This window comes from Mixophyes fleayi, chromosome 1 (genome assembly GCF_038048845.1).
Source record: "Mixophyes fleayi isolate aMixFle1 chromosome 1, aMixFle1.hap1, whole genome shotgun sequence".
Taxonomy (NCBI): Eukaryota; Metazoa; Chordata; class Amphibia; order Anura; family Limnodynastidae; genus Mixophyes; species Mixophyes fleayi.
Window position 1 is genome coordinate 410796705 of NC_134402.1, and position 144179 is coordinate 410940883.

Here is a 144179-nt window from a genome sequence, read left to right on the forward strand (position 1 = left end):
CACTATTTCCGCAGCGCTCTACAGAGAACTCCCATCAGTCCCTGCCCCATTTGAGCGTACAGTCTAAATTCCCTAACACAGACTAGGGTCAATTTGATAGCAGCCAATTAACCTACCAGTATGTTTTCGGAGTGTGGGAGGAAACCGGAGCACCCGGAGTAAACCCACGCAAACACGGGGAGAACATACAAACTCCACACAGATAAGGGCCATGGTCGGGAATCGAACTCATGACCCTAGTGCTGTGAGGCAGAAGTGCTAACCACTAAGCCACCGTGCTGCCCGCTAGGTACATTTATTTACTAGTTAGTATTGCAGCTTTAAGTATTAGAGTAGTGCCAGGGTTATGAGTTATGCCTGTGAGATTATATCAAGTTACTAGTTCTACAGACAATCCGAGCACATATACAGACAATGGGCCATACACTTGGGTCACAAAGTAATGGAGGGGTTTGTCTACTACTTCCAAGATGGCAGATAATGTCCAACACGCCGAGATGGAGGTACTTGGCTGACCTGATTTTAGATCTTGTTAGATAGTTCTGAACAATAGTTTTGAGGTAAAATGTTCTAAAACTACCAAACTGACCAACAAGACATTGTGTCCGAGTTGGCTCGACAATCAAGCAATCGTGTGCAAAATACAAAACACTCAACAGCAAATGTTACTTTCAAAACAAAACTTTATTAAGTATACAATGTTTAAAAAGGCTATAAAAAGACTTTTATAAAGAAAAACATTGTTGTCTAACAGGTTTCACAGAAATGATAACTGATCTTATAGATGATACTTTACAATCCAATATCACTTTCTACGTTTTGGTGAGAACAAAGAACATTGTTAGGATAAAAACAAATATTTATATATCCCTTTAATATATCTCTATTTATACTGACCCCCAAATACAGATTCTGTCAGCATCACTTTTCTTCAGAGATTTACAATTTCCTGAGATACTTTACTTAATTGTGGAAAGGAGCCTATACCCCACAAGGGTCTAAGAACTGTCCGAAAAATCCCATAAATGTATGGTCAACTTGTTACTTTACAATTACTATTATTTTTTTAGGTAAATAATAAATTATAGGAATTCAATAACAATGATCCAGAATATTTCTACAAAAATCAATATGTAAAAATGATTTATCGATCTCTGTAACTTTGGAAAAGCACTAAACTGAAAGTGCAAACTGACTTTATATAAAAAGGATCTTAGAACGCTGAGGTCGTGTAGACATGGGCTTGTCTGCTGCTGTAAGGTTCAGCTGTGAAATTGGGTTTAATGGTCTCTACTGGGGATGAAGTGCACCCAGAATATAGGAATGGATCTTAACAGGAAGAAATTACTTCAGACTCATTCCTTAGGGATAATATCCAATCCTACATTCTGTATGAACCTCCCTGTAGAGATTAACCAATCAAATTTCATATAATATCTGAAATAAATTCAGAAAGTTACTGAACGCAGCTCATCCTTACCGCTGCAGATACTGCAGCAGTGCCTCAAGATGGCAATATATACACATTGATTCTTCAAACCAATTAGGTAACTTAAGATCTATTTAGTGGCATATCACAATATTGATGGGAGCTAAGTGATCGCCAGCCCCAATCAACATCTGACCACGTGTGATGTCGTTATCCAACCACATTATTTGTATCCAACAGGATCCGGCCATTCAGTGCATACCTGTGGCCCTGTCAGACATGGTTGTGGGTGCTCAAACAAGCGTCCAGATCTTCTCATGTATGGGAGCTATTAGTGTTATACCTATAATACCCGGCCATAAAACAATTTTTTTATCTCATTAGTAAATGGAATGCAAGGCTCTATTTTTACAGCACACCACAAAAGGCTCCAAATGATTCCCGTAACCCTCTAAAATCAATGTTTTCTTCATAGGTGATTGGCCCAATGTGGTACACAATGCTGATATTTTCTCTAACATCATCAATGAGAAGGTAGTAAACATTTTAGTTGCAAGATGCACTGTTTACTAATATAGGCAACCTATCGGCACTCCAGCAACCTATCGGCACTCCAGCAACCTAAGCATTATGGCCAAGTTCAGAAAACAGTCTTATTACACATCTTTTTTTCTTGTAAATAATAACAATCCCAGAATATAGACATATGTACGCTGGATACAGTGTATAAAGCAACACTTGTTTTGAGACTCCAGTATACAGATAATCAATGATCATGCAACATCATTCTGATCAACAGAGAATGATGAAACTTTTGTAAAGAGAAGCGGAAAATAAAGTGCACCAACTCCTAGGATACAGCCAAATAATATCAGCTGTTGTATTAGAATTAATGTTTAACTAAACAATTAGGAATCATCCTGATTTTCCTGATGATTTTTCCAGTTTAGGGAGCTAATTGTACTGATTTTCAGTCTCCTCCTGTATAATCTTATTATGCAACTTAGGGTTCGGATTCACTACGACAGTCAAAAGAACCTTTGGTAAAAAAGAATTATGTATTTTGAAATGTGAATTTGGCGCATCTTTTGTAAATAGGACTAGAGATTACTAATATATTTAGATTTCCCTTGTACGCTTCACATTTTACATGTGTGTACAATTTATAGTAACTAGTGCCAAATATACATTTTCCTGTTTATTCGAGAAATAAACCACTGATTAGTTTGTGTAACAGAAAACAGATGGCATAAAACCCTACAACACAATAACGAATAAACAACACTGACAAATTAAATTATATACATGGAGCCAAGTCTAAAAGAATATGGCACAATATATTTGACAGCTGGTGATTCCATTTTATGCCTATCCGGTAGACTACCCCTCATAAAGAATATTACACGAGGCACTATAAAGTGCTAGCAAAAATGGGGTTTGATTTTAAAGGGAAGGTAAACTCTAGGTTTTGTTACCACTTCAGTTTTCTAAAGATGTTCTGTCCTACGGGCGCAAATCATAACTTTTATTCTGTATATTTGTTGGCGGGCCATGTGACTTGATTGGTGCCGAAATTTCAGCCAAAGACTTCCCATAGATGAGAAATTAAGGAAAGCTTTTTGTTCCGTACATTAACTTTGGGCTGTACGCACAAAGGGTTTAATTTTGTATTTCAATTTCTACACTTTTTCCCCATCCAATTCAAATTACAAAAACTCCTCTGCATATGTTTTGCACTTTCATAAATGAGTTTAATGACAGATTAAATTGTCAAATTCACAGAATCCTTACCTATTAAATCAGGTAATGAATTAAAACATTTTAAGAATACGTAAGCAAAGCTACAGTTCAAATTACTTTGGTGAATTCACAGTTTAAACACAAAAACATTTATGTATATAGTTTTTGGTGACGTTTTTATATATGTGCATATGCTTAGCCTTTATATAGTTTATATTACTTTATAATATACTATATAATATTAGAATTTTTATAAAGTTGTTTTCCTCTGAATAAACTATTTGCATGATAGAAATACAGCAAATAAAAAAATACATACAATAAAGAACATTTTACATAGAGAATGTTTGTTACCAAGGTTTGCAAAAAGCACACAGTGAATTACACCTCAGTTGATTAGTGCAGTTGTTTTGTTTTTGTTCTAAATAAGCTACGGTGCTGCCAGATGTCTCTAAAAGGAATTTAATGAGGGTTATTAATTAACATAACTTAAAATTAAAAATATGCACTAGCAAACAGTAAGACCTTTGCACCATCTATATTGCACTATATAACAACTGCTGATGGGCTGCAAATTACACTCGTTTTAGTGCTATATTGCACCTTTCAGCAAAGTTAGTAAATAATTTTGAATTAAATTTGTAGCAAATAATGTTTACTCTGGGTATTTGCACTATAAATGCGGTCCCTGCTGCTGCTTTCTTCCCAGAATAAGAAATTTATCATACATCAGGATATTTCTAGATTAACTGGTCTGTCATTTTATTGTATTTGCATAATCATGTTTAGATCAGTGGTCGAAGTGGAAATGCGGGAGTAGTGGTGTGGAAATTGGTAGTTTTACAATGAAGGCAGTAGGAGAAGTGGCGGTATGGCATACCACCGTCTACCAGCCCATTTCCACCACTGGATAAGACTATATCTATAATTCACAATAACAGTATACGCAGAATACAGCTATACTGTACATAAATCCTAAACTGTATGCAGACAAATGTCTAGAATATATATTTTTCTCCTGTTGTCATAAAACACCATTTTTGGCTGTAGAAATTAGTGAATTGGTTAACACTTGAATTGGGAATCAATCTGTATTAAATTCACCACTGGTATGACCTTATAAGGTGAGTTAGGTTAAATCTATCCATAATCAACAAGTGTGCAGTGTGTCTGCAATATTGGGAAAATACTTGGTACCTGACAGTACATTGCCCTAATATAGATGATTAAAGTGCATTGTGAAAATATGTATAATGTAATTAATTGTAAGCTTATTAGCAGGAATGAAGAAATGGGTTTCTCGTGTTTGCCTGAACAGTAAAAAAAAAAAAAAAAAATACTAACTCAATTTCCTAGATTTATCAGAGAATACTAATACCATGCTTAAGAAAATTCCATCCAGAGCAGTAATGTAAAATGATATAGGCTATATACAGTGTCAAATGATAAATTAGCAAAGCGGTAAGCTGTCTATACTAACCCTATCTCATTGTTATTATTTACTCCACACATCTCATTAAAACTCCTTCTACATTGTCATTAACGACACCTACTAAGCCCCACCCACTCGGGGCAGATATGCCTCGTTAGACAGGGGTGCCTATTGACTAAATCTAGCCTTATTCCATAATAAAATCACACTTAGTTAAAAAAACAAAAAAAAAAACAAAAAAAAAAAACTACAGCATCAAATGTACGACGACACGCTGGAATATTGTTTTGTAATAATAATAGAAAATAAATAAAAAAATAAAAAAAAAGTACAAAAAAAAACTGTGTTTCAGGTAACAAAAACTACTATGGCTTGACACTTTTTCCTACACGTAACATGCTAACAGAACACTGGTCTAAAAAACTATTTATTGGTAACTTGACAATTTTGTGTCCTGCACAATGCGGCTTAACACGGAATTAAAAAGAAAGTAGACGTTTCCATGTCCCGTTAAGGACATGTAAGAAATGATGTAACAGAAAATAAAACTCATTATTACACACAGTATATATCTATACTACATATCCCCCACTAGAGCAGAATATGGGGGCCAGTAACGTCCAGAGGTAGAGAGCGACGCATATCCAGCAGGAGGCCATCTTAATCCAGAACGGGGACCAGCTGCCAGTGAACAACTTTTCTATATCAGCGTGATTGTAACTGTTGAGACAGAAGAGAATAAATCTACGTTGTCAGCAATCCATTGTTAATCCATTGTTAAAGAAGCAGCAAACATAAAAAAAAAAATTAAAAAAAAAATTAAGACTTCTTTGCATGCTGAAAAATATTAGTTGTTGTACTGCTGTAAAATAATAAATCCCCAATTAGTCTGGTAAAAAAAAATGTATACAAAACCAGCAAGAAAGGAAGAACAATGAGCTGCGCAGATGGTATCGTATATGACAAAACTTCAATACTCCAAAACCAGAAATACTAATAAAATATATAACATTTATTAAACCATAAGAAACAGCATTGCCTAAATTTGGATATACAGAGGTAAACCTACATACATAGAATTCCCCTAATTTTCAATAACAATGTAAAAACAGCAATAATATCATACATTTCTAAAATTTAAAATCACAATCCGTCCACTGTGAATATAAGGACTAAAAGCCCAAATATATCTCATATATAAAACAATTATTGCTTATTCCATAAATATCTAAACTCCTATAAATTCAAATTATGTTGCTCAGTAATATTCTAAGATTCCTCCTTGTGCTGCAATCAATCAGGGTGCTGATGTAAGTCATCCAAACATGAAGCTGTATATATGTATGTATGTAGGAATGAGTTTTATATATAAATCAATGAACTCCGTCTGAACTCATATTGCCTATGGATAATGTTCGTCAGATGCTTGGTACTGAGACTCACCCAAAACGATGCAAGCGGGACTGTGTAGAGGAGTATTTATGAGCTTGTAATCTTCATACTTCACCGATGATCTACCTTTGAAGAGAGTAGCTGTGGAGCGCATACATATACCGATTCTGTAAGGACAATATTCATGGGTGTCCACCACAGCTACACTCTTTGAAGGTAGATTATCGCTGAAGTATGAACATTACAAGCTCATAAGCTGAAATGGGAACATTAGTTTAAACAGCATAAAAAGTGATACAAGGTATGTTTTGGTTTTTTTTTTATACAAGGTATGTGTGCCTAGCTCTTGAACAATTTGCCAGGAAAACATTGTCACTAGTCATTGAATGGGTGAAGAGAGTAGATTATCTGAGATTTCACATAATAAAAATAACTTAACAACCGAGATGAAGAAAACGGATCTCCTGCTACTCACTGGAACCAGTTGGTGATGGTCATCATCATGTAGAACGTTCCGAGGAAGAAGATGATATGGAAATTGGGGTAACTATAAACGGTCTTCATGTCCTCATCATAGGCCACTCTTTGCCCTCCCCGTGCTTCTACTCGTTCTCCTCGGTCAACTAGGTACAGATGGAAATACATATATTCAACCTCATTTTGGTTATTTCAACCGGATTATGTTGAAATTAAACAAAGCCAACATAACAAACATAATATATAATGAAAGGACTACAGGAAAACAGAAATATAAATCATATTTCAACATAACCTCGGGTCTGACAGGCGGCCTAACCCTAGGTGTAAAGAAAAAGAAAAAAAAATAAAAAAAGAGAGAGAGAGAAGAAAAATCAATTAATGTCCTATGAAGATACTAAAGTATTGGACTCGGAATATAATGAAATACCGGAAAACTAAAGGAAATCCTGAAATATATGTTAGATAATTTGAATTGAGGCAGGTAAAGAAGATCCAAAAGTCAGTCAGGGCTCCCAAATTTTATTGCATCTCCTTTATCCCGTAGGATGCTAAATATTTTTTCATTATACAGGAAATTTTGATTTGGTCAGAACCTATGTAGACAATGCAGGATGGCCGAGATAGGGAAATTACTAACTTTTAAACAAAGACAAAACCCCCCAACATATATACTATTGTGCTGCGTTATATATTGCGACTTATTCCTTCCTGTAAATGGATCAGCCTGGAATATATTGGTCGGTGGCCATCACACTTACACACTTATGAATTTAAGTTAAAATTCTTACCAACTCCACTGTTACCGAAGCAAAAGCAGCAACGCGCCACCTGTAAAGAAACAGAAGAACTTCTAGTTGTCCGCTGTAGACACTGATTTAGGATATCCGGTCACTGCCACAGTGGGTTATGTGCTGACTGACTGTCCTGTCACTGCCACAGTGGGTTATGTGCTGACTGACTGTCCTGTCACTGCCACAGTGGGTTATGTGCTGACTGACTGTCCTGTCACTGTCACAGTGGGTTATGTGCTGACTGACTGTCCTTCTGTCACTGCCATAGTGGGTTATGTGCTGACTGACTGTCCTGTCACTGCCACGGTGGGTTATGTGCTGACTGACTGTCCTTCTGTCACTGCCACAGTGGGTTATGTGCTGACTGACTGTCCTTCTGTCACTGCCACAGTGGGTTATGTGCTGACTGACTGACTGTCCTTCCAGCCACTGTCTTCTCTGCATAGAGCAAACATTCTAAGCAAACAGACCCTCTGAAGATTTACAATATAAAGCTTTTCATATCGATATTACATTAACCTTATGAGAAAGATTTTGTTGAGTTTGTGGCCGTGTACTCAGAATTCAGAGCATGTTTAATTAGTGGTTTCAAAAGTGGTTTCCTTATTGATATAAGAATGAAATGAAACATGGAGGGCATAACAGCTGTCAGTAATTGAATCATAAAACACAGAACTGAAATCAATGAAGAAATTGGTAAGTAAGGGACTCTCGGTTAAGTGATCCTCATATTTTGGCTATAAACTCTCATAGCAATATATGTGCCCAGAGAGTATTGTGTCCAGAGACCAGAGCCTAACTCTGTTCCTGACTCCCAGTGTCCTTTTGCTTATTTCCAACAAACATTTACCTTACCCTTCATACCATTGGCTTCCAGTATCACCCAACTAAATCTACCTCTCCTCCTCTGATCTCTCCCCTCCCCCTTCTCTCTTCTATCTCCACATCGATGTCCCAACCTTACTTAAAGCTCAGCATGTACAAAACAGAGCTGATCTTACCTCCTCCAGAGTCATCACCTGCCCTCCAATCTCCCTCACAGTCAACACAACAACAATTTTCCCAGTCTAAACCCACAGCCTAAATGTCCTTTAATTCACCCTCAGCTTTATTCCTTAAATCCCGTCTCTCCCTCTGCCTTGCACATATATGCCCCTTTTCTTACCCAAGATGCAACAAAAACTCTTCTACAATCTTTCATCATCTCCCATCTGGACTACTGCACACTCTTCTATCTGGCATTCCCCTCACCCATCGGTCCCCGTCTCTTGTAGCGCCACATCCACACATCACTCTGGAAATCACTGGCTCCCCATATCTGCCACAAACCAAATCAATTTACTCATCCTCCCTTACAGGTTAAATCAACTTAATTTTAATCACGATTTAAACTGTGATTTAAATCACATGATTTTTTTTTTTTTGATTTTTTTTTTTAAATAATCATTGATTTAAATCACCATTAAAAAATTCCAGGGTTTTAACAAGCTTTTTATGGTAACTGGCATACTGTACAATATGTACCATAGTCCTTTGACCTTTCATTAGCTGCTCTACTAATAAAAGGTCTGTATCTATGGCTATTGCTTGCTAACCTCATTTAATTATGATTTATGTGATACAAAGAGGTACAGGCAACAGACAAGTCCAGACAAGAAACCGATAACTACAGAATCCAGAGACAACGACCAACATCACAACACACCAGTGTTTTCAAGTTCACAGAGAAAGGACAGTTGAAGGAAGTAACTTATCACTGTAAAAACAACCCTGTTTCATGACCTCTTGTTTGAACACGATGTTGTGTCAACAGTGGCACCGATAGACTGGTGGAAAACGCACATTGGTTCAGAAACTGTAGCTGGTAATAATAATATGATGGTAGCAGTAGAGCAATTGCTAACAGCTGCAGCATCATCAGCTTCAGTAGAAAGAATGTTTTCCACAACTAAGAAACCGCTTGTGTACTGATAAAGCTGCAAAACTTGTGATTCTTTTTAAGGCGTTCAATAAACCTAATGTGTAGCTCATTCAGATTTACAAATCAGGCAATTGCCAACTTTCAACATCATTGCTGTTCTTTCCTTTTGTAGTCTGTGTTGTTGTATGTAGTTTGCTGTGCCAGCCATAATTGGTAACACTGTCAAATCATTTAAATGTAATATATTAAAGATACATTATTTTAAAAAAACTTTGTATTATTGTTTTTACTTGGTTTATTTGTTTACTTGATAATTTAAAAAAAAAAAAATCTCATTTAAATAAAAAAAAAAATCTAAATTGTCTGCTTATAAATTGACCCTAGTCTGTGTGTCTGTCTGTCTGCCTCTGTCTATGTGTGTGTGTATATTAGGGAATTTAGACTGTAAGCCCCAATGGGGCAGGGACTGATGTGAGCGAGTTCTCTGTACAGCGCTGCGGAATTAGTGGCGCTATATAAATAAATAGTAATAATAATAAAAATAAATTAAATCAAAATAAATTAAAATGTTTCACACTCTGCTCCCTTATTAAGACTTCTCCCGTGCTGCTATCTACCTATGGAATTTCCTCCAACGGTCTTGAAATCTGTAAATGCTCTATGAATATGCTCTATTACTACACTGCTCACACTGGCTCACCCTTGCTGCTGGCCCAATCTCCAGTCCGAGTTACATTCACTTGTCTCATCTCTGCCCATTTCCCACTAGATTGAAAGGTCTCATAAGCAGGGTCCCCCCTACCCTTTGTTATATGATGTTATTTGCTGCGTTCCGAAAACATACTTGTTATGCATTTTTAATATAAGACACAGTGTTGGATAAAGACAGACCTGGCATGAAATGGGCAGTTACCGTTTAAGAAACAAATGGTCTTTATCAATGCAAGGATAGGATGAACTTAAATATTACCCCCAGTCACCATGCAGAGGTATCAAGTTTTTATCGTCTACCATGATTTTGGGTCCTGAACACAGTCTAGGAGGTCTATTTATCAGAGAGAAAAGCATTAAATCTGATAAAACTGCCCGTATTTACCAAGCCTCAAAGCTGGCAATAGCTACTGCCGGCAGCATCCTGCCATAGGAAGGATCGCAGCGGTACCTGTACCGCCTCAATCCACTGATTGCGGCAGCAACAGAGGAAAAAATGATTTAATTAAATTAAGCATTTTTCTCAATTTAAAATTATCAATTTTTTGTAAAAAAAATATTTTAAAATAGAAGAAAAGAGTTTAGTCCCTGCTGACCGCCGTTAGCCAGTGGTGCGTTGGAGCCGAGGATCGCTTGACTGCCCCAGAGACCGTTTAATGATAAATAACGGTGATAGAAGATTTTCTGTCATTGAGAGATGCGGTGATAGAAAATATCTTTTTGTTACATAGACCCTTGTTGTCAATGCACTAAACCGCTCCAAAATGCTGCACCCCCACAAGACTTTATTGCAGATATACTGGTCATTGGAAAAAGTTGGCAAAAGATAAATATAAACCTTGTTCCCATTTGTAAAGGAGCATAGTGTAGTGATTTACAATAGGGGCTGGATATACTCTTACAGCCAAACAAACAGCGCTTCATGAATTATCCAACATTTTGTTAGAAATCACTGCTGTAAGCGTAAATAGAAAACGCTACACAGGAAACAATGTGTCTGTACATTTGGCAGGAGCCCAGAACACAGAGGGACGTGGGATGAAATGTATTCTAGCCTTGAGATTCTGCCCGTGACCTCTGCATCCAATGCAGAAGTCTCAGCTTATTACAAAGAAACAGACTACGAACGGCAATGAACAAACAACCTTTTTGCATATAAATTCTTGGTAAAAATAAAATGTGCAGGAAATTTTATCTTTTAACAAACTATAGTTTTGTGATGAATACTTTAAAACAGCAATACCATCTTTTTTTTATTCTTTAATTAACAAGTTACTTTTTATTTATTTAGTTTTAAAATACTTTACTTTGAGAGGAAACAAGAGAAACTGGTACAGTAAACAATAACACATGAATATCTAAGACGTTTCCTCAAAATGATGTTATGTCATAGTAGGAGGGACAGGTGAGGGAGGTGAAAGGCAAGGGAGGGGAGAGAAAGAGGGGCGAGAGGAGAGGAAAAGGGGGCAAGAGGAGGAAGAGGGGGGGGGGTGAGGTTCGCAGAACAGGCACTAAAATCCAAGAAGCTCAAACAGTAAACACAAATAAACAAAGAGCCCACCAATTTGGTGGCGCTTACTCTTGGTTTGTAGCACCCAGCCTGGGGGATTCGGAGGCGGCTCAGAACCTAATCAGCGTGGGAGGCTGCCGCACCAAGAACGTGGCTTGGAGCTGGGGGTTAAGCATGCATCTGACAGTCATTTTTCTTGGCTGTCCTCCTACAAATCATTATCTCCTTTTCAAAATCTCTCTGGAGGGCAGACAAGTATGGCTACTAGTTAAACAGACACAGGCTCACAGCTCTCATCATGTTATGTGATGGCAGAGGGATGAGAAGGAGGGGGTGAGCGTTTATAGTGCAGACAGAGCTCGGAAGGGCATTACAAAAACTCTCTACTAACTACATCATGTACCATGTGACTATGGAAGTCATAGGACACTGAAGAATTAGAAATCAGTAATAGCAATCTGAAGAAAAAAACAAGTTCAATGGTAATTACCGAGCCGCTACTTAAAGCCTATGACAGCGATTTATAATGAAAACAGACCTAATTTGTCATGGGATTGCTGCTTTAAGCAAAGGATGGCAACATCACTGCTCCATCGATTTCAGAAAGGGCAAGTCAATACACATCATACAGATCCAAATGTGCACAAATTTTAAAGGTGGTAGGAGGTCTAAAATGTATACTGTAGATAGGTAAATAGAATACAAGTAATCAGCCTGTAGTGTAGATAATAGATCTGAACAGTCCTTAACAAAATGTCAGTCACCTCACCAGTAACCAAGAGAAGCCACAACACCAGCACACACAGCTGGTTATGCCAGATTTCTAATTCTGGTATTAAAGAAATGTAGCAGACAGGCTTCAAATGCACCGTTCTGGGTAAACTGCTATTCTGTTGATGCTAGTCACCTAGAATACACATACATTTTACCAGTTGATAGACATCATAGTTCAGGCAATGACAGTTTAATGAACGCACAGATGACGGAGGCTGAAGGGACTGAGGCTAGGTACACTACAGGTTCAGCCCGATATCGCATGCATGTGTACGCTTCAATGATGAACGATTATCGTTGAAAAGCACATCGTATCATTTGATTTGATTTTATAAACGGACTATAAATGACGTTGAACAATGGCGTTCCAATCCTGCAGTGTGTATGCACTCACGACCAGATCTCCATAGAGTTTACAGAGTCACAATCTTTTCAGCCAATGGTTATGACAGATGAAGAGCACAGAGCTGAAGGTAAATCTTATAAAACCTGTACAGTGTGTACACAGGAATCGGCATGCTGATCAGTCGTTGGTAAAATCATTAATGATATTGCATTGGGAAAAATTTTCGGTAGTGTGTACCCAGGGTTACAGTTAAGTAACAGCTGTACAAGCAGAAGAAAAAAGCATTTTCTGTGTTTTCCATTACTGTATGTACTCTTTGTAGTGCCGGCTTCGCAGGATCACACAGAAAAAAACAGGAGTTATTTCTCTCCAAGGACAAAATCTATCTGACCTCTCACTCCTACTTCTCAAAGCTTCTCCAAGGCTGGTACATATCAAACAGTTCCAGGCTGTAACGGTCTATGTATAATAATCAGACAGCCACATTCTCAGTATTGTTGGAGTGTTCCGCTCATTAAGTGCCGAGAAGATAACAAGACATTAACGATGGCTTTGCTTTTTTAAGAAAACATATCTGTGCCCACCTTACAAACCAGATGTCTGGGGTGACTTGGTATCTGATTGCTGCTGGTTGCCCTGATTGTATCCTTAGCATCAATCTCTCTTGATTAGACTTTAATGGTGATTAAACTATTTTATAAGTTGCTTCCGGCAGTGAACTTTACAGAGTAAAACCTCTGCCAGATGCAAACCGTTTCTTTGTAAGAGACAAAACTGCTGTTTGATGCAAAGGTGAAGGAAGGTAGTGTGCTAATAACCAATCACATATAGCCCAGGCTTGTACACCCACACAAGCTGGCAACACTTCAAAGAGTCAGATGGGGAAATAGATATTTAACTTAGAAATCATGTAAAAACGTTGGACCACAGATGTTTAAGTTACTTGAGTCAGTACATTCATTTTTACGGTATGCTGGCTTACAGGAGTTGTTCAGTTTTGGACAACTTGTATAATTTTACCCCAACATAGCAAATAAGGGGAAGTCTTTCCCCCTGAGACTGTCAACAACACGGAGGGCTCCCGACTACGTGGGAAGTGAACTGCAACCCCCTACACCTGGAGGAGGATGAAGGTATCCCCCCCCTCTTGCCACATGGGGGAGCAGGCATACATGAGAGGGACTAACCTATAAGGACGCCACTAAGCTTTAGCTAAAGGCAATGTAGAGTAAACAATAAATGGACTCATAAGTCAATTAAAAGGTAGATATATTTACTTTAACTAAAACATAAAGCTTAGAATTATTTTTTGATGGATAACACTCAAATAACCAGAAAATGTCGTATTACAATCAAAGTACAAAGTAAATTAGGTTTGGTGCAGAACAGGACTGCAATATTCTACAATAAGCAAAAGAAGACACCAATGTGATACAAAATTGTTTCATTAAAAAACACCACCCTCTTGCAATTGTAGTATCATATCAACAGAAATCTATTCCCATTAATCTGGGTAACTAGGCACATCAAGGATCTGAATTCAAGTAAAATAAGCTTTAAGTTAAAGTGGGTGCCGACTTTTGAACAAATGCTCCTTAAGCAAACATGCCCCCAATATATAGCATATTGAGCCCCACATTCCGTTACTGAAACTAGGAACCAACTAGCGCTGAATCAAAGTAAATTTCTTCTGCAGCGCCTCTGCAGGAAGACCAGTGTATTACACTCCACCAACAGAGCTCTCAGCTAGAGCTTTCATAGGGCTCTGCTGTAGAGGTAGTGGTCCTCCAGCACCCGTCAAGTCAAAAGCCAGTTCTCATCTTCAAGTAACCGAGGGATCCCAAAGTGAACCCGACACCAGTCTTTACGATATGCTATCCAGTGGTGTTATAGTTGATTAAGGGATTGACAAACTGGGCAGAGATGTTAAAGATTTCCAATCTCAAAGACAAAGACTGGAATTGTTGTAGGAAAACAGGGAGACATGAGGATATTTTCAATATATACTAATACTTAACATTAAGTTGTGCAACCAAGAAAGTAAGGGATTTGGGTTGACAATGTTGCAGCTTTAGGCCACAATGGCCCTGATCTGCTACACACATTTTGGCCTAAAACAACCAGCGAACTCAATCACCAAATGCGGTCAGCTGGCGGTATGTGCAGACATTGGCTGATGCCCCCACTGGGCCATGTGTGGTCCATTCACTCAGCCTGAGCAAGGGCGAAGGGATCAATCCAAAGTGGTAACTCGCGTGGGTAGTCTGATTAGACACACGATCAGCTGCTCAATGCTCAGGCATTTGATTGGATCAATTTGGTCCGTGTGCAGCTAAACAAATCTGGATATTTAATTCTTCGCAGGAATGACTAGAATTCTTCAGAAACAGAGACGCCTCAATTCCAAAATGAATACATAGTACGGTAGATTACAATAATGACAAAGGCAACAGATACCAATAGAATGAACATTATAATGTAAAAGTAGTAACTTTGGTCTGTTTGATGGACACATTTACAAGAAGATCAGTAGGTGGAATAACCTGGAAGCAGATTCAACCAATTCCTTTGATTGCATCATTGTAGAAGAAATGTTTAACTTGCAGCAACTTACACATTTCTGCAAAAATAATTTACAAACTATTATAGGACCATCTCTGCAGATCAGCAGAGGACTGGCCGGCTCCAACTAAGCATTCCTAGATAGATATTAATATCTTTTATTTAGAACATCTCTAACACCAGGCTGAGTCTGCAACTCTAAAAATGAAATCGCAAAAAGTACCAGGTCATTGGCTGGTGGTTTTATTAACTTGTATGATAGTGACGGATGGTGACACAGATCCCAGTGACAGCCACACTGATTCTTCTGTCAGTCACACAGAGAGGCCCTTGGCAACGCCACTGTGTTCCTAGAGAACATATGGCAGGCCCACTGGGCACACATAAACCCCATGGCATCTTCAATGGCCAAATTGAATCCCCTGGTAGCCACAATGTGCACTCAAAACCCCTTGGCAACCATACTGGGCATAACGGGACCCTCTTAGCAACCCCAAAAGGTTGGTGTCCACACAAGGACGCTTGGCAGCTCACACAACCCATCAGCAGCCCCACAGGCTGCCACTTACCAGCCCCTCGGGGCATATAGAGACACAGTATCTACTCCATACTGGGCACAAAGAGATCCCCATTACAGCGCCACAGGAACCGGGCAGGGAAACACTGCTGTGCTGATAACTGTGTACTGTGTGTGCTAGGATACGGAGCTAGTACGCTTGAAATAAAGAGACTTTAAAAGCCACAGTACAGAATGACTCATTGAGAAACTTAAGGCGAAAGGTTAGTGGGGTTGACTAATTACATTGGAAGACAAACCCTCTAAGCTTTGATCCCATAGTATAAGACTCAGAAATATGAACATTGGATATAGAGTTGTTCAGGTAATCTATAAATCAATGACCGGAAAGTCACAGCTAAATAAAAACTCCACCCAAATATATAGTATTGGGCGAAGTTCACAAATATATGATAAAATATATATTGAAACTAAACCAAGCCAGTACAGGACAAATAGGATGTCTGCAGGAGAATGATGCAGGTGTCAGAGACCTCACCAGTTAGGGAGAATGGCCAACCCCAGCTAAGCGGAACACTGCCTTCTAATCTAACATAGTGAACGACCGACCAACAGTATTATTATTATTATTAATTTTTATTTATAGGGCGCCACTAGGTGTCCGTAGTGCCGTACAGGGACAAACGAGATTACAATACAAGGTGAGACAGCACAGTACAGTAAACAATAATCACAGTAACTCAGTGAGCTCAAGGCACCGCTAGAGGGGCGGAGGAGGGGAGAGGGGAAGGTCCGCCAACGACGGAGTCCAAGAGGGAAGGCACGGATGACAGGGAGACCCCTAGAGGGGAGAGGAGGGAGCGAGAGGGGACGCGGGAAAGAGGGTCCTCAAGGAGGAGGGCTAAGTAGCTGGAGAGCAGAGTTAACAGTGGTGAAGACAGAAGGAGAGAATACCCTGCTCAAAGGAGCGTACAATCTAAGGGGTGGGGTACAGACAGACAGAGAGACACGGGGGAGAGATGGAGGAACGGAGGATAAGGATAAGGGGGGTGGAAGAGGCAGAAGAAAAGGTAGGAAGTTAAGTGGGAGACTGGAAGGCTTTAAGAAAAAGGTGGGTTTTTAAAGCCCGTTTGAAACTGGACAGATTAGGGGAAGTTCTGATGGAGGGAGGGAGCTTGTTCCAGTGGAGGGGGGCAGCACGGGCGAAGTCTTGGATACGCGCGTGGGAGGAGGTGATCAGGGGGGAAGAGAGGCGACGGTCATTGGCAGAACGGAGAGGGCGGGATGGAGCATGAATAGAGAGGAGGGTGGAGATGTAGGGTGCAGTGGAGTTGGCGAGGGCCTTGTATGTAAGAGTGAGGAGCTTGAACAGAATTCTGTAGGGGAAGGGGAGCCAGTGAAGGGATTGGTATAGGGGGAGACAGAAGAGGAGCGGCGAGAAAGAAAGATGAGCCTAGCGGCTGCGTTAAGTACAGATCGAATGGGAGCGAGATGAGAGTGGGGGAGGCCAGTAAGGAGGAGGTTGCAGTAGTCCAAGCGGGAGATGATCAGAGAGTGAATAAGACATTTGGTGGCATCTTGGGAGAGGAAGGGCCGGATGCGTGCGATGTTGCGCAGCTGGAAGCGGCAGGATTTAGCAAGAGAGAGAATGTGGGGGCCAAAGGAGAGAGAGAGAGTACAGTATACCGTAAGTAGCCAGTGGAGTTATTCAGCAAAGGATGTGAACACCATTGTGGACATTCATAAAAGTAAAATATTTAAAGTGTAAAAGGACCCATATGACTTTTTATTAAAATTAAAGTATCTATGTTAATAAATATTCTAGATATTAGCAAAATTACTTACTTCATCTTCATATGGGGCATATCTTCCCCTTAGGGCATCACAACTTGAACGTGTGGTTGAGGTGAGACTGCAGGGGGAAAAAAAACCAACATTTGACATAGTAATGTTTAAAAAAAAAAAAAAGAAAGATTGACAGTAAAAATACAAACACTCTACACTTTTATATTGCCAAGTGGCTTCAACCAGACTAAAGGCCTGTGTATCTGCATCTGACAATAGAGTGTTTTCTCCACTAGTGATACATTCAGGTACGAATGTTTGTTGCCCTCAAGAAAGATGATGTCATGTCATCACCATAGCCTTGTAAGTAATTAGTTTCATTATTAAATACAAACAATATGTTTTATCTGCATGTTTGTTCTCTAAAACACACACATAGCACTGAGTGAACATTGCACCATAGCAATATATCCAAATGATGCTAGATTTCTGAAGTCTCGCACATGCTCAGTAGTGAGAGCTTGGAGGGACTCTATGTCTAGGTATGGAAGGTGCAAAATATATAGTACGAGACCTAATCTTGGTCAGCTCAAAGGTGGAGCAAAAAAAGTCAAGGAACACCCCGAAAAATGCACCCTCTATAGCCTTAATCCTACTCAATGGTTCCACAAACCAAACTCTTATTTTGGCACTTATCGTCCGCCAGTGTAAACTTCTGCTCCAGCCACTAACCCTGCCATCATACTCTGTAAACCAATGCACCATGGTAAAAATTCAGGTGCACCAGAGCAAACTGGGAGAGGAAAAAAGAAAGAAAAGTATATTTTGGGCTACTCCTCAGCTACTTTGTTCTATGTAAATGACAGGAGGTAGCGAGCATATTACAGATAGGTCAGCCTATCTGACTTTCCAATTCATCTAACACGGTTTTGTTTTTACACCTGGAAATCTGTATATCTCTCGTATTACGATCCCTACTGAATCCGGTACTTATCATACGGCCGGCACTAGATGTTTACACAGCACTGATTTCTTTGTTTGGACCGTGTCCCCCACATGCAAAACAAGCCAGTTTACAATTGCAAATTTGGTGGATGACACTAGATTAAGTGTCTAACAGCCCGTTGTAAATTAAGAGGGAACTAGCCTTTTTATTGCTCATTATAAAACATAAAAATAACACAAACACTGATTCATTAAGGAAAGTTAAGCAAAAAATTGAGTAACTTTTTTTTACTCAAGGTTTCTGGACCAAACCATGTACAATGCAAGGGGTGCATATTAGTTTATAATTTTTCACATAAGTTAAATACTGGTTGTTTTTTCATGTAGCACACAAATACTTGATAGCTTTATTTGTACACTAAAAATTTAAAAGTTGATCTAGGAACATGTCGTACCCCAAATATAAATCTGTCATCATGTTTTAAATTTACCTCCCCCTCCAATGCAACATGGTTTTGTCTTACTTACTTATTTTTGCTTAACTTTTTAACTTAATGAATCAGGCGCATTATGTGCAATGTATAAATGTGACATTAGTCCATTAGACTGCTGTGAAGAGAAACCATATGAAAATGTAAAAACATAGGCCCACTAAATTCATAAAATGCTCTGCTCCAAATGGAATGTTCACGAAGACGTAGCACTGAGAACGCGCTGTCTCTTTGAAGAAACGTCTGTCTCAGCAGCAGTGAAAAGAGCATTGCTGAAGTCTAACACACATTGGGTAAACAGCTGGGCTGGGAATAATGTAAGGGCATTGAACTGTATGTTCTGCACATTGCTAACACTCACCAAGAATACAGTATGCAGCCAAGTAAAATGATAGCGCCCAGCACAGAGACCAGCCGTTCATCCTGGTTTATACCGTTCCCGAAGTTGGGTACACAGATTGTGATGTTTTTTCCACTCTCATCCAAAACTTCAAAGCAAGAAAAAAGTAGACAAAATAGAATTTCTATAGTTACCAGTTATGCACAAGTGGAAAAATAAAAATACTAATAGCTTATATTGCCGACAAAAAAACAATAATCACCAGTGAAAGGGGGGTTTGTAGATTTTTAGTTTTATACAGAAACAACTGTATTTTACATTCCTATTTCCTACAAGCTTGTGTAAACGAAATTATGATCTTTTTAATTAAGCAATATAGCTTGCATAAGAAATAATCAATGTAGCTGCCGATTAGCTAGAATGATTAACATACAGACCCGCATAGCTAAAGGAATTCTTTTAATTAACAAGCTCTTTTTCCAATGCTGAGAGGTTTTACTTCGAAACTTAGAAATAAGTCATTTTCAGGAAAGATAAGCGAGAGAGCAGGACAGACAGCTTTGAGCAGAAACTTTGCAGATGTCTTTGTAAAATGTAAAGTAAAGGAATGTACTAATTAGTACATTAATATGCAACCACAGTAGAAACCAAGTAGGTACTGTTATCCGATTGATCTTTATTTCTATCGGGACCCTGTAGTGTCTAAGCTTCAATAAAGCAAAACCGATTTATCAGACAACTGTGTATTTGTTTCTGATCATCTCTCTGGTGCTGTGTACTTATATGTACAACTTGTACTACCTGAATCAGAAGGAGTTTTATAGGTGGCATAAGGTCTATAGCCTTTAACACTTGAGATATACATAGACAGAAAATGAAATCTCCCAGCTAAGACATCATTTGCAACAGTCAATAGGTGCACATTACAGTCTCTGCAAATTCTTATTAGCGACTGAAACTAAGTTTCCTGTACCATAACACAACCTAATTACTTTGTAGAGTTCTAATAATTTTATGCCAGTATTTAGTGGTTTGGAGTTTTATAAACGGATAAAATAATGTTCATTAAAAAAAAATAATATCAGTCAGTAAGAATTTTAACAGACCTATTTTCTTCAAAATATATTAATAAAAACACAAAGTAGAGCGTACACTTTAATGATTTTTTTTTTTTGCAGTGCTACTTGGCTCTTATTAAATGTCTGGATCCAACATTTGGGAAGGGGTCTCAAACAGCCAAAGCTTTTAAAATCAGTATGGTCCATTTAAGTCACTCATACCAGGTTATATCAGCTGCCAAATAGTTCTGGAGCTTCTTGTAGTTATGCCAGAATAGAGAAACAGTGATTCTGATAATGTAAAAATCAGCTGTTCCTCACTGTGTTACATTGCAGAAATTTCAGAGTAAAAAATCTCCCTTATTTAAAGAAAAAAAAGAAATTTCAAAGATTTTGAGGAAACGGAAACTCTCAAAAAGTAACTGTGGATAGGCAAAAGGATATAACTGTACCTTATGGATAAATATCGCCTGCCACTGACCTCTGTCATAGTATTGTTCTAGAACAAGTATTATAAAAGGCAACTAAACTTGGTCGCATGCAGAATAAGGCAGCAGGCCAAGAACATATGGATGGCCAATGATTGCAGGTGTACATGGTCATCTGTTATTCTCAATACATGAGCACTGTAAGACCTGTACAATCTCCCCATCTATTGCTGGATAAATGTGTTCCCTGACACGACCAAGTGACCTAAACACAGTGGTCAACTTAACTTCACATAAGGTATTATAGTAGTTATAGCAGATAATACAATTTAGAGCTCACTAGAATATAGATAGAAAAGGACAAAGCTGTATGTCCTTTTGGATTCCTCCACCTCATATTTAATATAATGTTATACAGATCTGTAAGATGTACACTTATCTGGTGGTAGTTTCACTCTCCATGAGAATGATGAGTATATGGTGTACTGTTACACCAGTATGAAGGTGGTTCTCAAATGAAGATCATTATTACTTTCAACTATATGTTATTCCTTTAGATGAAGCCTGTCCAACCTGCGGCCCTCCAGGTGTTGTGAAACTACAAGCCCCAGCATGCTTTGCCAGTAGACAACCTGTTGGTAGCTGGAAGGGCATGCTGGAATTTGTAGTTTCACATCATCTGGAGGGCCGCAGGTTGGACAGGCCTGCTTTAGATAATGAGATTTTATTCTTCAGTTAAATCCTTTTCTCTGGATCCATGGGGGACACTGGACCATTGAGTCTTGATTAGTAAATAACTAATTTCCCTGCAGGATGGGGAAAAGTATAAGAGGGAGGAGCATTTAGTTGTTAGAATTATTTAAAGTGCCCACGTCCTGAAGGAGGCTTTATACCCCACGGTCCAGTGTCCTCCAGTGGATGATCGAGAAAATTACATTTTATTGACTGTCATAATAAAAATAGGGTGAGAACAAGGTAGCGGAGCAAAAGTATAATTGTTATAAATGCTGAAGACAACATTAATTTGTACTGATTTGATTCTAATCAAATGTCATATTTAAGAAACAATGATCATAAAAACATACTGGTCTCTGGTGGCTTGTTCGACAAGGAAGAGAAAGTCAGATACATCACATAGCAGCTGATAACTCCAGACTGCAGCAAACCAGTCTGCGTGTTGCCTTAAAAACAAACACAACATACATAAACATACAAATCACTACTATATACCAGAGCCTATACGCCATACCCGCTGCACTATTCAAACCTGTTGACATAGGGATGCTGTGATTGCAAACATGAGGTTACACATTTCTGTATTGAAGACCAACCCTTGAACAGAGAAGGCTCTTCATTTCTATCAGAATCAGGTATTTGTTAGATACGTTCAACTAGTGAGTGTATCTAGCCAACAGTTTAAGCTAGTTAGGCAGTTCTATTTGCATAATAAACTCTATGGTCTATTGCATTAAACTATAAAGAAACATAGGTCCACAAAAGAGGATTAGTTTAATAATAATGCAGTCAAAACTGGTACTCTAATTAAACTCACTGTGATTTAGAGGCTAAAGACATGCTGAAGTAAATTACCCACTGTTCTCCTGAACATCTACTATTGCATGGTCCAAACATAAAAAATACTTTGTAAATGTCTAACGTACTTCATGAACACTTACTTTTTAGTACAGATAGTAACATGGAGGCCAAGGTTAAAAAGAGGCAGAGGCCACCATTGACGCCCAGCAAGATTTTGTTGAGTTTACAATGTTCCCACTCTGTGTACAGCCAAAATAGTAGTATGAGGGCCCCAACAGCTATGGTGTACAGTAACAGATAGGCAAACGCCAAGGCTCCATACCAGAGTTTATTATTTTCTTTTCCAGCATTCCTGTAAAAGAATATACAACACAGTGGATGGTTAAAGGAACATTCTACTAGGAGAAGGAAAAAATATATTTAACAAATATTGTGAGATTACTGCATTGGTTAGTAATTCAAATCAGTCTACCATTTCTCATGGTAATTAGGCCTGGAAGCTGTATTCCATGTGAGCATATAGTTGACAAAACATTTACAAGTCAATGATTTTAAAGGTTGCCATTCTGTACAGTAACAATGCATACTTCCCAACATTCAAACATGTGATATTGGGACCACGCCTCCCATTTTAGCATAAGGAGGCCCACAATTTGGGATTGTCACGCCAAAATCGGGACAGTTGGTCTTCGCCCTGTAGGCATCTCTGCATACATTTTTATATTTGGAATTTTATATTTAGGTGCAGTTTGTAAATATTAAAAAAAAATTATACGGGGACTTTTTTTGATGAGAAATTCTTAAACCTGACACTGTCCCTGGGTATTAGGGACAACTGGTAGCGATGCATATAAAATAGGCTGGCAGGAGAAGCTACACTCTATGATAGTAATCATTATTTTTGGAATTTATATGGTTTCTATCCTAGAAATAAAAAAAATAAAAAAAAACAATGATCCACTAATTCATTTCAACCAACTTTAAATTGTTATACAAACAGTATTATAGATATACATTGCAAAAATAGATCCATATAAGAAAAATGAATCTTTAAAATAGACACATACCAATTTTTATTCCACTTGTGAGTAAATTCTACCAACAGCATGAGTTGGATGAGCAGGAAGAAAAAGCCGAACAAGGCGCCGATACAGCGCCACACTGCAAGACAGAAATGGTAAGTTGTCTTCATGTAGCACAGAGACTGTACTGTATATTAATTATCAGAGATTTCTAAACAAAGGGGTTCATTTACTGTACCAACCCCAATACATATACACAGCTGCATGCACCTAATTAGCATTCTGATGTGCAGATTCTGTGTCTGCGCAGGTTTGGACTTTTGGCACAAATTAAAAGTCCAAAATGCAAAAAGTACACAAGTCATCCAGTTGAATGTAATGATCGATGTGCTGTACAAGCCATGTGACAGCATCCAGCACTCTGATTGGTGGATAGCTCCAGCCATCCACCAATCAGTGTGCTACTGCATATGACACTGCATGGCAGCTTCTATAGGCCGAGAAGCAGGCAGAGGGTGGTGCCCAGCCACTCCGATTGTGAACCAGCAAAGCCACCAGCCAGTCTCTGCTGTGGATGTGGTGGGTGGATGGTCACCCCGATCAACCCCCTATGAATGTGCCCCTGCTTGTAATGCTGGACAGCATTTTTTTTTCTAAATTGCCTATATGCATCTAATACACAAGTGATGTTTATAATATATGTATGAACTACTTAAAATAATACCTGCACAATTTGTGAGTTCTTATGTTGCTCATGTCATCACTTATTATGTTATTAAATATTCCCCTCCCCCATCTAACTTTTTATGATACAAGATATCACCTCGGAATTTCATCTCATTATAAATACCTCTATGGAGTGCGACAAAAATCTGAGCGGAGATTTCTGCCATAACACCCACACGCTGTGTCCCCGCAGACGTTCCGGTGACACCTCCCACGGAACTGAATCTCCCCCTATATATTTGTGATCATGATACTTTTGCAACCTGCCCATAGTCAAGGAGAAGTGGTACAGAGTCTGGGTAACATTTGTTTTCTATTAGTCCCTGTAATGTTTGTTTCCTCTAACAAAATAAATTGTTTTCCATTACATTTGTCTAGTTATGATCATAATAATTCACTAAAATATTATGTGCTTGGCGGGGCTGTTTGTGATACACCCTGATTATGTCAGGCAGCTTCTTGCTCAATGCCATTGTTCCACTGATTTATTTTCCTCTGTGATCCATTCAGACCACCTAACTAAAAATAAAAAAACTTAATAAATGCAGACAGAATGAAAAGTATATATCCCCCCTGCAGTTTTCCTTATTTTCTGCACCCACCAAAAAAAATAAAAAAAAATACATAGTATTTAAAGGTGACTTCCACTTTCCAAAAACGGTGATAAGACTGAATTTCCTGCCTCCTTATCTGAAAGGTGGGAGTTCCCATTTCCCTCCATCGGGGGACCCTGATGAAATTGGCCATCCACAAAAGGAGGACCTGATTTGCAGAGCAGCCTGTAAATTTGTGTGTATTCAACGCAATGAAATTTCAAACTTTCAATGTTCACCATTACCGCGGTGGGACATTCTAGATGTAATCGTTTTGGTGGGCTACACCCGCTGAATTTCACGTGGGAAGCAAGCTCAAAATCTACTAGATCCACGTCCTGTTTTGTGTAGGCGTGATTTCATGGTGGTTTAGAATTAGGTTTAACATGCATTGACACGTGTGCACAAATAAATAATATACCTTTTTGACATTAGTGGTCTTAAACAAAAATAATAAACATGTATGCAACTAATGTTATATGAGGGTAAATCTTATATTTTTGTAGTTTGTAACACTTGTAAATAGTATGTTATTCCAGGGCGTACAAACAGATATATCAGTGCCAATTACAAACCCAGGAGAATGCTTATTATAAAGAAATCAGAGCATTTCTACTAATGGGCTGCTTGATATATTGCAACACTATAAAGTACGATGTATTCATAATCATCATCATCACTGGAAATGTTTATGTTTAAACATCTGTCATGGAATAACATTTTCTAAGAAAGTCAGCTCAATAGTTTCTACCAGTGTACAAGGGGCCAATGCTCAATTTCCGAAGCATAATGGCGCCATATATAATACTTAGTTATTATCATACTTGCCAACTTTCTAAAGTTGGCTTCTGGGAGCCTGCCGGGGGAGGTGGGCGTGATGGGGGGCGGGGCCAAACTCCGCGATTCCCGGTGAATTGCTGCGTTTTGGACCTAATTCTGCCCACTTCCTAGTGAAGTGGGCAGAATTGCGGGAGATTGCCACACTCTCCCGGGAGTCTGCGAGACTCACGTGAAATGCGGGAGCCTCCCGGACATTCCGTGAGAGTTGGCAAGTATGGTTATTATATACAACGCAGCTTTATTCAACAACAGGGCAGAGGTGACCGAGGATTCCGGCAAATAAAGTAGAGTGGAGTACGCGCCCCGCGGCAAGGATTAATCTCATTACCATGCATACACACCCTAGCACCGCCCACGCACTCCCGTGGCACAAAGCAAATATGGAGAACTGAGTGGAAATGTGTTTCTCCTCCTTCCATATTTGTCTTCATTCATAGATCCATTTATTTGCAACTATAATGGGCAGAATGTTCACAACACTAGCAATTCCGACATCACATACTAGAGTTCCCCACATTCTACACCTACATATGTAAGATGCATGCAACTACTCATCCGTTAGGGACCAAAATAACTTTTCAGTAGCAATATGTAAACAATCCAATATGTCACACTTTGTGCTACAGCTGTGCACCAACACAACACGGTCAGTAAGTTATCAGCCAAACAGGAAGCATCTGCCGACAGAATCAAAATCATTCTTCTCTTACAAAATTTTAACCCCTTCGGCCACACATGAGATTTCAATAGTGGTGTCCTCATGATACATTCTAGATGCCACGGTCAGAAGCAGACAACGGAGAGGGCTGGTTATGAGGCACACAAAATAAAATGTACTTTTTCCTGTATTTTTCTCTGTAAATTTGAACCTTGCAGCACTGGTGCTGTAAATGGGATGTTGACCCTGGGCGTCATCTGCGTGGAGTTTGTATGCTCTACCTGTGTTTGTATGGCTGTCTTTCAGGTGCTGTGTTTCCCTTTCCCATGGTCCAAAGACATACTGATGGTTATTGTCACTCAGATACTTGTCTAACGTCATAACCCAGAGAATGAGGAGAAAAAAAACAAAGAGAGTTACCGAAGAGGAAGGTATCTTGGTCAGGAATGAAGAATGCTCCAGAGCACATCGCTACCAGGGCCACAAACTTGATAAACCAAAAACTGCAAAAATAAACATATATATGAGATGGTTACTGAAATCTAGTAAGTACGTCCTGTTGGTGAATTCATTGTAAATACAGTCCGTTAAAACAAGCTTTGTTCAATCCATTTAAATTCAATTGAGCATTGGCAGAAACTATGGCAGGTGTCTGGGAAGGAGGATTTGAAGAAATAGTGAAAAGTGTAACGTAAAGGAAGGCGACTCCCATAGTGCGGCTCCTGTACACAGCTGCAATAACGGGGCACTTCTCTGAGGTCGTGGAGTGTTGTCCTAAACATTCAATGCCTTATGCACCTACCAGGTGCACGAAGAGGGAAGTAACCATGATTGTATGTGATACAAAGAAGGCGTCCTGTACCTAGTAAACCTAGAATAGTGATCCTTAGTCGCTCATCGCCGTGGAGTAACATGTCCTGGAATAGAAGTCCCCACACAGCTGTAAACCACCGATACAGTGTTATCTATTTTACTGTATTTTCCCTATTTATAAGAAATTCTATTTCACTTCTACCTGCATTACCTTTTGACCTAATCCTCCTCACCCAATCCTCCCTAGCACTCCGTGCCATCTTCACCCATGCTGTCATTTATCTTTTGACACTAGTTATGCCCTTTGTACTATAATCCTCTGTCCTGTCAATATCACTCCCTCTTCCAAATCTTATTATCACTATCTATATTTATAATACTATTAGAGAAGCAATTTGGATAGCAAACAAATCTACTTGCACCTGTATCCATCCCATCCTACCAGTGCCCGTCTCTTACCCTCCCTTCTATCACATATCCATGTACGTATTACTTTCCTACTCTCTGTTCAGCTCCCACAACACTTCCATTCCCATCCCTCTCACCGTCCTCCATCCCTTTCTCTTTGCCTCCCTTTTCTTTTTGCTATCCCTCTTTTATAAATTACATTAGACATCCTTCTTCCACACCTCCCTTCATACATTTTCCCGTGCTTCCCGACAGCCAAGTATCCACACTCTCCAGAGACTTGTGCACTCTCTTACCAACCACCCTACAGAGCGCTGGTTCCTGTGCCACCCATCAAGTTACTCCAACACAGCACCCAACGGTGACAAACAGCTAAGCAGAGTTTCCATACGCCCAATTCCCAATGACATACAAATGTTAAAAAGGACAAATATGCCACATGAAATAAAGACAGTCCCAAGATCCACTTCTCATTACCTATTTAAGATATAACTGAGAATCAATGATCAATAATTTAGGAGAAAAAGTTGGTTTAAAACTACTAGTAGGCAGCGCTCTAAAGTGATGAGATTTTATTTTTTTTTTATTACTTTTTTTGGCCCCACAGAGTTCTGCATGAGGGCAAGCTACTGACCAGGAAGTCAGCATGCACCTTGCTATGAGCGAGAAAATATAGATGCATTTGCAGAACACTGAATGCATTGGACCTCATTTACGAAGCACACTGGAAATGGGTTTTGCACTGGAGGGCCTAGATGTCCTTTCCATTGCATGTCAAGGGGAAGACCTATTCTCTGTTCTAGGGAGATGCCTCTGCTAACTAGTGCACCTAGGTTTGTGGAGAGAAGAAAACCTGTAGAGGAGCACTGTGCAAATACAGATGCTCAGAAATTTCAAATAAAGATGTAGGACACCCATGTGACAATTTTAGGTCCTAAATGAGGTAAAACACTTACAGGAACCTATTCACATGTATCTTGTTAATGTACTTTGAATTATGGGGAAATGGGGATAGGAGCAGTGTGAGTTAAAAGGATTCGGGTAAAAATATATATATATATTTTTTGTTCTGATTTGATAAAGAGCATTGACCTGGCAAAATGGGGACACAAGGGAGTCCTAAGCTAAATCCTGATGTCGTCCACTTACCCATTGTGGATTTTGGCTCGACAGCTTTTGCTGTTTTTAATGTTTATGGTTAAGATGAAAAGTATGAAGAAAAAGCAGGCCATCCCGAAGCAGACTCTATACACCGCCGAGTACCCAACCAGCCGCTCGCAGTTGTCTCCGGCCTGCAGATGTTGGCAGATGTCTTCATAGAAAGGAATCTAGCACAGAGGAGAACAGAAAACATGTGTCAGCGACATTGTAAACAGACTACATTAATGTAGTTACCACAGGAATGGGTTTACTCGTTTGTTATATTACGTAATGTAGGTCACACTGTTAATCCTACAACAAACCTCTTCCTTGAATCTCCCCCAGCAAACATTAGGCGCAATGTACAAAGGAAAACCATAAATATACCACTAGTTTTTGAGAGTGTCATGCTATCTATTCTGTCATTAGTTCAGTGTAACAGAGTGACTTGTTATCGATTGTTCTTGGTTACCACAGAAAGAATGATATGGAACCTGGAACAGAACATCGCCAGTCAACTAGCTGGGAACAAGGGGCTGATTGTAAACATATTACAATAAGTAGACTTTTTTAAGCCAATTACTCTACCCTGCCATGTTTACCCCACAGACATGAACAGATTCTGAAACAAACAGGTCTTCACAAAACATAGAGACACAATTCTGTAGGAATTACATTCTCCAATAAAAGATTTAGACATATTTGAATTCCACATAATTGTGAACATAGATGAAATAATAATAATAAAGGCAGTTTCAACGAAAGCAGTTGTTGGGTTTATCTGAGGATAATGAAACTCTATTCACGTCCAAACCACTTCTGCTCATTGTATCTACATCAGTTTTTCCATCTGCTGCTGTGAGAGGAGCGGCTGAAACAAGTGGGCAGATTATTAAATCAATACAGGACTTGGAGATACTGGTGTGAGAGACAGACAGCTCCAGGATGAAGGAAAAAACAGGTTCTCTTAAATCTTGTCTTATTCATTTAAACAATAATTAAATATATACAAACATTTACAGACAGTTTTTATCAAAATATGGATACAATATAGCAAATAAAATCCATATGAGAACAACCTGAGGAAAAGACGTAAACAAGGTTTAATTTCTACAGAGATCTTCTCTTGACAAGAGAGATGTACACAGAAGAAAAGGAAAGAAATAGAGGGAGCACAGATCTGCTGTCAGGTAATGTCAGAACCATAAAAGTCAGAACGTGACATATGCAACTGGTAATAATCACAAGTGGATGCCGTTTAACTACACAAGATGTGTTATCTGTACATTACTGTGGGTCTTAAGCTGGGTACACACTACAGAAATTTCCACCAACTATGCCGAGCGATTTTACATGCGATCGATGTTCCGATCGCTCGGTCCATGGACTGCATACACACTAGTCTTGTTTAGAACGATAAAGGGAAGAGCAGACGTCCCTTTAGCGACTTTTTACAGCCATTTTGTCATGAGCAATGACTGTAATTTCGTACTCACTGTTGTGGATCGGTCAGAAATTTATACACACTACACAGCGGAAACGAGATTGGAACGAAAATATTAAACGGTACGACCAACCAAATGAGGCGACAATCGTCCATTTGGGCAGACTTTCGACCATCGTGTCACTACACACACTGACCCGACTTTTGAACGAGAGGTCGTATATCGGCTGATTTAGCCAATTATTGGATGAAAACTGTGTATAGTGTATACCCAGCTTTACTGACCTCTAATTCATGTGTCTTCCCTTTTTTTTTTATCAGACCATTGCACAGCAATTAGCAGTTATCTGTTGCTACCATCTTGCCCTGAGTTTAAGTCAGATCTTAGGCCACTCAAACCTCATGCTTTTCCATTGAAGTGTATAAAAGTACAGCAGTCTCCTATAGAGGGCTAACTGCTTTATAGTTCTCACTTGGCAGCTAATGTCCGAGAGACCAAGCTTGTCCCAGTGGTGAGGAAGATTTTCTCTTGCTTGCCCTGTGCAGGATTTGATCAAAATATGAACTAACACCTCATGTTTTCATTTTGCTAGATACAGACAGATATGGAGTGTTACGGATAAGCGCTGACAACGTCTTTTTGTTTTGTATACATATATTGGCATTTATATTGGCATGCAGCTGGTACCATATACAATATGGGATATACCAAGCACTGGCTTGTTTTTTTGTGGGTTTTTTTTTCCCCCTCTGTGCACCAAATAGCCAAATCCCATTTAATTTTGCAACCTACATTTGCGCCAAAATTGGACAATGGATCCAGTCACTCAGAAATCGGGCTAATTGGCCGGCATAACCAGAGGAGGAGGAAGGGGTTGAAGAATGGGAGGTAGTTTTGCATAGATCCTAGGAAATAGTCCCGTCATCTAATCAAACAAATAAGGAAGTACTATAATAATGACATTCAGGGAAGTTGTGCAGCAAGAATACTATATGGACTGGTCAATCAATCGATATATAGAATACAATGATCTAACACTGGCCAATGACAGAAGAGTGCCCAACTTGGTCAGTCAAGATCCGTTATGATCGCTGGTCACCCACAATATCTGTACAATCTGATTGAAAACAATCATACTCAAAGATCAAACCATCATGTGTGTGTGGTTACCAGAGGGTGAGCCTCACTAGTCTGCTGCCAGAGACTGCAACTGCCCTCTGATACCTGACACAGACTAGTATAAGAATAGTACACATGTGAGTGGCACGGTTCACAAAGGCACGCCGCCTCTATGCATCTCCGCTTATATTTTCCTCACACCCCATAGAGGTGCGTCGAAAATACGTGGAGATTCCTTACCGTAATAAGTGGTATCGTGCACCACTGGGCATTGCGGTGATGTCCAGCAGCACATGGCAGAGAACTGAATTCCCCCATGCTATACACTATAAAATGCACATGTCATCATTGTATTGTTTATTGTATGATAGAAACACTTCTTCACAGCAAGAAAGTGAGCATTTTATGCATTAAACCCAACATTTTGCTGCCTGTTTCTCAAGCCAACTGCCCCGTTTGCCTCCTCATAGGCACACAGCTGTGGTACCATGGGTATAACTTGCTGCTAGAAATAGTTTACAATGTATTACCTAATACTACTAACCCTGGCATTGAATGGTTAGAGTATAACTTCTGTAACATATGTGCTATAATATGACTGGTCCTAGCCCAATGCATGACTCTACCAATCCACAGAATGCATTTCTGCAGAGAAAGTCTACAAGCTTGTCAGTCATTCTACGCTCTACACATGATCTGTTCACGTGCCTTTCAAAGTTAAAGTTACATTGTGCACAACACATTTTCATGGTACCAAAAAAAAAAAAAAAAAAGGGAAAAAAATGTTTTGGAACTCACATGGTCTTTCATTAATGTAGCCACGGTGGTGGACATCATAACCAGGCAGACAACGGTGACCAGGAAGAAGAAGAAAGCGTACATAATGCGGGTGCTTGTCGACTGCTTGATCTTAGGGCAACATGTACAGCACAGCGCACAGGGTGCAACCCCACAGCAACAGGCCACCTGGAAGGAAACATTAATATTAGCAGAGATCATGTAGTATAACATTGTCAAACTACTTTGATTTAAAATTCAATTTAATAACTACACACAAGATCATTAATAAGCTAGACGATAAGTTGTTTAATGTTGCATTTATAGCCGATTGCTATTTGCTGGGGATGTTTTCCTCTCCTTTGTTTATTTTGGGCCTCCCTGCCCTTTCTGAAGCCCAACATGAAGTGTCAGGGCAAACAAGGGGAGGGGTGCAAACAATACAATTATTATTTAAAATTAATAAAAAAATATATAAAATATTAAATAAAACATATTCCACCAGTGGTGAAAGTGGGGGGTATACATTGATATGCCATACCACCACATCACTTGTAAATTGCTGTGTGTGTGTGTGTGTGTGTGTGTGTGTGTGTGTGAATATATTAATTAGATAGATAGACAGACTCACATATATAGCTAGAATCTGATTATCTATATAGCAGCCAACATCTCCACTTTTTCACTCTTCAGAATTGTTTTCATACCCCCTAAGACTTCTCTCGTGCTGCTGCTTCTTATGGAACTCCCTACCTCGTCCAACCAGACTCTTCCCCAACCTGTTGTGTTTCAAAGTATGGTTTGTTTGTTATACTCAGTATCCAGCACTGCAGAGTTCTGTGCCACCTTATATGCAAAATAAATAATAATAATAATAATAATAATAAATCAAAGATAATAGTTTTAAGGTTCAATCACAGGAAGAGGATATTCCTGTTTTCTGTAACCAGAAGAAGGACAAGCAGAGCACATGTGTGTAAATTGGCTTATAATATCTTGCAGTGATTATATAAAATGTCACAAACTGTATAGCAAATGTCCACTTAACTATTTTCTCAGTAATAATCTGTTAGTTGTCTGCACGCTCTCCACTCTCCAATATTACAGACACATATCCTATACATATAATCATGGAGATAAAGCACCACTCTTCTCAGAGTCCAGATTTCCCCTTTCCTACAGCATGCATGGCTCAGTTTAGAGGTAGTATAATACGTGATGATCCTATAAGCACTGGAGCGCTGCCTATACGGACAATGGCAAGAAACTGGGAGCATCCGGTAGAGTCAAGGAATTAAACCAAGAAGGATAGTAGGATAGTAGATAGTAGAATAGTAATAGGGGTTACAGTGTATCATTTTGAGGGTACAATAGGTTTTTGGACCTGAGAAGACACCACTGGGAACTTTTACATACATATTTTTTACTCGACTTGTAGGTTAAATTTCATGAGCATTTAATTACTGTAGCTTTTCACTGCTTAAGTGAGCAGAGTGTAGGACCATGTTATACAATAAAAAAAAGGATGTGTTTTGTGTGGTTCTCAAAGAACAATGATAAACATTTATTTTACTTTAATGTTTAACTTTTAAAAAATCTTGGTAATAAAAATTAATTTCACTTTTCAAAGGGGGGATGGGTCTTAATCACAGGCTGATTCCCAAGCCCCAGAGTTTACGGTATAAACAGTCTTGTCAAACTCCATTCCATAGAGTACAGAAGAGCACGGCTGGGCAAACAACGTAGCTAGGGAACTCCGGGGAGCTTCTATGAAAAGATCCAGACAATACCAGTAACAGGATATCTGTGTACAGAACACCCTACCCATATTAGGAACAAACCCTGCACTTAAAAAGCTATTTACAGACCGCAGATCTCACCTACAGAGAGACAAACATACATTAAGGTTTATTTATGGGTATGGTTTTGCCAGACGATATATATTTAGATATGTGGTATATTATTTTAGGATCTATGAAATAATATTTTTGTTACAATGTTTCTTTAAGAGCTTCTAGTCTGCACAGAGTGCTCTTACCCAGTTGTCATACAAGTGATACATGAACACCGCGTCCTTTACGTTTCATGGGACACCTTTAAAGAATTAGCCATCAATCATCATTATATTTATGAGTCCTAATTCTTTACATACATTATTTTATTTGATGCGGTATATTATGTCCTCAGGGCTTTCACGGTTGTATACAACGGTCATCACGTCCTCATAATAACTCAACACCATATACGCGGCCAGCTGGGCCTCACATGGAGAGCCAGATTGTAGAGATCTGTTAGTTTGGCAACTGGGCTAACAATCATAAAGAATGGAGCCGATGCACTGCGGTTTGCTAATGACCATATACACAAACCGTTGCATTCCAGACAGTACAGGGTCATTGTCTGAGCAGATTATCCTGCAGTCCTGTGATCAGATTCTGATTGAGTAGAACAATTGTTTTGGGTCAAAACCTGTTGGGTCAATTTGAAGAAAAGCAGCCAAACTTTGGATCTAAACGCTGCTGTCCAATCAGTCCTCTGAACAGAAGGTGTTGGAAAAAGTTAGGAATCTTATGAATGGAATGTGTTCCAGACACTAAGCCCCCACCATTCTGCTAGTTAAAGGGGATGGTGGCCTAACAATATCATTTCATTTAAGGCTTAGCAAAACCAATCTAGGTTTTTGCTATTTGTGAAAAATAATTTGCCACTGGCACCGCCTGAAGTCTATGGAGGCTCATATTTGGGCACAGGTCTATGCCAACAATAAACCAGAGAAGTAGTAAGACGCTACATGAATAGAGAGGATCACAGAGTCTGTGTTTATCTGCAGCAAACATTCTATGTCTCCTTACAGATAAATAACCAGGGAATGTAATTCAGGGCTTTTCATAAAGCTGCATGTGAGGAGTCCGACATACTGAGAGAGCAAACATCTGAGAAAACCAAAATTAAAGACTTCTAGAAGACCACAGAAAGCTTTACTTGTGAAACAAATGTGTATTAAAACAATTTCCTTTGGGATTATAACATCCTATATACCACAAGTATACCCTTCCTTTCTTGGCATAGCCCAAGGCTGTTTCTCCAGCAGATGCTTCCCGTGTTGTATATGATAACTAGTGACTATTAGACCTGCGCAAGGATCCCATGTGTAATATTGCTCCGTTTTCCCCTCATCTTAGTGGGTCTGATGTCACAGAGCTTGTGTAGGGCGTTCATACAATACATGAAGCAAGTTAGTTTGTGTTTGAATGAGGAGGTCTTCTCGACAGCTTGACTGGTCAGATATTATTTAAACACCTGTTTGGGCTGTGTGAACACTTCATGCACGGTGGCTTAGTGATTAGCACTTCTGCCTCACAGCACTGGGGTCATGGGTTCAATTCCCGACCATGGCCTTATCTGTGTGGAGTTTGTATGTTCTCCCCATGTTTGCGTGGGTTTCTTCCGGGTGCTCCGGTTTATTCCCACACTCCAAAAACATACTAGTAGGTTAATTGGCTGCCATCAATCTGACCCGAATCTCTCTGTCTCTGTCTTTGTGTGTGTGTTAGGAAATTTAGACTATAAGCCCCAATGGGGCAGGGACTGATGTGAATGAGTTCTCTGTACAGCGCTGCGGAATTAGTGCCACAATATAAATGAATGGTGATGATGATCTCATAATGCTTCTCTACAAGGTGCGGCACATTTGTCATATCATTGACCACATAGCGGCATATTCAGTTAGGTCCAGAGATCGCAGTTATGCTCTGGAATGGCAAAGGAAAATAACGTATTAACATCTGTAATGCGCAGCGGGCATGGAACCGCGGTCTTCGGAGCTCATTGAATATGCCCCATACTGTCCACCATTTATCTATACCAATATAGCAAAGATTGGCTAGAAGTATTTTTGCTGTGCTCAGCATAAATAAGAAAGAAAGGAAGGTAATTTACAGACTGAGATTTTCTTCCTGTCTTGGCATCCAAAAAAAGAACCTAGCTTATAAAAAAATAAAACAAAGCAAAAAAAAAAAAAAAAAAAGGGTACTCTTAACTCTAGATAAGAAACCTACAGTGATTGGCATTTGCCAACAACGAGAGATAGGATTGCACTGAAATGTCTGTATGTATAGGTCAAAACAGTTAGTATAGAAAACAAAAATATTGACTGTATATTAAAACATAAATATATCTGTTGATGTAGAAGCTGATAAGATAACAAATATCCATGGATGGTAAATTACATCTGTATTTTCCAACCGATAAGATTAACAGAAAACATTTTACTTATATTTCATGGTTGAAAAACAATATTTAAGACATAGCAGCCATGTATATGCCTAAGGGTTAATATTTTCCAGAGTCCAAAATGTTAACCCTTAGGCATGTGAAAATGAAAAAAAATGCTTGCCAAAAACTCCCTTTTGGAACTCGTTTACACATCAGCTTTTTTTGTTTTGCACATTTAACAAGGTAATAAATGCCTGGAAAGTGGAATGTAGGACAAATAAGAGCCATTAGTGCTATTCTCACCACAGCCTTCCAAAATGTTAATTCAAAAACTATTTTAAGAGCACATCCCAATATACTTCACATGCACGCTATCAGTACAATACACTGCAAAAGTGAAATGCATTTAAAAAAAATGCATGGAAAATGCATGACTAAAATACATTAGTTTTGATGTCTTTTTAGCAACTGCTTTGCATTTATGTTCTTCTAATTCTAGTAGATGCAGCATCCAGACTGAAAACATTTTTTTTTTACATTTGAAAACTTTGCTTCCCGATACTATCAAAATTCCCTTATGGGTCTGTAGCAACAAGAAAACGTGTATTACATCACCAATAACCAATTCTCACTTTATCCAATTCTCACTTGCATAAAATGAAATCCCATAACTTGGTAAGCTGCAGGTGTCCAAGATTTTGCAGGTCTTACTCTTAACTTTTACATGGTAACACATTTAGAAGCTTAATCCTGAGAAGTAACGGTACTTCGTATCACTTTATAAAATCAGGGACAGTTTATGACATTATACCTCAGCAAACAGGTTGTATTAACTGTTATGAAAATACAAATATAGAAGGAACTTTTACAAGTTCAAGAAATATAATCCATGATTTTTGCACTGCTGTATGTGCGCAAATCAAAATGTTTGTTCAAGCCCCTGGGAATTCATTTTACAACTAGTGATCAGTATTTTGTGCGTTATATAAAAAGCAGAAGGACACGAGACCAAATATTATAACCCTATGGGGGGGGGGGGGATTCAATTGCCCACCGTTGTGCCTGTCTGGAATCAGTAAGGAATCTCAGCTCATTTTTCCCCTCACAGCTCTATGGGGTGCTAGGAAAAATAAGCAGAGATTCCATCCTCAACATTGGCACAATGTGTCTCCATGGACTGTCCCAGAGACACTTTACGCTGAATCGAATCACACCCCTATAAATCTATGAGGGTAAATAAATATGAAAATGTAAGTTTCTTATTCTGTAAAATACTTTAAAATTGCCATTATTGTTCTATATTTACCATTACCCCTATACCACCCTCTAAAATTTAAACTTAAGTTGAGTCTCTAATTATTAAATTAAATCTGGCTTGGTTTATTTAAACTTTTCCATCTAACTGTATTTCAACCAACTAGCAATGGTTAAAAAAAAAAAAAAGACTGAACAACTAAGGAATCTCTATTAGTCCATAAAATAATTGTTATAGTGTATATTTATGAAAATAGCCATTATGAGGGGGATAATGAAAAACAGATTTTCAGTAAATTTCAGAAATGTTTTGCTGCTTGACAAAGTTCAACAGTTTGTAGTGTACATTAGAAACTCATGTTGGTGAATGACTAATTTCCATTTGCCATTAGCGGAGAAGTCTTGATCTCTCAGATATCACAACAAACATCAAACCACAGACAAAGCTGAAAGGCCTGTGTTATTCTGAGTATCTGCAGGGGCATGGGAGGAAATCACAGATATGTCAGTTATTACCGCAAGCTACAGAAAGCCTGTTCTCAAACACCATATTACAATACAAACCTAGTATATACTGTTTATTATAGATGCAGATGAATTGTCCGATCTGGTGACTATTAAGTTCATTAATGGATTATTCTCAAGACAGATGAATCCTTCTTTATCCCAAGCACAATCATATAAATGTACTGCAGTATTTTTTCAGCCACATCTGCTTCAATTATCTAATCCCTCTTACAGAAAAACAATAACATTTATAAAATCACTCCTGAGCTCTCACCAGTCTATGAGGGACCACTTGCTGTGGAACCAAGTCTGTCTCTCTCTCTGTCTGTGTTTGGGAATTTAGATTGTAAGCTCCAATGGGACAGGGACTGATGCTAGTTCTCTGTACAGCGCTGCGGAATTAGTAGCGCTACATAAATAGACGATGAACCAACTTAATCAAGAAAATAGCCCTAAACCTTGTTAAGACCCTTAATGTATTTAATTATTTCAGACAAGTGATCCAATTATCTTCTCTACAGTATGATGTAATGCTATATACATTTTGGTCTTTGGATCGAACTGTTTTGGTAGCCCCTCATTGGATGTAAATCAAATCTATCAATATCCTTCTGAACTTAAAGGTCTCTAGTAACAAGACACAATAATACTCAATATGGTTTGGGCAGGAGGCATAATCAAATAATTTGATTTGCGTACATTCAGTAGTGCAAAAATCATGGATTATAGTCCTTGAATTTATAATCCATGATTATAAAGATCTATTCACCCAGCTATGACGAGATCAGAAACGGAGCTTTGATCCCTACTGTGAATGCAGAGCCCATACACACGGACTGCTCAGAAGAGTGCAGAACAGACTCATGCACTTCAACCCCACCAGTGCTCAGTTCTGCACTCTCAGCCGTCCATGTGTATGGACATCATTCCATACAGGGATCAATGCATTAGCGTGCACTTTAGAGTTTGCACCCCGGGAAATCTAGAGAGGGATAGTCCGTGCCTCGCAGACAGAGGGCGTATCTAGTACCGCCAAGGGGGGAGTGTCTAGCGCCACACTGGGGCATGTTTAGCCCGATTTCATGTCATTAATCCCCCCATTATTATGTTCCCCAACCTCATATACCCTATCAACCCCCCCAGCCCCCACTCCATCACCTAACATATCTATGACCTGGCCAGTCAGCTCCAGATCTCTTCTCTTGCTGCACACGCCCTGGGGGTCGGAGAGGACATCACAGCCCCTCTGAACAGATTGGAATTTTCTACATTTTCCAGTTCATATTATGCCCTCAGTGCATATTATGAAAAGAGGTAGTGCCCCCAGTTCATATTATGCCCTCAGTTCATATTATGATAAGCGGTAGTGCCCCCAGTTCATATTATGACAAATATATCAATGATGTCCATTTCAAATTCAATGTTTGCTATGTTATAAGCTGTTTGAACAGTATGGAAGTCAGGTTCCCATATGTTTTGTAGAACTTTAATAAGTGGACAAAAGGTGGTAATCAATAATTTCTGTACACTACAATCAGTCGCACAGTGATTAATACGCAACATAATTATTGTAGCAACATTTAAGTATGTTTAAAGTATTTTCTATCTTTTAATATAAAATATAATGTGGTAAAAAGGCTAATTAATGAGTTTAGTATTATGCTCGAAATTGCATGAGAACATTTCTTGCAAACACTAGTTATAAATAATATCACTTTTCATACATCAAATAGTAAGTCCAGAGATGTCAGAACTGGTTTATACAGGTCTAGAGACGGGAGCATGAGGAAGGACACCTGGCCACTTCAAGGAACAATGACTAGAAGAATCAACCAATGCCACGTCAAAATCTTGGGAGATTGGGCCAGATAAACACGGTATCTTCATAATGCTACCCAATTCACGCTGGCAGGCCACCCACGGGTGCCTTACTATGCCAGGGAAGTCTACCCAGTATCTTCTAGGGTTCTCAGTAACTCAGACAAATGAAGTTAGAAAGTATAACAATACATTTATTGTAACAAAAACAATCACTAGATTATGATATACACGCAGCAAATACATGCCAGGCAGGTTTATCACTTAACACCAACTGCTTAAGCTAGTGGGATATCTGGCTGCCCAGACTTTACATTCTGTGGATCTGCCAATATATTTCATTGGTAGAGAACGGAAACTCTAAAACCAGCTACCCTGCAGATTCCAGTCACAGAATGAATATCCCCTCCCCCCGTGGAGTGGCTCCTTATATCTAGACTCTAATTTCCACAGTGTGTTCCCCTCCCTGGGCAAACCTCTGGGTCTATCCTATTTAACCATTGGTGAGTGCTGCACTAGGGGGTGGAAGGTGGAGTGGAGATGAGCTGTACTTCCGCAGAAGGTCCCCTGCTGGGCTCTAGACAAAACTAATCTGAACTAGTCATGTTGAGAACAATGGATACTAATTGGCCTCCTACCTCACCTGTATCCTGCAATCTGATCCTTACCCATAACCAACTTGGCTTCACTTTAAGGACAATGACTAACAATTTCCATGCAATATCAACAAGATACAATAAACAATATACATATTTACAATGAGCTACAATGTCCCCTTATCCACATGTAATTAGACACTGTAGTGGTATTCTGTTGAGCTGGGGAACAAAAACAAGGGCTATAAAAAGTACATGCTATAATCCACATTTTGTGAGAAACGAGGGACAGGCTGGTTATCAAACGCGATTCGTCACAGAGATCATGAGTCAACCTATGAATGTGGACCTTAATACTGTAAACTATGTAACTTTGTGATGTCACTGTTTTTACAACTGTACATTGTATAAATTGTTCACCTCTGGCTTTGGAAACCAGAGTGTTCTGATAGAAGCTTGTTGTTGTTGCCAAACAAGCAGGTGTATGCATGCCAAACTTTGCCTTGTAATATTTTGCGAATAAAACCTATGTGCTTTGGAACCACAGTGATTGCATCAGTGAATCTTTATTGCAAATGTACATGCGGACACAACAGTTTCCAGAAAGCTACACTCCCTGACCTAATTCATCTTTAATAACCTTTCCGTAGACTCATCACTTTTGGGTAAATGCCTGTGATGTCACTCACTTGAGTGTTTAATCTGCCTCTGATTGAGCAACAGGCTCGGTGCCATAGTGGTTTGTGCTCCTTGTTTACATATTCTGATTCTCTGTGTACTGGCCCAGCTTCCTTTGACTATGTTTAGCTGCCAGTGACCCTGACCTCAGTTTTTTAAGAGCTCTCTGTAGGCTTCATAATGCATTTACATGCAGTAAACACCAAAAAAATGGAAGCGGTATTTCAAAACTTGTACTACAATACAAGTGAAAATGCCTATGGGCATGGTAATACTAGAAAAAATGGTTTTTGGTGTCAGACTTGTTTATGTTAATTAAAAACCATGTGCAATGCATTACAAAATGCCAGAGGGTAAAAACTTAGGGGTATATTTACTAAACTGCGGGTTTGAAATAGTGGAGATGTTGCATAAATATATATATATATATATATATATATATAACCAATCAGATTCTAGTTATCATTTATTTAGTGCATTCTACAAAATGACAGGTAGAATCTGATTGGTTGCTATAGGCAACATTTCCACTTTTTCAATCCCGCAGTTTAGTAAATATACCCCTTAGGGACTGATTTATTAATGAAAGTAAGGCAAAAAAAAGAGTAAATATTCTTCTGGACAAACCGTGTTACAATGCAAGGGGTACAAATGAGTTCATTATTTTGCATATAAGTTAAATATTGTCTGTTGTTTCATGTAGCACACAAATACTTGATAGCTTTATTTGTACACTGAAATAAAAAGTTGATCTACCTCCCCCTCCAATGCAACATGGTTTTGTCAAGGTGCAAAGTTACTCCTTTTTTGGCTTTCCTTTCCTTAATGAATCAGGCCCTTAGAGTTTACTTATGTAAAACTGAATTTGGCATGTCGTATGCATGGAAAAAATTACCTATTATTTTCATAATAAATCGTATCTCTTCACATGGGTATGGGCTCCCGGGATTTTTCATGATAGACATAGATGGCCCCCAAATATCCCTGACCACTTAACCCTTGCATAAGTTTTAGTAAAATGGTGGCTGCTCCATCCCCTATTCTTGGAATATGTTTTTGTTTGAACACATACAGCCACAAACTTGTCTTGCCCGCCCCCCATATTCACACTTTTTCAAGATAGATGTATTGCTTAGCATTTTGGCTTTATTGGTGTTAATTGCAATATATAATATAAATATATATATATATATATATATATATATATATATATATATATATATATATATATATATATATAGAGAGAGAGAGAGAGAGAGAGAGAGAGAGAGAGAGAGAGAGAGAGAGAGAAAGAGAGAGAGAGAGAGAGAAACAGGGATACCCTGCACTCTTCAAACACATAATTAATGCTGTACTAAATACTGTTCTATAATAAAAACAGGGAATGTTAGTTCCACATATTGCAATATATGTTAAGCTGACCAACTCACGCCAAAGTCTTCCCAATCTGGTCAGTCCTAACATGATCAAATGCTATGCTATTTTATCTGGGCTTAAGGCTTACCTGCACACAGCTTTTAAAGGCAAGTCTTTCCCTAGCACTAGCAGCCATGGGAGACCTGGGACTCACCTGACACAAGTTGGTCAGCTTAACATATATTGCAGTATGTGGAACTAACATTCCCTGTTTTTATTATAGAACAGTATTAAGTACAGCATTAATTATGTGTTTGGAGAGTGCAGAGTATCCCTGTTTTTCTGTCTATACAATGTGGGCAACCCCCTCTTGCACCCCAGTCTGTACATGGCGAGTGCAGAGGATCTATGTCTGTTTTTGTTATATATATATATATATATATATATATTATTTTTTTTATTACATACACACAGACACATATATACACACACATCGGGACTGTTATTCAATTGTTATGTTATAGTTGTCTGTTTAAAATAAAAAGTTCAATTTGTATAACTATAAATACATTAGTTATCTGTACATGCCTACACAATCTGAACACCCCATAGAGTAGCAAGGAAAAACGAGCGAAGATTTCTACCGTAACTGCCGACAATGTGCGCAACGCGATGTCTGCGCACCACATAGCTGGCAACTGAATTCTCCCCAACGAGTTTTTCCAAACAGGTAATAAAAGAAAAAAACAGGTTAAAAAGAACAGGCGAAAGTTCTGTCAAAGCAAATATAGGGGTCTATTTATTATGGGGTGGCGGTAACCGTCATTATATACCGTTGAAAATTGCAGCAATACCTAATGAAGTACTGCCCCAATTTACCATGCGGGGGCTGCTCTGGGAGTCCTGGCAAAGACCCCCAGAGAGGTGTAGAGGATTCAGCTGGATCCCACTGTAAACGGCAAGCAACACCATCCTGGGATGACCCCATAGATTTCTTTGGGGACAGCAGTAAGGGCTGGTAACCCTGGCGTGCTAAATGACAAGAAGCGGTGACATCTGAGTTGTTGGCATTTTGGCTCTTCACTGCTTGCTAAATAGACCCCATCATTTTCTTGTTCTGCTGCCAGCGCAGCACATGGCACTGATGCCCATGTGGACCACACACAAGGTACGGTAAAGAGATCCAGCGGTTGAGTGGTTTACGCTTACGTTCCATTTGGAATGTAGTAAGAGAAACCTTTTTTTCTGGACAAACCCTTTCTGTGTTTGTACAGAGGTTGTACAGTCTTTCAGAAGTAACCAGTTCTTAACATCCTGCAGAACAAATGATGAAACTAAGAGAATTTTTTTTTTGCCAGGAATAACATTGTATCATAGGACACCCTGATGAGTCACAGGAGACTCCAATAGGACTTCCCCATTTTCAAGCACAGGACCCTTGTGATTAGATTGCTCAGCTCTACAAATAGGCAGCATAAGTGTAAGCTATTGTCCAGTGGTGTAACTAAAGGCCCCTGTGCCCTGGTGAAATATATGAGCCACAACCTCTCACAGCATTAATAACACCCACTACAAAGGTTTCACCTGCGCTACGTAGCTTTTTGACTAGTTTCCCCTTGTCTCTTTATGCCGCTTGGAATTAGCAAATGATACAGGGGACCAATGCTGGTATTGCTGATATTTCCAAGGCTAAATCCACTTTTATGCTTTTTATTGTTTTCATTAGTGAATAAATGTTCAAGTTTATAAATGTGTAAACTTTAGGGTCTATTTTGCAAATAAAACCCATATTCCTATCTGTAAGCTATATACACTTTATAGTAGTGTATATAGAACTTCCCTATTCTGCAGCTCCCACCATTATTGGAGGGAAGGACAAAGTATGCCCTCTGTCTACGGCTGGCTCTATCTATCACGTTATCTTGCTGACATCATTGGATTCAAATAGAGAGTAGCAAAAACAATTTGCCCTACTCCGTTCAGGACCAATTTGGGTTTGTAACATACTGGAGGAGGTTGGCTGCAGACAAAAGTCAGACTATGGCTTGGAGAGCCAAGGTTTAGGGAGCACCTAAAACACTAAACGGGCGAAGTGATGTCACTCAGAGTGTTTTTATATTACTGCGGCGCCCGCACACTGAAAATCACCTGTGAAGCTGCCAGCGGCTGCTCCCCTATGTCACGGATATACTGAGCGTGACACATTGGGCTATGATGTCACAGCCTAGCAACGCATTCCTGATATATCAGGAGTAAAAGATGCCATCCCACCCACTATGCACAAAGTATGGGGGGATAGCCTTGAATACCTTAAAAGTATGTCAGTTTCCCCCTCAGAAAAGTATGTGACACATCTCACGTTCTATGTAGCTGAATGCCGACTACTGATTTCTTTTAGAAGCCATATTTCCGAGAGAGGGGTTTAAAAGAGGCTGGAAGTGGGAATACTACAGGAAATAACTACAACACATTGCATTTTCTTCTCCAGCTAAACTACATATTTGCTCTAAAGTTTCATCCTTCCGTCTGTAACCGGCCTCTTTTTTCTGTGACAAATACCACAAATTCAAGGTCGCATCCCAGCTACAATGGAGATAAGAGGCTGCTTGCAGCTGTGGATTAGCAGCATAATAGGTTCTTCATGAGAGACACAAGATTCTCAATAATCAATGAGCTGAAATCTTGTCTCATGTACAAACATGAGAAATACTAAGAACGTACAGACGTCTCCCTGTTCAGTTACATGGAAGTCATTACAAATATTTAACCTGTATTTATAAAGCACTAGTTTATCAATTCACATTTACGCAACCAAAGCAGTAAATTACAAGTATATGGAGTCCTGTTGTTACACTTGCTTATCTCACGCTCAGTGGCAGGGCTATATCTAGGCTGGGGCAGCAGGGTGAGGGCCCCAAGGCCCCAGTCAAAATGGGCCCCCACCTGACAGCACTTCAAACTCCCGAGGCATTGTTGATGCAAGCAGGCGAAATTGGACTACATTGGTTATTTATGTTTAAAAGCAATTGATTATCATAATTTAAGAATCTAGCAACTGCTACCATGTCAGGGTTTACATACTCCTGGTTTCATGGGTTTAGACAAATATGCTCAGTGGGTGTGGATATTATCAACTAATATTTTGTTGTGTTAATGTATTAAAAGTATCCACTTATCATCGCTACACCGTCCGGAAAATACACTAACATTATAAAAACTGTATGCGCCTTTCCCATTGTGGATATCTATGTAAGTGTGCACTAAAAATCGCTTTTTGGCCGATAGTGATAATAGTCTTGCAGGTCATGCACAACTTATATCTTATGCAGTAGTTTCAGTACAGAATATTAAAGGGACAGAAGGCGGTTAAATAATTTGCATTTATTGCATTTTAAAAACGAAAATAAAGTATATTTGCACCTGAACAAACCATGCAAGAGGTGCAAATGGATTAATTTGTTTTGCATGCAGGAAAAAAACTGGCTACTTTTGCATGTATACACACGTCAGCTTTATTTTCACACTGCATTTATTGTATACATAGTGCATTCGTTTTCAGGCGTTTTACCCATTTTCCTAATTTGTGGTCAGGTCTCCATTAGCCCCTTCCTTTAGTTAATATTTATTAGGTTGCAAGGCTGTAATGCTGTCTACAAGATGTATAGGACATAATAGTTTATTTGTAAGCTGTGGGATCACCTGGTCCTTCTTTCTCACCTCCAACAAGTGACTTGACAACACAATGATCCCTTTAGGGCAGACTTTTGTGTGTGAACAATTCCGATGATACTGAAGCTTACACAAAATAAAGTCAACCACCTTAAATGGCGTAACATGCAATGCACATGACCATACTTTGATAAAACACAGATTTAGCATACACAAAAAAATCAGCTTATTTATAAAACAAAAGAATCATTTTCTTCAACACAAGACTACAATAGATATTTCACAGGGTTTGCGACCACAAATTACTTCCTGACAAAACACGTGACGGAATGTATACACGATACACTTGACCATTCGCTTACATAAAGTGCCACAAACCCTCTGCAGCACATTTAGTATAACAAGTCATACATAACAGTACATACAAGATGATGAAGTAGGTGCAGAAAGTAGACAGAGGGTAGAGCTAGGTGACTGTATGGTAAATAAACAGGATGGAATGGAACCGCAAATTTAATTTCCTTTTATACACTCTTCCAGGCTTAATATCAGAGACTCAGAGATATCAGAGATCTTTCTTTACACACGTTCATCTCTGCCACACATAAACATACTAGAAGAATGCAGGAAATGTATATAAAACACACAGACACACACTTGTTTTTATTACATGGTGAGGACCCATGTCTGGAACATGGCACATAGGACACCCCTATCCTAATGCCCTGTGAACAGGACAATCATATGGGTATGTGTAGGAGCTGTTTGTCACCACAGTTACCACTTCAGATTTTCAGTTTGACTTTGATCAAAGTACAGACACAGACTGCATGGTGGGGACAGTTTCATGAAGGGGACAGTTTCATGGGGGGGAGGGGGGTTTACACTTTCGTCTATCTGAGGACATCCATACACCTGCACCTAGCTATGCAGGTTACATTCATGGTCAACCACTAAATATCGTTTCAACTAATTTTTATTTCTCTTTACAGCTGTTATATAGTCTTTATGTAGAATTTTACAGCTAACCAGTTTCGATCTTTCAGTGCTGTCGAAGTCGTATAATTGGATGAACGAAAGTATATTGGTTAATATTGTTTTGCCGTGCGATTGCGATCCGTACGCCACATAACACAGATCCGTCCGCCACGTAACATGTGGCATGGTGCGATCGCACGGTAAAATACGCACGCACACACTCGCATTACAACATTTAGTTATCTATAATTCATATTGGTTCCGTTACACTGTAATTTATGAGCAGATAGTATTTGGTTTATTATTAGTTTATATAATATGATTATATGTACATTTTAGTGTTATTAAAGGTTTAGGTTATAGGAAAGGTGTCATGCCTGATATCATATTGATCCCCTATTCATCAGCAGCTGTCCGGTGCAGTCGGCGAAGAGATCGCACATTGCATACTTTAGTTATTGATATTAGGGAATAAACCTTTGTATGATGCTGGCTATGAAAGGAGCAGACCCCCTGGAGAGACGACCCCCACCTTTGGATTCCTTAGATTGAATCAGCCTATGACCTGTTTACCTTTGTCTGGACCTATAGAAGCAAGCTACGTCATCTCTATTGTTCACTGTGTAACACTGTACTGTATATAATCATAGCTGCTCCCCCACGGTCTGCAGTCAACTCTGACACAGTATTCTAAGCAGATATACTGTCCATTGGGTCCCGTGGATGCGCAGCGAATATATGCAATAAGAGCGCGGTATGTATGTATCTTTTGGTATTGGTTGTGCTGTACTGTACTGTTCTTTATATCATGACAATGTATTGAATTGTTGACTATTTACATCTGCTAAAATAAATCACCTTGTGCGTTAGAAACACAATACCATCGCCTAAGCAATGCTTATTTGAAAACGATAGAATTACTTTAATAGTGCAGATGGTTCAGCCATGACACATGCAACGCAATCATACTTTCCAGGCACCTGGTATATATGAATAAGTGTAGTCATGTGCTCCACAGCTTGGATCTCATCTCTGTCACAGGTTTTATTCTGCACTTCTTTAGAGAAAGGTCAGACAGTCATTAAGAATTTGCTGATCTTGGTAAGTTGGAGGGTACCTTCTGGGAGGAGGTAATACTGCCGGTGCCCCCTGATGTTGTGCCCAAGGAAGGCTGCCAATTGATGCAAGTCTGTGTTGTTTAGGTTAAAGACCTTTGAAAGAGAGGTAACATGCTTTCAAAGCTTCGTGGAACAGTAATTGGGGATTTTTAGCTCCACACTCTCGGGCAAAGAGACTATGCAATAGGAGCCTCTGAAATGTGACAATGCAGGTAGTCTGGCAAACATATAGACGTTCTTCATACTTCTCTGCAAGTAGTTCCATTGCACTTTGCTTTGCTGGTATCAGCATGGTTGGAACTTTTCTCCCTCGTATGAAATGCCGGAAAAACTTCTTCTCAAGCTCGGAAAGTGATAGGGCAACATCTTCATGGAGATCCAAAGTATCTCTTGAAAAGATGGTGGTCAGCAGCATCTTGGAAACTTCCACTTTCCTTCTTCGATTGAACAAGACCACCTGTGCCAGGGTAACCTTTGCAAGCAGTGCCCAGTTGTTAACTGAATGCTCAATGGATAAATTTCTCTGGTACGCTTGCTGTATCTCGATGAGAAACAAGTGGATCTTTTACACATCTTCAGTGTGTGAACCACTCTCCTCTGAAGTGTCAGGGGCATACACGCATCTCGACTGCCCCCCAGTTTATAGTCAGAGCCCCCACTTTCAGCAGGAGAAGGAAGTGACTGTCTTATCACCATTATGCGCAAGTTGGCAGGAAAGCTGCAATCTCCTTCGCTTCCGGCACGTAGTTGAACATACCGTATTTGCCGGCGTATAAGACGACTTTTTTTACCTGAAAAACATGCCTCCAAGTGGGGGGGTCGTCTTATACGCCGGGTGCCAAACTCAGGGGTCTCAGGGGTGCCGCGGGACAGCAGGACAGCCATAAAAAAAAAAAACAGAAACACTTACCAATCCGCGCGGCACCGGGACCCAGCATCCTCCTCTCTAACGCAGCCTGTCATATCAGTGACAGCTGCTGCGTGAGAGAGGAGGATGCTGGGTCCCGGCGCCGCGCGGATTGGTAAGTGTTTCTGTTATTTTTTTATATGGCTGGGGCGCGGCAGAGGGGGCAAAGTGAGAGAGGGACAGATGAGAGTGACAGGAGGGGGACAGAGGAGAGTGACAGCAGAAGAAGGCAAGTGTTATTAGTATGTGTTATGTTATGTTTGTTTTATGTTATGTCATGTCAATGCAGAGTGTGTGATCAGCATATATGAGTGTGTGTGTGTGTGTGGGGGGGGGCCAGTGACTTAATGCAGTGTGTGTGGGGGCCAGTGACTTCATGCAGTGTGTGTGGGGGCCAGTGATTTAATACAGCGTGTGTGGGGGCCAGTGATTTAATGCAGTGTGTGTGGGGGCCAGTGATTTAATACAGCGTGTGTGGGGGCCAGTGATTTAATACAGTGTGTGTGGGGGCCAGTGATTTAATACAGTGTGTGTGTGGAAGGTGTGCGGAAGAGGGGGTAGTCTTATACGGCGAGTATATAACAAACTGTATAATTTTGAGTGGAAATGTTGGGGGTCGTCTTATACGCCCAGTCGTCTTATACGCTGGCAAATACGGTACATATGTTGCACTGACCTCTAGTGGTGGCGTTCTCACACTTTCCCCTCAACATCAGACAGATACGCACACTTTTGGTCTAACAAAAATGATTCGCGGGGACATGTCAGATTTTGATACCGAGTATAATAGCAAGGTCCCCTGCACGGACTAGCTTTGGTAAATTGTGTGGGGGCCTCGTGTTTTGTCCCAACTATGACCAAGGTCCCCACAGTGTTGGTGTGTAAACAGGTCAATGTCCCCAAAAGTTTATGAATACAGACACACACACACACACACACACACACACATTACAATTCAAGCATTTCTATAGCAAAAACAAATCATGGGGCACTTTTTTTTTTCTAAAACTCATACTAAACGTATTTATTGCCAGATGACCATTCTATGTTAGAAGCTTGAAGCTATGAGAATCTACCTCGCTGTAGATATACAGGCGTCAATTATTTAAACTTATTTATGCAAAATAACTGCACAATTATTATCATAATTAGCTCTTAGTGTGTATACAAATTAAGGAAGTAGTGGTTTTTATTTCTGACAACCTGCCAAGGCGTAGATGTGACCTGTATACAACCTCTTGCACCATACATGCTTATAACGTATTAGGAGTTACACATACCAAACACTTGCACCCACATGCGCTTGGAGAGCAGGGTCAGGGCTGTTCAAGTGTAAGTATAGTAAAGTAGGAACGTAGAGATGCAAGTCTTGGAGATGCACCAATTTTTGACTTACGTATATTTAAGATACACATTTTAGATCAAGTTTCTGAGTCGATGATAACAACAGCAACATTTTATGCGCTGCACGCAACGATACACTAGAATTAAAGATACACGCAAATCACAATACAGCAGCATGAAAGTGAGTATACTTATACCTTCTTGTATCTACTCAGGATAACAAATCATTTAGGGGTATTGAAGACACAAAATATAACAACTTAGCAAGTTTTTAGGCATCCATTTAGAGAATCATTGTTTATTAAGACACATCCTTCCCTTACAGGAATAAAGGTAATTTATTCCAGTTCAAACCACTCCGACCAAGCCAGATTGATAGGTTAAAGAAAATGATGTAATGATGCACATCACAGTACAACAAAAGATTATTGTACAAAGGGGACCATTACTGAGAAAGTAGGTGCTTTAAACAACTATTAAAGTGGGAAAAAATGCACAGCAGTAACGTGGATTATCAGGAATTTCCTGCTATTTTAAGTTATATCATATGATGTTGTTTTTAATCACGTGTTAAACATTTTGCTAATGATCTTTGTTGCTTCTCCTTGATGCCAGAGCCCGGCGCTTGGTGTGGGAGCGGCACAGGGTATTAACAATACTGGTTGAGTGACATTATTTGCCAGTTATGTCTCTGGCTACTTCTGCCATCATAGTATAAATCATGTATAGGCTGTAAAGTTGCTTGTAATTTAAAAATGCAATATATATGATTTGATTTTGTACCAAGCTGGTGCAACTGCCTTGAGGTCAGCAGGTGGGGTAGGGTCCCACGTCCCACCTCCCACCCCCATCAAAGCCTTTTGTGAATGGATGGTTTTCATCCCTTGGGTGGTACATGGTGGACGATAAGAATATGAAAGAAATTTCTACAGTAGATTGAATTTAACTTGCCAACCACACATCGCACAGAGGTCGTCTGTTGCAGCATGCAGAAAATGCCAACCTATTTCCCTGCAGCAATGTTAGATGAATGAGGAAGGAAACTATCAAAGTGTTGGTGGGTAATGCTTACCCACCAACTGCAAAATCAAAGGCTGCCTACACAGCCCGCAGGAATCACATTAAAAAAAAAAGACTCACTTTATTCTACCAGCGGATTGATAAAGAGCAAAGGAGTTGGCTTACTAGTTATTTAATGCAACATTTTAAGCAAATCATCACGGGGTATAACATCATAGGATATTAGCTAACGTTCTAATAGAAGACAAATAACTGGACTCATTTATAAAATGCAGCGTGCTTGTACGTTACTATCACAGTGTAAATGGAGATTAATTTATAGCAACCAATCAGCAATTCTCTTTGACTGATATAGCAAAAATATTTCAGATTGATTACTTTGAGTTACTGTATATTTAAACTCTTACATTGTTAGTAAATAGTATTCTTTATATCTTTCAACCAGCTATGGGAAGAACTAAAGTTGCTGGTTGGTTGGCAGTGGTGGGGGAAACATAAATGTAATCATTTTGGGCCAAGTAGGGGAACAACCGAATTCTCTGACAGAACTGTTGCTGGGCAGAACAAACACGTGCCTTCTGCACATAAAGTTGGCATTTGGTAAAATGTATGTCCTTGAAGGCAGGTATAATTCAGTATTTTTAAGTTATGTTATTTGATGCATTGATTATTTTGTTGTATAGCTAGCTATACATCGCAACCATTCACTTCCATAGTATCATTATTATTTATATATTACATTATTATCAATTTAATACCTCAGTCACAAGAGTTGACCTAAATGTATTTTATATTGGAGAAAACTCTTCTAAAAATAAGCATCAAGTTGTCCAAACACCTTGTGTGGCAATTTAGACTATAGTAAAGGCATGAAATAAATATTAGCAGCTCTGTTTCAGATGTGACCTATTCTCTGCCCTTCTTTTAGGATGTTCAACAGCATAATTAGCAGGCTGAGTAGTTCTGTGCAACAACTTGCAAAGTGCATCATTGGTTGTTCACATAGATTCTACCACACCTCATGAAAAATGATATACAACAATTACAAGATAAAGAGTAAAGTAGAGGCATTGTACATTCATACTAAACCCTATTTGGAAAGCAGAAAGTTGAGCACACATGTTAAGCTGGGTACACACTACACGTTTTTCGTCCAATAATAGGCTCAATCAGCCGACATACGACCGCTCGTTCAAAAGTGGGGTCAGTGTGTGCAGTGACACGATGGTCGAAAGTCTGCCCAAGTGGACGATTGTCGCCTCATTTGGTTGGTCGTACAGTTTAATATTTTCATTCCAATCTCGTTTCCGTTGTGTAGTGTGTATAAACTTCCGACCGATCCACAACAGTGAGTACGAAATTATAGTCATTGCTTACGACAACATGGCTGTAAAAAGTCGCTAAAGGGACGTCCGCTCTTCCCTTTATCGTCCTAAACAAGGCTAGTGTGTATGCAGTCCATGGACCGAGCAATCGGACCATCGATCGCATGTAAAATCGATCAGCATAAAAAGTTGGTGGAAAATTCTTTAGTGTGTACCTAGCTTAAAAGAGAGCACAAGCTTTCTACCAGACAGAGCAGTCTCAGGACCAGTTCTCAAAGTGTCCAATTAAAAACATAACTGGGTATTTGCAATGAAAATAACCGTCTGAGTCATGCACAGCTTATTATTAGGAATACACAAAACAAAACCAGCTTAGGTCACAAAGATACACCCCAGTAGTGCACACAGCTGACATTTTTTTGGAGTGTTCTACTAGTGTATTTTTTACAATAAACTCAGCTATATATAGATACACATATTAGAGACTGAAATGACATAATGTGAGTGTTGCAGTAAGTCTTACCTGCCTGACGCAGCAAGGAGCAGACATGGTCCCGGCAGACAATAACAAGTATCACTACAGTACAGCATGCAGCAGGAAGAGCTCAGTGTCTCTATGCGATGGATCACAGTTGTCTGATCTCCTTTGTGTCTGGCCAGACAAGCCCTGCATAGGAATGCCGCCTGCGCTGCGCTGGCCGCAGATACAACGCGTGTGAAGGGCGCCCTGGTCCCCCTGGTATGGAGCAGCCGCGTCCCGGGATGACCTGCCGGTTGTGTAGCAGATGTGTGCGGTGCTCAGGGGGGAACCCCAGTGCCAGGCTCCAAAGATGCAGCCTGCTGCTGGCTCTCAGGCAGCTGCAATTTCCGCTGTCGTCAGCAAACAGGAGGATCCCAGAACAGGCAGCGCTGGGGTTCATGTCATCATATAGTGCAGTGACTACCGAGGAAGTTATATATATATATAGTGACTGGAGAAATCTCAGTGTCTCAGTGTGCAGGCTGAACACATCCACCCCCAGGCAGATGACATTTGGATGTTGCATGTGGGCATTGCAATGGAAATAGTAAATGGAGTAATTGGTTCTTTTCTGTCGTCAAACTTTATTTGTTTTTAATATTTAACCAGTTTTATGTCATCCATGTCAAGTTTACAGACATTCACACCAAGTATAATATTACTTCTGACCACATGGGTGAGAAAATATTGATATGGCCTTTAAAATCAACATGATATTGTTTTTAAATTATTAATGCACAGTAGCTCAGATACAACTTGCATAGATCATTTCTAGGGACAGACCTAAGCTGTAGGGATCTTTCCCTGGACTTTCAGTACTGATCAGCTGTACAATATTATTTCTCTTATTCTGTGCATAAACTGCTAATTTAATTATCTCTTGTTCTTTTCTGAGCTTTATAAGCCAGTGTTTATTAATACACCACTAAAGAGTGCTTTATAATAATGTAAAATAAATGTATCATAATGGACCAATGTGATAACACCCCTCCCCATCTCCTTATCTCCTCACACCCCCCATTTTTCAGTGGCACTATTAATCACAGGAATGTACCTATCATTTTTGGGCAGCACAGTGGCCTAGTGATTAGCACTTCTGCCTCACTGGGGTCATGAGTTCGATTAGCCCCTCCATGCCTCTCTCAGTAGCTCCTCCATGCCTCTCTCAGTAGCTCCTCCATGCCTCTCTCAGTAGCCCCTCCATACCTCTCTCAGTAGCTCCTCCATGCCTCTCTCAGTAGCCCCTCCATACCTCTCTCAGTAGCTCCTCCATGCCTCTCTCAGTAGCCCCTCCATGTCTCTCTCAGTAGCTCCTCCATGCCTCTCTCAGTAGCCCCTCCATACCTCTCTCAGTAGCCCCTCCATGTCTCTCTCAGAAGCCCCTCCATACCTCTCTCAGAAGCCCCTCCATGCCTCTTTCAGTAGCCCCTCCATGTCTCTCTCAGTAGCTCCTCCATACCTCTCTCAGCAGCCCCTCCATACCTCTCTCAGAAGCCCCTCCATGCCTCTCTCAGTAGCCCCTCCATGTCTCTCTCAGAAGCCCCTCCATACCTCTCTCAGAAGCCCCTCCATGCCTCTCTCAGAAGCCGCTCCATGCCTCTCTCAGTAGCTCCTCCTTGCCTCTCTCAGTAGCTCCTCCTTGCCTCTCTCAGCAGCCCCTCCATACCTCTCTCAGAAGCCCCTCCATACCTCTCTCAGAAGCCCCTCCATACCTCTCTCAGAAGCCCCTCCATGCCTCTCTCAGTAGCCCCTCCATACCTCTCTCAGAAGCCCCTCCATGCCTCTCTCAGTAGCCCCTCCATGTCTCTCTCAGAAGCCCCTCCATACCTCTCTCAGAAGCCCCTCCATGCCTCTCTCAGTAGCTCCTCCATGCCTCTCTCAGTAGCTCCTCCTTGCCTCTCTCAGTAGCTCCTCCTTGCCTCTCTCAGCAGCCCCTCCATACCTCTCTCAGAAGCCCCTCCATACCTCTCTCAGAAGCCCCTCCATACCTCTCTCAGAAGCCCCTCCATGCCTCTCTCAGTAGCCCCTCCATGTCTCTCTCAGAAGCCCCTCCATACCTCTCTCAGAAGCCCCTCCATGCCTCTCTCAGTAGCTCCTCCTTGCCTCTCTCAGTAGCCCCTCCATGTCTCTCTCAGCAGCCCATCCATACCTCTCTCAGAAGCTCCATCCTTTAACCAGCTACAACATTAAAAGCATTCCTGTTTAATATGTACACGTATTACCCCCAACACCAGCCCCGAAATTGCATTTATATAATTCCAAATAGTCAACAAACCCATCCCTAGACACTAGAATAGTCATGCCAAACCATTTTTTTATAGATTGGGCATCAGAATATTGATATCAACCCCCCTCTATATTATTTATAGATTAGGAGACAGAATAGCCATATCACCCCCCCCCCCCCTCTCCACATCATCGTTTTAGGACTAATCATATCAACCTACAGCTCCTATATTATGTTTAGATCAGGAGCCAGAATAGACATGGCAGCACCCCCCTTACATTTTTTAGATTGGGTGTTAGAATTGTCATATCGACCCCCCAACCCTATATTATTTATAGATCAGGAGCCAGAATAGCCACGTAAGTCCCGCACCTCTTCCTCCCTCCCTGTACGTTACTTACACGCTCCTCTTCTTCTTCCCTTTTCTTTTAGTTCTTCCTCTTCTATCTGCTGGTGCTGGCAGCTGCTATCAGCTCCTCCGCACAGCGTTGTGATGTCATGACCTCACATGGGGGCGTTTCAGGGCTGGGGACAGGAGACATTTGTCACATTTAGTACAAACACCTAACAGAGGGAGGCCCGAGGCTTGTGCTGCAGTGGGTGCCACGCCAGGAGCCCTGCAGAGCTCTGAGGCTCTTTGTATGACAGATCATCCACTCGAGCTGGCCAAACAGTCAGGTCATGGCAGGCCCCATCGTCATTCCCGCCCCATACGTTATCCCCCTGTATCCGCCTCATGGCGGCCCTGATACCCGGTGTTGCATATTCTGTTTTTATCCTCGTATATATCTTTGGTCTGATAACGTTCAAGCATCATATTATTCCCTGAAGAAAGAGAAGATATATGTAGCTGTATATAATGAATGTCTATGCCAGGCCTATCCAACCTGTGGCCCTCCAGGTGTTGTGAAACTACAAGTCCCAGCATGCTTTGCCGGTAAACAACCAGTTGATAGCTGAAAGGGCATGCTGGGACTTGTAGTTTCACAACACCTGGAGGACCACAGGTTGCACAGGTCTGGTCTAGGCTCTTATTAGCTTAAAAATCACATACATATTGTTATATTAGTTATTTAATATTTCTCTGTTCTTAAGGACTTATTCTATTATATATATATATCTATAATATAAATGCTTAGTGGCATGTGTTAGTCTGTCTGTGTGTGGAAAAAATAAAACCAAGCTGCAGCGCCACCTACTGGGCGGAGTTATACACTGACCTACTAAATTCTTAGTGTGTGTGGGGGAAAAAATTCAGAAAGGGCTGAAATTTGGTATACTAAGATGTTTTTAATTTGTTAATTTAATTTGTTAATTGTTAAAAGTGTTTATAAAGATTTAAAAAAATATATATATATATTTCTTGAAGGAGAAGTGACAGTGGGGAGTGGTTGGTGGTTGCCGGGGGTGACAGTGGGGAGTGGTTGGTGGTTGAGGCCTGGGCTATGGCCCAAATGCATGACAAGAACCTTTTTAACACCTTAAGTAGCTTGATTTGACTAGAATGCATGAGTATCATGCACGGGTTAACTTATATATATATATATATATATATATATATACACTGTATGTGTGTTATGACAACAATTGCTTAACAACACTGTTCTTTGATATCTTTTAAATAACATCCATTGATCATTAAAGATGAAGTAACCTACCAATCAATAGTTTAATTGTCAAGCTTAATGGAATTATCCATATACACTATATATATTATATATATATATATATATATATATATATATATATAACACACACACATATGTCTTGGAATTGAAATATCTTTGAGCCATTAAAACATGGCAGGCTCTCACATATACCTGCCCGTAATCACAGTGATGGTCTGTTCCTATGGTAGATTTTCTTACCATTCAGCAGTGTTATCATTCAGATGTACAAACATCCAGTAATGAATTAAAATACAATGGATGACTTGTACACAGTGCAGATGGAATTCTTTCTTTTCTCCATATTAAGAAATGTTATGTCTTAGTTTTTAATATAAAATTCATTCTGTGAATACATTTTAAAGCCATGATTTCCAGTGTGATAATCTCCAGTGAGTGGCTGACCACACGTGTAAGTGGACAGATGGTTCACAGTGATATACAGCTACAGGTCTCCTTATCAGATTTGTGGTGACATGCCCTGTAATATCTTCTGAAAACTCACACATAGAAGAAAATGTTTCCTGTTGATTAGGGGCATCATGATGGCTAACTGGTTAGCACTTCTGTTTCACAGCGCTGGGGTCATGAGTTCAATTCCCGACCATGGCCTTATCTGTGAGGAGTTTGTATGTTCTCCCCGTGTTTGTGTGGGTTTCCTCCCACACTCCAAAAACATACTAGTAGGTTAATTGGCTGCAATCAAAATTGACCCTAGTCTCTGTCTCTCTCGTCTCTGTGTGTGTGTTAGGGAATTTAGACTGTAAGCAGGGACTAATGTGAATGTGTTCTCTGTACAGCCCTGCGGAATCAGTGGCGCTATATAAATGATGATGATCCGTGTATATGCTGAATGCTTTTTATTGAAAAATGATGTGTCATGTTTTTGGCAAACTTCATAAAGGTCCAATTCTAACTGTTGGAACATCTTGGCCTTCTTTAGCATTTCCAATGTAGCAACTATAGAATTCCATTTTCTTGCAGACTTTTATTTTAAAGGCAGTTGGAATATAATACAGGTTTATAGTGAAGTCTAACAAATCTGTTCTTCACATCTTCCCTTATCTGATACAAGCAAGTCCTTCTATGTTTGTCCAATTCCAAAAATATTGATTAAGCACAAAATAATAGTAGGCGCTCAGAACCAAAAGTAATGAACTAGTCGCTGCTCCAGAGGTAGTGCATCCCTCAGTTAAAGCATTAAAGAACAAAACGGTGTGCTGTACTTTATTTGTATTTTAAGACTTAAGAAAAAAAAACCCACAAAGATAAATACTACAGATGTCTATTAAAAACAAAAAACACAATTTCATATTATCACATATCTAATGTAGGAAACCATTGATAAATCATACCTCTACATTTAAAAACACATATTGCAAATGGGCTTGTCCTGATGTAATCGTATTGATAGTGGCAAAGATACATAAGTGTTTATGTTGAATGTAATCGTAATATATATATATATATATATATATATATATATATATATATATATATATATATATATATATATATATATATATATTTTTTTTATCAAGACCAGGGGGTAAATGTATCAAGCTGAGAGTTTGCCGGCAGGTTTGAAAAGTGGAGATGTTGCCTATAGCAACCAATCAGATTCTAGCTGTCATTCTGTAGAATGCACTAAATAAATAACTAGAATCTGATTGGTTTTTCAAACCTGCCGGAAAACTCTCGGTTTGATACATTTACCCCCAGGTGATAGATGTAATATACATGCAGAATCTAATTGGCAGGACATAAGGGAACTTATGTTGCGAGTTCTGATGTATCTTATTTTATAGGATATTAAGTTACATTGAGAATGGTTCTACTGTGAATGTATTTACCTACAAACAAGAGCTCCAATGTGCTGCTTAGTAGCCATAGAGATGCATTACATAGTAGTAGTAGTAGTAGTACTTAGTAGTACATAGAGATGCATTTGACGCCATACCCATCATTCTAGCATCCCCACTTTCTACTATTGGGGTCTCATACATATAGTCTCCCTACATTCCTCTCCTCACATCACGTCCTTGCCAAACGCTGTCCTCACTACCTGGTAATAGGGGTCACTGCACAGTACACCCATATATGTGGACACAATTTATTTTTTTATAATTAAGGTCTATTTTACAAATGCATGATGGTATCACTAGTACACTGTTCCATAGTGTGCCCAATGTACACTGTCTTTTCTATGCAACAATCCAGGATTGTTCCATAGAAAAGACAGTGTACATTGTCTAGCAGACTCCTATTCAAGATGTAATATGCCATGTTGTGTCTAACCATTATATACTGGATAAGTCATTACTTTGTATTGTATTGCATTGTAGTCCCAGATCTCACATCACAGAATGTTTTTGTCTATTAAAAACCTTGTTGCAACAATCTGCAGTTCTCACAAACAATCCTTTATGCTACAGAGAAGCTGGTAAGGTTATGGTTACACAGTTGATTTTCAGTCTCTATGATTAAATCTCATGAGATTAAATCACTTAAGAAAATACAGTGAGGCTTTACATTAGGAATTTTATTCATTTATTTATTTTTAATTGTGTGCCATTTCAATGAGCCTTTCCTGTCCAGAATTGCTTAACACCTCCCAAATGAACAATTGGCCATCACATTAATCACTGTGAAGATAACCTCAATGTCATGCCAGGCTATTGAATAGTGGCATTGTGCAGTCACCGCACTACAAAAAAAAAAAAGGGGGGGCTAGGGTAGGGTAGAATAAAAAAATAAATAAACACAAAACAAAAACAAGCTATTGCTTGTGTAGTATAATAAACAATTAATTACAAATCAAGGGATCTCTGTTAGGAGTTAAATATTTTGAGATTGCATGTTTATAAAAATCATTCCAGTAGCCTACCTAAACACCTTTTTGGATATCTTTGTAACTTCTACAAACCTGAACTTGGGGATATTAATTTTACCCCCACAAAAAAAAAAATGAACAAAAATCAAAAACAAAAACACAATCTGAATGGACATTGACTTTAGCAATTATTTTTTATTACATATAAGAAACAAGAAAAAGCTTAGTATAAAAATGGAAAATAACGTTATAAGCAAAAATGTACAACATTCACGACGTCTTTGAAGACAGACAAGAAGTACATTTTAGTTCATTCCTTTTATACAGATACTAACAAATGGCTACACTAATTTAAACAGCACTTTCAAAGGCATACTGGTCAAGTGGTATTTAGCATATACAAAATGTATTGGGAATAACATAAATGGTTTCTTTTATTATAGAAATGTACCCAACAAAAGCCAAACAGCAAACATCCAGTTTGCAATTGAAGCAACATTTCATGGCTTATTGTGGCTTGGAAAGGCCTTGTCCCATGTAGCTGGTCCATGCTTTCTGGCTCTAGTCAATGTGACTAATTACTAACAATTGTAGCTATTTAAGCTTAGTCAGAAAGGAGGAGGAATTAAGGAGTTATATTCATCTGGGCAGCACATGACAAATAGCCATTCACAGGAAATCTATGTACTCACAATGGCAACGCCTTCCAGTTATACTGAAAGCATGCACTGTTCCTAGAACACAATAGTGAGTATTGGCTGGGTCCTATTCTATCAGTAACACACCACAAATTCTAGTTTGCTTTGTTGTCTGGGGGTCTACAGAGTTTACTGCAACATTGTAACAGTTAAAATCTGCAAACAACGTACGTAACAGTACCAGAGAACCCACATTATGAGCACTGCTACCAGTTGGTAGACAGTTCCATGTTCAAGTCAATCCAATAATAGTGTTAACTGGCAATGTAGACCGAGAAGTAGGATAGTTATAACCTTGCCTCCTATTCATCATGGACAGGACACATTTTATGTACACGAAACAGGCAACTGCACAATTCCATTTAAAGCCAATGTAAGGTTTTGTAGAACACAAACATGAATAAAAACAAAGAGACTCCCATATGAAACACTTTGGGGGGTATTCAATTGACGCCGAAAATCGAGCGCTCGAAAAGTATTACCATTAATACGGTAATCCTGCGCGTAAAAAACGTTAATACGGTAATTTTCTCGATGGATTTCAGCGCGTAATTACCGTATTAACGGTAATATTTTTCGAGCGCTCGATTTTCGCCGATCGCGCCGTCAATTGAATACCCCCCTTTGTTGGCTTTGCCGAGCAGTAACTTGGGAACAAACATTCTAACATTGTATTGTTACCACTAAGGCACTGTTCTATTGTTATTTATCTACAGCCAAGGGATTCCATGAAGTGCTGCTCATACACATGTGAAAAGGTTACTTGTTGTATTTACATACCTACAGAGATGCATTGGACACAAAAACCTTACTTCTTGTATCCCCACTTTGTGCTATTGGGGCCTTCTCCATCTACTTACACAGTCCCTACATCCCTTCGTCACACATCCTTCCCATTGCCAAAGGTCCTCACTAACAATCACACAGGTAGATAGGTCACTGATCAGATAATGTGATTGGCTAATAAACTGTGTACTTAACTGCAAGACTCGTTATACAATTTCTCCAGCTCAGAGCCAGACCACTCTGAACCCTAATAGCAGTAATTGCTGGGGAATGGAGGGGAGGTTGTAACAATTATAAAAATAAAATTCCATCTATGTCCAGCTCTGAATCCCTACTTGTTTTAAACTATGAGGATGCCTAAGATTTCTGCTTTTGGTTAAGAACAATAGTTGTTAATTATATTTGCGTTTTCTAGGATGCTGTGACAAAATGACTAATTATGGAAGAATATGAACTAAAAATGAAGCCAACTTTTAGTGGGCAATTGCATAATTACATGTTGTCAGGAGTAACCATGGGCCTGATTCATTAAGGATCTTAAATGAAGAGGATCCTCATTTCAGTCTCCTGGACAAAACCATGTTACAATGCAAGGGGTGCAAATGAGTGTTCTGTTTTGCACGTAAGTAAATACTGACTGTTTTTTCATGTAGCACACAAATACTTGATAGCTTATTTGTACACCGAAATCTAAAGTTGATATTTGTGTGCTACATGAAAAAACAGTCAGTATTTAACTTATGTGCAAAACAGAATACTAATTTGCACCCCTTGCATTGTAACATGGTTTTGTCCAGGAGACTGAAATAAGATACCTCTTCATTTAAGATGCTTAACGAATCAGGCCCCACGTTGCTTGCTATGTTACAGAATAGCGAGCGAAAGCTAATATTTATGTAGGCAGCACAGTAACATTTGCTACTCTACCTTAATCTCTTTGGCGGAAAGGCATGTTTATTACTTGTATAAATATACAGCCTTTATCCACCAGATCCTTAACTGAAAATCTATATCACACTGTTGGTTTTACATAAACAATACATGGTGTGATGTAAATGTGACTGTTTGATATATATCAGCAGGCCTGTAAGAATGGGATTACATTTCCATTCTTGAATTCACTTGTTCCCTTAGAACCCTCTAGCACCTATTTATGCACTAAGACATGGTAAAGAAGGTGCTTAGATTTTAAAACAAAATGAATTTATTCACAAAAAAATACTGCTACTATCATTACATAGTAGGTTAATATACTATACAATATATTACAATGTTCTCTTTAAACTTTGATATAGTTCAAACGGTCAAGTAGTCCATTAATAGCAGCAATTCTCAGCTCAGGATACAGATATCGCAGCCTGGTCTGAAGTCAAAAATTCAACTTTTTCACAATGTCTTCTGAAAAACAAAAACAGGACGATATTTTAACTTACAAATTTAAATCCATGATACATAGGTTGAACAAATATGAAAACGATATAAGAGAACAATGAAGTTCTCTTATAATGAAACACATTACAATGTCTGCCTGTACTGTGCCACCTATCTCACTGCAAGTTATTCCCAGCCTTGTGTGTCTACCCCCTGCAATATCTTTACATTCAAGTCAGGAGTCAGATGTGACACACAGAAGCAAAAGACTTACCCCATTCAAAGATCACCCCCCCCCCCCCTCAAGGTCTTCAGTATGTTCTTAACAATTAGTGCCGATATCTCCAATACTTTATTACTTTTCTCTACTTGAGAAACAAGGTCAGTCAAGTGTTAGCCTGGACTATCTGTCCGTATCAGAGTGAGGGAGGGAGTTTCTCATCTCTAAGGAGAAGACTGCTACACATGCACTATATAATAAAGTGGAATCTGCTTAGAATTACTTAACTGCTAATGACGGTCACTCAAAGAAAGAGTAGCTTTGTTTGCTGCCAAGATGTAACCTTATACAAAGACTTTGCTGCTTCTTATTGCCCTGTATGCACTTAAAATAATCACACATTATCCTTGATTCCGGTGGTAGTCAGAAGACTGACTACAGAAAACCAGACAATAATTTGCCCTGCATGACAACAGCGATAGACCGCTTACCGACAGTGTGTTCCTGGCGACTGGTTGGAAAACAGACTTCAAACAAATGCGGCGCATCGACAGACCGCCCGCCCAAAACGACGTCACTACAGAGAGCGACACTGTCATTGCTGGTATTAAGGTGCTCATTTAAGGCGCTGCGTGTACCGGCTGTACAATGCAGAATAGTTTGTAAAAAAACATTGTACAGTCGGTACACCCGGCAGTCCATCACTGTTGTCATGCAGGGAAAATTGTTGTCAAGTTTTCTGTAGTCAGCTTTAAGTACCCAAACCTCCGATCCGGTGCTGGCATTCTTCAGGCACGATCAGCGCTCGGGGGGCCACCCCAACGCAACGTTTTCAGAATAGCATTGGTATTTTTTTGTGCGGGGGGGCGGGGGAAGGGAAATCAAATAAAACATCCAGTAAATAATATCTTACAAAAGAGAGCGAGAACTCAATCCATACGTTGTGCAGTTGCCCATAAAAAACAGAATTATAAAAAAGTCCTTAATGCCTGGTTTCAAACTAGATTGCAAATTAACATTTTTCGCAGTTCTGGCATTGTCTATGTGACGGACACACTATTCTCTGTAAAGAGCTGTGTAATGTGGCGACGCTACACAAATAAACGCTAAGAAATAAACATGAAGCTCGTGTCAGGGGCCAGAGGGAGGGCAAAGATGAACAGCTCTGGTTTTGTTTACGTACAGCGACCAGCATACTAGTAGCAGCTAACACCCCACCTTCCCAATTTCGAGGACAAAGATACCAATTGGCCACAATTACTTACTTTGTTCTGGGCCTTCCACCCGCTTCCTTTTGATGCCCAAAGAAAGATTTTGCTGCTCTTTCAATACTTCTACAGAACAGTTGGGTCTTGGCAATAGGTGCCCAGGAGTTGGTGCTGGTCTATTACTAAAATACTTTTTCTTTAGCGCCTAAAGAAAAACGAGAAGCACTAGTGAGCGCTGCAAGATGTATAGAGAGGAGATAAGTCACTGTTCCACTGTAAGAGAGCGAAGTTTCCGACAGACATCAATGGCATTATTTGAATTTATACTAGAAAAAGGTAAGGCAAATTGTGGCTCTTTGTCTGGAACTAAATCCCAGCTGGCTGGAAGGTGATGCTGGAACTTGTAGTTACACGAGAGCTGGAGAACTCTGGCTGGCAGGGTATGCTGGAACTTTCATTTCTACAGCAGCAGAGGAGACACTGTTTGCCTATTTTTATGTTAGAGATATGCATACAAGTAATCTTAATGTAAATAAATAATTAAAAAATTCCATTTGTCTATCCAGCAGAACCAGACTGGTATACCAACAGTTCTCTGCTACCCATTGTTGCCCCCATGCTGAATGTCACAGGAAGGACCGCTGTCTTGAAAATGCTGGAAGACTGAAGTGGATAGAAAACATTTAAACTGCTTTAGAGCGGAGGTGTGTAGTGAAGGCAGCACCCAATTGGTCGATCACTGTAATCTTTGCTATATATGGTCCATGCTTAACAGTTCTGAACATTCCTCCACTGCTCCGATCTTCCAGCATTTCTACAACAGGGGCTAGCAAAATAAATAAATAATAAAAATGAAAAAACATTATGAAGCTAGTTGAGCGCTGCCTGAACATGCTACTTCTAACTCAAGGCATAGATTATAGAAGAACAAAAGACACAGCACTGTACATGAACGAGGTCAGCTCAGAATGGGAACATACCAGGGATGTTGTGTATCGTACACATGGGTTGAAGGTGAATAAACCTTGTAGAAGTTCAAGCAGGTCATCTCCTGCAGCACTGAATATAATTTGCAGTGGGGTCCCTGGAAAGCTCTTAAATGTGACGTAGTCAGGTAAACTGGTCATGCCCTGCACAAAATTCCCAGATATTAGGACACAATAAATATTTTAACATAATACATATGCTCAGAAAACAAACAAAATAAAAAGCAATAAACCCCAAAAACTATACAGCAGTCATTCTGCAGAGTGGACCTATACCTCAAACCAGCAATCCTTAGGCAACAGCACCCCCCTGAGACAATACAATCACAACAAAGGTCAGGATGTTTATTTGGTTTAACATACAACTGGATTTATAATATATCATCTTAAACGTCGGAGCCTGAACTTGTTTAAAGCCAGAATTTTGAAGATCTTTTTTTGTCAAAGACATTTTTCACTTTAATTCTCTATGTAAATTGCACCCGTGGCATAAACACAGTGACGGCAGCCCTGTTGTGGACTGAACCAATATTCTGGAGAATGCGTTGGCAAACAACTTGATTGGGTACAGTCTCATGAATATTGGTTCAGCCAAAGGACTGCCTCACAGAATGCCCTAGCACGGTCTCTGGAAAGTATACATCCTTGTGTGTAGATTAGACAACGGGTCCCAATTACTGCACGTTATGTAATGCTGGATACTCACAGGCCACTGCTCTTCTTTCGGAGTACCCAAAGTCTCAAATATCCTTGTAAGCTGATCCAGGTCAGAATCTCCAGGCAGAAAAGGGACCTAATATAAAGGCATTATATGTTTGTACACCTATATGTGAGCTGTACCGCGTCATTATCAGATTGAGGAGGTCACTTACTCTGAGGAGGAGCTCAGCCATAATACACCCAACCGCCCACATGTCCACACCAACACCGTACATCCTGGAGCCAAACAGTAACTCTGGGGACCGATACCACCTATGAGCAGAGAAAGGTACAGTCAACCACAATAAACCCGGTAAGATATTGATAAGAAACGTTTTTTTTTTGTTTAAATTAAAACCCAGAAACAATCTGGGTCCTCTTAGATCCAGTAGCGTCTCCTGTACATGATCACCAGGGGCTGCACCTTCAATAAACTGCACAGCAATCTATGGAACCAACTGAATGGACAGGAACCATTCATATAAATCCCAGATATCTCTGGAGTTCTGGGCTGTCAATGATGGACCAACTGTGAAGTCACATCATGTAGGAATGAGGGCCGTTCCTGCAACTGTACATTAGTGGGCGTTAAGTGGTCACAAAGACATAATGGATTTTAATTGGGGATGACATGTGTAATGTAAACATCTACATGGCAGAAAAAATGTAATTAAAAATAAAATACATCAGTGGTTGTCACTCATAGCTAGGAACCATTACTACAAGTGGAGCTTTGATGTCAATTGATCATCCTCTCTGCGTTTTTATGTTAACCATATAATTTGATTTGTTTGAACTACTCAATCTTATACATGGATCATCATATTTCAAGCAGATACCTTGTTACCACCTGGTGAGTATAAACTCTGTTCGGACTTCCAAATGATTTAGCCAGACCAAAATCAGCCAGTTTAAGGACCCCATTCTCATCTAGCAGCAAATTGTTTGGCTTCAAATCCTACAACAAAAAAGTTGTTTGCGTGAGTTTCATGCAGGTGACTCAGACACCATAATCTTCATGCTACAGATTTATAGGAGCCTTACATCACTGTTACTGGGACACTGCTCCTTCCACTATCTAACACTAATCTGTGGGACCATTTACCTCTATTCGCCCTCGTCACATCATGACACTGCTCCCACCGTCACTAACTCAATCACACAGTAGATAGGTTACAGCATACCACAAATTCAACACTCATCCCCTGAAACAATCTGTGCTGCAGTGAACATTCTGATGATCTGATTGGCTAATAATCTGGTGACATCCCAGATGAGCAGATGAAGATTTAATACCGTCAGGTCAAACTCGCCTTTAAAAGTGAGCCAGGCTCTACATTGTGTACCAGTAAACTTATAATTTGAAACAAAGTACATATATAAAGTAATGTAAATATTTTTCTCTTTGTTTAAAAGCATTTCATGTTTTTTTTTTGTAAACAAACTATTTTCTAACAGACTTATTTATAAAACAAATGTATTGTGTAATAACAAGTAGATTGGATATTTGTCATACGTCAATGTGGAGGATGCAAAGCATATTCTACTGGTGTTAGTCAGCTAAAAAGTATAGCAGAGTCTAGCTACATATCAGTGCAATGATTCTTATGTCTTCTATGGAAACTCACCCTATGCAGGATCCAGAGATGATGCAAATATTCCAAGCCCTGCAGGGTCATCAACATGTAGGACTTTATGTGCGCTGGAGTTAAGACTAAGCTGGTATCTCTTATTATAGCCTGCAAAGGAAATTACATACAACATCCGTATTTACAAAACAGATCACCTGTATACAGAAAATAGTCCCAGAGTCTGCAGCACTACACAACAGGTCTGGATGGATAGTCAGTTACATCAATAAGCAGTGTGCTAAGTCTTTGCTTGTGCAAGAACACTGTTCCACCGCCTTTGACTTGTGTCCGTCATTTCATTTTGCTTAATTTTTATTTTATCCGACAATCATTCACGACCCTTACCTCTAAGTCTGTCTCCATGAAATCAAATACCAGACTTATATTTGATTTGTGGCCAAACGCATCCAGAAGCTGCAATGACACCAAAAATATTAGTTGCTTCATCTTCCTAAAGAAAAAAAAACAGTTTTCATTACAAATAAATGTACTTTGGGGTTGTTCAAACAGTGCCAATGTGGCCTATATATGCTTGCCAGAATTATTTTTGGTTATTTGGGAGGAGATATGGGACTTAAGGGGTAAAGACAAAAACAATGGGACACTAGTGCAATGTAAACTATAAAATCAGTGTTAGTAGCTCCTTTATAAAAGCTTGGGAAAGCCATACAACAAGATTATTGTACTACTTTCGCAGCAGTTTGTGTGCAATATGTTTCATTATGCAGGAAACAGTTCTAGCAAATAAAGGTTTAGTAATAACATATGTTCAAATATTCAAGCTTCAGCATTACAATGAAAACATATTTAGAAATGTGAACCAGATGAGTGTAATAAGCTGTGAACTTCAAAGACATATTACTACATAAGAAGGGGCTGGAGGACCAATCAGAAGCCATGATTTTCGGGAGTGCGTTTTCTGATTGGTGCTCAACTGACTGTGGACTCCCCCCTCCCTCCACTTAGCCTTATTTTTCGGGACTGAGATGTAAGCCTTGGAGCCGGGGGTAAAACCAGCAGTGTGAAGCCACCTCCAGGGCAGGAACGGACCATATTAGCAATAGTATAAAACATTGTGCAAATAACTTTTGTGTACTGGCAGAGAGAGAAGACATCATACTTACACCTATAATATTTGGATGGCTTAATTCTTGTAGAAGTTTGATTTCTCTTAAAGCTGTTCTGTTTATGCCTGTAAATCAAACAAGAAAAGTGTCTTGTAACACTTTATTTTGCTACTATAGATCAGGCTACATGGCAGTCCTTACTAACATGGGAGTTGTAGTCACACCTTTTATTATGTAAAAATGCATTCATGTTCTTTAAAATGAGTGTTTTACTAAAGCAGGATCATGTGACATAAACAGGGTATCAACATGCAAAAATTCCTCTCCCCCCAACTTCCTTCCCTCTCCTGGACTAGTGGCCACTGACAAGCCCTGCAGCATAATAATTGATTTCTAGTAGCTTCAACTAAAGTCCTGGTAAAAGCCAATTGCAAATAGTAACATGATGCAGTGAAACTTTCTAACCAACAAAACAAACAGTGACTAGCCCAAGTAAAGGGAGTTAAACAAGTCTGTGGTCAGTACAAACATACAATAGAGCGGAGATTGAGGTCAATGACCAGAACATTCCCAGACTTCTCCTAGGCAGCCACATAAAACCACAGCAGGGGATGTTTCACAGGATAGAAGAGAGGAGATCATATCATTTGCTTGTAAATATAATACATTAACCTTACAAACATCTCACTGGAGATAATGAACAAACAAAAAATAACAGTGGAGAGTACTGTAGCAGACTTACAAAATAATGGCTTTGTATGTAAATAGCCCAACCAGTTACCGTTAAGCAATTTATAATGTAAAGGTTTAAATAATGGCTGTGTACATCTGCAATCAATGCACTAAGACACCACTACCTTAGCTGCATACACAAACTTTCTTGTTACACAAATTGTGGTACAGTAGAAGTTAAGGATATTGCACCCAGCTGCTTATGTGGCAGAAAAAATAAACTATGTATGCAGGATGAACTTATTTTTCGACCGCCCAACAGCAGCGGCAATTATTATACCCAGAAAAGAGTCATCGCTTTACCATAGGTAATTTGCACATAATCTTATCACCAAAGTCCCCAACTACAAGGAGGTGTGGATCACAATGAGTGACCGATGACAGCTGTGTGTTCTCAAACAACTCTATTTAGTACAATATCATCAAGGCATCATGCTGTGTTACAATCTGATGTAGTCTTAGGCTAGGTACACACTACAGAGTTTTCAGCAGATTATCAGGCAATTCAGACGCTAAACGACCGATTGTCTCGATATCACAGTAGTGTGTAACCTGGAACGAGGAACAATTATCATTCCAAATCACAGATCATTGTTTGATGCGATTGTTCAGAACTAAAAATCTGCCAATTCTGCAGTGTATATGCACTCTATGGCTGGGTACATAATACAGAATTTTCCAATCAATGTGTTATCTACAACAATTTTACCAACAGATGGTTCATGTACACACTATACATGTTTTAGAAGATTCACCCTCAGATCTGTGCTCACACTGAGGGATGGGAAGGACGTCATTCCATAGCTGAACGAGATTTATAGATCGGCTGAACAATAAAAGCAAACAATGGTCGGTGCTTTGGAACGACTATCGTTCATCGTCTAAGTGTACACACTAATGCAATATCGTGCTGAACGGTCGTTTATCGGGTGATTGGCCCAATAATTTGCTGAAAACAGTGTAGTGTGGACCCAGCCTTATGAAGGCAAAGTAAAATAGTTACAAAGCTCTTGGTACGGTGTATTCCATAAGTAGTCACTGTAGAGAAATGTGCCACCTCTCTAGACTGAAAGAGTTAAATATATGTTTGTATCATGGACAGGGTGAGCACAATGATACAATGCCCCCGATATGGTTCTATTCAAGTTTTGCTTAGCTACATCTTTTAGGATTGCAGCATCTTTGGCGAGGTCATATGACTATATTGCAGAAACACAGACTTGGTTCTTCTTTTGTCCTAGTAAAAACAGTTTGAGGATGTAAAAGACAAGATTTGATGACATGTCTAGTCTGATAAGGAGGTCTAATTTTAATTCCAGGCTGAAAATATGCCTATTTTCAGTCATGTAATACTCTTTGGGGTAAGGTTACATAATCAGCAGTTGTGATATGTTGAAGGCACAACTTGCTTCGACCAAGGAAGGTCAACATTGGTTTTATTTGTTATTCAGACATCGGTCAACATTACTGACTGTACTTTATTTGTATTAATAAGCCAATTCTTTCGAGCCGATGACAACAAATTGGATTTTGGCCAACACCGGAAGATTAATTTCTGATCAATTTATTCTCTTCAATTTTATATTGAAAACATTTGGCCAAGAATGTGTACAATATGTTTGTAAGTGGAGGGACAGGTTAAATGTTTGTGTGTACATGTAGATTTTTACAGTCTGACATTTCCCCAATTGTGCTGAAGCAGTTTCAAAAAGAGTGTAAGGAGGAACGATCTGCAATAACCTAGCAGCTCCTCAGTTCCATTCTTGACCTTCCCTCCTTGTTCACAGCTGTGAGAGGGGAGAGCAAAGACTCCTCATCCATATCCTTCCTACCTTTCAGAGCTGCATGCGCTCACAAGATTTACCCTACAAGATCTCACCGCCTGTTCTCATGCCGCGCACTGCGCTGAATTATAGAATCGCTAAACTACCCAGGGGAATAGTGTCCGCCAGTATTATGCAGGGTCAAGATTTCAGGCCCAAATTCTACAGGGCCACAGAATAGCATGAGTGAGTCACACACACACACGCACCAGTTTGCAATAGCAACAAGCATTGTTTTATTTCCTAGATCAAAGCCGTTTTATAAATACGAAACAAAAATTGATGGAAGAGAACTTACCATCCTTAGCTTCAGCTCGGTGACCCAACTTGATCTACAGGATGAAAAATAGAAAACAAAACATAAACATGTTAGCCAGCTCTTACATTAAAGAACACACCTACTCAGCTAGCTAGTTTTTACATACAAGACTATCAAGATAATGGCAAATTATAGCTGCCAAAAACAGTTATGGAAGCAAAAACCGGCTAAGTACAGTGCTATTAAGCACTGTACTTAGCCAATAGCATAATGCTGTTATTATTACGTCAAAAAGGTTCCTGCAATATTACAAAGCTATTGTTGGCCATATGTATGTTCTCCCCGTGTTTGCGTGGGATTCCTCCAAGTGCCCCAGTTTCCTCCCACACTCCAAAAACATATTGGTAGGTTAATTGACTGCTAACAAATTGACCCTAGTGTGTATGTGTGTGTTACGGAATTTAGACTGTAAGCTCCATTGGGGCAGGGACTGATGTGAGTGAGTTCTCTGTACAGTGCTGCGGAATTAGTGGCGCTATATAAATAAATGGTGATGATGATGATGATGATGAGCCTCTATTTCTAGCCCTAATAGTTGGATATCCCCATATTGCAGCCCTCTCTTGTGAGTAGAGTACAAGCTAGCAGCTTTTTTAGACTCATGGTTAAAAAATTACTTATTTACTTTCATCTTGGACAGAGTACAGAGGGGGTCCGTGGTTCAGTTAGGTTGAGCTGTGTCCAGAAGTTTGCTAAACACTGTTGAGACGCGAGGTTAAATAGGGTAACTGAGGGCGGCACGGTGGCTTAGTGGTTAGCACAAAGAGAAATGCACTCAGAGCACTGGAGCCTTTCCAGAGCAATATAGGCCAATAAGCCCTATTTTACCCCAGGGCTGAGCTACACTCTGTAAACAGTCTTACTGAAATACGGATGCCATGTGTACTCACCCAATATAGGTTTGCATCAGTTCAGAACACGAGTATTCTGAACCACATTAAGATTCAAGTTGTAGTCATGTGATAAAGGTTACATTTATCTGCCACGCTTCCAAATAATGTTATATTGTAATGTCCAATAATTGTAATAACATCTTAAATTATGTTAATATTTTGGCACTAAACTAGTCAGACCTCTTGTTATTATAGTCTAACAACAAAGAATGGTCTCAGATGAAAAACTATTCTAGTGCAGTAGTTCAGTTACTATGACACCTGTAACGATTAAAAATCTCAATTGCAAATCAGAACTCATTACACATTCACCTGGTCGAGAGGCGGCAAATGTTACGTGACAGAGGATTCAGTTACCATCTCTGCTCATGCATAGCAATGCTTTATAAAGCAAACAATTACACATTATGGCTAAAGAAATATATATTTAAATGCAATGCAGTCAAACAAACCTTTTTAATTGCCACAATTCTATCACTGTTCTTATCCCTCGCTTTGTAGACTGTAGCAAACTAGAAAACAGAAAGACAGTGAATGAATTTGAAAGAAAACAAACATCTGACAATGGCTGCCTTCTAAGTGTGTATAGGACAGGTACACAGGCAGAATATGTCCCTATATGGCTTAGGGACAAAGGACAATTTGCATATTACTGCCTCGCAGGTTTTAAGAGACAGCTTTATGAAAGAATCTCTAAACTCTACGGGCCTGATCCATCAAGGAACGTAAATGCTGATTTTAATCCGCAAATTTGATCTACGCATGCCCAGAATCGAACACGCAACTAAACACAGCAATGTTCAATTTATTGTTGTATGCAAAGGACACTTACTACAACCTATGGTTTCATGGAGGGAACAGGGCGCTCGCCTGTAGTCAAAGTAATGTAAGGGCGGGTCAAACTTGAGCGCATGCAGCCACGTCTGATTCAAGTTTTGGGAAATCTCAAAAGTTACTTGTTTACCTGCTGTATCTCTTGCCCCAGCTACAGGGCTAGTATAAGTCCTGAGTACTTGTGATGATACATACTATAACATAAGTTTGCAATCAGGAGCAACTGTAAAGATGTATTTTATGCTCATTGGACATTAAGGGAGAGGGTAATTGATGTGCATTACTACCGTTAGCAAGTTAATTTCAATGCTGATTTTTGCTGGCAGTTTCTTGAGCCGCGAGCAGAAATCTGTGTTAAAATTACCGTACTAACTGTAATAATGCGCATCCTGCGTTGTTCTAAAGAGCAACGTGAGGAAATGAAGCTCCCTCTAAGAACATCCTAATAAATGTATTTCATGTAGAAAAAAAATATAATTTTTTTTTTTTAAACTGTTTTATCACAAATGCCTATATTATTAACAGTTGACCTTAGTTGAATTTTTTTTTGCTGTGCGTTCCTCTGCGATTTTAGATTCCACATAGGTACTGTACATATCCTGCAGTGTCTTGTGTATTAGAGCTAAATTCATCAGCGCACGTATCTTCAGATCCGCTCCTTGTTGAATTTGGCTGTGCTTATGCCAGAATTCCATATGTTTGAACACAAACACACGATGCGCTCAGTATGTGTACCTTAATGAATCACGGCCTACATGTGCTCCTACAACACTAGCATCGCCACCTGCCCAGTATATTACTGGTCTAGCCAGTAAAACTGGGACTTTATGGCAATATTAATAGAATAGCATATAAAACATGTCTCCTCCCTTTACCCTCCCAGAAAAATAGTATAAACTTTATCTACCAAGCAAAAAATAATGCGGAGAAAGCACTAGGATATCTTTAACATGCAAGTAATATAGGGTGTCAGTCTCTTCCAGTAAGAAGTCCATCAAAAAGTCCACGAGTCATAGTAGTTCAGTCCTGGGTTCTGAGCATTCAGCGGGTAATTTTTTAAAAATACCACAAAACAAATCCTTCATAAATTGGCTCACAAGTGCAAAGGGTAGCTGCTGTGAAATGAGAACATTCAGATACATTTTAAACGGTTGAATGCAGGAATATAAAGAATTCATCACTACCTAATTTATGCAAAGGCAATAAAACTACAACACAGTGCTTTACTTTTGCTTAGAAATTTTTATTAACAACAGTCAGTCATTGGGGAAAAAAAGGAACATAATAAAATGAACCATTACCAATAAAGAGGTTTTAATTGTTTATGGAACCAAAGGGTATATTTAGTATCCGCATAGCACTTCCACGGGTGAGACTCTACTGAAGACAGAGAGACTTCAGCTGGATCCCACTGAAAATGACAGGTAAAGCCATCCTGAGATGGGTTATGGCAGAAGAAATTTATTATTTCTCCTGCATTGAACCCTTCATAAAATTATATAATGGGCATTTTACTGAAAAAAAAATGCTGTTTTCTCCACTTTTATAGCTGATCGCACCTTAGTAAATAGACCCCAAATAAAAGAAAATGTGAGAGAAATGGAAGTAGAACAATGATATTATGACAATCATAAAATCCATTACCTATGAGGCAAAATGACCTTAAAGAAAATGTCCACTATCGGACATATCCTCTCCAAACTCTATAGAGAGCTGACAGATGGTAAAATAAGGTGGAATATTTAATAATATAGCGCAATAAGAAATAATGCCTTGTAACACCAATAAACTAGACCAAATTTTTTATAATAGGGGAAGCACCCCAAAGCTGACTCAACTGGTAGATATGGGTTAGAGATCATTGCTTAATGTTATTAAGTTCTGTATTCCAGCTATTATGCAAGCACAAAACATTGACAAGTGATCATCTTAATAGGTGAAAGCAGCAGAGCTCTCATATTATTTAGAATACACAATCAGACATTTATCCATTGAAAGCAGTAGCTTAGCCCAGGACTTAGCAATATATAGCATTCTACCTGTTGTTGAACTATAAGTCACAGCATGCCCTTCCAGCCACTTAGAATTGGTGGCTCCACAACAACCACCTATAGACTTAGGGCTAGATTTACTATGCTGCGGGTTTGAAAAGGTGGGGATGTTGCCTATAGCAACCAATCAGATTCTAGCTGTCATTTTGTAGAATGTACTAAATAAATGACAGCTAGAATCTGATTGGTTGCTATAGGCAACATCCCCACTGTTTCAAACCCGCAGCTTAGTAAATCTAGCCCTAAGTCTAATATATGAATTAGAAAAGAGTAAGAGGGAGCCACAATACTAGGAGCAATACTAACCTGTCCCTCTCCTAAGAAATCCAGCTTCTCATACTGCTTGGACCGAGACCTCACCTCTACACCTCCACCTACCGCCTCCATCATCCCAGAGCTACGGCCACCAGCCTGACACCAGCATTTACCATAGGCCACGCCCCCACTTCTACATCCGGGCGCGACAGCAGCGCCACTCTGACGTAGCCGCTTATCCGAGCAGCGCTACCCTAGAGCTAGGCAGGGGCGCCATGTTTGTAGTGATGTTTACGATGTCATTTGCTTGTAGCTCCGAAAAAATGGCAGCCAGCCCGGAGTCCTCATATACAACAGAAGACACCAAAATGAAGCTAATCTTATACTGTATTTTCTCTAGTACTCAGAACAGCTCTGCATGTAATTGGCAGCAGCAGTCCCTGCCTTCCGGCTCAGCAGGCACGTTTAGCCATGTGGTGATGTTGCTGCTGTTGCTATGGTTACAAACGGTCTTAAGAGGCGGATTTATGTCACATTGTCATTCTCTGAAATAATTCACTGCAATATTATTTAAGCCTATACTGGAGATTAAAATCCACAGTAAACACATAAATTGTGAAAAAATAATACAAATAAAGATAGACTGTATATGGGATTGGTACCAGGCTGCTCCGGGTTATTATTATTATTATTATTTATTTATATATTATGGTTAGCAAACATCAGACATGGGGGCCTATTTATCAAGTATGCAAAAACGTCTGTATCTGCCAGGTTTAGAAATATATAAGTATCGAACCAATTTAACAAAAGCCTAATGCAGGAGATATCTTCTGCATTAGGCAAAGTACTGCACAATACTGCGTTCCCCACAATTTCCAATGGGGACTGTGGTCTGGGCAGATTTATCAAGCTCCAAATAGCTTAGCTGTTTGGAGCTTGACCCCAATGGCCAACACCATCTGATGGTGACATTGCATACCTGCCAACTCTCCCGGAATGTCCGAGAGACTCCCGCATTCTGCGAGAGTCTAACGGAATCCCGGGAGAGTGTGGCAATCTCCCGGATCTGCCTTCCTAGTGAAGTGGGCAGAATTAGGTCCCAAACGTCGCGATTCCCGGTGAATCGCGGCGTTTGACCCCGCCCCTGCTGTCAAATGGGGGGGGGGGTCCAAAATTTTGGAGGCCCGCCCCCCATCACGCCCAGCTCCCCGCAGGCTCCCGGATACCAACATTATAAAGTTGGTAAGTATGTGACATTGTTAATCGTATTGTGAGAGCATCGCAGGAGGGGGATGTTCGGATCCCTGTGTTGACTAACTAAACTTACTCTGCACATGCGCAGTAAAGACTCCAGAGATAAATGAGCTGGGACAGATTCTTATCGAATGCACTGCCTTGGCATTACTTTTTCGATAAATGTCACTGGTACCCAGGGGCGGATCTAGAAAATAATTGTACGGGGGGCGATTTAGTCCCCGCCTCCTTTTTGACAGCTAGGGCTGCACGCTATGTGCAGGTCAGTTTGGCAGAGACAGGCAGGGAGTGTGCTGATTGTTTTTAAAACACAATCAGAGCAGCCGGGCAGCACTCTCCGTGCCTGTCTCTGCCGAATGGACCTGCGCATAGTGTGCAACCGCCGGCAGCAAGCCCCTGCTAGGGGAGGCGGTGCCCCCCCCCCTGGATCCGCCACTGCTGGTACCTCATCCCTTATTGCTGTGAAAGCAATGATTAGGGATGATAATGTGCTTGCCATTTTTGCGCTGGGTCATAAATAGACCATACTTGACAACTTTTAAATAGTGAAGTCCTGGAGATCCCGGACAGGGAGCGTGGCATGAGCAATTGCGTCATTTGGGTCCTGCCCCAGAAACAATTTTGTTGCAGAACCATGGCCAAGATGACACGATTCACAGCGAATCACGTCATTTTGGCTATCAAATTGCAGGATACAGGAGACCTGCCTGCTCTCCCAGGAGTCTGGGAGATCTACCCAGATTTCAGGAGCCTCCCAGACAGTCCAGGAATGAAAAAGTGGAGATGTTGCAACCAACCAGATTCTAGCTGTCATTTATTTAGGGCATTCTACAAAATGACAGCTATAGTCTGGTTACTATAGGTAACGTCTCCACTTTTTCAAACCCACAGTTTAGTAAACATATCCCCTGGTGTTAAAAACATAACAGAGAAAAGAAAGCTGGTATTTTTTTTTAATAACGTGATTTATTTATATTAAAGTTGTGTCTGACCTTAAAATCATTAACGAAAACATGGGCAAATGTACTGCCTGCTGTGAGCTAGCAGTAAGTTTGTAATATGTATTAGATATATGAAAGGTCAGCATGTAATGTGGTATTGCATTTTTTTTTTAAAGTTTTTGTGTAATCGTGAATTGCAACACTGTTCCCCCAAACACATTAACCATTTTCTCTGCTTCTGCAACAGATGCACCCGTAATTTAACACCAACTATTCGGCAGCACCTGTTAAATCTTCTCATGTTGTGGTGAAAACTTATATATCAAAGTTTGTACAGTTTTATTTACTATGCAGCATGTCTGTCAACTAGTTACAGTGTAGGCACACATTGTAACTAGTTCACAAAATATGTATCGAAAATTACATACCTGATCTAGTAATAGATCTTCTTATAAAGCCCCTTATCCACTGGCATTAAAAATATTACTTTTAGTAGTGTTTTCAATTTATTCTTTAACAATTCAACGATCTGATTAAATAATTTGATTGTAACGTGTGTGTTCATCTTAACACTGTGATTTATTGCTCACAATATATAATCTCCTACTAAAGGGGGTAAATGCAGATGGCTGATGAAGGTGTTTAGTGGCCATCTAGTGGTCAGAGGTAAGAATGAATTGTGACCATTTCATAATGGAATATAATGCCAAGCACAATGTGATACATGAGGCCACATTGTTTTTAATATTCTTTTCATCAAACATGGACAACTATACACAGTTTCACTTCATTAAGAAAAGTATTTTAATTTAACACATGAATGAGTTGATTCTTAAATAGCCGAGTACTATATGTAAAGTCTGTTGTATTGAATCATTGCAATCCTATCAATCAAATTCTTAAATATCCAGGCGAACACCAGTTCAATTACAAGGTGGATTCGAATTTCAGAAGTCAAGTAAGAATACTTCTATATACAAACAAATAGGGGGACGTGGCGCTCCTGAAACTTACATCCAAACAGTCCCAATGTTTGAACAACAGAGGTTAGAAGTCATAGGGGCTGTGGCCTCATGGGAAACTTCACAGGTGTATTAGTGGTGTCGCCTATATTGTCCTGATTTTCCAACTGGGAATGTTGTGTATGTATGCTTTATAGCTAGGCCTTATTACAGTTACTGTTCCATCTTTGGGTTTTTTAATACCTATTGAACATATTTTCTGAAAACACCAGCTCTAGTCTGACTTGTCTTTGATACATGTGATTAAAATGAAGATTAAAAAATGAGTTTAATGCAGAGGCATCGAGCAACTACAGTCCACAGCAATAAGTACACCAAGGGTTATTTAACCACAACTCAAAACTGTAAACCTGCACTAAAACCATAGTAAGCAATCAGGCAATGGTCGTCTAAGAGGAGCGCTGATACGGGTACAAATTTCTTCTACACACATCAAAGTGAATTGTTGATTGGTTGCTTTGGTTTTGGGGCAGAGATGAACCATTGAGAAAATAGTTTAGGTTATGTCAGAATTGCTGATCCATCTACCTGTATTCAGAGACTTTATCCAAATACTGCTGTCCACAGTTTAACTGTACAGTCATGGCCAAAAGTTTTAGAATGACACAAATATTATTTTTCACAAAGTCTGCTGCCTCCGTTTTTATGATGGCAAATTGCATATACTCCAGAATGTGTCGAAGATGGATCAGATGAATTGCAATTCATTTCAAAGTCCCTCTTTGCCATGACAATGAACTTTATCCCAAAAACATTTCCACTGTATTTCAGGCCTGCCACAAAAGGACCAGCTGACATCAGGTCAGTGATTCTCTCATTATCACAGGCGAGTGTTGACTAGCCCAAGGGTGGTGCTTGAAATCATTGTTCTTCCTCTGTTAATCATGGTTATCTGCAAGGAAACACGTGCAGTCGTCATTGCCTTGCACAAAATGGGCTTCACAGACAAGGATATTGCTGCTAGTAAAATTGCACCTAAATCAACCATTTATCAGATTATCAAGAACTTCAAGGAGAGAGGTTCAATAGTTGTGAAGAAGGCTTCAGGGAACGCCAGGACCGTCTCCTAAAGTTGATTTAGCTGTGGGATTGAGGCATCGCCAGTGCAGAGCTTGCAGCAGGCAGGTGTGAGTGCATCTGCACGCACAGTGAAACAAAGACTTTTGGAGAATGGCCTGGCGTCAAGCAGGTCAGCAAAGAAGTCACTTCTCTCCAGGAAAAACATCAGGGGCAGACTGATATTCTGCACAAGGTACAGGGATTGGACTGCTGCGGACTGGGCTAAAGTCATTTTCTCTGATGAATCCCCTTTCAGATTGTTTGGGGCATCTGGAAAAAGGAAAGGTGAGCGCTACCATCGATCCTGTGTCATGCCAATAGTAAAGCATCCTGAGACCATTCATGTGTGGGGTTACTTCTCAAACAAGGGAGTGGGTTACCTCACAATTTTGCCTTAGAACACAGCCATGAATAAAGAATGGTACCAAAACATCCTCCAAGAGCAACTTCTCCCAACCATTCAAGAACAGTTTGGCAATGAACAATGCCTTTTCCACTATGATGGAGCACCTTGCCATAAGGAAGAAGTGATAACTAAGTGGCTCGGGGATCAAAACATCGAAATTTTGGGTCCATGACCAAGAAAATCCTCAGACCTTAATCCCATTGAGAACTTGTGGTTAATCCTCAAGAGGAGGGTGGACAAACAAAAACCCATTCAAATCAGTCAGTATGTGGCCCAGAAGTTGATTCAGTTTAATCGCTGAATTTCATCTCACAGCTCAGGGAGCTGCTAGATTAAATTCAGCGAGTAATTACCATATTAACGCTAATATTTTTAGAGCGCTCGTTTTCCGGGCATCTCGCTAACAATTGAATACCCCCCTTAGGGTCTCCATAATTTTTTAAAGGCACACATAAGCCAAAATAATTACCAAGTAGTCCCCCGCTTTACCTACCACCGGAGGGTGGTTTGCAGAGAATCACAGAGACATTGTGTCAGAATCAGTCACTCTGTGTTACAGTTCATTGTAGGTGGCTAAACTATTTTCAATTATACAGCATGGTTTCTCCTCTATGATATATGTAATGAATGTTTGCAAGTTATGTAGTGTTCAATGCTGACTGAATATCGTGCTGGAAAACCAGATCAGTTGCTTCACAAACAGACTTCCAGTTAACCACATAGTCTCATAAAAGAAGTACAGCTTGTTTAACAAATTCTGAGCCAAAAGTGTATTACAAACACTACTTTGTGTTGTTGGAACCTTGCTACTTCCGTGATCTCCAATCCCATCGCCAATGTCCTGTGAACAGGGCTGGATTAACCATAGGGCTAACTGGGCTACAGCCCAGGGGCCTTGGGCATCCAGGGGGCCCTTGAAAGTGCTCAACAGCATTATTGATTGGGCGGGGGCGCCCCGGCCCGATCAATGCTGCTGAGCACTTTCACTGCGGTCCCTCCCCGGAGCGCTGTAGTCTCCTTACTGAGGAGATCTCGTGAGTCTCACTCTCACGAGATCGCCTCATTAAAGAGCGTACAGCGCGCCAGGAGAAGGAGGTAAGGGCCTTGGGGGCATCTCGGATCACGGGGGGAGGGCGGCTCAGATCACGGGGGGGCCCTCATGGGGGAATGGAGGCCCCCTTAGCCCAGGGGCCTCCATTCCCTTAATCCGGCCCTGCCTGTGAAGCTCAGTTCTCACAAACATGATCACAGGTGGACAGGTCCCAGCCTCACTTATCTTCTGCTGCTGTGAACATTTTGATGAACTACAGACTGTTCTATTCCCGCACGCTTCAAAACAGGATACATAATCAGTGTAAGACTGAATACAATACAGGTACTAGCACCATAGTCAAACGCACCTTAAGGAACAATACTCCCTGTCTTGCTGAAACTGGACAACTTGCTTTACCAATAGGTTGTATTGTAATAGATATATACAATATAACATATCTGCACAATTACTACATCTGCGTTATTATTTTAATCAAAAGCAGTGGCCCACGACCTTTTTCGTCACATCTTTCAACTCACTTGTATTGTAATACAATATTTTAACAGTGGACTGTCACAGATTATAAGAAATGCTAATGGAACAATGAAAAATAAAGAGAACACAGGATTTTTCAAATGTCTCTAGTTTTCTTCTAAAACAAATGCACATATATCATCTAAATAAAATATCTTTAGCATTTTGCTTGCTTTTAATTGTTTTCTGCAAAAACTAAAATAGAACAAAAAAAATAAAATAAAAAAAACTTTTCACACCTAATCCCTTGGGACCTATTCAGCAAAGCACTGGTGACCGTAAAGGCTGACTAGGGATCACTGCCTTCAAAACTGGAAGCAGCTATTGAATGGACAGACTACAAAGACATCAGTCAGCACTTTGTGGTCAATCGACAGAGGTTTGAGTGAACAATGGGTAGATACAAACACAAAAAACCTTGTTGCCTTCTTCATCTAGCTAGAAAACGCCAGCGCAATTTAGAATTAAATTAAGGGACTAATTTGTAGTAGATTAAAAATTATGCAATTTAATTGAATCGTTACATTCATACAAAAAAAATGTAAATACATACTTTTCTACAGATGCTTCTTGTATAAAAAGCTTTTGTAGAAATCTTAGTGAACACAAAGGTTGAAAGTTTCCTTTATTATTATACAATTTTATAGAATTACACAGACCCAAGGAAGCTTAGTAAGAATAGTTGTATACTGGCGGCGGTTTCAGTTGTCCTGGCTTCTCATTCAGGACCTCCACGCTAAAGAACACAAAGGGAAAAAATAATCATTACAAAATCAAGTATATTGTTTTCTTGTAATATTTTCAGTAGTTGTGTCAAGCAGAAGGTATCACAGTTTTACAACTAATCATCTTTCAGCTCATCAAAACAGTTTGTTGAGAAAATCAAAACAAGACATTGCAATAAATATTATACAGTTTTGTGGCATTTTGTAAGCCCACAAAAAAACCCCCAAAAAACATAAAATCCACAGTCCAGAAACATTTCTAAAAATGAGTTGTGTGGCTAAAATAGAAAGTTCAACCCATATAACATAGACAGCACCCTTTGGCCTTATTGCTGATATGTGTGAGTTCAAGGCGTTACCTGTGTTTTTCATTCCTGCTTTATGCTCCTTGTTGTTCATCTCTTTGGATGTGCTACAATCCTTTCATGCTGTTATATTTACCATGTGTGCACTCAATAAAGCTCTCCCCCAAGTGTATCCTTCTGTCCTCATTTACAGAGAGCCTGAATTTACAGATCAGTATTCTAGTGAGGTTGGGGCTCCCAGTATCTTATGAGGGGAAGCCATCAATGGAGTATGGAACTTTCCTTACTATCTAAATCCAGAGAGATTTAGATTGTGTTTTTCACATTACTTGGTTTAGAAAAACATTACAAAAGTGAAAAGAAAATGAAAGACAGTAATACTTACAAAATTGTAGTTCTAAGTCATATTAAATGTACATTAAGGCCACTTTGTTATATTTGTACCACACAATTTCTATGCTGGTATTATGAAGACATGTATGTAAACCTTTTATAACATTGTCAACCACAGAAGATAGCTTCCAAGCCACTTAAAGAACATGAATCTAATTGTTCTCTGAGGTAAGAAGCTTCCCTTTCTGTTTCTGCTCAAAGCTCCATTAAAAAACTTTATTTCATCTAACAGGAAGTTTTCTGAATGGGATGAAGGATCCAGGTTGAATGAGCAACTGGAACCTAAGAGCAGCCATCTCAGTGTGGTGACAAGAGTGTCTTTTCACACAGAACTTTTTTTCTACAATTTTAACACATTCTGTCCAGTCTAAAATGCAGCTAAATACTGCAAAAACAAAAGTTGAAGTTAACTATCGCTATAGGCTGGAGGTAGTCTAAACCCTTTAAATTGTTTGTAGACTCAAGAGCTGAGAGAGGCTGAAGCAGCCAATATTCTTGGCCAGAGAATGTGTTGTGTGATTGGATGTAAGACAATCACATGATGTTCACATCCACTTGTGCCAGGAACGCCTGCTGCTTCAATAGCTCCCGGCTGATCCTCAGATTGGCTGTTCTAGAAAAAGTTTGTTACAGCAAAAGGTTTCCAGATCATTTACGATCTTTTGATGACCGTTTGCTCATAAAAACACTGTGGTAGCTTGTAGAACATATTAAAACACAGAGATCCTGGTTGCATTACTTGTATATATTCCATCTCTTCGTTTGATACAGCTTTTCTCCTGTATTTCTGAGGAAGTGATCTCAGCAAGTCAGTTGTGTCTGGGGGTCCCTGTAATTTGCGGAAGGGTACAGGATTCTGAATTCCTATCGGGTGTTCACTTGCTGCTTTATGTGCAGTTACTGAAGGTGCAGTGAATGGAAAAATCATGGACTTTAATGCTTCTTGCACTGAAAATAAAAATACACAAATGATTGTGAATTATACTTGTCTATCCAAAGAACACAATAAATATAAAATTAATGTGTGTGTGTGTGTGTGCGCGCGTGTTGGGGAATATAGACTGCAAGCTCCAATGGGGCAGGGACTGATGTGAAGGAGTTCTCTGTACAGCGCTGCGGAATCAGTGGCGCTTTATAAATAAATGGTGATGATAATGATATATGTGCTTTTGCAGAACAATGTCACTTTAGCCCACAGTCTGTCCACGTACATATTCTCCATTCATTTCTATAATGTTTCACGTGTACCAAGTGGGACTAAGGATGCAATAAGTGCTTGAAGATGTAACTGTCCAATGCTATAATAGCACATCTTGCTATGGTTAAAGTCACGCAGAAACCACAGAAAACATTAAAGCACTCACTGTTAGCTTTTGGACTATTCTTTCTGTCTGGGAACCTTATTGTTGGTACATGTGGCTTCACAGCCTAGAATAAAAACGGACAAGAGTTTGAGATCAAAACAGAGTAGTGAATTCCTGAAAACATGTTTTATTGCTGTGAAATTAAATGGATTGTCCACAATATAATTATAGTTACCAGAGAACCACTGACAAATAAACATAAAACATTATAGGGCAAAATTCAGTCAGTTGTATCCACTTCATGAAGCAAAAATTTGGGTTGAGTTATGTTGCTTGATAATCCACTTCCCTCTTTACACACCTTGCTGAGGCCCAGACACATCAGCATACAGTACTTTTATGTAATATAAAATGTTCTGCTGTATAAAGGGCTTCTTCAGCCTGTAATAAACTGATTTCACTTTGTGTTTTGTGCTGGTCAAATCATGTAATATAATTTATTATTAAAGTATGAAATTAATGTTTTATTACAGGTATTAATAGTCCCAAAGATCGGTGTGCAAGATGATCTTTAGGTATGCATCACTATGAGCATGTGCCTATGTTTTCACTATACTACATCAAGTCAAATTAAGAGTATTAAAGAAATTCACTCAAATTCTACGAGTGTACATGTTATTTGCAACCATAGTGGTCAACATTGCCCAGAAAGTTACTGTTAGGCATGCTTGCATAATGTCAAATAAAATTTGAAGCATTGTCACAGCTAGGAGCTCTGTAGCATGTATAATTATTAAGTTCTGAATTCAGTATTGTGGATCTAGCAATTTAAAGCTGCCCATACATGCTGCTATTTAAACGGTCAATTTGTTTGTTTTAGACGTTTGTGACATGTAGCTTCAATGCGACCAGCAATCACAATCTACATCTGACAGATCAGTGGAAAATGCAGTCAGTCAACATGTGTGTGGCTAGTGGCTGACGGCACTAACTAGGTCCTATGTTGCCCAGTTGCACTATCTGAGAAAGGAGTTTACAACAAGGCATTGCCAGGGGTGGACTGGCCATAGATCTTACCAAGGCAGGGGTGGGCTGGTCCGGTCCCAAATTCAATTATTTGGGTCAGCATTTTTGAACGACCATTTAAACAGGCTGTGCTGCCTATTGGGGTGTGCTTGTGCATCCGACACCAGCCTCTGCAAGCCTTGCATTCCTCTCCCCCCTTCCTCCCAGCAGCTTGTGTTTGTGGCTCTTGGCTTCCCCCGCTGTGTCTGTATCTGTCTTCCCTTTGTTCGTCTCTGTCTCCATCTTTGTACGAGTTTCTTTCTTCCTTTCTCTCTGTTTCCATTTGTGTGCCTCTATCCCCCCTTTGTGTATGCCTGTTCCCACCTTTGTGTGTGCACGCTTCTGTTCCCTCTTTGTGTATGTGTACATCTCTGTCTCCAATTTTGTAAGTGTAACAATCCGTGAGGGGAAAAGCTGTGACACAATTGTGCCACAACTTTCCCCCTTGTCGTCGTCTTCTTCTCCCTTCTTCACGCCTTTCCTTCCACCTCCTCTGCTGGAGTCAATGTGGCAGGCAGAACTAGTGCTGGTGGCTGCCGATCAGAAGTAACGTAAATGAAGAGAAGCACAACTATGTCCTACGCCACATAATTGACCCTTACGATAGCAAGAAAGCACAATTTTCGGATCTGAATAATTTTTACTGAGTGATTCAATAGTAAACTTTTGTTACATTTTAGGTCTTTTTCCCATCTTGCTCAAAACCACATTACTGCACGTGCTAATGGGGTTTTGAATAACAGCTGGCCAGGGATTCCTCATTGAAGATTTTGCATGCACTGTGGGGTTGAATTATTAATGGGCATTTTTTTGGCTTTAAAGGGTTACTGTCGGCGATAATGCTGCTGTTGCTGGCAGTAACCCTGCCGGCAAAAGGTTGACTTTGCATGGTGAAGCCTATTTAACAAGTTTCTCAGTAGTACTTGTACGACCGCAATACCTGTTCTGTTTATCATCATCTCAGGCGTTACCCTGGCTTACCAACGTTGTGGCTACAGCTAAAGGTGTGCTAACCTCACCTACTTTGTGTTGGCCCCGCCACTTTCAGAACTTTTCCAGGGCCATTTTAAATTCCCTTTCTGCCCCTGGGCATGGCTGTTACAGCCTGCCAAAGATTTTTCAGTGCCTGAAGAAGACTTTTAAAAGTGTTGCAACTGTGGTACCAAAATGGATGGCTGTGGCGTCTGTCCATTTGGGTGTTGCGGTGTTGCAAACAGTCCTGTTGATTTGAAAAGTTTAGCATGTGATATAGTGGTGCTGATTCAAACAACATTCCGTAAAAATTAGCAGAACCAGTTTATTGCCCCACTGATGAATGATCCATGTTAAATACAAGAGTCACATTAACATGACTATATTGTAAGATGGTGATGACCAACCCGATATGCTTCAAGGGCGCACGGTATAGCCATCTAACCTCCAAAAGGCCACACATTACTCTTAATCTCAAGAATAAGTTAATATAATAAATGTAATCAAAGAAAGAGACACCTATCTTTAATAACATACTAGCAGGTATTTTAAACAAGTGTTACAAGCTATAACAAACAAGTCTGACAATAAGGCAGGGAGGAGCTGAGGGCTGCCTGTTGCCCATCACTGCTGTAAAGGAAACTGTTACATGTCAAGGACAAATTATGCTTCATTGGATTGATAACCAGGTGTCACACTTTACTTGAAGGACAGGGATGCAGTCAGTGATCTTCATGGAACAGCTGTAGAAAACATCTCTGAACCTGACTCTGCTCACACACATAATGCTGATCATGGTTATTGTACACTCACTGACTGTACAGGACAATCATACAGCATGGTGCTATTACACCACAATGCAATCGTATCTGAATGAAAAAAATTTCCAACGCATCTGATGGCATCTTCATGTGATCTGATCTTATTTGTGATCGAATTGTGTCGTGTGCCCTCTACCAGATCTGTACAATGCACTAAACATCTAATTGTACAACTGGATTGTAACATGTAACATTTAGCTGCCCCGTCACTCCAGCTTCTGCGGACCTACGAGGAGAGCATGCTGGGATTTGTAGTTAGACAACAGAGAGGCACAGGATGCCAACCTCAGTGTCACCCTCAGGTCTCCTCTACCAGGGCGCTGCCAGCCAGCCAGCCCGCACCGACACTACATGACATTCAGCTGTGAGGGGCCCCAATGTGCCCCCTGCCTCACCATGGGGTCACTTTCTATACGAGACCCAGCGGGCTCTCACTTCATATAACTTTATCTTACCTGGACGACCCTGCTGGCCGCTGCCATCTTACTTCCCATGGCGACCCCCAGTGGTACTTCCGCATCCGGGTAAGTGAGAGGGTCATGTGACCTTCTGCTTTATGTCTATCGCAGCTGCTCATACTTGTTATTATTATCATTATACCCGGGCACTGTGTGTCTGGTGCAGTCTGCTCTGACCACACATGGGAGCAGTCAGACACACAGTCACCACACATGGGTGCAGCAGCAGCTTCTCTGTCTAATGTGCAGCTACAAGTCCCCATCACACTAGTCCAGTGGATTCCAAACTTTCTCAGTTCTAGGCACCCTTAAGGGCCTCCATCATTTTTTTCAAGGCCCCCCATAGCCCAAATAATTACCAGGTTTCTGCCACTCTTGGTGTGATGCAGCCTAATACTTACATGTCATTTAAATGTTCTTCATTCTGCAAGTGCATTTTTACTTATTAATAAATGAGAACTTGATTTATTGCTATTTCTCTATTTCTGTTTAAAGGTTTCCTACATTTACATGTTGTCTGGAATCCAGTAGGTGTGAAGGTCTTTGTGAGCTGAACAGATATTAGAAAAATGTTGTTTAGATCCATTCAATCAGTACTGTTCCATTTTTTACATATTGTGAGACCTTTTAATATACGTGACCTGTAACATTTCTGGGATGCCTTATTCATACTTCACTCCTGGCTTTGTCCTTATGTTTCCAGCCAATTAGTTACCAGGAGCTGGAACAGGGCAATTTTGCCAGATTGCCATATGACGTTATAATTCTCTCCTTTCTCTCTGCACATTCCTAGTACTATGTGCAGAGGCGCCAAATACTGCTGCAAGTGAATACTGTTCAGGGGAACTAGAGCACTTTCAAATTCATTATTTTATGGAAACTCTATGTCAGGGATCGGCAAACTCCACATCGCGTGCCAGACGTGGCACGCAGAGCAGTGAAATCTGGCACACCAGAGCTGCTTGCAGTAAAACTGTAGACGGACTAAATGGATCTGCTGCGTATGCGCAGCAGGTCCTCTCATGTTCCGTTGCAGAACTGAAGACATGTACCGACTGCTGACACAAGGTGAGTCGCCTACGTGTATTTGAAAGTGTACTGGGGGGCAGTACTATGTGGGGCATACTGTGAACTGGTGGTAGTACTATGTGTGGCATACTGTGAACTGGGGGCAGTACTATATGGGGAATAATGTGAACTGGGGAGGATTTTAATGTGCTCTGATCCATTTGCTGTGATACTGCAGACCCACAATAAGGGACACAGGTTTATACTATACAATGAAGGGCACAGGCTGGTATAAAAATGGGAAGGTTGAGAGAACACAGACTTATAAAATTATTGGGGGGGGGGGGGGGGGGAGTGTCTGCTGGCTACTAAATATATAATTATACCCATTTTTTGTATAGGGACACTATTTAAAAAAATAAATAAATGCTGAGATTAGGTTCCCATTGCAGCATGGGAGGTGATGTTGCATTTCAAGTCTTGGATCAGGGAGTGAGCCAAAGATTTAAACACCTGCCATGTGTTAGTTAAAGCTTCACTACCACCAAAGATGCAAAGTTCAACCTGTAGAACAAGGAGCCAGATTAATTAAAAGCTAGTCCAACAAGAACAAACAGCAGGATATTATAGTGCATAAACTGCTCATCACACTTGGCAATGCACATGCAGCGGTGAAAGAGCACAGGTAATGGAGAAAAGCGATACGTTCCACAAATGGACAACTGCATGTATAGCACCAACCTGCGGAACTTTACAGGCCCACGTTCTTGTTTCCTTAAAGGAAGGGTTGTGGTAGTTCTGTAATCTTGTAGGAAGCACTTTTTCCCCATGGTTTGGGTGTGGTTATTCCCTTAGAAGGCAAAGACAATACTAATTGCTACTTAAAGGTTCAGAGTGATAATCGTCATCCCAATTTAGCATTTATTTCCTGCTTGGAGGGGTGTCTTACACGCTGACAATACCTCCATCCATAGAGCATGTGTGGTTTCCTCATTGGTTTGATAAGCTGCGTTAACTAGAGAAAACATCCATTACCTTTAATCATTGGTCTAAAACAGGGGTGGCCAACCCGCGGGTCTTTGACTTTGAAATTTAGGATTCTGGCCGGCTGTGTGATTCTCTGTGGCTGTCGGCACCGGGAGCACTGCTGCAGCGAATCACCCAGCAGCCTGCGTCATGTGAACTCCTCTGGATAACGCAAGGAGGTAACAATATCACTGGTAGCCAACCAGGGAAGGAGTAGTGGATAGTCTGCTCTCCCTCCATCCTCTGCGCAGGCTCCAGCATCTGTGACACAGGTAAGGTGCATGTGGATATCCGTTCGAATGTGTGGAGATTTAACTGGCATGTGAGGGGGGCCGAGTGGCCTGTAGGGGGAGGCAGATTGACATGTATGGGGAATGTGGGTAGATCTCATGGTATGTGGAGAGGCCGATGTGTATGTAAGGGGCACGTGGTGAGGTTTGGTGGGAATGTGAAGAGGTCTGAGGGGCATGTTGGCTAGTTATGACTTTTTTTTTTTAATCCCGGCTTCAACAGTTCCCTCCACAGTGATTGTGGATACAGATGCACCGTGAGCTACTGTGGAGAGACTAAGTAGCAAGGTAAGAGCAGATCTGATGATTGTTCTGAACATTTTGGCAGTGTTGCATATCTTCATTTTCACTTAGCAAGATATTAGTAAATTGTTTTATTTTCAATGTATATATACACATAATTTTTACACACCGTAAAATCAATTTCTCTGCCTCAAAATGTGAATTTTCTAAATCTAACTCAGTATAGGCAGGAGCCTATACCGAAGTGACCTTTGCTCCTAGTCACTTTAAAGAAACTACAGGAGAGGAGGGGCATAGTAGGAGAGGAGAGTAAAGATCAAAGAAATTGATAAAGTGACAAGACTCCTGGCTCCACTACTATACCTCAATGTCATGGTGGGCCAGTCTGCATTTGTTACCAGCTGACTGACATTGGTACCGGCCTGAGAACTGAAAGAAATGAGACGCCCTTATTCTCAGTCTCTGAGCTTCATGAATCATATAGAATAAATAAGAAAATCAAAACACAGACCAGCCAAAATAAGCCTGACAACGTGCAGGGACATATTGACAGGCTGGTCAATCCTTCGGAACCAGCTACTTTAATGCTTCCCGCAGACTGAGTCTGCTCTGCCTCACCCTACCCATCATCCAGTACTCTCCTGCACTGACATCTAACATACGTGGGGCAGACAGTGCAGTTCCATGTGTAAATGAAATGAGGTAGACAGAAGAGTAGGCCTCTGATATCTGGCAAAAGTTAAGAGGGGGACACTTAATATAATAAGGGTGAAGACTGGGCATTAATTTAATGTTGAGGGTGGGTACAATCATTTGATGTGGGTGGAAAATTTATTGACGAGGACGATTTGTTTGTGGGGTCTATTTGATGGGGCAATGGCATTATTTAACGCTGGGGTGGTTTGGTGGGTAATAATTGAACATTGGGCTGAGATTTGGTGAGGACCATTTATTAAATGTAAAGACAGAAAATCAGCGCTTCTCTATTGCAAAAAATACCTGCTGCTGAACATAAAATAGCTTGCAAAATGATGTGGAGTAATTCAGCGCATAGTAAAAGATACAATATGACTGTTGAATGTGCAAATATGCACACGGAAGAAACAATGTTATAGCTCTTTCAGAGAAAGTTAAGGTGTAGGAATCTTACCCTGCTCTTTCCCTTTCGTGGCCAATGGAGTCCTCCTCACCGTAGCGATAAAATGATTAAAAGTAAGTTGGAGACAATTTCCTGAGAATGATTATCCCAAACAATTCCAAAGCAGTACTGGAGTGTGATTCCAGCTTTCTCCACCCGCAGTGGAACGCACAGATCCTCCCGGCGCTTCCTGTCTATATGGGTGCCCAGTTGGTTCAAATTCAGTACTGTAGAGCGATGTAAATGATAGTAACCAACGTGTTTTGTCTGTGATGGACTTTTTTAAGGATAGTGGTAGTTGTGTCATTTTATCACTACTGTGAGTAGGACTCCATTGGCCACGAAAGGGAAAGAGCAGGGTAAGATTCCTACACCTTAACTTTCTCTGAAAGAGCTATAACATTGTTTCTTCCGTGTGCATATTTGCACATTCAACAGTCATATTGTATCTTTTACTATGCACTGAATTACTCCACCTCATTTATTAAATGTGACTAATGATAATTTAATATTGGGTTGGGAGGAGAGGTACTTATTGGCTGCGAGTACTGTTAATTTAATGTCAGGATATGTTGGGGGGAGGGGGTATAGGTTTATTTATTAAATCAGAGTTTTTAATTTAAAGTCAGGGCTGCTTGGAGGTTAATAAGTCTACTTATTAAATGTGAATGCTAAATATTCAATGTCGAGCTGGTTGCAGGTACGGAGGCCGAATTATTAAACATGGGTGTTGTGTTATCGATTTAATGCTGGGGCCAGTGGGGGGGTGGGGGGGGGGGGGGGAGAAACGGAGGCCTGGCATGATCACTCATTGTTAGACTCCATATCATGTACATTCTCTCTCTCCCCCCCCCCAAAAAAAAACAAAAAAAAAAAAAACCCCTGACATTCCAGGATAAAACCAGCAGTAACTAAGACACAAGCAGTGAAAGCCTCAAGAACAGGTAGGCTAGAGCCGTACGGTCTGCCAGCTGTCCTGATTCTGGCGAGACAGTCCCAATTTTGTGAGACTGTTCCGCCTACTGAAGACTTTGTCCATACCATATACTGTTTAAGGGCAAGCTGCATGCACTGTAGATACAAGCAGCTCACCCTTTAAAGAAAAAAAAAATAAAATAAAAAGGGCTGTAAAGTGTGAAGCAGGACATACATCCTAAATATTATGGCAGTTGGGACTACCCCATCAGAACAGTTGGCTACCATTGCCCATGTATTAAAGGTGATGGGAATGGATACACTGTCTCAAATGATAGCCACATCCCTTGCACGCATTCTGGCAGGGAACCCCCCCCCCCCCCCCAAAATCCTGCATTTGCCCATTTTCTGTTCATTGCTTTGTAAACATGTAGAGCAACCTCAGTCCACTGGGCCAGATTAGGACTTCACTAATGTGTCTATATTTGAGGACACACATTTACAGACAGCCAGTTGTAGGATCTGAGGTAGAAGCAGTAAATAACACTAATTGCTCAACCTTAAAGTGTATTACTATTGATCTTATATGTAAAATAAACCATGAATCCAATGAAATAACGCAATTAACTTTTGAAGCAAGACAGACAAGTAATCTTGTTTTATATAGAAACCTTTTATAATACAGTCACTGAACAGGAGGTAAACTTAATTTAAAACAGGAAACACATTTAACAAATGACTAATCTATAAATGAACATGTTACAATAAAAATATATTTAAAAAAGGTATGTATAAAACTGTTGAATTACTTAAGAGGATGGACTTTTATCCAGTTTGAGAACAATCTCTCTTAGTTTTGGATCTTCTGCCCAATTAACACGGCTTGCGAGAATCACTCTCTGAAACAGAAAAATGATTGAATCAGGTGAATTTCCAACCTCGTGTGTAACATTTCTACCAGTCACATTATAGTACAGTCCAAGAAGAGACCTCAGGGAAATTTAATTTGGCTTCAACTGGTTAATCAGGTCAGAGGGCTGTTTAACCCTTCACTGTAATGAAATTCTGAAAATAAATGAATATGGGCGGCATGTGAATGATAAATGTGTGTGTATATATAATTACATTAAAGGGTACCTGTCAGCCCACAGCCACTGGGGGATAAACCAATATTCAGAACAATGCATCTTATCAAGAATTGTAATGTGCCTTGTGATGAATATTGATCATGTAGTGCCTTTACAATTTCATTACTTCTAAATGATGGGGTTCAAATTTGTGTTTAAGCCCATTTCAATTAGTTTTTTTTTCTCCGAGGACCTTTAATAAATCCTATTCTTGACATTGTGATATCAAGTCAACACACATGACTTGAGGGTGAATGTTTCTGTTACCTGGAAAATATTTTGAACCACGGTGGTAAGGTCACTCTCCTTCGCAAGGTATTTATTTAATTTCTTAACATTGACACTATGCATTTCTTCCACTCCACTCTTTTGGTTTTCTTTCAGCGTTTTAATTTGCATCATTATCGTGCAGGCATCCTCTTTAAGTTCTATTATTAGCAAAGGGGCAAGAAAAAAAACACAACTTTAATAAGTGTACTAACTACTTTATATTTTATTTACTAGCACTATATCATCATCATCATCATCATCATTTATTTATATAGCGCCACTAATTCCGCAGCGCTGTACAGAGAACTCATTCACATCAGTCCCTGCCCCATTGGAGCTTACAGTCTAAATTCCCTACTATAGACACACACTCACACACAGAGACAGACAGACAGACAGAGAGAGAGGGAGAGACTAGGGTCAATTTTTTTGATTGCAGCCAATTACCCTACCAGTATGTTTTTGGAGTGTGGGAGGAAACCGGAGCACCCGGAGGAAACCCACGCAAACACAGGGAGAACATACAAACTCCACACAGATAAGGCCATGGTCGGGAATTGAACTCATGACCCCAGTGCTGTGAGGCAGACATGCTAACCACTAGGCCACTGTGCTGCACTATATGCTCATATTTACTTAGGAGACACAGAGGGTTTTTGCCCAAGTTTTTTTAAAACAATTTCTGTTGATAAGATAATATCACTTTCTATTAGCAAGTAAATGTATCACTAATTACTGTATTCATAGTTCTCATTATAGCACCAGCATACCCGCAGTGCTTTACAATGGGGAACACACACACACATTAGGCTGGGTAGTCACAAAGAGGTAAGACGGCCCTGTTCCAAAGCTTACAATCTACAGGAAAATGGGAGCTTAATACATAAGGCTACTGGTCCTGCCCGACTGCAATGATAATAGTGCTTAGTGGGGCTATATGATCCAGTCACACAGCAATGTTATTTTGAGATAGTAGGCTGTTTGGGTTTGGAAAAAGAATATAAGTTTTGGGTGAACTGTGTAAAGGTTAGAATAGCCTAGGTAGTAGGAGGGGGGGGGGGGGGTAAGGAGGTTTTTGGGAATTTACTTCTTAGTCATTATTTCCTCACCAGGGGCACATTGTACAGAGGAAGGCATTTTTTTAAAAATTTAAATTGAGAAGCTCACGTTCAGAAACTCCACTTGCTATGCTAAGAGGAGGAAGCAGGGCTGGTATAGTGCAGAGCTCCTTAATGAATAAAATGTGACGTTTAACAACAAAGCGAAGTCTAGCAAAATGAAACCAAACACACATGGCTCAAAGTCAAAATCAAAGTTTGTAAAGAACTTACGCATTCTCTTCTTTCTGACTTCAATCAATTGTTCTTCCAAATCACGTTTCTCCTAGAAGAAAAAACAACTTGAGAAATAATGTCCACTCCGATTTCTCCCAAATATAGTCAAGAAAATAAAAGCAAACCACTGGTTGTTATGTGCACCACCACCAAGCTCCAAGGCCAAGCGCCATGTCACCCCTCACCCATGCATGGCCCACCGCCTGGTGACATCAGAAGCAGCACTTTATCCACCTTCTGCAACCTTCACATCATTTCCACAATCATTCAGAACCAATGCTCTCTCACAGCCATGAATCACTACAGAAATGGGCCTTGATCACCAGGTATATCGTTGAAGGGTGTCCGTACTATTTTATATTAACCAGCGGTCAGCCATCTGTCCCACAGGCTTATCTCTCCACTCTCCTCCCCAGCAACTTGGCAATCAATGAGGTTCCATCACACACTCTCTGCGCCTCCATGTTCAAGGGGCATTCAGGATTGGGAGCACCACTGGCCCTCAATGATCCTGGGGAGTGACCATAAGAAAGTGCTACTGACAGGATCACACATTTAGCGGAGGTGCTGGAAAAAGCGGCCAACAACTACGCAATGACTTGGCGTATATGGAGAGTTTGTTGCCATTGTCCTCAATACAGCAGTTTCATAACAAATAGATCACTTACATAGTTTGAGGAAAAGCTTTAGAAAAAGATATTTCCACATGAGTTTCCTTGTTTCATAAAAGCAAGGCAAGCATATGGTTTCTGAATAATTAAATAGGAATTTCTAATACGCAGTTCTCTCCAAATTAACTATGGAATAGTTGCAAGATAGTAAGCATATATATGGTCAATGACAAGATCTAATTAAAGGAACTGGTCATAAAACAGATTAAAGCAAAGAAACTGGTAATCAACAGAAACAAATACACACACACGTAAAGCAGCACACAGTGATTCCACTGGTTTACCTTCTCCGACTGTAGTAGAAGAGAACAAAGCCCTTTACTGTGATCAATAGTCTTGTAGAGTAACCTAATACAGATAAAATCTAATTAATCTTCTAAAGTTTCCCCAAGAAAGAACATTAAGCCCTCAAGTCACACACATTTTTATACCATGCAGTATGCTATTAATTGTTCATAAATATACAGGCATATAATACTTTATCTGGAAACATTATCCAGAAAGCGAGAAATATAAATAATTGATTCTGCTTGGTAATAAGCACTAATGTCTTCAGTTACTGTGAAAAGCATTGCTAAACCATGTATTAGGAGTTTATTCCCAAGTTCATCCACCAATATTTATAGTTTTACAAATGCTACTGAGGCCTTCACATTTGGGGGGAGGTGCATTGGTAGTCCAGCAACCCTGAGCAATTTTACAGGACCAATAAAACTCATTATATTAAAATCATCAAGCCAGGCGAGGAAAAAGCATTTTTATGCCAGGTCTATAACCTACTGCATCCCTTTCCAGTAATCCACTCCTAAGTAATATTTCATTCACTCTGGAGTGTCCTTAAAGGCTGCATTGAAGAGGTGCTGGCGATGTAAACAATTCCACTGAATAAGTATAGTCTACATCTATTATACCAAACAATATAAATTATCAGTGCCAAGCAGATAAATGACTTAAAACTGCCTGATATGTTTCACTGCAAGGCAGTTTTATCACGTGTCCTGCTGGACACTGACCACGCATACTGTGCTTACACTATCTGAATACAGTGAAGGACTATTAATTGTTATACATCTGCAAGGGCTTGGGACAATATATGTTCCTTAAAATGGAAGACTCCTTTTAAGCATCTCCTGAATTCAACTTTTTCATCTCTTTATTGAATACTTGGGACTATGTTCCAAAATGAGATTTAACATATATAAAAACGTGATTATATCAATTTAATTTTCTCTCTCTAATAATAGATTTACTATTACTATGTGATGTGATTATAGGAGCTGCGATATTGCCTATTGGAATTACCAATAATGCTTATTCCTCCACTTTAATTTTAGTTTTCAGGTTTTTAAGACCATTATGCATCAATGCATATGCAAATCTATTGCTCTAAGTGGTTGTATTTGAATGTATTAAATAATTTTTTCTTTTACAATTAACATTTTCCTATTGTTTTTTAGCGTCGTTTCTATACATATAAGTGACATTATACTAGCGCTGCTTATGCTTTCTGCCTTTTTCTGGTTGTTGGGCAGGCTGGTCGTTAGCAGATTTCTCTAGCTAGACAGCAGTCTGTTTCTCATCAATGCCCGTTACAGGTTCCCAATACCCAATAGTTATTGGGGCGGGAAGGTGGTGTGTAGGCAATGTAATTTAGTATACTGTCAGTATGGTGCTCCAAATTACACCTGGAAAAACCCAAGTCCCTAGCATTCCAGATAATAAATTCTATACATGTAATTGGTTACAACAATCATTTACAATTCAAATAAATCCAGCTTTAAAAAAAACAATTCCTGTGGGTTAAATATCTTGATATGTATATACATCTACAATACTTGGTATGTGTACTTACTTTGACTCTGTGCTATTCTCCGACAGCTTATTATGTATTACATCATATGTCTGTGCTCTGTAAAGGAAAATAAAAAAAATTAAAAAAAACCCCACACACACCATTTCCGCTAGACATTTTATTGGCACACAGACTATTTTGTAACTAAAATAATTTAAAGGCTGTATCTACCTTTAGGGACGTCGAACCCTATATACCCCAAATGGCCTACAATGGTGCTTAATAGGTCCAGGGTCAATTTTGCAAATCTAATAACTATTCTGTGTTATCATTAGTCAGATACTCTACCAGAGAATGTATCCAACGGTACCTGGTTCTCAAGGTGCAAATTTTATGCAATGTATGCCTAGGCCCAGCCCCCATCACAGTGTCATCTCTGCTAATCAGTCACCTACAGTCCTCACATTGTCCTACTACAATCATTTCACCAAGTCTCACAATGTGGAGTCTGAACTCTAGAATGGGTTTTATTTTTCTTACGGCTATTGGTGAAGTGACTTGCCGTGCCAAGGGAAGTGGTGAAACAGAGTAAAGTCCCCTGTCCTCCGTGGGCAAAGGATTGACCCAGTCTGTGCCCTCCTTTCATATTAGAAGGACATGTACTTTACATTTTGCAAAATGTTTTAATGTAGAAATATGAATACAAATAAAAGTCAGACCTTTGTAGCAACAGTGCTTTGTTGTAGAAAAAAGCTTTCAGCTTTTCAATCTCTTTCTCAAGGTTTCGGACTCTGAAAACAATAAACAAAAACAGAATTGTCAGTGTACTTTGTAGCAGAGATAGATATATTTTGTATATTATCATTCAGGCCCATCATATAGACCTAGATCCTACAACACTGACATTTTCAATGAAGAGGACATGAAAGACAAAAGGGATAGCTTTATTTTATTAAGAATAATACATATATATGAAAAGATCCAAGAAAGAAAAAACAAAAAACAAACACCACACTTACACCTCTGTAATATTTTCCTTTGTAAGGGATTCAGGAGTATAATCATCTGCAGAAGCTTCATCTGCAAAGAAATAAAGATATGAAAGTCAGGAACAAAGATGAAATGTGATTACAGGTAAAATGTATCTGTAATAGAAGACATCATTCATATAGAAGTGTTTTAAAATACAGACAAGGTGTCACTTCTGTGGCACACAAGAGGATTTGTTGCATGTAAAGACATTGATTTATACAACAAGATGTCACCGATAAGCAATACCAGTGTTATACTAGATGTCAGAATGTGTCAGTGTTTACTGAAGCAGGACTGAAAACAATAAAAATAAAAAAAATAAAACCACACACAAACAGGGGTTGGCAACTTTTTTTTTTTTTATAAAGTGTGCCAGTTGGGCATGTATGTATGTGTATACACATACATAATTTAATTAGGTTTTATTTTATGATGCCAAATTCACATTAACAGTAATGGGACCAGCAAAAAGACATTCATGTTATGTCACATAGTTGTCATAGTATGCCACAGTTATTCCCCCTATTCATAGTTTGCCAATTAAATGTGCCCCTCAATACTTACCTTTGGAGACACGTCTCCCGTTCCACAAACCTGGGAGCTGCTGCAGTAAACCGCAGAAGCTCCGTTTCAGCCGTCATCAGCTGCTTTACTGAAGCCGCTACAGCGCCAGACCCAAGTGGTCCATGTGCCACATCTTTCACCCATGCCGGGGGTTGCAAATGTACTTGGAAACTATTCATAAAATGTAAAACCACACATTATATAGATTATAGGCTATAGTTTTCGGTTGACTGGTCTGCTTTGTCCGTGTACAAAATCTACACTTTTCTCTAACTCAATATATATCTTTCCTGGAATGAATGAAGTCTACCCACTAGACACCTGTGTCTACAAATCGCAGCCCTGTAAAAAGTATCGGTTTATGATTTGAGAAGGAGAGAAGGGCAATATCCTTGAAACCGTGGCACTCCTCTAGCACTCATAGGGGCATATTCAATTAGGATACTGGTCCGCGGTAACACACGTTACCGCAGAACATGCGCAGTATTGCCGGTAATATGGTACCGCAAATTTTCGTACGCAACCCTATGGGATGCAAACGAAAATTCACGTTATTACAGTACCGTGGATTAACTTTGCGGCCCGTTCCGGCACGATCCCGCGGACCAGAAACGTAACTGAATATGCCCCACACAGTTTAAAGTGGACTTGTCGCCTACACACATTGGAGACATCCATTTTTTTGGACTGTACCAGGCAGTCTATCACTTTGCTAGGAACCAATGACATCACTAAGGCTTTGCCTGACTAATATTAATAATGCCTGATTTATATCTAGAAGTTACAGTTTCCTTGAGAATTGAGAAGATGGTATTCTCAAATATTTGCTCAGTCCACAAAATGACAGTTCCCTTATCACAACAAAGCACTTTGGCTGTAGGAGTAGGCGATTCATTTAGAAGACTGCGGTTTACTGGTTGGCCAACAAATTGTATATTAAAACACCCACATAACGTTACTGTTAGGAATGTCAAGTTTTTCATCGGACCAGATCCTGTACAAATTATGCCACACATTGCAGGGCGCTAATATTCTGAGAAAAAGCAGTGTGCCACATCACAGTCTTTCAATATACCTGTATCAAGTCTGCGCTGAACCTCAAACTGCTGCTGTTTAATCTGTTGGCTGATTCTAAAAAGAACACAAGAAAGAAAGATATGTAGTCTGTGTTATAAGTTAAAGGACAACTAAACAAAAAAATACAACCTAAAATATAAGTTGACTTATAACTTATTTATATAGCGCCACTATTTCCGCAGCGCATCAGTCCCTGCAGTCCACTCACATCAGTCCCTGCCCCATTGGGGCTTACAGTCTAAATTCCCTAACACACACAGACAGACAGACAGGGTCAATTTGTTAGCAGCCAATTAGCCTACCTGTATGTTTCTGGAGTGTGGGAGGAAACCCACACAAACACGGGGAGAACATACAAACTCCTCACAGATAAGGCCATGGTCGGGAATTGAACTCATGACCCCAGTGCTGTAAGGCAGAAGTGCTAACCACTTAGCCACCATGCTGCTACAACTTTCATACATATAAAGCTGACCGCATACATTGTAATCCTGCTACTCTGCCCAAGACCTGAGCACAAGGATCATTGTTCAATTTGTTCACATATGTCAATGTGTTGCCTACAATATCGCAGTGTGTGCAGTAGATGTGAAGAGACTATTTTTCCACTACAGTGCGATCACAGAGAAGAGAAAAAGACAAAGAAAGACGTTCTTCTGGGACGTTATTGCCATCAACTGAAAATATTGGCTGACAGTTTTAAATGACCGAGACCATAATATTGTTTGCTCAGCAGATATTCTTTAACCAAGCCTGAATTAGTCACATATGGATGTGTACTGCAGTATGCTCAAGATAACATCAACAGAAGCACTGTGTTTTGCAGTACTTACAAACGGGTGTACAAGAGTGTAGGAAGAGGATATCAAACCTTTTAATAAAAAAATTTAAAAACCCCACAACACTGCCTAGGATTTAATCACAGAAGCTTGAAGAATAACTAATGACCATTATATCTTTTTTTTTTTTTTTTTGGAGCTTGACTGAACTGAAGATATTTGTGAGTCTGCTGACTGTAGGAACACATCTCCTACTGCGATCAGAACTTTATCTCACCGACGGATACTCCGGTCAGTCTGTCCCCAGCCTAAAATGTCTGTTAAAGTAAAATCATTTAAAAGTGCCAAAATATTATTTTGATGGCAGTATACCAATGGGAAGTTTACACCATTTAAGACTCATAACAGATTCCTGCAAAAATATAAAGCCACCCTTCTTAACCTCTATACTGAAAGAGACTGTAGACCGACAACAACCTTATGGTGATGGATAAATATATTGGACCAGTTGGTGGTTTTACCGATGGAGAACCCATGCCGAAAGCTGCCCGAGAAGCAGTCAGCTTCCTGGATGAATGAACCCTAATCCCTTCTAGTACAGAAGCCCCAAGTAGACAGTAGGCCATCTGAAGATGTCCAACAACCTAATGGGAGATTGTTCTTGAGGTAGCTGCTTTGCCGTTCCTAAGACAATGGAGTATTTCTTTCTTAGAAATGGGCATAATTCTGAAGAGTTTTCAAACGAGAAGAATGTTTCACAAATTAAGGCTGGGTACACATTACTGTGTTTTCAGCTGATTATCGGGCCAGATGATAAACAGCAGACTGCCTCAATATCACAGTAGTGTGTATTCTGCAGCAAGGAACAATTATCATTCCAAAGCACATTGTATCGTTGAACAAGATTTTTAGTTCAGTTTAAAAATCTCCTTCAAATGATGAAACAATGTTGTTCCAATTCTGCAGTGTGTACTCATTGTGCAGAATTGGAACAGATGAGGGTGGGAGGGGGAACAGGCCCACATACCTTAAATAACTGGAGAGGAAACGTCTCAAGCATACTATGTGGAGTGAAATGCAGGCTGAGAGCAGGGGGGCGTATCCCTGCTGAGCGACGGTCTGACAGCCAGCCAATCAGAAGCATGTTCTGGTGTCAGCTGACAACTCCTCATATCCCTTTGAACTGTGTCAAATACACTGGAGCCTTTCACAATAAAGGTCTGGAGAAGACCTCAAGGCATCTCAAGGCAATGTGGGCCATGGAGAGGCACACGACATCCCAATGACTGTAGATTTAACCTTCCCGGGATTCGGTGATTACAGCACTGCATGTTGCCCTGTATTAGTTCACTGATTGACAGCACTAGGTATTGTGGGACGCAACCTTGATGGGCAGAGAAGCAATGAGGGTCTCCGTGTAGGACCAGGGCCGGATTAAAGGAATGGAGGCCCCTGGGCTAAGGGGGCCTCCATTCCCCCGTGATCCGCCCTTGACATTGATAAAATTGCTATAACTATCACATTAGAATTTTCTTATAGTGTGTACCCAGTCTCTACAAGCAGGTACTTATGAAAGATTTGCAAAGCTTCATTAAGAGGTTGATAGAAAGCTGTTGATGTAGCAATATTAACCCCCATGTCATTAAAACAGAGTGCATACAAAATTGTAGCAACGGCCAAGAAAAAACATACAATTTCTAGAAACTCCATGGAAGGAATAAAGCATCCGTCTGCCCCGATGGGCTTTCACATCTGCACCAGAACAGAGTATGTAAGGGCAATAAGCCCTGAAAAGCTGCATGGCACTATACTACCAGAGGAGATCTGTGTGTTCTGGTCCCATCTTCCCTGTGTGTGGACCCTAAACATTGAGCCCCCCCAACCCAGGTTACTGGTATCTGATGTAACCACGATCTAACTTCCAGGATTCACAGGCGCGCTCCTCTTGAGATTGCCGTCCAACACCATAGGCTGGTTTCTACACACCTCATTGAGATGACAATATCTGGAAACATCTGGGATTGGATCTCACTGGGTCTGACTCTGAAACAAGTGCTGAAACTTATGTCAGCGCTTGTGGAGATCATTCAGCAGAACATGGTAGTCACTATATGTAATGACTCTGCAAAGCCATAAAGACAAAATACCCGTTACACTGCCCCATAACATTTTACTCCTATCCATAAAGAGATATGCAAAGGATTTTCAGACCAAAGGAAACCATGGATTTGTTGAATCTAATATAATTTAAAATGATTTATAATATAACATATAATTTATAATATAGCTTGTTTAGAAAGTCCCCAGATAATGTGCCCCGAGAAAGGATACAGGTACTACAAGTCCCAGCACGCCTGGGCAGCTCTGCCTTGTAGAGCCACACCAGTTAGGAAACAAGGGGTTTGTGGCTACTTACCTTAGTAGTAACAAGGGACTCTCAGGTGGGGTCATGTGATCTCGGGTCCCCATCACGACCACTTTCCTGAGCTCCGCGCTCTGCTGCCGCAGGGATAACAGGACACTGGGCTCCATGTCCACAGATGCACCCTCTCCAGCCCCAGCCAGCGACATGTCCACTGCTTACTGCTCTGCAGCCCGTTGCACGAAGCGCGATACCACCCGCTGCTCAGCAGAACTCCCGCCAGGAGGCGGGGCAAGCGGCTCTCCGAGACAGCATGCTGGGGGGATACAATCACGTGACCTGTGCTAGAAGGGGAGGAGTCTGGTAAAGAACTCAGCGGCAGAAACTAGATTAGAATATATTTGAATGGGCGTGATGTCACAGTCACGTGAACACGAGTTCCTATATGTTCCCTTTTTTTTTTTTTTTTAAACAACTTTATTAAGGAATTGGAAAAAGTGGGAGAGCAGAGTAAAAGCAACCATCTAACTGCAGCAGGCTTGGATCGGTTGTGTTAGTGGATCCTTTCAAGACAAAATCTAGCCTGTTTTATATAAACAGACTAGCTCTCATTGGGCTACGGACCGGGTCCTTTTAAGGCACATAGTCTAGCCCAGAGCTGAATTAAGGCTCTGGAGGGCCTGGGGCACTTTAAAAAGCGGGGGGAGGGGGGGTGGGCTATGATGTATCATGGTTATCATTATAGACTACACAGGTAATACTGTGTGCACTACAGTAAAGTGCATACAGCTCTGCCTTCACAAGCAGTACAGTGTAAAGCGGGACATACCTCCCAATTGTCCTTGCAATTGGATCAAATCCTGACGAAGCGAGACAGTCACCCAATTTCGGGACTGCCCCATTTGTGGGTGCATTCGCGCAAGTCACCAACTGGTCAAAAAAAAAAATCAGCCCACCTGCCCCTGAGAGAGGGGTGGGGTGGGGCACAATGCCCCCCCCCCCCCCCAATCCAACCTTGGTCTAGTCAGTTTTATATAGGTATGCCAGCTCCCACTGGGCTAAAGGACCTGGTCCTTTCAAGTAATAGAATCTAACCTGTTTTTTTTATAGTTCAGCTAGACCCTAGGGGCTTAAGGACCTGGTCCTTTCAGGGTACAGGGTCTAGACAGTTTTACATGGACGGGCTAATTCCCGGTGGGTGAAAGGACCTGGCCCCTATGTGGATTGTATGCAGTCTTATAATCGGTCTGTGTTGTGTGTGTGTTAATTAAGCATAACTTTGCACTTAGTCACTAGAGTGGGCATGGAGAGATGAGCACATGTGCAAGTATAACACAGTAAAACACAGGTGAGCAACATGGAAACAGACCAGCAGATCCCAATAATGAAAACACGTTAATATTTTGGTAAAGCGAACGATAGTAAAATCCAGTATAATGGGGTTTGCTTGCTGTATCTGGAGAACAGCATGGCAGAGGGAAGGGTAAAGGTGGGAGTGTGGTGTATTCAGGCTGTTATCAGACCGACTCCTGATACTGGAGCAATAGAGGGTAAAAGTCTACATCCCACAAATTTTATTCCCCAGTAATTGGTATAGAGGGGGAGGGCAGAACGTTTCCTAGTAAGGTGCACAAAACTTCTGTCCTCCTGGCCCTATGTATAGTTAGGCTAGATTTGAATGATGCTCCACACTTTTAGCATTAAGGATGGTACTGGGAAAGCAAGAACGCATTCACGTGTATAAAATACATTTTCAAAAATACTTACCGCATGTTCCAAATAGCCAGAATATAAGATATATTGTGTTTGTATTATGAAATTAAGACTGCTTCACAGCCAAAATAACTCCATGAAAATAAGGTCTACATTATGTAGCAGGTGTGTCCGAAGTGAAGAGGAAGATTCTCAATTAAGATTCTATTTACGATACTGTGGTGAAATAAGAAACTCTAGTCCCCGACATAGGTTCTGATCCAATAAATGTTACAATTAATGGGGATGGTACACAAATGATGGTAGGGTACTTATTATACATATTTTCACTTATGCCAACACATATTGTCTGGTGCCCAACTACAAACCACAATGATTGTGAACATTAGATGCACACTTGGGCATGATCTTTGTAGACACGAACATACGTATTAGTTGACCAAATGTACTTAAGCTTATACAAGAGTATTGAACTATATAAGTCTTGCGCTTTGTGAATGACATTTACAGACAGATTTTATTCTGGTAGACACATGAGACTTCAAAGTAGTAAACTACTTTTTTATTAATAAAAACGAGAACAATTATGCAAGTAAGCAATTTGAAGAACCTTAGATAAAGCATTTATCATGTCCTGATAAATGTAAATGTTAACCAGAAAAATGTATTTTACACCAATATCAACAAGTGCCTGAGATAATCAAAACAAAGTAGAGAGTGTAAATATACTGTTATATATATATATATATATATATATATATATATATATATATATATATATAAAATCAGAATCACAAAATCAGGTTAAGGGTGCCATCTCCTGGGGTAAATGGCACCACTTCTCATGCAGCAGCCAATTAATATAAACACAAATCCTAGCCTGTCTGGCTCTAACATAGTCAGAGTACCCCTTCCCTGAAGTGGAAGGACCTAATGTCCCACTCACATAAAGCACATAAGTTACAGGTAACAAAGGCAGTGTGTCTCTCTCAGCAGACCGACCTATGACCTGTTCCCCAGGCAGTGAGAGAGGGAACAGCCTTTTAACTACACCTCGCATGTGAAACTTCTAATTACCTGGCAAAGTGTCTGGAAAGTTGAAAGCCCCGGAATGGGCCTAATGACATGAGCCTGCCCTTCTCTCTCCATTCATAGCCCCAGGGACCGTACAACGGCTCTTCATGCAGCCAAAATGATATTTGGGAAGCTCTTTCCCAAAGCACAAGCTGTCTCTCTGGGGTTTTAAAACACAGAAGACAGAAACCTGGGACATATACCTCCCATTAATGATTTCCCCAGTACTTATGTCACTATATACATATGTTTTTATAGATATAGACATGGAAGTGTCATTCCCATTGTCGCTTCCACTCGCTCAATTCATTTAGAAAAGTATTTTATTTAATTTCTTTACATTTTCTTTCTAACCTGTTTGTACAGTAGAAAGTAATATAACTGACCTCCAGAAACTTTACTAGTAAAGTTGGCAAGTCGAATAGCTCACCCACATCCAGGGACAATAGGGGTCTTTGTAGAGTCCATCTCCGTCTATGAGGCAGGCGTAAATTGCATAAAAAAAAACCACATTCTTCATAGTATTCAGAGTCGGATGTATCTCAGCGGTTATAATTATTAGATTGTATCTTACACCAGAGCACCCGCAACAGATACATTTCCTGACAGCTGTATCCGAGTCTGCGTCCAGAACATCGTTCGCATTTACTTTAATAAGTCCTTATTGAATCGCACGCCCCTTGCCTCCCCCAATCCAACTCTAAAAGCAAAATGCCTGGTAACTTGATGAAAAAGTCAGTGGGTCAAGAACACTGCGTATTGGGCCTCTTGATTGTACCTGCCCCCATGCCGGGCAGCCCCTGCCTATGGCCATAGAAAAGAAGTATTCATATTAAAGTACTAAATATTTTTAATTAATTTTATAAGCTTATATTTGTCAATTTAGCCTTATACTACTGCTTGGTGTAATTTAAGCACTGGTACCTAGCTTTCAGTTATTACAGGCTACAATTTTGCATTCTAATCAGTGAATTCAGTGTGCACTAGTTCTATGTTCTAAGTGAGCATGCTGAATATTCTAGTAGGAAAGACAGATAGTGATAACATGTTAGGGGTGGGCAAACAAAACTAAATCTTCAAAATTCTAAATAAAGGACTAGCAGTAACATTTTGTTTAGTGACTCCAGTTAATTAACATAATGCATTGTGATTTTGGGTTTAGTTCCCCATCTAAAAGTTCATAGACACAAATGGCACTGAGTACCAGTACAGATGGTGAGTTAAATACCTACCTTTTACCTCTGGTCCAGTTTAATATGCACCTGTTTCTGATATCCACTAATATATAGTTCTCTCCGAATTGATCGCTAGATTCCATGGTAACTGCAATGCGGGATAGCATCCAGGATCGTTCTCCATCATTATAGTTCCATATGAGTGCATTGGGACTTTCAAAACAACCACATACAGTCAACTCCAGAATTATTGGCACCCCTCAAGGAATTGGGTAAAAACAATCATATAAAGCAAACAATACATATAGCGGTTCAAATGTTCTCAAAAATCTTAGGAAGAAATTGCTTACTAATTATATAAGAAACATCGCTCCTACAAGAGTGTTGCTTTATTTTAAGAATAGTGTATTATTTCAAAAATGGTGCAAAATTATTGGCACCCCTAAAAAAAATATTTTAAATAAAACAAAAGTAATTTGCATCTTAGTGCAAAAACTCTGTTTTTTAATTGCCCCAAGTCTCCAGGAACTGCATTGTTGGCTATGACCATTTCCTGTTTCCCTGGGGTATATATATGTGGTTACACACATGTAAAATCCCTTCGTCATCGATCAACATGATTCATAACATTGAGCTCTCGCCATTACGGGACTGATACCGATTGGTTCAAACAGAGACTCCCATTCCGGGATTTTATTTACAGGACTGAACTCTTGTCAAACAGGACTTTACCTACAGGTTCGAATAGAGACTGCTACGGTTTAAATTTGTTTACTGGGTGCCTGGTCCGGTCTATATTCATCATCGTTACCATCACTCTTTGTTTTATACAATTTTGGAGTGATCTGTAGCAAGAGGACCTATCTATTGGGCCTAAGAGGGCCACAGACTGTCTCTATTATACGTCTTGAAAATTGTATATATTTTTCATGTCGATGTTTATTTCAACTGTACCCACCTGAGGTTGCAACCTATGTTTATATATTTATGTAATTTATATGACTTTATGTATTGACCTATTAAAATTGTAATTTTCTTATCTACACCCACTGAATCTCTCTACCACCTTTGCACCAAGGGGACCCCTACTATTTAGAATTTCTAAACACTAAGGGATGGGACTTCCCTTTAATTTCTTTGTCCCCCCGGGCAGCCATTTCTATACACTCACTTTTAAGGGAGAGCGGACCCTCAACCCCCATTTAGTTTGGCTAAAACCAAAGGGCTAGCAACTCAGAAGAGAGAGAAGGGACCCGCACAGATTAGGAAATAGTTCTAAAACAAATAGCAGTCATTTGAAAGTACCATTAAGCGCAATCAGGGCTATAATAAAAATGCAAGAAATGCAGGGAGCAGTTGAAAACTTGTCAGGAAGAGGACGCATGAGCTTACTGCCTCCATGATTAGTGAGGAGGAGGGTAAGAGAGGCAAAGATGAACACAAAGATCACAGTTTTCAAAATCCATTGTCAGATGCCAACCTCCATGACCAGAGGCTTTTTGGAAGAGTTGCACGAAAGAAGCCTTTCCTAACAGCAAGATACAAAATGCAATCCAATCTCATTGGAGCCACAAATGCAACCATGTGATATGGTCAGATGAGACAAATATTTCACTGTTTGGCCATGCCTGTCTATCCTGACATTTGAAGAATAAAGGGACTGCATACAAAGAGAAGCACCTGAAATTCACTATCAAATATGCCGGTGGATCATTGATGCTCTGGGGCTGTTTTGCTTATAGTGGTCCAGGGGCTCTTGTGAAAATCAATGGCATAATGAATTTCACTCTATACCAGGAGATTTTAGGTTGTCTGCCCCTGTCAGAAGGCTGAAACTTGGCCATTGGTAGACAAGATAATGACCCCAAACACAAATGAAAATCCACACAGAAATTGTTGCAGGAGCAAAAAAGCAAAGTTTCGCAATGTCCCTCTAAAATCTCCAGATTTGAACACAATTAAAAACCTGTGGTGTGTACTGAAGAGGGCAGTCCACAAGCAACCACCCAAGAATATCGGAGAAGTGGAAATGTTCTGCATGAAGGAGTGGGCCTAGATCCAACCTTGTTAAGCTTCACAGAGAGCAGCTCAGTGCTGTTATTTGCACCAAATATTAATAATTGGGTGCCCATATATTTGAAACCTATGTTTTAAAAAAAATAAAATAAAAAAATAAATAAAATAAATTGTGTTGCTAAAGAAAAGCTTTATTTGGTTTAAAAACACAGTGGGAAAATAAAAACTATGCAGCTTACCACTTTGTTTACACCCGACAATATCTCTCATTGTGTATGTGGTTTATTTCATATATTGATTTTAGCTCATTTTTGTGATGGGTGCCAATAATTGTGGCGTTGACTGTATATGCTCAATGCCCGCAAAAATATTTTTGCTATGTATCCACTATCTTCATAGATTTTCTTTGCACTTACCTTCATTTAAATTTGAGCAGATGGTCAATGATATATTTGCGGAATATATGGCCACTTGGGCGACCTGCATTGAGTTTAAATTGGTATGCTCTACATCTGCTTAGCTCCTTATAGCCCTCTCCCCTTACCACCCCTTTTTCCCTTTGTGTTTTCTTCTCATCTACTCCTCTTTACGTCTACTTAATGTCTCCCGACTCTTTTGGGAGTGTTCTTGATGTTATGTTTATTATTGTACTTAAAATTAATGCGCAGTGAGCCACGTTAATGTTTACAACAAGTGGTTGTCCATGTGGTACAAATGTTGATTACCTGCAACATATTTTTCTTGTTTGTTCATACTTATGTGCAACCATATAATACCTTTTGACTACTCGCATTGTATAAATAAAGTATATATAAATTTGAGCAGATGGTTGGACATTCATTTATATAACTAACAACCGATACATCTCTCTCTCTCTACATTTCTAGCATTTTAGATGGAACAGGATTTTGATATCGCTGAAGATTGCATCAGACAACAGGAAACACTGCACTTTTGCAATTGTGTTGTATGTCAGGCCTATGAGCAACCAATCTTTTCAATTCATTTAGACATCCTATGTGTCTAAATTGGTCACAAATACCATTGTTCAACAGTAATGTCAAATAACGAGACAGCAGTGTATGTGGCCCTAGGTGCCTGGCTACATTGGGTTGACTCAGTTTTTATCAGACCTGCAAATTCTTATACCTGATTGACGTCTTACTAAATTGACCCTAATATGTAAGTGTGTCTATAATAGGTCAATTAGAATATAAACTCCACTCAGGCAGGTACTAATGTGTCTAAATTAAATTCTAAATAAATAAATGATAGTAGCTTCTTGGGAAAATCCATACAACCTCTTAGGACAATCTTAGCAAAGAATACTTACTTTTTGTCAAAGAGGCAAGACAGAGCAATAAAATATATAATAATCCCAATTTAATTGAATTTTTAACAATTTATTTAATCTTGAACATGTGAATACAGTGGAGGTCATTAGCAAAGGGCACACCATGCACACCACAAACCACCTAGCTTTTCTGAATGAAATCTTGCTTCTGTACTGCTTCACATCAGTGAGTCTCTCCCTCTGTCTAACTCCTCCAATCTGCCTGCGCCAACTACCGCTTCCCTGGCAAAATCGCCATCCTACCCTGCATGCCTACGTATAAATTGAGGCACACAGCAATTCCAAAGCTGCTTTTACACTGCAGACCAACCACTGTGAACTTCATCAATGACTTCCGGATTATTCAAGTTGACTTTATTGGCAAATGTAAAGCCTGTATTTACATGATTTTAGTTTGCAAATTACATTTCAACATGATAAAAATAACTACTACTTGAGCACCATGAAACAAGTCCACCAATCATATCCTTATTTATAGAGAAGCACAGCGTAGGTAATAACTGTTCACCTATAGACAAGAGCTAAGTGTGTCTCTGGATAAAGTCTCTTAGATTTTTCTTTTGAGAAATGTACACTGAACCCGAGGTCCTGTACGTTGGAGCGGAAAGTCCTGAGGTTCCGTATATCAGGATGGAAAGTGGTTTCCTGCAATCTGCTGATGAGGGCTTGAAGCTCAGTATTAAGGTTCTGCAGAGCTTCATTTTCACTATACAAAATGTTCTTCTCTTTGATGGCCAGGTCACGCTCCCATTTAGCTAAATTTATTCTCTCCTCAAGTTCCTGGAGGCTGTAAATGAACAATTATACAGACATTATTATTACATTATTATTATCAAAGGCTGCATTTACTCAGATGAATGATATACCAGCAACAACCAAAGTATTTCTATTTAATAAAATACGTCCATCAAGCTCTATCTCACCACACTGCAGCTACTTACCATGTTACAATGTCGGTGCTTCTCTATCTGAACCAGCAGAGTATGAGTGACAGGCCTGCAGTCTGCAGAAATGCACTGTGGGAAATCATGCATTTCTACACAGGGACAGGTCCAATGATGTCTCAGCTTATTAACTGTCTGAAATTTCAGCTTTTTCTCCTTGCTAGTATACTGAGAACAGATTTCAGGATACACTCTCTAGAAACAACATGCAAACAAAACTCTATAAAGCATAAGGGACTTCTGGGTAATAAATTTACCTAACAACCTGAAATGGATAGGCTGAATTTTGCTCAATACAGATGAATGACTATCTCCACAGTGTGTTGGTAACGGGCCCAATTTAAACCAGGGATGATGACGAATGGAAGTGACTTCAGTTTCAGGTTTTTCCAGGTACATATTGCAGTCACCAGTGCTCTCACTAGACCATAAGTGTGCCTCCCAACATTGTCTGGACAACTGGTGTGTGTTGTCACATATCACAGATACTCACACAGGGGACTACAAAGACCTTCATATTGCCACATACACCTCCTAACATTCCCATAGGATCCCAGAGATCCTGACTGTGGGGAAGACAGGGCAGTCCCCTCATGTCATCACTGTCTTGCCTAAATCAGAACAGTAAGGAGGTAAGTCTTAAGTATAACAGTAAGTTCAAGAAAGTGTAGTCCTTAGGTATTACTAGGTTTTGACTAGCAGTAGAACTGCTTAAAGTGGACCCGGCCCCTGCACAAAGAGCCATTTGTGAGCTAAACCAATATTGATGTTAAGCTCCCATTAGGCAAGGTTAGGCAATTGCCTAGGGCGCCGGGCTCTGCAGGGCGCCTCAAAAAAAAATAAAAAATGACTATGGTCATTTAAAACTGTGCGGAAATCCACGGGGAGGAGAGGGGGGAAGGGGCTATGAATCTTACCTGCATGAAGCTGCTCCTCTCTGCTCTGTCTCCTCCCCTCCGCTCACTGGCAGTGACAGGCCATGATGATGACATCATCACGGCTCGACAGTGTCTGTGAGGGGAGGGGAGAAGACAGAGCAGAGAGGAGCAGCTTCATGCAGGTAAGATAAAGAAAGACATGGGGAGGGGAGCTGAGGGGAGGGAAGCCCAGCGCCAATTTTGACAGGGTACCCACGGCGGGGGGGGGACGACATGCGCTTCTGAAGGGTTTGGTTATAGATCTCGTGTAACATGGAGGTTTGCATTTGTGCACTACCTGACTATTCTTACATTTATCTTACTTTCATAATCAAAGGGTGATTAAATATGTTCACATACTTTGTCATATATTTGCTTCTCATCCTTTTAATTTTCTTTCTTAACTGTACATTTTCTTCTTTGATTGCCTTGTCATATTCAAGGTGCAGTAATAAAGCTTCATTTAGGACTTGCTTATGTTGTGAAATTGGTGTTACTTCGAACAATAAAAAACAACAAATTAATTAAACCTGGTTAGTCCATTATTACAACAATGCAAATGGCATGTTAACAGAAGACACAAAACAACTAAAATGAAAATGTTTATGGAAACAGGTGCAAAATAAAAAGGATGTTGTTGTCATAGCAACCAACAACATTCTGCCATTCTTCTAGATCACAATTACATTCCGTCATTTTTCTAGAGCATGATAACATTCAGTCATTCTTCTAGAGCACGATAACATTCAGACATTCTTCTAGAGCACGATAACATTCAGTCATTCTTCTAGAGTAAGATAACATCCAGTCATTCTTCTAGAGCACGATAACATTCAGTCATTCTTCTAGAGCGCGATGACATTCAGACATTCTTCTAGAGTACGATAACATTAGGACATTCCTCTAGAGCACAATAACATTCAGTCATTCTTCTAGAGCACGATAACATTCAGTCATTCTTCTAGAGCACGATAATATTCAGTCATTCTTCTAGAGCGCGATAACATCCAGTCATTCTTCTAGAGCGCGATAACATTCAGTCATTCTTCTAGAGCGCGATAACATTCAGTCATTCTTCTAGAGCGCGATAACATTCAGCCATTCTTCTAGAGCACGATAACATTCAGTCATTCTTCTAGAGCATGATAACATTCAGCCATTCTTCTAGAGCATGATAACATTCAGTCATTTTTCTAGAGCACGCTAACATTCTGTCAATCTTCTAGAGCACAATAACATTGTCATTCCTCTAGAGCATGATAACATTCCTACATTCTTCTAGAGCAATTTACAACACAAACATTTAAATTGGCTGATATGGGCAACACTACGTTTTTAATGTCCCCCAATTTATCATGTTGCTGGCAAGCCAAGTGAACAATTTGCTTAGTGATTTAAATAGCAAGTTGTGTTCTCCCTAGGTGCAAATTGGACAATTGAATGACTTACATTCCCAACTCTGCTGATGACATTGTCATTATTTTTATGTTAATTCAATTTCACTTTAATATCAATAATCTTACCCTCAGGTAACACAGGAGTTTTGTTACTTGCGGCCTTGTACAGTATTTGGGCAAGGTGATGGTGACCTGTCTCATGAAGTACAGCACAGAACGTTGTAAAAACATGGCGGTCAGCACTTTTCAGCACATCGATAAGTTTGGAAATCTTTCTGTCTGAAGACTCTTCCAGCTTTATTACAAAACACATGTAGTCAATATACAATTTTACATTGAAAGTTCTTGGCTGAGTGGGATTATAAATAAACATATTGATGGTAAAACTACATTGGAGGCAATGTAAATAGGCAATTTGCTTAATATGACTTCCTATAACCGAGTCAAAAACATCAAAAACATCACAAAATCGGTACCAGTAGACAATAGACCTGTGAGCCTGACTTTTATCATGGGTAATTTATTTGAAGGGACTTTGAGAGATGCAATTCTGGGGGGCTTCATGGAAGGTTGTTTGGTAATGCAACAAACAACATTGGGGTTCTTTCCAACCTCCTAAGATTTGGGAACCAGGGTAATTAAGATTGGGACCCATGGGAGTAAATGTATCAAGCTGAGAGTTTCCAGCGGGTTTGAAAAGTGGAGATGTTGCCTATAGCAACCAATTAGATCCTATAGATCATTTTGTAGAATGTTCTAAATAAATAACTAGAATCTGATTGGTTGCGATAGGCAACATCTCCACTATTCAAACCTGCCGGAATCTCGCAGCTTGATACATTTACCCCCTGGAGTGGCAATTTTTCCACCCCAGTGGTCCCAGTTTAAAGGACAAGGGTTACCCATATCAAAAGAGTAAAAAACAAAACAAAAACGAATAAAACACATGCATGATTTTTAAATAAACTAATTGTATAAATGACACCCTAAAACCCTTGTTACCCACTTTATTAAAAAGAAAATCTTCTTTTCTTCTTTCTTAATCATCTTTATTTCAAATGGACAACACCCCTAACAAAATAAATACCTTAAAAAAAATCATCTGTTCAAGATGAATTACTGAAGCTAAATGATCAAAACCTGTATTCTCCTTCACTAGCCAATCACAAGTGGATAGTATGGGACGCCACTTTTGATTGGCTGGTGGTGAAGGGGAGTTCTGATTACTTTCAGTCATATTGTGTTGGTTGGCAGTAGTGTGAGGGTGGGTCATTTTTCTGAGGATTTTTCATGCTTCTCCCCCATTTGAACTACAAGGATCAATAAAGGAGGAAGGTCGATTGTATTTTCTATTTAGTAAAGTGGTGAACAATGGTTTTTGTTTTTTTCCTATTTAATCTAAGTTTACTTGAAATTCATGTATGTGTGTTATATGTACATTGAAAAACAATAGAGAAACTGGAGAAAGCAGGTAGAGATGGTAGAGACGCTGGGCAGAGAAAGCAAAAGATAACAGACACTCGATCAGTCTACTTCCCTCAACAGGTCACAAGTTTGACTGCAGCGGGACATGACAAATGTGTAGAACATAAGAACACACTATGAGGAGTACCTGAACTGTGGGGCATACTATTTTTAAGGCCTTTGTTGTTGCAAAACCAACAAGAACGACAATATCTTCCATGCTATTAACTAACTTCAAGAGGAGTTATCACTTCAACACGTTCCATACACAATAATACTTGGGACACGGTAAAACAAGCGACATGGAGTTGATACTGGGATCAAGCCTCTAAGGGCTAGATTTACTAAGCTGCGGGTTTGAAAAAGTGGGGATGTTGCCTATAGCAACCAATCAGATTCTAGCTTTCATTTATTTAGTACCTTCTACAAAATGACAGCTAGAATCTGATTGGTTGCTATAGGCAACATCCCCACTTTTTCAAACCCGCAGCTTAGTAAATCTAGCCCTAAGACTTTTTGGGTGGTTCCCATCTTTCCTGACAACCTTAATAAACTATTTTTAGAGTACATAGCTATAACATAGATGTGGTCTTGTCTTTGTACATACTTGGACAGCACTGTTGTAGAGAGATAGACATAGTTGCATAGCATTAATACAGATTTGATCAGCGATGAAATTGCTGACCTTAGCAGCAAAGGTAAGTATTGTATCTAACAATTAGCATTTACCTAATACTCATTTTTCTAGCAAGGAGTAGAATGTGGGTCATTTTATGTTTAAGGTGAAGATTAACTTTAATACACACAACCTCCAGTAATCCTATCTGTTCAGTTGTCAGGATTCCATTGTCCTTCAGCCTTCTGTACACAGGAGATGTGAGAGAGAGATGTTTCACAATGAGTTGATGGTAGTGCTGGAGAATTCCACAATGAGTGTAATCCTTCCTTCCTGCAGAATCCACTACAATGTCATGACATGGGCAATAAGGTTAGAATGGCAGATAATCACAGTCGATAACATTATTAAGCATGTAAGTACAATTATATAATCATGAATAGTCCTACATAAGGCTGCATAGGCAAACCAAGGGGGGTTTCCTAGTGCCTGGAAACCCCTTACAAGCCTGGGGCACTGTATAATTGAGGTGACTAGACCCTGCTCCCGCTTCACACAGCTCTGCTTGAAAAGGGAGAGCTGCACCTAACAGTAGTGCACGCAGCATTGCCCATGTATATTATGGGGATAGGAAGAGTTGGAGAGCAGCCAGGCACTGTCTAAAATCATAGCCACACCCCCATGCATGCTGGTCACGCCCACTGGTGACGTGGTATGGGAACTCCCCTCTACAAATCCTGCATTTGCCCCTGGGCTGGGTACACACTACAGGTTTTTTAGCAGACTATTGGGTCAATTGAAGATAAACGGCTGTTCGGGCCCATATCGCATTATTGTGTATGGTTAAAGGATGAACGGCAGTTGTTCCAATGTACCGATCGTCATTTCATTTGATTGTCCAGCAGCACTATAAAGTTCCAATTAGCCTTCCATTCCTGTAGTGTGTTTACACTCACGACTGTCTGCCCAGAAAGAGAGTTAGCAGCCTGTCACTGTGTCTGTGCTGTTAAATGTAGAGAGTGCTGTAGTGTTGAGTGCTGGAGTGCTTCGTCCGTTCGTTCTGAGACTGATTATTCCGTTTCACAGTCACTGAAGCTAATGAAATTTATAATTACATTGTGTCAAAGTTTATTTCGTTCGATGCTGTCCTGGTGAATAAATGTAGAGAGTGCTGTAGGTGGAATAATTTGTCCATTCGTTCTGAGACTAAATATTTCAGAGTCACAGAAGCTAACGAAATTTATAATGACATTGTGGAAAAGTCAAAGTTTATTTTGTGTTTCCCTAATTAATCAGAGTCACAGGAATGACTACACTGCTCTTTGACCAGAATAAGAGCACAGTTCTGAAAGTAAGTTGTGTATAGTGTGTACACATGAATCGGCAGACTTATTGGAACTTCATTCGTTTGTTAACAAATGTAACAAATTGGTTGAAAGTTTTCGTAGGGTGCACCCAGCCTAAGGCAAGCAGAGACATTGCAGAAGATATCACACAGTAGAAAGGGCAAGAATGCAGTACAGGCAGTAACCACTAGAGGTGCTCTTTCTGTGACTTCATAATTCCTAAACATTTACAGTCTGCAGACAAATCCCAGTGGTTTGATTGTCCAACAGTTCTTGATCCTTACACAAGGGACTAGGATAAGATCGGGAAGATTTCTAATAATAAAAAAATGATATAAGCTTTAAGTCATCTCTTTAGTTACATTGACCATGTCTTTACTTACAAATTGACATCTAGGCCTTTCAACAGAAAAAAAAAAAACGTTTTTGGGGAAAATAAATTGAAAAATTGCTTCAGTTTGTGCCATATGCCTATTTATAAGATTCATCACTAATATACATTACTTAGCATTAATATATCTTAGATGTTGTCTGCTGCAGGTGTACTGTATCTCATGATATACTCTATGCTAGTGTTTTCTCCAATTTTTTGTGGAGCGGGGAGAGAAGGAAGGTTCCCTATGTGTAAGGAAAACTGGGAGTAGTCATTAAGTCTAGCAACTCTTCTCTAGCAGAGGCTCACTGTCCTAATAACAGAACTGTGATAATATGGATCATTTATTATTAACCTTTATTTATAAGGCGTCATAAAATCTGCAGCGCCGTACAGTGGGGAAGATGAGGATATTACACATACATAGAGGACAAGCAAGTAAATTACTGGACATTCAGGAGAATATAACAAGTGACATAAAGAGCATGTAGGGAGGCCTCATACAATAGCGCACAGGCGGACACAGAGGGGGCAGACAAGGACAGGAGGAGGGATGTCCCGGATCACAAGTGCTTACTATCATTTGTTGAGCTCCCTATTTATTCCAAGGCAGTGAGATGCCCCCTTGCCTGGCATTGTGTGTTTTTGTTGGTCTTCCTGTAATGACTACCTACACTACATCATGTGCTCTTGACTCTCCTACCTAGTCTGTATCTTGGAGCCATCTGTGTCTCCATTATCTCGAAATTGATCAGAGTTGACCTTGTATGACCCCGATTCTTTATCTGGATATTGCACTGTTGTCGCATCATTATGTCCTGACAACATTTCACCATTCATTCACAGTAATATCTGGATTAGAGATGGTCACTGACCCCCGTGTTTTGGTTTTGGATCTGGATTACCTTCATGTTTTGGTTTTGCAAAACCGCCCTTGCGTGTTTTGGTTTTGGTTTTGTTTTGCTATTTGTGAAAAAAATACCATTTTTTTGGTCTAAAATAGCCTAATTTAGTGCTCCACCAGTTTCTTAGATAAGTAAGGTAATTCTAAAGCTAATAAATTATGAAAAAAACAGTTTAATCTGTGGTAGGCCGTCCTTAATTGGAACACTTGTCTGCAAATTATACAGACAAACATGGTTGTCTACCTCCTCCATCTTTGATTATTGGCAATGAAGCCATCGTCTTTGGGTGTATATTACACCCTCCACTAGTAGTTGAATATTAAAAAAAGCAGCCTGCACAGACTGTGGTACTAGAAAGTAAAATTAAATGGACCACAGTAGTTTGGTGGCTATCTATGCCCCCCCCCCCCCCCCCCCCAGCCCTCCACTTGTAGTTGAATATAAAAAAAGCAGCCTGCACAGACTGTGGAACTAGAAATTCGAATATACAAAGAAATGGACAAAGGCAGTTTGGTATCTGTCTGCATCAGACCCCCCCTCCCATCCACTTGTAGTAAAATAGAAAAAAAAGCAGCCTGCATAGACTGTAGAACTAGAAATTCGAATATAGAAAGAAATGGACAAAGGCAGTTTGGTATCTGTCTGCATCAGATCCCCTCTCCACTAGGAGTAAAATAGAAAACTATTCGGCCGTTATATAATCTAGAATATAAATAGAAATTGAGAAAGGCAATTTGGTATCTGTCTGCATCATAATCATCAACATCCTCATTAGTGCCCTCGTCACCTCCACAAATCTCCCCCTCATCCTCTTCTATTTCCAAAGTGTCATCCTCACTTGGTGTATCACCGGCTACACTCGGGCTGTTCAGGCACACATCAGCAGAACTGCTGAAAGGGCCCTTCTTTATGGGTACACTAACAGAATGGTCACGATTAGACATCCCACTGTTGGATGGACTCTCCACAGGGATTGGTGTCATTTCTGATTCAGAGCAAACATTATCCTCTAATGCCTTACTGTTATCTTGCAGCTCGGCTTTGACACGTAACAGTAGTTGTGCACCAATTGTAGGCTCGGTAACTTTTTGGGATCTGCCACTAATAGCCAAAGGTGAAGGCCTCATTCTCTCTTTGCCACTGCGTGTGTAGAATGGCATGCTTGCAATTTTTTTTTTTATCGGCACTTAACTTTTGCTCAGTTACACTTCTTTTTCGCTTCAATACAGTAAAATTTTTTGGGGTTTTTGTTTTTTGCACTAATTTGGAAACACTCTGTTGTTTGACATCGCCTTGGCCAGATGACGTACTGGGAACACTAACATTAGGACTGGTGACAGAACCTGGTTGCTCATTCTGATCATATGTGGACTGCTATTAATCCATTCTGAGCGCAAAGCACTGGGGAGTGCTAAAAATTAGTTGGTAGATACTGCTGACAGATATGACTTTTGACAGCCAGAAATATTTATGCACAATTATGGGGGACACCCCAAAAGCACTGAGGAGTGCTAAAAATTATTTGGTAGATACTGCTGACAGATATGACTTTTGACAGCCAGAAATATTTATGCACAATTATGGGGGACACCCCAAAAGCACTGAGGAGTGCTAAAAATTATTTGGTAGATACTGCTGACAGATATGACTTTTGACAGCCAGAAATATTTATGCACAATTATGGGGGACACCCCAAAAGCACTGAGGAGTGCTAAAAATTATTTGGTAGATACTGCTGACAGATATGACTTTTGACAGCCAGAAATATTTATGCACAATTATGGGGGACACCCCAAAAGCACTGGGGAGTGCCAAATATTAACAAAAAATAATAAACCTCTATCCTCCTCTCTTCTCTAGCGATTTTTGTTAGAGCAATTGCAAGAAGAATATTGGATTCTCTGTCCCTGCTCTAATCAGCCTGTAACTACAGCTCTCTCCCTCTGTCAAATGGCGATGGATTGCTGTGGCTCCCCCTGTGCCTGTTCTGTTCTCCCTCCCTTAGGATGTAAGCTCACTTGAGCAGGGCCCTCTTCCCTCATGTCTCCCTACCTGTTCTTCTGCTCTGTTTTTTGCATCAGCCTGCCTGGAGTTTCTGAAGTATTGGTATTTTTGTTTATTGTTTTGTATTGTTTCACCCTGTATAGTTGACTGTTTTGTACTGTGTACGGCGCCGCGGAAACCTTGTGGCGCCTAACAAATAAAGGATAATAATAATAATACCCACACACTGGTACAATGAGGGTTCAGGTTAATAACTGAGGTGACTTTTCTTTTTTGTGACTGTTTATACAATGTTCTCAAATATTCTTGTAAACATGCATGTGCCCACAACATTAACTTTACAATGCAAGATCATTTTGTACACAATAGTAGAACTTCCACAAATAAAATAACAGTAATTAACTTTATTAAAGTCCTATATATTCTGTATATGTTGTGATTATGCCCTTTAGGTATAAATATTTCCAAATGGAATTTGTTTTAGTCCAACCCCCTTTCAGGTTTCTCTTGTAGTTAAATAATTACAGTTCTGGCTGTAATCTGTAGAACACAACATTTACTTATCATACACTTTGTACATCCTATTTGATCATTATAATGGTGCTTAAATCCTCCAGCTGTTTATGTATAAAGTAACATAGATAAGATGCTGCAAACACACAATGTTTTGGCTAGAGATGCTCACTGACCCCCGTGTTTTGGTTTTGGATCTGGATTACATTCGTGTTTTGGTTTAGGTTTTGCAAAACCGCCCTTGCGTGTTTTGGTTTTGGTTTTGGTTTTGTTTTTCAATTTTGTTTAAAAATCAATGTTTTTGTGCATAAAATAACCTAATTTAGTGCTCCACCTGTTTCTTGGATAAGTAAGGTAATTCTAAAGCTAATAAATTAGGAAGAAAACAGTTTAATCCCTGGTAGGCCGTCCTTAATTCTCCACACAAACCTTATTGTCTTCCTCTTCATCCTTGCCTATTGGCAATGCAGCCATCGTCTTTGGGTGTATATTACACCCTCCACTTGTAGTTGAATAGAAAAAAAGCAGCCTGCATAGACTGTGGAATTAGAAAGTAAAAATAAATGGACCAAGGTACTTTGGTATCTGTCTGCATCAGACCCCCCTCTCCACTAGGAGTAAAACAGTAAACTATTCAGCCGTTATAGAGTCTAGAATATAAATAGAAATTGAGAAAGGCAATTTGGTATCTGTCTGCATCATAATCATCATTAGTGCCCTCGTCGCCTGCACAAATCTCCCCCTCATCCTCTTCTAATTCAAAAGTGGCATCCTCAATTGGTGAATCACCGACTACACTCGGGCTGTTAAGGCACACATCAGCAGAACTGCTGAAAGGAACCTTCTTTATGGGTACACTGTCACTAACAGAATGCTCACGATTAGATATACCACTGGTGGATGGACTCTCCCCAGGGATTGGTGTCATTTCTGATTTTCTTGCAGCTCGGCTTTCCCGCGTAACAGTACTTGTGCACTACTTTTAGACTCCAAATTACTTGGTTTTGCTTTGTCACGAGTGTCCGTACAAGAAAAAGGCTCAGTAACATTTTTTGATCTGCCACTAATAGAGGTAGGCCAAGGTCTCATTCTTTCTTTGTCACTGCGTGTGTAGAATGGCATGTTGGCAATTTTTTTTTTACCGGCACTTAACTTTTCCTCAGTTACACTACTTTTGCGCTTCAACATGGTTAATTTTTTTGGGGTGTGTGTTTTTTTGACTGATTTCAAAAGACTGTGTAGTTTGACATCGCTTTTCTCAGATGACATACTGGGAACACTACCATCAGGACTGGTGACAGAACCTGGTTGCTGAATCTGCTCATATGTGGACTGCTTAGAATCCATTATGAGCCCAACGCACTTGTAGTGCTACAAATTATTTTAGATACTGCTGACAAATATAACTTTTGACAGCCAGAAATATTAATGCTAAAGAATGGGGGACACCCCAAAAGCACTTGGGAGTGCTAAAAATTATTTTTTAAATCTGCTGACAGATAGTACTTTTGACAGCCAGAAATATTAATGCAAATCCTCTATCCTCCTCTCTTCTCTATCGATTGTTAGCAGAATTGGAATCAGAATTGTATTGTCTGTCCCTGCTCTAATCAGCCTACGACTACACCCTGCTCTCTCCCTCTGTCAAATGGCGATGGATTGCTGTGGAGGCAGGTATTTATAATCTTCAAGTATCGCGAGAACCGAGCCCCGAGATCCGACGACGTCACAATGACGTTCAGCCTTGTTTTGGATTCCGAGCGGGCGGCTCGGTACTCGGAAAGCCTAAGTTCGGGTGGGTTCGGTTCTTGGGGAACCGAGCCCGCCCATCTCTAATTTTAATGCTGTGGTACTTTTGCAAGTAACACGGACAATTGAATATGCCCCATATAATTACTCTAGAATGTTGTCTCCTCTTATTATAGAAGAAAATTAAATTTCTCAAATCTTAGGGGGGAATTCAGTTGCTGGTGATGTCGGATGGTCAATACAGTACAGAATCTCCACACATTTTCTCCTCGCATCCCAGTGAGACGCAAAGGAAAATGATTGTAGACTTGAGAAAAAAAACTTCACTGCGATGCCTCTCCGTCGACAGTTCCGGAGAAACATTGCGACACCTCGCGACTAATTTAATTACCCCCCTAAGATCCAATTTTTTAATTTAGCAATAAATAAAATGCCATTGTGCATTGCAGACAATGGATTAAATACTCTCACATGTAGATGTCTGAATCTGATAATAAGGGTGGGAATGGTAAATATTTTTATCTGAAGAGGTTGAATTAAAGTTCAATAAAGTTTGTTTTCCAATCATACAACAAGGAGACGGGGGAGGGCCTGTAGCTATAGTATAGTATTTTTATTTTTCTATTTGATAAAACAGAAAATAAGCAAATACACACTCACCTAAATCATGGTATTAATTAATACGATGGCTATAACTTTGTGAAAGCAAAAGAATCTTAGTAAAGTATATGTTTAATTATTTACTCCAATTTTCCACATTTCACAGCTAAAATTTAAAGACAATGGGGTAAATTTATCAAGCTGTGGGTTTGAAAAAGTGGAGATGTTGCCTATAGCAATCAGATTCCAGTTATCATTTATTTAGTACATTCTACAAAATTACAGATAGAATCTGATTGGAGATGTTGCCTATAGCAACCACTTTTTCAAACCCGCAGCTTGATAAATTTACACCAATATGAGACAGAAAGATCTATGGCGATATTTCAGTGTTGAGAGATTTACTCTAAAACATACAGACAAATATTGGCAAGAAGTATAGTAGGCTCTTTGTGTAATTCAACATATATACTTACTAATCGCAGGGTCCTCACTGAATGTGACTTTCTTCCTGGAAGTCCTCATTCTGTTCAGCTGCTCATTAACAGATCACTAAAAGGATCTCTACAATGAGTTTTCATGGCTAATATTTCTAGATCCAGAAAATGCTCGCTGTTCCAGAGATCTCTACATACCCCAGCCCATGATTTGTACTGTGAATGTCCTTATTGCTCATTGTTTGACAACTTGTAATCCAGTGTATGTGGTTGCTATGATAGAACGAGTTCCTCCTCCACTTTGAGCAGCTTAGAAAAGTTGCCTAGCAGTTATCTGAAGCAATATAATCCCTTTCATCTTGTGTTTGTTTGCTATTAGTCTGCTTCCTGGTACTTACAAGGAGTTGTCCACAGATTATATTTTCATTTACATAGACTGATCTTCAAAAGTGCTTCTGTTTTAAATATGTGTCGCTCTCTTTAAAATCAGAGTCTTGTATTTCTCTCAATATGATCAACAGATCATATTGTGAAGATCTCCCCGTGTAATACAGGCAAGAACTTTACTATTTCAGGTGGATTAATTCAGCTGTTTAATGGTACAACCCTCCCTCTTACTTTCCCTATTCTCTATAGCACATCCATGGGACTGATCCAAAGACCCCACCTGCTGATGGAGAAAATATTTTAATTTCTTCAATGGACCCCCCCCAGCGCAGCACATTAGGGTCCCTGGGAAGTGGCGTTTACACTGCCAATATAAGGGAGGGATTTTTTTGGATGTGGCTGCCTTTTGATTAAACTGAACCATGAAACCATTTTTTAAGAAGTAGATACATATAGAAAAAATTGTATGTGTATGTACGTCTATACAGTTAGAATGAAATAAAATGATACAAAAAAATCCTGTTGTCAGCAAATGGCCAGTGAGTGAGTTTGTGAGTTTTTCGACATGCTTAATAAAAAAAAAAAAAAAACAGACCCCATATTTTACAAAAATAATCATCCATGGACAGAGAAAAACAAATATAGTAATCTTACATACCTTACATACCTATTCAGACAGTATTATAGGAAATTTCCAAAGCCCGGGGGATAAGTGTATAAAGTGTCATACATTTGCAATGGCGTTTAAAGGCAAACTTGCCTTTAAAAGCCATTGCCACTTTAAATTTCCGCTGCAAAGTCGCCGAAATCCAGCAACTTGCAGAAACAGATGCTTTATACATTTATCCCAGGTATCATTCTCTTGCTGTTAACACATGGAGCTTGTTTTTAAGTATGTAGCTCCTCTTGGATCAACGATAACAGTAGAAATGAGAATCAACAGGGAGTGACTTGCTACTTTACTAATCACAATTATTTGTTCCCAAAATAGTTTTTTTTATTATTATTATTTGAGGGTAATTTGTTTTTAAGACAATTTACAGTTTATGGTGCTAAATTAGACTATACACCATGAAGTTTGTTTAACATCATTTTAAAGTCTAATATAATTTACGCAGTTATAAAAGCAATATGTAAACTGAGTTCCCTCTTCCATAATCCTGTAATAAAGCTGTAATACCACCTACCGAAAATGGGAAGGGTGCGTGAGCGGGTTGACCAATCACAAGCCACACTCAGGAGATTGGTCTAGGCAAGAGAACCAATCACACTCTTCTGCTGCCATTTAAAAGGTGGTCAACAAAATTAAATTGTTAGTTCAGAGAACTGTCAGAGCCTCGGCTGAATTTAGCAGCACCCTGGGGTCAGGCTAGGGCGGCACAGAAACTTACCAACCCGACGGGCGCCGGGACCCAGGAGCCTCCTCTCTCCTGCAGCTGTCACTGAATAATCAACGTCAGTAACAAGCTGCAGGAGAGAGGAGGCTGCTGGGTCCCGGCGCCCGACGGATTGGTAAGTTTCTGTGTTTTGTTTTGTTTTTATGGCTGGCGCCTGGCGCGGAGAGAGTGAGAGGGTTTGTGCAGAGGAGGGGGACAGAGGAGGGTGACAGCGGGGCAGAGGAGGGGGGCAGAGGAGGGTGACAGCGGGGCAGAGGAGGGGGACAGAGGAGGGTGACAGCGGGGCAGAGGAGGGGGACAGAGGAGGGTGACAGCGGGGCAGAGGAGGGGGACAGAGGAGGGTGACAGCGGGGCAGAGGAGGGGGACAGAGGAGGGTGACAGCGGGGCAGAGGAGGGGGACAGAGGAGGGTGACAGCGGGGCAGAGGAGGGGAACAGCGGGACAGAGGAGGGGAACAGCGGGGCAGAGGAGGGGCAGAGGAGGGGGACAGCGGGACAGAGGAGGGGCAGAGGAGGGGGACAGCGGGACAGAGGAGGGGCAGAGGAGGGGCACAGCGGGGCAGAGGAGGAGGGGGACACAGCGTGGGAGGGGCAGTGGAGGAGGGGGACACAGCGTGAGAGGGGCAGTGGAGGAGGGGGACACAGCGTGAGAGGGGCAGTGGAGGAGGGGGACACAGCGTGAGAGGGGCAGTGGAGGAGGGGGACACAGCGTGAGAGGGGCAGTGGAGGAGGGGGACACAGCGTGAGAGGGGCAGTGGAGGAGGGGGACACAGCGTGAGAGGGGCAGTGGAGGAGGGGGACACAGCGTGAGAGGGGCAGTGGAGGAGGGGGACACAGCGTGAGAGGGGCAGTGGAGGAGGGGGACACAGCGTGAGAGGGGCAGTGGAGGAGGGGGACACAGCGTGAGAGGGGCAGTGGAGGAGGGGGACACAGCGTGAGAGGGGCAGTGGAGGAGGGGGACACAGCGTGAGAGGGGCAGTGGAGGAGGGGGACACAGCGTGAGAGGGGCAGTGGAGGAGGGGGACACAGCGTGAGAGGGGCAGTGGAGGAGGGGGACACAGCGTGAGAGGGGCAGAGGAGGGGACAGCGTGTGAGAGGGCAGAGGAGGGGGACATTGTGAGAGAGGGCAGAGGAGGAGGGACAGCGTGACAGAGCAGAGGAGGGGGGACAGCGTGACAGAGGGGGCAGTGTGAGAGAGGGCAGCGTGTCTGGATGCAGAGGGGGCAGAGTGTCTGGATGCAGAGGGGGCATTTTTGCATACAACTAAATAAGTATTTCTGTCCTGACCTAAATACTTATTACAATTTTTTGACCCAACTACTTCTAAAACAGGACTGCTCAATAAAAATTTGGAGACTCTAAGGGTGCCGCGAACTGCAAAAGTTTGGGAACCACTGGGCTAGGGGAAGAGAAACCCTGCAATACCACCTTTTCCTAGGTGGTAGTGCAGTTTTAAAGTAAATGTCAAATTTTAAAAATGTATGAGATAAAAATTGTAATAGCTTCACTTCTGCTGAAAGGTTGGGTCACAGTAACCATAGGGGGAGATTCAATGAGCCGCGATGTTTCTCCGGAACGTCTGTGAGATTTGACAGAAATCTCTGCTCACCCCACAGGTGAAAGGGAAACGAGCGGAGATTTCCACCCTAACTACCGTCAATGTGTGTGGCCTCAATGTCCGCATGCCACAGTCCCGCCACTTGAATTTCCTCGAGAGGAACATAAGAAGCAGTCTGCACAGTGATTGATTAATAGCGATCTCAGCCTTAGAGAGGAAGCGGTGACTAAAGAGAGGAGACAATTATTTTCAAAGTCCTGATAAAGCATTGAGCAGCTGTATGTATAGAGTATAGGTAATATAATCCTACTACTTATCGCTCACACAAAGAGCAATTTAATGTGTGTATCTCCATCTGGCAGATTTATAAAATTGTAACTATTGTGGCAGACCTACATCATTACTTATAGAAATATACTGGTGAAGAAATGCTGTAACAAAGTAGCTTGGTTTAATATATAAAGTATGTTAGTCACACAGACATCAATGGTTTGTTTTCAGAATACAGGAATAGAATCATTTGTTTCCTAAAGTACAACAGCAATTCCTTACAACCCCACATTAGCGGCAGTTAGCAGAAAGGCATTCCGTGCCATCTAGATAAGACTCACATAATGGATACATATACAACAAGCATTAATGTCTGCCATTCCTCTCCATTACCGCCTACGGAGAGCTGTTAAACGCTCATGCAGCAGGAACCCAGAATCTGGATACATTATAATGGGAGTGAAGTGCAGACATTATTAAACACTACATTTATTTAACTAATAAATGCTGAAGATGTGTAACCATGTGTGAAATCACTCTAAGTGCTCCCTCACAATGTCTTTACCAAGTGCCCTATAATTATATACATACAAAGTGGTATTTTGACTCCTTTTCTTAACACACATATAAGGTTTATTATATCTGAAATCCTGAAACAGATTTTCTTATAATTAGTACATAGTTACTTATTTGTTGAAAAACAAAAACAAGTGTTCTGTAATTTCAAACTTTTATCCTCAAAAACCCATTGATTCAGAGGAAGAAAAAAAACTCTATAAAAGGTGCAGAGCTATGTTCTTCCTGAACCTATACTGGCAATCATACAATTCCCTGTAGCAACATAACATATGGAGTAAATGCATCAAACCTTCTTAAAAAGGACAAAGATGTTGCCCATAGCAACCACTCAAATTCTAGATATCATTTTCTAGAGTGTACTAAATAAATGACAGTTAGAATCTGATTGGTTGCTATAGGCAACATCTCCACTTTTTCAAACCCGCAGTTTAGTAAATCCAAAAACATACTGGTAGGTTAATTGCTGCTATTAAATTGCCCTTAGTCTCTCTCGGTGTGTGTGTGTGTGTGTGTATGTTAGGGGATTTAGACTATAAGCTCCAATGGGGCAGGGACTGATGTGAGAGTTCTCTGTACAGCGCTGCGGAATTAGTGGTGCTATATAAATAAATAGATGATGTTGATGATGATGATATACTACCAGGAGTGTGCAAGCATACTGATGTGACTATCTGTAGAGAAGACAGTCTCACAGCTGAGGTCAGCTCTCCACATGGTTCTATAGAGTACTAATGGAATAATCTGATAGTTATAGCTCAGTGATGAAAAAATAGACAATGTTACCTAAATTGACAAATAACGTAATGCAAATCAGTGATCTATGCTGGAGAATAGAAAAGTAAAGCTGTAGACGAAATACATGTATCCAATGCATGTTATCCCAAAAGAGATGAACTAGTGCCCATTTATTTCATCAGAAGTTACCACTACTACAACTGCTGCCCCTCTGCATTACACCTGTATGTTACTTTTAATCCAAAGGATCTTGAGATGGAGAAAGAGCTGGAGCTGGGGGGGGGGGGGGGGGGGGGAGTGATACAAGTGTGCCACACACAACCACCCCTGGAGGCACAAAGACAATACCCATTAATCCAGTATACACTACAACTCCATCATGTCCCCAAATAAAGTACTGTTTGTGCTCTAGGTGATTTTAATTCACTGAAATCCAGTTTTCTGCCAACACTCACTGACTAACAGCCCAAACAGTGGGTTACTAGCAGAAAATGAGAAAGAAGTTGTGGTCATTATTTCAGTTATATTGATACAACATAATGGTTTATTGATATGTTTTAAAAGTGTAAAGTCTATCAATAAACTGTTAAGTGTTATCAATATCCCTGTGCACTAATGACCAGAACTTCTTTCTCTTCTTACATACATTCGGTGGTTATGAATGATAGCACCCCCCAGAATATTAAAGAAAAAGAGGGAATTAAAAAAAAAAAAAAAAAAAAAAAAGAGAGGGTGATAGATTACAGACGAATCAAATTTACCAGTTTTTACCTTTTTTGCATCAGAAGATGACTACCAGTTCCTGTCAGCACTCTGGGGTTCTGGGGGGGGTATTATGTATCAAATTCCGATTTCTGCAAGTCGCTGGAAATCGGCAACGTTCAATACTATAAGGGGGTTGCACCAGTATTTCGGCACTCACCTATCACACAGGTTACAGATCTTGCTGAAACACCTCTAACAGTTCTCTTGCATCAATACGCATCTAATTACTGCCCACCACCAATTGTATTAGAGCAAAAGGACTCCGAAATGCTGTCATACAAATGTACGTGCTGTTCTCACATCAACAATCGGGAGAGTTAACAGATACGCACTCAAAAGATTAAAATGATCAAGGTAATACTTGTATTCATAAAAGCTTATGGATTCTTTAGGCTGGGTTCACACTACAAAAACTTTCAACCAATTTGTTATCACTAACGATTTTACAAACGACTGAAGTTCCAATCAGTCTGCCGATTCATGTGTACACACTACGCGATTTACCTGCAGATATGTGCTCTTCACCTGGTCCAAGATCAGTGTAGTCGGTCATTCCTGTCATACCGATTTAAGGCTGGGTACACAAAATTTTGACTTTTCCATAATGTCATAAATTTTGTTACCTTCTGTGACTCAAACAAAATATTGGTCTCAGAACAAACGGACAAATTAATCCACCTACAGCGCACTCTATATTTAACACAGATACAGTGACAGGTTCTACCCTCTCTATGGGGCAGACAGTCCATGTGAGTGCTTACACAGTGCAGCGATCAGAATGCCGTTGGAGCGAGATTTTAAGTTCTGCTGAACAATCAAATGAAACAGACAATCAGAACAACTATTGCTCATCGTGCAAGTATCCGCACTAACACGATATCAGGCCAAACGGGCCGTTTATTGGATGTTCAACCCGATAATTAGATGAGAAACCTGTAGTGTTTACCCCAGCCTTAGTGTATCAAAGGCCAAATATTCAATTTAAAAAAAAAAAAAAAAAAAAAAAAGTAGTGTAGATGTAACAAACATTAAATGACATTCTAAAAACGCAGTACAGTTAGAAAATAAAAGGCTATAATACAGATATACAACACTTACATACGGTAGTTCATATCTGTATGCCTGAGACAAGGCAGAAAAAGATGGACTATTCCACATTTAGAGCCCACAGAGCTGACGGTTTCATAATTTCCCATTCAAGAGACAGGTCCTAACTGAACGCAAAATTGCATATCAAATATAATTTTATGACTCATTCCTGAAGAAATGTGATTACTAGTAGGTTCTGTGTATAAATTGGCATAGTTTTACTCCAAATTATGAAGTGTGTTTTGAAGTTTATATTTTCTGTATAAATGTATGATGACAGCCGTGCCTTTGAAGCTGCCTGAACCCTATTCCTACGCCAAGGCAGTCCATTCGTTGTCACCCCGCAATTAGGAACTGCCACCCTCTGATCTTTGTAGATAGGGTGTCAATTGGTAAGCTGGTGATGTCAGCTAAAATAGACTAAAAACCTTAAATTAGATCAGAGGGACATCCCAGATGTTATTTCTATCACACCTATAAATTAACAACTATTTTTAAACCCTATGTTAAAATAAAAAATATGAATTGCCATAATTCTCTCTCTACTCACCTCATTTATGTGGTCACTTCACTTTTATTACTACACTGTCTCCCCAGTCTTGTCTCATCCACCGGGATGGGGATTCAATTCCCTGTGTTGTTCTTTAGAGCAATGAGGGCCGCACTCAATTAACGTTACTACATTAATTTTAAAGCAAATTTTTGCTTGCGGTTCAGAGCTTCAAGGAAAGACTCTGCATGGAAATTACAGTAACTTTAACAAGGCGCATCTACCTATGCAGATCAATAGATTATATACATCTACACATTCCAGGTACTCCAGTTTCCTACCACACTCCAAAAACACTAGTAGGTTAATTGTCTAACAAAAATGAACACTGGTGTTGGGGGCAGGGACTGCTTTAAATTACAAATATTCTCTGTACAGAACTGTAGAATTGGTGGTGATATATAAATGATGATTGATGAATTCTGAAATCAAACCAATGTTGTTTTTTTCTAGCCATGTCATTTTCCAAGCAAGAAATACCCCCCCATAGCTGTATTTGAGAGATTTTTTTTATTTTTTTACTATTTACATCAGAATGACCAGAATTTAAAACTAGATCTTGTCTAGTTTCAAAGAAAAAAGTTAGTCATTGTACTGTACTACATAAACAATGTAACAATACAATATTAAGGAGCGATTTAAGGATACACTTCTGTAATTAGAAAGGATTTATTTAATAATTTTATTTTAAGTTTTAATTAATACAATCCTACCTGGTTTTAATTTATTGTCAATGTGTTATGTATTTATTGGACCAATCTATACACAGCTGAGCCTGCATTAGTAAATTACTACAAGCCACTGCTGAGTCCATTGTGATGGGACAGTGCCTTGCTTACACCTCCTGCACCCTCCTTGCTGAAGAGGGAGTAGTGTGATGAAGGGGCAGCAGTGCGATGAAGGGGCAGACCTATGTTATTTGTGTTTTTATAGCAATATAGTGCTTTACTGACATTACAAACCTGACCAACTTGTATTCTAAAATACCTTAATTTGTGAGAGTGCTGTATGACACAAGGCCTACCGGAATTTGATCTGGAGAGGGGGGGGGGGGGGGTGAGGTCATGATTAATCTTTAAACTACCCCCCTCCCCCTACAAGAAAAGTCTAGAGCCACCCCTGCCCAGTAGAGTAGAACAGGCAGGGGCAGGCTGTACCGGGGCAGTGGGCCCCCGGGCTGCTCAGTCTAACGGCTGTTCAGGCCTGCCGCCCCCCCAGAGGATGCAATAGCTTATTAGCGGTGGCCGCTTCACTTGTCACGCGATGTGTCAGCGCACAGACGGCCGCATCGTGTGTCATGTGATGCGGCCGCCTGTGCGCCCCCGGGCTGAAACCTGCCAGCCCGCGCCTGAGAACAGGGCTTCAGTGCACCAAGTAACCCTTGTCACTCTGGATTGCGTTAGCAGTACAGCAGCCGAGCTCTACTTAACTCCTAGCCATGGCAATAGGTAATGTTTTATTACTAAAGTGTAAGTTCGTAGATCCCAGCTGGCTCTATACACAGAACTTCATCCATACTACACATGAATCCTGTGATTACTACTTTAAGCTCACATTAAAAACAAGTAAAACCCTATTTGTTAGGGCCTTGTCAATTGTATTCCATTGTTTGGTTATTACACTCATTTAAATTGATAGCCACTTAGATTGTTCACATCTCAATAAGTATGGCCCAGATTATTTTTTTTATTGGCGTGATTTATAATTGCGAGAGTGTATATTAAAGTGAATATATTTTCATTAGTAATAGTAACCAACTAGCAAAGCTTTAAGGTTCACAATACTCTGAGTATATTTGAAAGTACAATACTCTAATGGCATATACTTATTAATGTCCTCAGTGAGAATAATCAAGATTCCTGTACCCGTTATCCCAATATTGATAGGACCGATGAGCAACACTTGTGGATATTAAATCATTTACTTCTGTACAATATCCAAGAGTACAATATCCAAGAGGTAAATGAGGTTTATGACAAATTAAATTCTGTTTGTAATAGTGAGTGCTCCAATCAGAATCTTGTTATTTGATCTATACAGCCCATTATGTAACTGCAGGCTTCTCACAAACCTATGATCTGCAATAAATCTAGATCCCTCCATCAGACTCGCCCAATGGCAGCCTGCCCAAGGTGTAAGCTCTACCTACGTTCAACCTTCATTGACAAGTGTATGGTTTGAAGACAAAAAACCCAAAAAAAAAAAAGACAAGTTTTTTACTTATGTTACAACCCAACCCTTCATCCCAGTAGGGATGATTTGCACCCAATCTTATGGAAGGGGGACCACATCCAAACATGGCCCTTCATAAAGAAATGATACCCCACAAAAGCATAGTTTCTCTATAAAGCCCCTGTACTGTTCCTTCTAGTTATGCACCAAGCCAGGTCCTATATGAGGAAATAGGCAACCTCATAAAGATCCATCAGGACTGAGGTCCATGAAGTGAACCTAGTCCTGCCCCACCTAATAAAGACCACACATTTAAGAGTTAAAAGGTTTATTAAAAAATATAAAAATGTAACATTAAGAGCATTTATTCAGTGCAGCGAGCGCCACAGTTCAGCCAGTCTTGTCTTCAGGATACATGTTTAGCAAAATTCACCAAGAGTTCGGAGTTGAGTTGTGGCAGACAGCTGATCCGCATCTGCTGGCTCCTGGCATATTTGTCTCGGATAGACTGCAAGAGAGGAAACATGAGTCAAGTCTGTAGCCTGCCATATTCCTCATCACTGAGACTCCAACTACTGCAAAGCTTAGATACATGTAGTACATCGTGAAAAGGGGACAACTACCCATTGACATTTTACTTGCCTATAGTGTGTCGAGACAAACACCAAATACATATTAATATGTTTAAGTGGTAAAAGCAAGTGGTAACCAACAAAAAAAAAAACAAAAAAAAAAATTGCCGAGTGCAATTCAGTCTCAATTTTATAAGGTTATGCTATATTCCACCTTTGCTCTGATGAAGTCTACAATGTATACTGAGCACTCAGGAGGCAGATGGACACTCAGTAATACTGCCCGATGCTTGTTCTATAACAGCCGCTTACCACCCCTAGAGAATGGATGAAGTGAGGCAGATAACCAGCTCTCACCAGCTACAAACAAACATGACTAGTTAGAAAACTGAATTAGATCTCCATGATTAGGAATATACACAGTTTTATATATGCACCAATTTTTAACTAACAGCTCTAGATCGGGGTGTTCCATAAAGAGACTAAATTTCTATGCAAATAGTAATTCACTATATTATAAACAAGCCAGACATAGTAAGATGAGCTGTCCAGTAGTCAAGCAGAAAGCCAATTTGCCAAGGTCACTAGCAAATTAAATCCATTGTAAACAAATCTACCTTACTATAATCAAATATATCAGTCATAAAAGCATTAAATATAGGAGATAACTGAAAGGCACCCAGTTATTTTAAACACATGTTTTTATATTGTGCTGGTTTTTAATATTGCAATTTTAAAGCAAGAAGGCAGTCATTTTTTCTAATTACATAAGAAGGGAGTCCACAGTGCACCATCTTTGAACAAACTTCTGGACTCTTCTTTTTGTATTAGATTTTGCCTAGCAGTCCGTTCTTGGTTTCAACTTTAAGTACTTCCTGAAGTCCCATATGATATAATTAACCCAGCATCATTTGTTAGGAAAGAGTCATACAAGTGGAGTTGCCCTGTAACTTATCCTCCCTGTATAACATTAGATTTTAAAGCAAAGCATTGTCTAGTTTTCATGAAGTCCGTGTGATTTCTGACATCCCCCACACCATGTACAGTTTACAGAACTCTGGGCAGTTTTTTATTTTTATATCTGATATTAAATCATGAAAAGCTAGATTCATTTGCAACATTAAGCAACGGAAGTCATTGCACTAAAGTGATGCTCATTGGAAATACAAGCAATGCTAGAATTTAGTAAGAGAACAGCCTGTAGAGTACAGCTCAGCAAGGTCACCATCTTACCATAAACTTGGTGAGTCCTCGATTTACTTTCAGGACATTTTTTGCTAAGTGCTGCATGACTGGCACCAGAGAGCTTTCAGTGTAGACCATGTAGTGCTGTAGAGTTGGAGTCTAGAGAGATAAAACAAATTACACATACATAGACCTTATATACATAAACTCCCATCAGTCTGCTTCATTGCAGTCTAATTTCCCCCAACACATACTGGAAGAGACTAAACGTCAACTCAACAGCAGCCAATTAACCTACTAGTAGGTTTTTGGAGTGTGGAGGAAACCCACACAAACATAGGGAGAACATACAAACCACAGATAAGGCCATGGTTGTGAATTGAACTCATGGCTCCAGTGCTGAGAGGCAGAAGTGCCAACTACTAAGCCACTGCTGCCCAATGGTCAAAGCCCTGTAGATGTTTTCAGGATGCAGAGTTCTTCACCTAGGATCATGCGATAACAAAACAACTCACCCATTCACCATCCTCTAGGAGCTTCTGGGACAGGCAGAAGGCAGCTGCTGCTACTTGTGATGGAGGTAAATGCACCATGTCATAATCCAGCATAGCCAGTTCCATCAGATATTTAGACAATGTGTGTAGCGATGCTTCCACCTAGATAAAAACAAACATTTGTGACCAAGATACATGTTCAGATGCTACTGTATGTCAGTTTTAGGAGAACAAGTCTTCAATGAAATTAGAGTTTCCTCTGATGTCAGAAGTCATCTCTAGACACTGGTACTTTGTACACCAGAAGTCACACCTTCCCCTTACAAGATCACAAAAAGGTATTTCTTCTAGCATCAACATTAGTTAGATTTATGCAGATATTGTGAGCTTCTGTCCATTAAGTTAGATTTGAAACTGCAAAGTTTAAGATAGATATCAAGTACAAAAACTATTCCACAAGACTACCATAACAGGCATTTACGATGAATTAATCTTTTTTGTAAATAAGATTAGTTTATCTGGAGCATTCAAAGTTGACATTAAAACTTAGGATATAGACCCAAAGGTTAAATCTCAGTGGTCAGTTATTTCTGGCAGCTGGAATCTTTGAACACCATAAAATATACTAGTTAACAATCAGAAGTTGTTATAATGCCACTATACAGGTCATGCAGGGATATGGTGGGCTAGAGGGATTAGTTTTGTTTTGCAAAGCTTTTAAAATGTACTTTTGGTAGCAGTTACTGTCTTAGGAAGTCTAATTTAACATGGAGCATCATTCACGATGCCAAGCCACAATTGTTAACCATATGTAGACAAGACATCTCATGAGGCCATCTCTAAGAGTGGAGCCAATAAGCTTAGACATTTGCCAGTATGAAATAGGATTACCTAAACAACAATAAGTCTTATTGATCCAGTGGATCATATTAATCTACTCACCTCTCCAATCTTTGATGCTCTCCTCAAGAAGTGTAGGGGCAATGGCTTGCCAATGTCAAACTTCAGTACTCTGAGAATCTGCATTTCCATATTTCTGATCTGGGCCTTTGTGTAAGTGTGATCAGTCACAAATGCAAAGTCACCAATTGTTGGACAATAGATCTCTTCATATTTACATGCCACAAACATTGCAGTGACACCAGCCAACTGCAACAGCTTTTTGGGCACAGGGTTGGCCTGTAGAATGAGAAGTGACAATTTGGCATATTAAAGATTTACTTCTACTACCACAAGCTGGACTGCAGTGTATATATTTTACCAAAAACCAAGTTAAGGTAGTGGTGGGGGGTGTACAAGGTGACAAAAGAGCTGCTCCCCAAGGTTTCCTACTTTCCTGAAAACATAACAAGTCACCAATGAGGTTCACTGGCAGCAGTATTCTATAATGCAGTTCTTAGATTCACAAGGACAGTCAGGGAGCACTTCAGTCTGTGGTTCTGAAGAGTTCTTCCTGGTCCCCTATTAGAACTGGTTACATGGTCTCTTGGATAATGCATCAGAATAGCCATCCAACCTATACCTCAGATGCCCATTGGTTCAGAAGGGGAGCATACTCCCTAGTATATTAGATACTTTACAAATCAGTTGCAATGCTCACCTGCAAAAACCGATCCAGAATAGACACAGTCATGAAAATGGTCTCATGCAGCAGCCTAAACCTTATGTGGACCTGCACCAGCCAGTCAACAAGGATCGCCCTCATGTTGCCGTTGATTTCCTGCCCTTGAAGAGGGTTTGGTCTAACTGACTGTTCAGCCTGTAAGGACACATTTCAATACTAGTTATCATTAGGGCAAATTTTATCAACTAGGTCAAATTTTAATTATGGGGGATTTTAATTATCCGGACATTGATTGGAGTACTGAGACCTGCGGTACAGCTAGGGGAAATAGGTTTCTGAGCACGCTAAAAGACCATTACATGTCCCAATTAGTAGAGGAACCAACTAGGAACCGGACTATACTGGACCTAGTAATAACAAACAATGTAGACGTAATATCAAATATTCAAGTAAAGGAGCACTTGGGAAACAGTGATCATAATATGGTCTCATTTGAAATTAGTTTCCAGAAACGGTATAAGGCGGCGGTTCCCAAAATGCGCTCCGCGGCTCCCAGGGGTGCCGCAGCGCCGTCTCAGGGGGTGCCGCGCGCCAGCCATAAAAAACCAAACAGAAACACTTAACAATCCGCCAGGACCCAGCATCATCCTCTCTCACACAGCTTGTCATATCAGTGACAGACTGCGTGAGAAAGGAGGATGCTGGGTCCCGGCGCCCGGCAGATTGGTAAGTGTTTGGTTTTTTTTATGGCTGGCGCGCAGCGGAGGAGGGGGGACAGCGCGACAGAGGGCAGAGGAGGCAGCGCGAGAGAGGGCAGAGGAGGCAGCGCGAGAGAGGGCAGAGGAGGCAGCGCGAGAGAGGGCAGAGGAGGCAGCGCGAGAGAGGGCAGAGGAGGCAGCGCGAGAGAGGGCAGAGGAGGCAGCGCGAGAGAGGGCAGAGGAGGCAGCGCGAGAGAGGGCAGAGGAGGCAGCGCGAGAGAGGGCAGAGTGTCTGGATGCAGAGGGGGCATTTTTGCATACAACTAAATAAGCATTTCTGTCCTGACCTAAATACTTATTACAATTTTTTGACCCAACTACTTCTAAAACGTGACTGCTCGGTAATTATTTTGGAGGGGTGCCTTAAAAAATTATGGAGACTCTAAGGGTGCCGCGAACTGCAAAAGTTTGGGAACCACTGGTATAAGGGATCAACTAGGACTTTATAGACTCCTTTAGCATATTAAAATTTGCATTTCTAAAGTTTAAAGAGCATAGACTAGGACAAAGCCTTTGAAGGAGAAAATACGGAAGAAATGTGGGCTGTCTTTAAAATGTTGTTGGAAACATACACGTATAAGTTCATTCCTATGGGAAATAAATGTAAAAGAATTAAGTCGAAACCAATGTGGCTAAATAAAAAGGTAAGGGAAGAAATGCAAAGAAAGAAGCGTGCATTTAAATTGTTTAAGTCTGAAGGGTCAGAGGAGTCCTTCCGTAGGTACAAGGAATGTAATAAAACATGCAAAAAGGAAATTAGATTGGCTAAATTAGAAAATGAAAGGCACGTTGCAAAAGAAAGACAAACCCCAAAAAGTTTAAGTATATAAATGGCAAAAGGATTAAAAAAGATAATATAGGACCCCTAAGAAGTGAGATGGGTGAATTGATAAATGATACTAAGGAAAAAGCAGAGGTATTAAACACGTTCTTTTCTTCAGTATTTACCAGAGAGGAACAAATGGCAGGAGTAATACATAAAAATGGAAACGAAACCATGCCATTAATTAATACTTGGTTGTCAGAGGAAGAAGCCCAAAGGCAACTGAAGAATATTAAGATAAATAAAGCTCTAGGTCCAGATGGCATACACCCAAGGGTCCTTATGGAATTAAACTCGAAAATAGCTAGACCGCTATTCTTAATTTTCAGAGATTCAATCTCATCAGGCTCAGTAATAAGGGATTGGCAAATAGCAGATGTGGTGCTGTTTAAAAAGGGGACGAGATCACAACCAGAGAATTATAGACCTGTAAGCCTGACATCAATAGTGGGGAAACTACTGGAAGGTATTTTAAGGGACAGTATTCAGGATTACTTGGTACACAATAAAATTATTAGTGGGAATCAACATGGATGTGAGGGATAGGTCATGTCAAACTAATCTAATTAGTTTCTACGAGGAAGTTAGTGGGAACTTAGACCAGGGCAGGACAGTAGATGTGGTCTACTTAGATTTTGCAAAGGCCTTTGATACAGTACCACACAAGAGGTTGGTTTACAAAATAAGGGAACTGGGTCTAGGAATCAAAATTTGTACTTGGATCAAAAACTGGTTAGAGAATAGGGAACAGAGAGTTGTGATAAATGGAACATTTTCTAATTGGTCAAAAGTCTTAAGTGGAGTACCTCAAGGTTCCGTGCTGGGGCCACTCCTTTTTAATATATTTATTAATGACCTTGGTGATGGTTTAAAGAGTAAAGTTTCTATTTTTGCAGATGACACTAAACTCTGTAAGGTAATAAAATCAGAGCAAGATGTAGCTTCTCTACAGAGGGACTTAAATAAACTGGAGGATTGGGCAGCCAAATGGAATGAGGTTTAACACAAATAAATGTAAGGTTATGCATTCAGGGATCAAAAACAAGAACGCAATCTATAAATTAAATGGAATTAATTTACGAGAAGCTATATTGGAAAAGTATTTGGGAGCGCTTGTAGACAGTAGACTTAGCAATAGTGCTCAATGTCAAGCAGCAGCTGCAAGGGCAAACAAAGTATTGGCATACATAAAAAGGGCATAGATGCAAGGGAAGACAGTGTAATTTTGCCACTGTATAAACCGTTGGTAAGACCTCATCTTGAATATGCAGTACAGTTCTGGGCACCACTCTATAAAAGAGAAAATTTGGAACTAGAAAGGGTTCAGAGAAGGGTGACAAAATTGATAAAGGGTATGGAGTCATTAAGTTATGAGGAAAGGTTAGCCAGTTTTGGCAGGTTTACTTTAGAAAAGAGGCGTCTAAGGGGAGATATGATTACTATGTACAAATACATTAGGGGTCAATACAGAGAGCTTTCATGGGAACTTTTTACCCCAAGGACCATACACAGGACACATGGTCATCCCCTAAGGTTAGAGGAGAGGAAATTTCACAACCAGCAAAGGAAGGGGTTCTTTACAGTAAGGGCAGTCAAGATATGGAATTCATTGCCAGGGAAGGTTGTGATGGCAGATTCAATAGATATGTGAAAGTGTTAGACAAATTTTTAGCGGAAAGGTGTATCCAGGGATGTGACTGTTAATTTAAAATGAAGGATAGTAGTGGATATAGGATAAAAATAGAACTGCAATATTGAGTCTGGGGGGATTTTCACAATTGAAACAGATTGGCGGTTGCTTACTCTGGATTAATTTCAAATATAAGTGCAGGATCGCAGGAGATCCAAAATAGGTTAACCTTGATGGACTGGTGTCTTTTTTTCAACCTCATCAACCATGTTACCATCATTGGTCTCCTCAGAACCCATGTTCTATGCAGCTATCAATTGAGGCAAACGGTTTCTAAGAATGACTAACCTAACCCTACCACCCATGTCATCCTCACCCCTTTTTAAATTGCAAGGTCTCAAACCAGGATCTGTCTGCTGGCTCCCAAGTTTTCCCATTTTACCCATCAAGTTTTGCCCAGAATGCAAACTTATTCCTAAAACAGAGGACTAAAAGAACAATTCACTTGGGCCTGTCCACTAGAGGCTGCTGTAGGTGCTTCTACAGGGACTACACAACATCACCACTAACTGGATGTGGTTGTAGGTTTTAAACACGACCCTATAAATCATATACAAGGACAGAACAGTACATTGTGTGCGCACAGGATGATACTTGGATTGAGGATTTAGCTACAAGCTGCTGGAGGATTCGCAAGAACATTAATATTTCAGACCCAGCGCCATTTTATGTGTAATAGTAACCTGTATGTTGACTTGTTGGCAAGTTGAGGGGCTGGATTTAGTTACTTATTAAGTGGAACCATATTGGAGTTTCAATGATATAATTAGTCTCTTAATTGCTAAAAGCAAGTCAGACAGGTTGCCATTATACATGAAAGCACTGGGTCTGAATTTATATTCTTGCATATACAAGGACAAGCAGGTGTATGAAGACTTCCAGGGGCACAAATTATACTGGAAGTTGGGATAGTTCACTGCCCACCACACTTTATCTGTTCTATCTACTATATAAATGCCACCTGCTGGGCAGAGTTATACACTGACCTATATATTTCTTGAAGGAGGAGAAGTGACAGTTGGGAGTGGTTGGTGGTTGCCGGGGGTGACAGTGGGGAGTTTTTAACACCTTAAGTAGCTTGATGAAGGATGTGGCGATGAAGATGAAGGATGAGGTGATGAAGAAAAATTATGAGGTGGTGACATGTGGACAAAACCACGTTAAAAAAGGGCGCTTGCGTCTGGAAGTAACGCTCTTCCCCTGAGGAGGCCTGGGCTAGGCCCAAATGCATGACAAGAACCTTTTTAACACCTTAAGTAGCTTGATTTGACTAGAATGCATGAGTATCATGCACGGGTTAACTTGTGTATTAATACTTTCATATTGTACATTTTGGTGCAATCAGGTTTTCAATACCAAAAAGATTTACCCTATAAATGAGGAATAAGGATTGTGACCAGTTTATGCAGCATATCAGAAATAAAACAGATCAGCACCCACCTCAAGTTCCATCAGGTAGCAGTAGATATCCTTCACGTAATCACTGCACAGCATGGGGTTGTCTGCATCATCTTCATCCACATCCTTCACATGGAGCAACGCATTGGAGAAAGCCTGGCTCTGCTCTTCCATTGGCGAGGCACCAGATGTATCCATGGGGCTTAGAGAGATTAGCTAATAAACACATGATGCAGGGTCAGGCATTATTATAGTAACTCTGCAGCATGTACCACAGTGCTGAGTCAGTTCCAAAACAACCACATCTGTTCTTGAATAATAAGACAGTCCAGTGTAAATCGAAGCAGCTCAGTTTCATAGAGTGCCATAAACTAGAACAGTGACATATCCATTATAGTGGCACATTCAGAATGTTATTTAAGTTTTATAGCAAGTTTACTTTATCAGCAATTTTAGTACTTCAAAGCCATGTTATAGATATAGGCCTTTGCTGTTCTCCATTGCCACCCAGCCTTGTCTCCAATATGGTCTGTATTCCCCTATGATGTGCACTCCTAATGCCTGATCCATGCCATTGTCTGTCCAGCAGCCTCATCATTACCCATGTCTCCCATATCTGTCCCTTGCTTGGCTCTACCAAGTTTATACTATGCCAGCATTCAGCAGGTATAGCCAAACATAACAGGGATGGCACTCCTGGACCCCCACAAGATTTTCAATTTGCATATCCCTATACCCATGTGAGTGCTTGACAGGGCCTATAGTCAATAGGTAGCTCACATATTGCTCTGACTAGTGATGCCAATAGGTTGCAATGCACAGTGTCCCAGCAGTATCTTATGCTTAAGATTAACTAGCTTCACATATCAGTCATATTTCACAAATTAGTTCTGAGAAGCTCCAGACAATTAAAGTTAAATGAGGCATTGAGAAAGGCTATATATTGTTCAACTTGCATTTTATGTTTAGCTGGTCATCATTCCAGCCAAATCTTTCCTCAATCACATCTAAATTGTTGAATTTACACCAGATAACTGATAAAGATAATGAATAGTGGGAGTGAAACGCACACTATAAAAGTTAGCCGACCATGCTAACAGAAGCCCCACATTGTCTAAAGCTGCAGTTGGACCTTCTCATCCCTTACATAAATCAGATCCTTTGTACAGGAGTATCATTTTAATAACTATTACAACTAAGGTGGAAATCTAGAGCACAGAACTCTGCAGCAAGAAGACCGTTCTGCCACAAACCAGCCGCATCAAGGTAAGCCCACCTACAGACTTCAACTCCAGCAATACCTGAAATCAAAGCCCAACACAATATCCATAGATCTCACCTTTTCGTCCTCCTCTGGCACATCATTAAGGACATGAGCTGGTTTGGCAGTTTTTTCCACAACATTGTTTCTTACAACTTTAGCTTCCTGCAAGAATATTGATAATCATTCGTTGTAGGAGAATTCCTAAGTTTTAGAAACAGAATTATTTCAACTCCAAAAGCAGCAAGTACCCCCAGATTATGGGCCAGTCACCCACACTACATATTTTTGGGAGTAGCCTCTGACTTCAGTACTTTTAAGAATTTTAATTGCGACTTTCTGGAATGCAGCAGATTCAAGTTTTAGGATCCTGACAAGTGTCAAGCCAGCAACCTAGTTTGCATATTTGAATTAGTGTGGTTTACAGAACAGCATTGAAGCTCCTAATACAATAACCTGTGCACTTAATCAAGTTTGTTTTGTCCTAGGCCTGATAATTTAAGAGGAGAGATTTTGAGAAATTCCCTGAACAACAATGTTCATAGTCCAGCATGTTCTTTACCTTTTTTAGAGCAGCTTTGCTTCTCACCATGCAGTTCCCAATGTCACCCAGTGCATTTCGTTGCCGTTGTCTGGTCCCAGCTACCTTCTTTCCAGCAACAGCAGCCTCCACTCTGTTGTCTGCATTGATGCGCATACTCTGCACAGAGCAAGAAATAATCAGACTAACTGTTCAGGAATGTGACAAGCAATCGGGAAAACTCAGGATCCCTGTTCTGGTTAGCAGTGTGATGAGTAAATCAATCAAGATAAGGGGGAAAATTAAAGACAGATGTAACTTAAAGGCTTGGTAGATCAGAGCTTCTCCATAACATCCCAATCAAGTGTAGAAATTGCTTTTTTTTTCCCCCTTTAAAAAAGAAGGACTTGAGTTTGCATCCCATTTGTTATTTAACAAGTGCCTCATCTTATTCCCCTATGGAGTGGTATAGGATAGCACAGTGGCCTAGTGGTTAGCACTTCTGCCTCACAGCACTGGGGTCATGAGTTCGATTCCCAACCATGGCCTTATCTGTGTG

The 144179-nt window shown here is 40.1% G+C and overlaps 5 protein-coding genes across 6 annotated transcripts in view; all 5 read right to left on the bottom strand.

Annotated features, from left to right (window-relative positions):
- Window positions 1-4777: 4777 nt before the first annotated feature.
- On the bottom strand, window positions 4778-53461 carry SERINC5 (serine incorporator 5). The gene is made up of 12 exons (XM_075182426.1): window positions 53038-53461; window positions 31751-31918; window positions 28398-28576; window positions 26448-26530; window positions 23256-23349; window positions 22329-22540; window positions 21738-21833; window positions 19188-19314; window positions 17451-17517; window positions 7262-7301; window positions 6469-6616; window positions 4778-5321 (listed from the first exon to the last, which is right to left on the bottom strand). The coding sequence occupies exons 1-12, from the start codon at window positions 53062-53064 to the stop codon at window positions 5174-5176; spliced, it is 1389 nt and encodes a 462-aa protein (XP_075038527.1). The 5' UTR covers window positions 53065-53461; the 3' UTR covers window positions 4778-5173.
- Window positions 53462-62426: 8965 nt separating this feature from the next.
- CDK7 (cyclin dependent kinase 7) lies at window positions 62427-76154 on the bottom strand. Its single transcript, XM_075182437.1, has 12 exons — window positions 75386-76154; window positions 72647-72706; window positions 71281-71314; window positions 68485-68552; window positions 67706-67774; window positions 67358-67468; window positions 66569-66687; window positions 65903-66002; window positions 65737-65823; window positions 65025-65174; window positions 64102-64249; window positions 62427-62643 (listed from the first exon to the last, which is right to left on the bottom strand). Exons 1-12 carry the CDS (start codon window positions 75467-75469, stop codon window positions 62615-62617), a joined length of 1059 nt encoding a protein of 352 aa, XP_075038538.1. The 5' UTR covers window positions 75470-76154; the 3' UTR covers window positions 62427-62614.
- A 6040-nt stretch (window positions 76155-82194) lies between these two features.
- KGD4 (alpha-ketoglutarate dehydrogenase subunit 4) lies at window positions 82195-87731 on the bottom strand. The gene is made up of 4 exons (XM_075182451.1): window positions 87627-87731; window positions 84374-84437; window positions 83749-83957; window positions 82195-82322 (listed from the first exon to the last, which is right to left on the bottom strand). The coding sequence occupies exons 1-4, from the start codon at window positions 87663-87665 to the stop codon at window positions 82305-82307; spliced, it is 330 nt and encodes a 109-aa protein (XP_075038552.1). The 5' UTR covers window positions 87666-87731; the 3' UTR covers window positions 82195-82304.
- Window positions 87732-92909: 5178 nt separating this feature from the next.
- On the bottom strand, window positions 92910-103609 carry CENPH (centromere protein H). Of its 2 annotated transcripts, XM_075182473.1 has the most exons (10): window positions 103312-103385; window positions 102882-103017; window positions 100115-100170; window positions 98463-98523; window positions 98163-98234; window positions 97504-97560; window positions 95936-95999; window positions 94978-95029; window positions 93644-93804; window positions 92910-93148 (listed from the first exon to the last, which is right to left on the bottom strand). In XM_075182473.1, exons 2-10 carry the CDS (start codon window positions 102980-102982, stop codon window positions 93059-93061), a joined length of 714 nt encoding a protein of 237 aa, XP_075038574.1. In that variant the 5' UTR covers window positions 102983-103017; window positions 103312-103385; the 3' UTR covers window positions 92910-93058. The 2 variants fall into 2 exon arrangements, with proteins under 2 accessions (XP_075038574.1, XP_075038565.1); XM_075182464.1 differs by lacking the exon at window positions 102882-103017 and having other exon boundaries at window positions 92913-93148; window positions 103312-103609.
- A 30057-nt stretch (window positions 103610-133666) lies between these two features.
- LOC142109331 (G2/mitotic-specific cyclin-B1-like) overlaps window positions 133667-144179 on the bottom strand; it is an 11454-nt gene continuing 941 nt past the window's right edge. The window contains exons 2-9 of the mRNA XM_075193482.1: window positions 143663-143800; window positions 143179-143265; window positions 141882-142055; window positions 137207-137365; window positions 136549-136785; window positions 135628-135768; window positions 135161-135271; window positions 133667-133863 (exon numbers count right to left, since the gene is read on the bottom strand). Of these exons, the coding sequence (XP_075049583.1) occupies window positions 133762-133863; window positions 135161-135271; window positions 135628-135768; window positions 136549-136785; window positions 137207-137365; window positions 141882-142055; window positions 143179-143265; window positions 143663-143800 (1149 nt within the window). The 3' untranslated portion in view covers window positions 133667-133761. The remainder of the gene's footprint in view (window positions 133864-135160; window positions 135272-135627; window positions 135769-136548; window positions 136786-137206; window positions 137366-141881; window positions 142056-143178; window positions 143266-143662; window positions 143801-144179) is intronic.

What these genes read in the sequence shown, in the direction of transcription:
- SERINC5 (XM_075182426.1), bottom strand. Translation starts at nt 53,064, where the DNA reads ATGTCTGCTCCTTGCTGCGTCAGGCAG. An exon ending in CTCCTTGCTGCGTCAGGCAG is followed by an intron (nt 31,919 to 53,037) that starts GTAAGACTTACT and finishes GTTTCCTTCCAG; the next exon opens with GTGGCCTGTTGCTGTGGGGT. An exon ending in GTTACTATCTGTACTAAAAA is followed by an intron (nt 21,834 to 22,328) that starts GTAAGTGTTCAT and finishes TTTGTTTTTAAG; the next exon opens with GCAACACGCAGACTGGTTTG.
- CDK7 (XM_075182437.1), bottom strand. Translation starts at nt 75,469, where the DNA reads ATGATGGAGGCGGTAGGTGGAGGTGTAGAGGTGAGGTCTCGGTCCAAG. An exon ending in ATCTCTGGATCCTGCATAGG is followed by an intron (nt 66,688 to 67,357) that starts GTGAGTTTCCAT and finishes TTTTTGTTGTAG; the next exon opens with GATTTGAAGCCAAACAATTT. An exon ending in CGAAAGAAGAGCAGTGGCCT is followed by an intron (nt 65,175 to 65,736) that starts GTGAGTATCCAG and finishes AATTTTGTGCAG; the next exon opens with GGCATGACCAGTTTACCTGA.
- KGD4 (XM_075182451.1), bottom strand. Translation starts at nt 87,665, where the DNA reads ATGGGAAGTAAGATGGCAGCGGCCAGCAGGGTCGTCCAG. An exon ending in CGGCCAGCAGGGTCGTCCAG is followed by an intron (nt 84,438 to 87,626) that starts GTAAGATAAAGT and finishes TTTTTATTCTAG; the next exon opens with GCTGTGAAGCCACATGTACC. An exon ending in GAATAGTCCAAAAGCTAACA is followed by an intron (nt 83,958 to 84,373) that starts GTGAGTGCTTTA and finishes TTTTATTTTCAG; the next exon opens with TGCAAGAAGCATTAAAGTCC.
- CENPH (XM_075182464.1), bottom strand. Translation starts at nt 103,466, where the DNA reads ATGTCGCTGGCTGGGGCTGGAGAGGGTGCATCTGTGGACATGGAGCCC. An exon ending in GAGAATAGCACAGAGTCAAA is followed by an intron (nt 96,000 to 97,503) that starts GTAAGTACACAT and finishes TATCTGTATTAG; the next exon opens with GTTACTCTACAAGACTATTG. An exon ending in AGTCAGAAAGAAGAGAATGC is followed by an intron (nt 93,805 to 94,977) that starts GTAAGTTCTTTA and finishes TGCTAATAATAG; the next exon opens with AACTTAAAGAGGATGCCTGC.